Genomic DNA, 144,179 nt, shown 5'->3' with positions numbered 1-144,179 from the left:
ATGTGGCAGTGAAAAGAAATCGATTCCTTTCCCCTACAGGAAAGGAGCAGAGGGGAACAGAGACCTGTTCAGGTTCCTGCAGGTCCTCCACCTTCCTCTCAGTTCTCGTGTGTGTAGCCAGCAGTCTTATACCCAGAACTCCTGTTCTTACTGCCGTCCTCTTCCCAGTGAGAATTGCCTGTTGTCACCTGGAAAGAAAAATGTAGCCTCTGCTACAAAGGCCATACTAAGGTGTCAAATATATGATGACAGGCCACGCGTGGAAGGCAAAGATAGATGCAGGGCCCATTTAAAGAGGAAGCTGAAGAGTTTTGCATGGTACAAGTGTGTTGGTCAGTGCAAAGCTCCTCTGCTTCAAGAAATGTTGCTTGGTCTCAAGGATGAGACAGACGCTTCGAAAGCTGGATTCCTGTAGTAATGCCTGAAGAGTCAAGATAAAACCAAGGAGACACATACACTATTGGATTCTTGTTGACTGCACAAGAACATTATCTTTACTTGGCTTTGTGATTAAATCATTCTGGGGATGGGGATGCTGTCGCTGAAAAAGCACCTGTTATAAACTACATTTGACAGGTAATAAAATTGATATTATCAGTTGAAGTCACTGCCTTTACACACACAGTTGAGAGTAAAAGAGTCAGTCCTGAGCTTAAACGCAATCTCTGAGCCAACCAACACTTTTAGCATGCTTTTTTCCTGTCAAATGAGAGTTTGATTTTAGTCCTATGCATGAAAATCCTCTGTGTCTATGGAAGACAAATGTCCAATTTTAATCCTGCACTATTTTTGAAGATAATACAGGCTGCAAAAAAAAAAAAAAGAAAAATATTAGCTGACGACAGCAGCGTATGTTCCATATGTAATGAGAGCACAGAATGAAAAAAGCCCTTGTGAGTGGTCATTTATGAAACTGAAGTAACACATTCATTCATAATGTAAAGGGGAGTACTGGGAATCCCGTGATATGCTGGTAATCACTTTCACAAAGATTAGTATAGGAAACTCATTCATTCCCAATTCTGCAGCACTTATGAATTATTCAGTTAATCCTGTTTGAGGAGATAAATGTTGGATGCTATAGGAGCACATGGTATGGTATTTAGTAATTTATTTTGATGTTTGAGAGGCTTCAAATTTGCTTTTCCAGAATGCCAATTATTATTGCTTTAGTTCTTGTACTTTGCTTCTTACCACTAAGTTTACAAGAACCTCCATGTATTTCTAATTGACAAGTCTGCTGAAATGAATCAATTAAAAAGAGTTTGATGTTTTAAAAAGTTATTGTAGACATTCTATCTCAGATATTAACAGCATTTGTCAGCCACAAATAAACACAGCTTATCTGGACTCTTTTCACGCCTTGGAAGACTTTCATTAGGTTTTAAAATTTTTTAATCTAGGTCTTATGTTGAGAGTGATGTAAAGTTCAAACTGATATACGTTTACAAATTGGTAAAAATCAATAAAATTTGATGAAAAGTCTGGCAAAGTACTGAATGAATACTCATTATTTGTTTGGATGAAGAAAGTTTGACTGATTTTAAAATGCTTGCTGGATTACCAAGGAGTGCCTCATGGCACAGGTTACTGCTACCTTGTGCACTGCCTCAGGGCTGTAGTCCTGAGAATGTCCATGAGAATGCATTGGACATTCTTTTTAAAACAGTCCCTGTATTTTATAGAATACCCCTTTCAATTCTTATTTCACCATGAAATGCATAGTATATTGGTTCGAAGCCACTATTTATATGTTTAAAGTGAAGATGTCACTGCTCTGTTGAGTGCTTTTCTTACTAAAATTGTGCCTTTACAGCGGGGGCAAAAGGGATTCAGTGAACAGCTCATACTACATAGTTGAAATGAGAGATGCCCTTTACCTCATGCAGTTTTTTCTTTTGCAGTCCTTTATCTCTGCAGCAGACAGTTGAGTGGCCAAACAGCAATGCTATGACACTGGGAGCTCCTCCATTCCCCTGCTGTGCTGCAACCGCGCTGCCTCTGGCAGCCACAGCCAGCCAAGCAAATACAGTTGTTAGCTGCGTGCTAGGATCAAGAGTTAGCTGCTGACAAAAAGACCAGTACTTTTCCTAAGCACTTGCCTTCTAAGAAAAAATCTGGCGTTTTCTCCCTCATAGAAACATCTCTCATTCTCAGCGTGTGCTTAATCTGTCATTGTCTTCTTGAAAAAAATGTGAGGATTGTTTGACCTGACATAAATCCTGTCTCTGGAAGAGCAAGGCGAGTTGGCTGAAAGAGTCCCTGTCAAAAATGTTTTTCTGATAGCATCACAATACGAATGCACCTGATTATTCTGAAAATACATGGGAGAGCATGTGTATCAGGAAGGTGCTTGATAATTCTGCCATAGATTTAACCATATAGGAGTATCCAGTATCTGAATGACAATCCATCTGAACATAAGTGAAAAAATAGTTTATGTGCATGAATCAGTTCATAAGAGGTGGCTAGTGTATTAATAGCAGACCAGTTTCTCCATGGTCCTTTGCTCTGGGTAGCTGCAGGGCTTCTTACTTTTTGCCCTGGCAACCACTACACATACACCCCAGCAGTCCTTGCCTCACCAGGCCTCCCTAGTCCCATTTCCAGACTCACATCTTTCTTCCTGAGAGCTTCTTATGCCTCGGAAAGGGCAAAGGCTGAATCCTCGAAACAGAATATAAAATGGCTTTTGTGCATATGGGACACATGACAGATACAGGCCCATATTTTTTTAATGAAAACAAAGAAGGAAATAATCTCAGATAATTTGGTGTGCCCATGTCCCAGGTATGTTAATTATTAGAGGCAAAAGACAAAAAGAAGTGCAGCTTCAAATAAAGTACTACTTTCATATTTTGGTACTACTTTCATATACAAAATATACTGGTATATTTTGTAAGAGTGGTATATTATGTAAGAATTGGTGCAGATACAGCTGTGATGCTATAATTGTATGTTATTCTCTGGAAATTCTTATTTCTGTGGAGAAGAGGAAGGGAATGATGGATGCTTTAATGCAGTGATAGTTTTCCATTTTTTGTTTATGAGTAGGCCTTGAATTCTCCTCCTGGGGTTTACATCATTATATTTCTACTTGACCTGAATTTTCCGTGACATACTTTGATTTTGTGACACCATTAAGTTTATTTGGCAATGGAGTTTTTTTCATCCTTTATTTTCACAGAATGAGATGGAGACTAGAAAGAAAAAAAAAGTAACCATAAATGTCCTAATACTTTCATAATGTTTTATTTCATTTAGCCTAGCAACTCCATTGTGAAGTATGCTGGTGAGCAGTGTTGGACCTGGGTGGAAAAAGATCCGAGTTACCAGTTATGTGTCACATTAACAAAACTGCTTTAAGTATGTAAGAATCCAGGACTGCACAGGATCCATGTAGGTCAAACTTTATTTTCTATAGAAGAACTGAAATGTTCTTAGGCTTTTTCCTACTTGGTTTTTTTTTTCCCCATCAGAACACCAACATCTTGATGAATGTGTCATTTTTACAGAAATGCATAGCTTCGGTTACCTTTCCTTGTGTTTTTCTCGCATCCCTGAACAATACGAGATGCATCCCCTGTATTAAACATTTTTAACAAGGTGTTGATCATGCATTTTCTAATCTTACCTAATTTTTATTTATCTCTGTTTTCTCTTTTTATCTGCTGTTGTTTGGTGGTTAAGTTTAATTAACTCACCTTGTGGAAAACTTCTCAAATTATTTCTGCTAGCAGGGATAATAATTCATCCAGATAAGCTGTCTTTTGTAAATTAGAAGATAGTAAAGATATTTAATTCTCACTGGATGGTAAAAGATATGTTGGTTTCTTCCTCTGTCATGCTGGGCCACATGTTCCAACTTAATGAGAACTCCTATCTTCTCTTCTTAAAAAAAAATTTTTTTTTCACCCCTTTTCCTGGAACAGAGGGGGAAAGCTGGTCAAATAACTGAGTTGTTTTGCTTGGGCTGTTGATTCTGCTTCCTTTTCAGAGGACACATTTGAAATTTATATAATGTTTATATAATTTTTTTTCTTATTTCTTTTATTTTATATGGGAAACTTTTCTTTGCTCTGAAAAAATATTTTATTGTTCATCAGTTTCTGCTTTCTTGAAATATAGTTATACACTATACCAAATGGGAAAGAAAAAAGAAAAGAGGCAATGGTAACTGGAAAACGTAAGCCTCCATCTAGAAATTCAGGATCAGCCTGAACAGTAGTGATTTTGCCTTATCTCCTGGCTTTGCCTACTTGGCTCCTTTATGACCTGAGACGCTAAAGACAGTAGGATAGCATGCATCCGTATCCCAAACATAATGGTAGTAGCCATAGCACTGAAATTCTGTTCTACTTTAAACTTTTTCTTTTAAACCAGCTACTAAATGGCCTTAGAAAAGCAATGTCCGGAGAGGACTGGGAATCTGATTGCGTCAAATTAACTGATCAAACTTTGCACTCAGCAGTTCCAGTTTGAAATATTTTCTTCTTCCTTTCACCCCCTTCCCCCCTTCCTGCCCCCAATTTACTCCTTCTTACACTTATTTTAGCATTTCAAAACCTTAGAGCATCCATCATAAACAATTACGGATAGAGACTGTAGAAGCTAAATTTGAAATTTCCTCCCCTTCCTTTTTAAAAAATAATTTTTTTTGCACTCCTGCTCTTTAAAGTGTCTAGCAAATAATTATTTCACTGTCTTGAGTTTCAAAAGGGAATACGATATTATCTAAATTCTATTGTACTTTGTTCTATGAAGAGATACTGCAATTTATAGTTTAATTGGGCAAATGGCAGTATAGGGAAAAGAAAAAAACATTTTTAGATAAATATGATTAAGCTGGTTTTGTAATGGCTTATATGTCAAGAGAGGAGAGTAATATTAGACTTACTCTTCTACTTTTGGCTTCCTAGTTTCTAAAAATACAGAAAACTCTCCTGACAATTTGACAAAGAATTGCAGTTACTTTTAAATGCCACCCTTGAAAATATGTGAATTGATTTTTTGGTGCCTTTTTTTTTGTTTTAGCTTTTTGCATTAGGAAAAGTCTTGCTACAGAGCACTGCTTTCACAGATAAATAGTAAGCATATAGGATACAGAAGGTGTTCTGGTGATCTTGCTGATGCTCAGTGGAAGAGGAAGAAAGCAGAAGCAGACACAGTGCATTGCCCAGGCTCCCCTGGGATAAGAAAAGAAATATTTCACTCAGTGTCACAACGGCAGATTCCTAGTCCTTGATTATAGAAGTGTTGAGCCTTCTTCATTCTTTAGGGCTTACTTCGTTTTCAGGGAGAGTGGTGGAATTTGGCTTTGGTATCCAAACTGCCATCAGATCTGTGTATCATATGCAACGCTGGACATGTCTCCACAGTGCAGATAATTTCAATTATTCTATTCTCTTGCATTAAATCAGCACAAGTGTGACAGTCCACTTAGAAAATTAGAATATATTTATATATATATATATATATATATATATATATTTTAGGCCTTTGTAGCCATCTTCCAGATGAAGTGAGTCCTATGGATGTACAAGCTCTGGTGACTAACCCATGACTCTCCTCCCTAGAGTCTGTTTATCTGATAGGTCTGCATAGGGAACAGGGGAAAACCTATTTGGAGCTGTTTTGTCTGTACTATCACTTCCTTAAAGTCTTTTCAGTATCCCAAATGCAGCAGCATGATTACAGATTATTTTTTTTTAACTCAGATCAATTTATTAGTTCTGGTTCACTTAAGTGATTCTTTACATTTGGAAGATGGCAAATCTGCTTCAACTGGTTCTCGAGGGAATAATAAATCTGTGTGACAATGATAACTAGAAAAACTGGAAGAATTTTTAGTTTCGTGCCACTCACTTTTTTTTTGGAAAAGCCTTTTTCCTTGCTGTTTGCCTTCTGGTTTTGCTACACTCTAATAAGCACAGAGACCTTGATGTTCTAGGAGCAGGATCTTAATCACTAAGAAATTTAGGATTAGACAGCTTGGGTTCATAGTGACACCACTTCTGCGCCAGCATAAGGTCTATGACATTCAATTCAACAGTTAAATTTCAAAACAGTAGAATCATCTGTGTAATTTTTCCACTTTATTCAATAAGCACAATTGCTATAAATTCTTTCTTCTATATAGCTTTAACTTTCTAGATTAGCTGTTTCGTTCTAACCACCCAGTAATTCATTATACTAACTGTCACAGTCATACTTCCTCTGTCTCCCTGTCCCTGAAGAGACTTATATCTAAACATTAAATTAATGTTAAGTGAGGAATAATTTGAAATGTCTAGGAAATTAAATTTTAAACACTGGTCGAAGTTATTCCCTCTATGTCAGACGTTACCCACATTACTTAGAGCAATTCTGTGTGATCTCACATCATGTAACCACCAGATTACTGGTTTGAATGCATGATCATTCAAGACAGGATGATGGGAGAGACAGTAATGCCTCTTAGTGTTTTTTTTATTTGTCAGCTCCCCAGCCAACATGAAACAGAGACTGTACTCCACATTGCAGAAAGACACAGACTAATAAGGATCTGTGGTCAGCCTTCTGTTACGGTCTGTGGTATTCCAGCTACCTCTTTTCAACCCATCCACAGTCAGTGTGCAACTTTAGGCCTAATATTGTTTGATTTTATGTACTTGTTTTACTCATAGATATTATTAATTATACAACTGTAGACCTAATTTCTGGAGAAAAGATAAAAAATGAAACAAAGCTTCCCGTAACAGGTAGTGCTGGAGGCTGATAGGGGGGACAGAATCTAGCAAGCCTTGTATTACTGCAACAGCTGTGTTATATGTTACTGTGTTACAGCAATGTCATTGCCATACTAACCTGTGCTTCATTACTCAGATAAATTTTTTTTCCTTCTTAGAGTATTGCTGCACCATTTCATGTAAATAGGGGTGTACTTTTCCAGAGCAGCTGCTGTTAAAATCTCATCTTGTTTTACCTTTGTGTAACAACAAGGTAACAGTAAGGTAAAGATTTAGGGTTCTCTTATGTTTCTCCTCCTGTTATTTCTTTGGGAAGAGAATTTATGATCGCAATGTTATGGCTGTGGGTGTGTTGAAGGGAGAGGATTTGATCTGGACAAAGGGCAGGGAAAGGCACCACCATTGGCTGGACCCAGATGTAAAGTGTGGCCTTTCATACAACTTGGAAGGAACACCTGAGCAAAAGAGTTGGCATGCTTTCCTTCAGTTAGACTACTTATTTATTTTAGCTGTTTAGGATAGCAATTTTTCATTTGTGTTTGGCAGCACAAAGTTAGAACTAGATTTTACCAGAGGAAAACTGAGTACCCTGAGTACCAAGTGCAAAGAAATCGTACCAATCAATGAGTGTCACTGTGAAGGAACGTGTCACCTTGATAAGGTAACGTGCAATAACATCCACCACTCTAGTTTGATAAGATTTTATTTCCAGGTTGATTGTCTGGTTTTAGACTAAAGGTCATCCCAGGCTGTCAAACAATGATTTTAGACCCTTAAACATAGCTATGTCCTGAATGAGGTCTGCTCTTTAGTTTATAAGTTACATTTCCAGTTTTGTCTCAGTTTATTTCCATAACTCTAATCACACTGAGACAGCCTGTGCCTGCAGGGGTCTACAAAAAGACCAGGATCTGGGAATTTTTGTATCTGCAGAGCGTAAGCGCCCTTAGATGTCTAAATAAATTAATAAATGACAGAAGGCTGACTACTTTAAATCATCATGTTTTTTCTTTTTTCCTGTATTTCCTAGGTCAACAGAAGGAATCAGAAAATATTATGAGATGTAAACAATTCCAAGACTTTCTAAAGAGTCAGGTCTACAGGTTGACATATGCTATATACTCTGGAAAGCTGACCTGGGACAAACATTTTGTTAGTCTGCAGCAAATCTAACAACTGCATTGCTGTAAACTGAGTTTGCTTCTTGAAAAATCATTTTTTGCAATTTCTAGCCATACTTGTTTAATGCAGAGGCTGTCCAGGGCAGGCTCCTTTTGCTCTGCTGGTGTTCAGAAACATGCACTATGAGGTAGCTTAGAGAAAGTTTTAACTCTTCACTTTCAGTTACACCTGTCTTTTAAGAAGCTAGTCATAAATTTTGTGGGGGTTTTATGATTCAGACTTTCAACAAACTCTACATGTGATTGAGAGCAGTTTACTTTCAAAATATTGTGAGAAGCAGAACTTCTCCTCAGATTGCATCCTAAAGATTTGGACTTCAAGCTTGGGCACAAACCTCCTGGTACAGCTCAGAAGCAAAAGGGCACACAAGGAATTGTGCAAACCCAGCATCCTTGAGTACTGGTGGCTGTGAACTCCTGATGAACAAAATAAAAGAGTACTGTGATGTATTTGGTAAAAGCTTTTTACCAACCAGTGGCAAGGATGAGAACATTAAATTGTAATGCTACTCAAGTGTTAGCAAAAGAGAGACTTTATGAGGTGTGTGCTACTTTGCAGATGGGGTAAATGTTGAGGGAGCTTTTATTTTCTCTCTAAATTTTCTTTAATATGTATATAGCAAAAAAGGAGGGAAGGAGAAAAAACATGATATTCATTTTCAACAACTGCATAGAAAAAATCTGGTCACTGACATTCAGAGAAAATCTGTGGTGTAGGCCCTGTGTTAATATGGATATAGTTAATTCAGTACTGACAAAGATCATTCACACAGAAAGAAGTTTTGTAATTTCAGAGTGTGGACTGCATTCAAAGAAACTGCATAGCCTCTTCTATTCTGGTCTCAAGCAAATGGCTTTTCTCTTTTTTGCAATTGAGTACCTCCCCTTGATAACTATAAGATGTTATTAGGTGCAGTAACATTAGAAAAGAATGTGTTTATGTTTTAACTTTTTTGGGGAGGGGGAAATTAAAATTATTGTGTACTTAAAGACACACATTTAATTTCCTTCTCTCTTTTCCTCTGCTGTATCCCCTTATTCTTAATAGCTAAAAGATAAAGGAATTAATATCTTACTAACTAGTTCTCTGCAGCTTGTTAATCTCTGTGATAAGGAACTTCATGAAGAAAACAATGTTTCTATTTTGCCTGTTGATCACTGTATTGACTGAGTTTAGGAAAAATTTAATGACTATTTGGAAAAATTAACATAAGTAATTTCATTATCAATGTAAGTCATTAATTACATTCTGCTCACTTAAATTTCAGTGAGTTCATTTGGGCTGCTAACCATATTTGTCATTTACATGTCTAATTTAAGTGACAGCTTTATGTGTTGCATTGCATGATAAACCACTTCTCTGTTTCTGCTAAGATGCAGTAAAACACTTCAGAGCAGCACCTTACTCCTGCTGTATGTTGCTTCAGAGAGGACTGTCTTTCCCTGTGGGTTTTCAGTGTCTGGAAAACACTCAGAAAAACATGGGGAAAAAAAGAAACATTACACCACTTTCTACAAAAAATACCTTTCCCAATTCACATCCCCATTCCTTTCCAAGATGTTTTTAGGTCAGAGAATGCTATTTAAAAGTGAAATCTCTCTTTCACCCATGGCTCAAGCAAATGAGCTGTTTGCAGGGAATCTGCTGGAAATTGCAGTAGAGGAAGAAATGTTCCCATAAAACTACAAAACAAGCGCAGTCCCAGAATAACAATGAGCTCTGTGAAGCCCTTTTTTAGCTTCCAGAATTGCTTGCTTTCCTATACTAGTCTACTGCAAGACCTGTGTATGCCATGTGCCATCTTGCACCCAAGACATGATATCTGTGTAGTTAAAAAGAGCCCTTCCTTGATAGTGACAGCTAAATTTCACTCCAAAATAATAAAGCAGAAGTTTTTAATATAGCTATATTCCGTTCATTAACTATCCATCATCCATCCATCTGCAGAATCCTAACAGCAGCTTATGGCTCTGTGGTTTCTGGGGAGAAAACAAATACATCACGTAGGGGGAATAAAGTGCTTTTCTCTGGTTATCATTCCACTCCAGACTTTTGTGTCGCAGATTGTCTGGCAGACTCTCACAATTGTTTCCTCCTGCAGCTTCTGGAAATGATCTCTGCACTAAAGAGAAATATGCTCACAGCAGAGATGGGTTTTATTCGTGGTATTCTTTTATATTTTCTCCATTTTACCATTAAACTGATTTTTAGCTCTCAATCTCTTTCATGTGTATGAACATAATTTCTGTCAAGATTTGTACCGTGCTCTAGGTAACTGTTGATAGGCCTGAAATCTATGTCCTATTTATTAATGTATTCATATTGTTGGGGTTTTTTTGATAAGAACACTAGATCTGAATCACCCCACTGCACTGAACAAATTACAATGCACTTCAGTAGTGCAAATCTGGGTGCCCATGAGGAACTGCAGGAGTGCACGGAACAGGTCCTAAAGAGGTGGCTCTGATGCAAAGGTGCCTGTACAGCTGAAACTAATACTGCCTGAATGGACTTTCCTGCTTGGTACATTAGACTTTATCACTTCAGGCTACCATGAAATCTACTATTTGAGGTGGGTTATGAAAGAAAAGTATACAACAGAACTGCTTTTGACTTCGAGTCTGATTATCTATCCAATGAAAGGGAACAGCAGGCATTTGGATATGAGCTAGCTGGATGGTTAGAGAGTGCTTTTTCCCCCTCCCCCAGTCCTCCTCCTTGGTAGCTAAAGCAGTGGCAGCTCGTTCTCCTGAGGCAGCTTGCCTAGTGCTGGGCTGCAGGGTGGCCAGCTGGCTTCTTCCTCCTGCCCAGCTACTGTGCCACCTCGAAGGCACACCAAGTCCCCACCTGCCATGCAAGGCCTGAGGGTTGACTGCTGGACTGTGAATTGCCAGAAATCTGACTGATTCAAATGGATATAATTAAAAATAGGCCTTTTTTCTTCCCCCCTAACCAATGTAACTGCAGAACACATTTCCTTGAGAGCTGGGGAAGAGCACATTGAGCCTGACACCTGATGAAGTGGTTAGTCTCTGCCTACCACCCTTTATTTAATGAAAAACATCGCATGTGGAAGGTAGCATTGCTAGCTGTTTTCCTAGCAATGCCTCCAATAACTCAGAATGAAGATGTTCAGAAATGAGCATTTCCTGCCTCTCCATCACTTCCAACTCCACCACAGAACATGTTTATTTTTTCACTTACTTTTCTCAGTGATTTCAGTTGCTTCCTGTGTATGTGGCATTATGTCTGTGCTTGTGATTCATTACATTGCTTATGGGTGTTTAGAGTCTGGAAGCCTCCTGTAAAACATGATTTGTAAATACATCCTCCATGTGAGGGAGGGAGGAAGAGAGGAGCGGAGGAAGAGAGGACTCTAGCATTTCACTGCCTGCTGCAAGCGTGGAGGTAGGAAATAAAAAGTCTGTCCAAAGAAAGCTGTTCTTTATTGAAAGAGCTTAAAATGGAGGTTTAAAATTAAGAGGAATGGCAAATTATATATACACATGCATTTAACAGTAAGGTTACTAATTGTTTTGTTTTAAATTATAGATGCAAAACCAATCCTCCCCATACTTTTGAGAGGGAGCAAGAGCCAGATGTTCTGAGAATTGCCCAGGCTCTTCCCCTCAGCACTTCTGCCCATTCTAGACCATCAGTCAGTGTTTCTCTCTGCTCCAAGCGTGTAAGCAGAATTTGACAACTAAATGCTTTGAGAAATTAAATGTCCCATGTGACATGTGATGGGAAATACAGAACCAGTCTTTAATCTAGTATTATATAACTGACTTTGCAATTTATCTGTATGCTTTTTCCTGCATATTTCTTAGATTTAACCAGTCCAAGAACAGAGGAAACCAATGCTGCTGTAGAGGAATCATATTGACTATATTAATATGGCAGGGTCAATCAATAGTATTAAATATTTTAGTTCCAATACACAAATCTCTTGACTCCATCACTGGGTGAGATAAATTGTCTTTCTGTTCTCAGAGCAGCCATATGAATGAGGACAAGATGAGCTTCTGCTAGCACCGAAAGGGTGGGGAACCTGGTGATCTCTGTCTCCATCAGGGTGTGAAACAGAGTGCTGTCTGGTGCAAGCCCAAGGCTGTCATCCTCGCTTCCCCTTTGCCCTCTCCCTCCCTCAAGTGCAGATTCTTTCTATCTCACCCCAATACTGTCTTCTCCTTCTCTGCTTTGAGGTACCAATTTCTTTTTAAATGGTTAGAACTAGCCTCTTTTTCTAGCTGATAACAGTTTCACTGAAAAAAAAAAGATCTGAATCTTTCTGTACTCAAACACTGCAATTTCCATTATCCAGGTCTTTTTTCCATGGCCACACAGATCCATTCACTTGATCAGCTGCAGCACCTTGCAAGGGCCGGGAAAAACAATGGTAAGGAGATTCCTGTTTAGTTAATTAACTGTTTTAGCAATGTGGAAAAAGCAATATATTCCCCTCCTCCATCAACTCTGCTTTCTGACACAACAGAGTACTTTTTGCCTGCAATGATTCTAATGAAACTCAGCCTGAGGCAGAGAACCTCACATAGAAAATTTTAGTCCAAGTAGTTAGGCAGAGACACCCAAAAAAAGGATCTTTCAATGGAAGCTGTCAGGAGACTGGCAATAGGTGATATTACCAGCTTTGTCTACTGCTGTGTATATCCAGCCTTCCTGTGCTATGCTCACTGGGGCAAGCTCAGAGGACAGGAAGGCTCAAAAGAGGGGATTTGAGTCTTTCCCCACAAGTTGCCTACAGCTATTCAGCTGTGTTCCATTTTATCAGCATCTGTGGCAGGATGTAGCATAATGAATGCATGAGTATTATTAAACAATTAGCCAGGTGACGTTTTTGGACTTTTATATTCCCCTCTAGTGAATGTGTAACACTCACACATTAGTAAGTGACTGAGTTTTCTGCTGGGTCCCAGACCATAAGTAATTATGTGCCATTTTAAAACAGCCAATGGAACAATATAAAATACATAAATGACAATGGAAGAAAGTAGAGAAAGACAAACAATTCTCAGGAAGACAAAAAAACCCTCATACTCATGACCTGCACAAGCTTATGCTTAGAAAATACTAATGTAGCATAATAGATGGAAAATCCATCAATACTCAAAAGGAAAAAATTACTATCCTTTTATTTCAAACCAAAAAGAAAACTCTAATGTTTTTTACGGATATAAAAATTATTCCAAATATCTTACACAAGTCTTTCAGAGGTTAACCACATAAATTGTCATGACCAAGCTTCAAGTAAGATGGCCTTTACAGTCTCCCACCTTTTAGACAAAAAAATACAATTTGTAATCTAGTCCATCAGACCAGCTCAGCCCTTCTTCTTTGTTAGAGGGGAGCTTTATCCCAGAACACCCATTTCCCTCCTCCAAAATACTCACAGTTAGGAAAATGATACTTGTTTGCTGATTTGGGACTGAATCAGAACAGCCATCTTGCCTTCTACAAACCATTTGAGTCCTTGCCATGTTAGACTAAGTAGACTAAATGTACTACTAATAGTAATAAGCGTAAACAACTAAGTAGTGCATTGCTCTAAGAGTGAGTGCTTTTTACCCTTCCCTGTTTGATAGTGGCAGAGAGAGATGGAAGCCAGTTCCATCAAAAAATCCACACGCAGTTAAAACCAATAACAATAGCAGCAACAATGAGAAGAAATATGGCTGGGCTTGTCTTTTACCACCTCCTCCAGACTGATCTGTTTTTCTGGGGGATTGCATGTTGGTGAGAACATCCTGCAAAATGACTGGGTGACCAAGTTTGGAGCTGGCTTCCCGCCAAGTCTCCAAGACCCAGTGAAAGCCTTTTCCCTCCCTTCCCCTTTGGGAAAAGGAAAAAAAAACTATAGAAGCTGAAAGAAACCAAAACCAACCGAATTATACCAATATATATATATATTTACATATATCACAGTTATATACAGTGAGAATACTATGTACAACCACCAAAAAGGGAAAGGGGAAAAGGAAGAGGGAAAAAGGGACAAAAAGGCACAAAACCAAAATGGATATGCACAATCGAAACCCGGGAACTAGCAAAATAAAGAACGAGCAAAATGAAATCTCAATACTTCCCTTGAGAAGACAGACTCATGCCACGCCACCAGACTGCTTCCCGGATTGGAAAGAGAAACAACAGGCCTGACTAGGCCTCACTCCCACACGAGCAGAGCTGGCCGCACGGAACCTGTTGCCTCCAGACCGCCCTGGAAGAGAGGAGAGGAAGAGGTCCCTCTCTCCATCTTATTTATACCTCTGTTTACGTAAAGGGATAAGGTGGAATACTTCCTTGGTTACCAGGAAGGAAGACCTTAGACTCAAAACCATTACACTGAGACTATCTAGAAGTGATCTGGGACTCCATCATCCTTTTCCAGTGACCTAAGGTTAGCTCTTCCAAAAACAGCTCTTGGAGATGTACCAACAGAAGACTCAGGAGCTTACCAATTTCGTACAACAGCTGGACTGATGCTGGAGTCCTGAGGGGGAAAGAAGAGCAAAGCTTCCCTGGTTGGTTGAGACTGTGGGAGATGCTCTTTTCCAGCTGTATCTCTTCTCCTTTCCTGGGCTGTCTGGCTTCTGATGAATTTTCTTTGCACACCTGTACACAGGGGATGAAAGGTCCCAAGCCACTTTCAGCTAACACAGAACAGGCTTAGCTGAAGTAGTCTCAGATAACTTCAAGGCGGAGTTTTTTAACCCTGACTGGAGGAGGCTCTGTGTAATTATCTGTAAAATAGAATGAATCCTGAGAACATTTCAATGTGGAGACAATATTTAGCTGGCAATCTAGTTACTGTTTCAGTGCCACTGGTGGGAGGAAGATTGGCATTTGCCTTGCTGTTCTTGCTCTATGTGTCCATTCCCTCCTGTGCACTGCTTAAAGTAATTTTTCAAGCAACACTAAGCCAGACTCCTGGAAACTAATCCTTGATGGATGATGTAATTTGAATGATGGATTCCTTTATCTCCTTCTAGAGTAGAGGCACCTTAGCTGTTCTTCCTTCAGATATTTTACAACCAGCAGTAACAATAAAAGAAAGAAAGAAGGAAAATACCTTGAAAACTAGTCACGTTTTTCCTATTGCTATGGAAAGTAAATGTTTTTTTTTACACAGCAGTGTGTGCTATTATACTTTATTATGAAACTCTTATAATGAAGAGCTTTATGTAGCTTACATAACCTCCTTTAAATTATTGCAGGAATGGTAAGTCTAGACTATGAAGTAATGCTTTACAAAACAATTTTACTTGAGATATTTTGCATACCAGCTTCTGTGGTCACAATGACAAAGCTTTCACTGCCTGCTGGAGAGAAACTTTGTGTGGGTTATTTGAAGGCACCAGAAAAACAGCTAGAAGTGATGTCTCCAGGCAGACACTGAAGGTATAAGACAGAGGTCTGAAAGATATCTCACTATATTTAGTGAAGACAATGGTACAGGTATCTCCTTAAATGCAGATATCCCTCTGGAGATCCAGTTACATCCTATTAATCTCACTTCTGTGGTCTACTATGCAGATTTTTATGCGGTGCTGTGAGTTCTCTTAGTTTATTTCTTAAGATTCTCTGCTCTTTTCAATATCCATACCTAGACTGCCTGTGGAAGCAAAACACATTTTACCCTATAGATTTGGGTAGGCATTATGTCCTGTCACATACTCCGTGAACAGATATTTTGGAAAATCTGAAAATTAATTAATCAATCCATGCCTTTTCCATGCTCTGAGTGCTGAGTTTGCTGAAGTCCTACAGAGAACATAATTTTGATAAATACTTGCCATGTGAGGCAGCTCTGACTGTGTCTAGTGCCATCCTTTAAGCTGGTCAAGCCCAGGCTTGTATTGGGTGTTGGTGGAAAGGTGTTGGTAGTAGGTGAGCTGCAGGGTGGCCTTTGAGGAGGAACTGAGCCTACCATCCAAGCTGGTGGTGCTTTGATGAAAACATATTTAGAAACAGATTATTTTCTGTCAGCACAGAAAAATATGAACTGAACAATGGTGCCTCCTTTACCCCTGTACAATACACATCAGAAGAGACACACAAAACCCATTATTAACCCCAGCAGCTCCCAGGAGAGTTTGAAAATATGCCTTTGGGTGCTCAAGCCTACCTACTGGCTGGATGCTCAGCTGAATCCTGCTCCCTCATCTGCTTAGGTGGAGTTTCCAACCCCATGCTCTGACCTTTCTTGGAACCTGAGGGCTGAGGGACCTGCTAGGTAGGTCACTCCAGCCCCAACTCCCCCTGAGTCATCTATGTGTGCTCAGGACTTAGTCATTTAGCTGTCACTGTAAATGGCAAAGAGTAAGGGAAGGTTTGCGATCAGACGGAATACTGCTGACAAATAGTTCTAGTAGCTGTTGTAGATCCAGCTCTCTCTCAGGGCTCATAAACTAGTAGCTACTGTTGCAGGGTGGCTGCTGAGAAAAAACTATTTCCCACTTCTGGCTCTCGATTCATCTAATGTCTCTGCTACTCATGTCACTCCTGCTGAGTCTGCTCCCTTCTCTGTTGGACCAGTGTCTGTATCTCCTGACTTTGCAACTTCTGCATTATTGGTTTATCAATTTTCCAACACCTTTAAGCACATAGAGAGTGGGGTTAAAACTAGAGGCAATACCTTTATATTGCAAGTCTGGAGGTCTTTTGCAAAGCTGTATATGGATGACAAAATAAACCAACGAGCACACCACAGCTTCCTGGACTTCGTGCAGAAACTGTTATGCAACCCATCCATTTACTGTTACTGGATGCAGGTGCAAGCTAACAGCTATGGTTTTTTCTTAAATGGTGAATATACTTCTTGGAGTGGTGTTTACTGACCGTATCAGCTATCAGTGAAGTCTTTCTTCACACACACTGTGGCCTCTTGAGGTCCATATGGGATCATACAGCCAGAAGGTTGCACTTCTTTTTCTGCCATGGAAGAGTTAAGGTCTCCAAAATCTAGTCTTCCAGAAGGCTCAGCCTGCTCACAGAAGAGATGCTTTGCTGGCCTGTCTCTATCACCCCCATTTCTGTCTGTCATGGAAATAAACCATCTTGGAAAATAGTATCTGCAATCCTACTTGGGAGAGGACTGTCTGTGTCTTTTTAGATACTGACAAGAAGCCATAACTATGTATATCTGTCATCTAGCATAGTATGGGTGCTGGGACCATGATTCTGGCTTGGAGACAGCATTAGAGAAAATAATTCATAGGGTACATCTACCTATATACAGACTATCACAGGATTAAACACTTATGATAATTCATATCAGGGGTGAAATTGCCAAATGCTGGCCAGTTCTGAGGTAGGGTGGGAAAGAGAGGGATATAGTGCTATGGAGGTATAAGTATAGCTGGAAGATTTACTGGGGAGGGCTCAATCTAGGCCAGTATTCATAACCATCAGGCTCATATTTTAGAGAAGTTGATTGGAAATTAAACATATAGTAAGAGTTTTAAAGAGTTGCCTATTTGATGTAAATTTCTGTTTAAATTTCTCTCTTTTTGGTTAATGGGGACAAGATCAGGCCTTTAAAACCACTGAATAATTTCTAATAATACTTGGTGGCTAATTTCAGCATATTAAAAATCTGTGGTGCTATTGAAGCAGAAAACTTTGAACACTAACCACTTTGCTTTGTCAAAATATTGTAATTTCACAGCCTTTGATTTAAATGTAGTTCCTTAAATCTCAGCTACACATAAGAAATGAGTCATGAATTTAAATGGAACAGATTAAAGTCTAACCAAAAAGATTAATTATTTACATAGGAGATATTGATCTTGTCTGTCCTTTATACTGTAGCTGTATGAATACAACATGTCCATTACTGTCAGTAGGGTATGTTCACATGAAAGGGAAGAGAGTCCAGTAAAAATACAGTGTTTCTTGTTGGATGCCCATGTATCTTCAGACCATGTATTCTTTTAAAAATATCTGTGTTTGCAGTTCCCATGTTTTCTGTTCTAATTTCTAGAAGGGAGTCACTTTGCATTCTTTGCCCAGTATGCATAGCCTGACCATTTCTGAAACATGTATTAAAGTAAATCTTATTAAGTATGTGCTAGGTAGGAGCACAGAAGCAAAAAAAAATTGGTTTGTTTTTGTTTGTTTTTTTTTCAAGTGGAAAAATGTTAAAGCTGCAAACTCCCTAAACCTAGATACCCTAAATTACCTACTTACCTGGACACACCTAGCTCCTACAAATCTTTCTCTTCCATCTCTGTAGTATAAGGAACTCTTTGTACAGACCTTCCACTGACTTCAAATTCATCAAACTCTCTGCTACCTGGGTAGCTCTGTGCTCCATGGTTTTGTTCAGTAATGGTAATAGTTTACAATATATGGAAATATGTGTACACTTCTGGTTCCAGTATCCTCCCTTGTGAAGATTTCAGGAATACACTGCCAGGATACTGGCTATGGGAAAGAGAGATGTGAGAGTGTTTTAGGGATCCTTCCCAGCAGTTTCATACTGCATTTTTAATTCTGTCGTGCAGCATGTGTCTTCCTAAGAGCTAGTCTCCAGTCTCTGCACGTGCCCTGGGAACGCTAAGGGGCAATAGGTGGGGTTTCATGGGGGTTTCCAGGCTGTTAAGTAGTCCTTGCCACACAGAAGGAAGTTGCTTGCCTGTTCGTTCCTATACTTATATTTTTAAAATACTTGTAATATTGTAGAAATACTTATGTATAATTCATTCTCTGTCTTCTTTCCTCAGATCTGCTTTTCCATTTGTTGGCATAGTACTTACAGATACAAGATTTAATGTTGAGCTCTGACCCATTGGTTCTGTCTTTCATATAGTGAATCATAAACTCTGTTTCTCTAAAAAAGCAGGGATTATCTCACTTGTTTTTCTGGAACTTTTTACCCTGTGAGCAAATTATCATTGTTGTTTTGAAACCGATCTGCTGCCATCTTAACATCTTTATACTGTAAAATATTTTTTTCACATAACTTCCATGCTGTTCCCAGAAGAGTCATGTTAGCATATGTGTGTGAGCTTTTGGGGATGTAAGTTGACTCTCATAATCTGTTTTAACTTCAGTGCTGAGTTTTCTACTTTTTAGTTGATTTCTTTTCTTTTTACTTTTTTCTTATTTTCCTTCATCTGAGCCACTTTCTCCTTAATTTGCCTTATTTCCACTAATAATTGTTGTAGTCTTAGTTGATCCTCTTCTCTTTCTCAGATCCATTTCACACTTGACTAGTCTTTTCTATCAGGCAGTTCCTGTCTTGTTGGCCTGAAATGCTATCTGCTAATGTGAGAGTCTAAGAAAAAAAAGAATGATTATCATAAAATGGCATAGTTAGAGCTGGTAAAAGTAAAAGCTGCAGTGATAAGGATCTTTATACATGGCAAGACAGAGAAGCTTCATTGCTTCTGAAACAACTAAAACAATGTCTTAATGTGATGAAATCATCTGGAGAATGACTATAGTTCTCACTCCAAGGCAGTCTCCTACTAGGTAAGGATATCAAGGTGAGCAACTGAAAAACATATGAGAGAAACCTGATGTGTTTTTCACTTCAAGACATAAACCATATTCTTGTAGAATATCCAAACTGTTTTGTTCTGGTTTTTTAAATTATAATTTCCTTTGCTGACACTTTTTTATGGCTTATATCTCCTGTGCAATAAATAGTCTTGTACAGTTTTCTTTTACCATGTTTGTAGACAGTGAAGAAGGGCAAGTGATAACATCAAAATCATTGAGATCCAACAGAAGGTGATACTAGATTATCCATGCTAAGATGCAAGGAGTTGGTCAGGAAGCCACTGAAGTGTGGTAGTTAGCAAAGTGCTCTAAGAAGCACTGGAAGTTGGGCTAGAGACATGCAGAACACTTATTTGGCCTGAAGCAAGGTTATTTTATGGTGGTGACATTTCATTTTTTTAATAAAAGGAGGGGGAGAGCAGCAGTTTTCAGTGAGACAGGTAATCCAGTGGAGGAAATGTAGCTTACTTGAAATGCTGAGAGATGCCCTGTAAAATGAGTGTCACGTGAAAACTGGAACTGGAAAGAGATCTAGTGAAGTTGGCCATTTAGTTAAAACATCAGTTTAGCATTTCTTTAGCAGAGAACAGAAGAACTGATAAATTGGTGAAAGATTGTTGATGGCAACAGCAGATCTAAGTTTAAGGCTGTATTTGACAGGAGTCTATCCTGTAGTATGTTTAGTAAGTTATTCTCTTATTCTCCCAATAACATTAAGGTCCAAATGACTGTCCTTAAAAAGTAAGAAGCAGTCATACCACCTATCCTGGTACATGAATGGCACCAAATTGGTGTCATTTTCAGGTTTCAACTGAGAGATATTAATGCACCTTTACGAGTATTGCAAGTGCTGGATGATGTGACCTTAGAAAGCTTGCCTTGTCCTAAGGCATGTCTCCATCCATCTCTATGTTGCTCATGCTGCATGCTATGAAGTACTTTCTCTTTTTTTGTGTATGTACATTCTTTTAACAAATAGGGAGCCTTCATGGAGGACATTTCCTGGCACACCTATGAGCAGAACAACCATGCTTGAAAAGCAAAGCTATAAACAGTATCACTGGCATTATTCACTGTTCTAGGACACTCACCTTAGCGAGCAAAAGTTAGCTGAGATGCTTTCCAGGGTAGCATGTTCATTGTCTCATGTGCTGCACAAGATCTGTGCTTCTGGTTTGACTTTGATAGCCTGAAAGCCAAGATCTTGAAACCAGGGGGCAACTGAAGACCCAAGGATAGGCTTTCCTTTTGTCCAGGTAGGACCTCAGCCCTAGTTTAGTAGGTGTCTGTCATGCCAGAAAGGCATGAAGGGCAAGGTAAGCAAGGGTGTGCAAACCTAGTGTGTCTCCTTGCAAAAGTGTAATATGAATGCAACTGAGGCGTCTTCAGTGGAGATGCAGCTAGGGTGAGTGGAAGAGCCTCTCTGAGTCTGGTAAACTGGCAGAAAGTTCTGTGACCCTGCCAAAAAACAATATATACAGAGCCTGTGGCCAGTTCTCTTGTCTTCATAGGTCATTGTGTCTGAATAATTTTATCTTTAATATGGCACTATCCCTTGAGCTTCTAATAGGAGGCTGAACACTGTAGTTAAGTGAAAAATGAGTGATAAGCTATTGGTAAAGAAGACAAAGCCAGCCTAAAAGCACTATAATCTTTTGTGGATTACCCAATTAAAAAAAATATATATATATTAGCTGCAAGAGGATATTGTTATTGCAGTGTTGTAATGTGCCCCACTCTAAACTTAAGAACTTATATTAACCCTTAGAAAACAAGTTTTTGTAGATCAATGCCTAGAGGAAAGAAAGTTGGATGACTAGGAGATTTTATACTTGGAGGAAAATCCCGTAAATCCCTCTTCATAGTGTTCACTGGGGAAAGCAGTGGTTAGGGAACCAATTAGTTATTGTTGTGAGAAGTAATCTTTTAATCTAATTTTAGGATTTTGAGTTGTCCTTGTTTCCTTTGATTATTATCATGGAAGATTGTCATTAATTTGGTGGCAAGCAGAAGCTTTGTATATCCATCTTTACATTAAGGGCTTGAAAGAATGATCATCGCCACAATTATTTTTGAACTCAATATTCATCTCTAGAACACCTTCCAAATAGTAACAGCAGAACAAGATCAAATAAGTGCTCCAAATGGAGAACTGTCTTTCAATTCGAACTTCCATGTGGAACCTCCTCTTTCTCTGTGAACAGCTGCTTTCAAATTTCTTATAGTTGAACAGGCACGCACAGCTTACCTCTCCCCCTTGTTTATAATACTATTTTCCCCTAAGTAGGGGATTTCAGGCTCTAAGGTCTCACTACAAGAATGAAAGCAGATCAGACACTCCAGACATCACAACTTTAAAATCAAATCAGAAATCAGATTCTGTGCAAGGTTGCAGTGCAAGTATTTTTTGTAACTATGTTTCTGTTTACTTTGCAAACCTAGAATTACGTATCAAGAACTGGTATAGCAATCACTGCTTTTTTCCATGAGGACAAGACCAAGTGACCCTGGTACAAAACTTTAGTTTGTTTAACCCACTGTTGTTGTGCTTTCATTTTTATTGTGGCTAAGCCAACAACCTTAGGAAAAACACTCAGCTGGAAGTTGTGCAGAATGTCTTAATGCTCTCATTGCTGGGTGCTCCAGGCTGCTGTTGTTTCTTATATCCTCGTCTCATTCCCAGTAGCAGCCAAATGTATAAATTTTGAAGAATTCCAAGGATTTTACCTAGAATTCTACTTTAAATTTGAAAAAAAATTTAGAATAAACAACCTGAAACATTTGCTTTTGTCACTTTTCTGGAAAAGGCCTAAGAATGTCTGCTATCCTGTTAGGCAACTTAGGGTATCACCTTATTGTCAAGTATCAGTTTTGTAATGAAATTTTAGCTGGTGGTATGCAAGAAATAGATTTAAGTTGGATATATACAGAAATCCTATGATGTATATGAGAAGTAGGTGCCTGCATTGTATTAAAAGTGTCATAAATAGACATCTGGAATTTCTGTGAATTCTTTTAATGCTAAATAAATGTCACAGGGCACTCTGTACTGGCAGGCAGAATTACTCCATATACACTCCATACAATCTAATCTTTCATAATTCTTTTTCATAAATGAGAAAAAAGATTATGTAGTAAGAGATAACTCAGCTTGTTTTATATTAATTGTATTCCAAAACACTTTGTGCATTTGTATAACATAATTAATGGGGAGTATTTACCATAAGCGGATGATTTGCACACAAGATGTTTGTATAACTATAGTTTAAAACTAGATGTATTTAGCCATAGCAGTTAGAAAATACAGTGAAATAAATTCTTAATCCTTAAATATTTTTTTTTATTTTTTAGGTTTTCTGGGAATTTGAAAAGTAAAGAAGAACATCTCTAGGCCTCCATTATGGTTTATTGCTTGAGCCTGAATATCAGGTTAGAAGGGCTTTTGCTCCTGTGACTTGATACAGGCCTTTATAAGGTTTTAAAAAAGCAGTTTCAAAAAAATTGATTTTTTTTCTTTCATGAAATACTAAATCAATTTCCCTTTCCAAGGAAGTAGCCACTCTTTCAATATAGAAACACATGGGAGATATAATATTGCTCTAGTATAAAGAAGAGTGAATTATAAACTTATGTTGTAAATACCTGGATTCATTTTATAGAGTGTCTTTTGCTCTTATACAATAAAGATAATGCAGCCCCTATTCTCAGTGAATCTGAAATACATTGATTTTCAAACGTATGTATTCAAGAGCTACTGTATTATTACCCTGTAAATTTGATTGCAAAAGGAATGAAACATTTTCTCGTGTGTTACTACTGACTTTCTTTCCCAGATTCTTCTAATCTCTGGAGGAGTTAAAAGATTAAAGTAAAGCAATCATACATGATGTTGTTGAAAACTTGGTTAAGTAAGTGTAGCATTGAGTTACTTATTTTTTACAGTGGTGTTGATGTATTTGCCATACTAGGATTTACAACAAATAGACTACTTCTGCTGTTTTAATTAAATGTGACTGGCTTAAAAGGTGAAAGTGGTAAACAGAAATTACAAATTGTTGTTTGCCTGAAGATAGGGTTTAGCATTTGTCATTTAGAAACACTTCTAACTTTAGATTGGCTGTTTCAATACATAAAATATGAATTAAACCCAGAAAACATAGTCATTTGTGGTCTCACAGAGCTGAATTAATATTGAAGGACACATAGTAAAAAGTTCTGACAACCATTATAACCTTTGAAGTCTATAAAGTTATTGCTCATAAAACAGATGTGGCCTATGTACACCAGTTTCCATTCTTTAGTCAGCCCCTCCTGCCAATGTAACATCAACTATCATACTAATATTATCAAACAGAGAGATTTGCATTAGAAATGTTTACATGATTCACAAGCCTCATGGTAATGGGGTTTGCTGGCAAGAAGTGGAGGTCCATCCTACTGTTAAAACAAGAAGGAAACTCTGCCATGGCTGACTTAACTGCTCAGCATTGTGGTGAATCCTGTCCTCATTAGCTCATCCATTAAGTATCTTATTTTTGTAATTGCAGATATGGGGCAGTTTTAATTCATTTTTCTGCTGGACCTTTCTCTTTGTCTCCTTCAGCAGTAAAAACTGTAGTCCTGTGTGGGTCTGCTCAGCATATCCTCCGGAAGCTCTAGTGTGCTTTAGAATACTCATGGGATTTTTGTGTTCCTTTTATGCCATTTATAAAACTCCTGCTGATGACAGAAAGGCTCTTTGCAGGCTTCTGGGTAGACTACTGGTCACTTGTCTTTCTTCAGTAGAGACTCTTCCTTCCATAGCTGGGTGACAAGAGTATGATCTGACTGAAACCCTGCAGGGCACATGATGCTCCTTCAGCTCTGTCATATTGACATTATTCTGAGTTCTCTTAGTGGAGACATTTAAAAAAAGCTGTGGTGGAATCACTGAAGGGAAAAATGATACATCTGAGCCAGTAAACTGATATCAAGAGAACTAAACTAGGATTAATCTGGTTTGTATTGAAGATGATGGAATTTAATATTAATTGAATGTTGAATGTAGTACACTGTAATAGTCATTGAATCAGTGAGATGCTTTCCATTGACTGCTGTGGATTTGGATCAGAGCTGTGTTATCTCTTTTTGCTGTATCATTCCACCTGGCCCCAAAACAGGCAAAACTGTTTTTATTAAGTAAATCAGAGAAAATAGTTAGAACACTACTTTATCAATTTTCCCATGACTTACTTTCTGCTTCCTGGGGAATAGATTGTTTTACAGTTAAGAAAATGTTGAGAAATACATAGACTTTGATATTTTTATTTATATTTCTAAAACCATGTTATTATTGCTATTTTTATTTTTTTTGTCAAGATGATTAAAAATAAGATAATTCCACCTTGACCTATGCCCAGGTATTGCAGATGACTGATAGCCTCAGTGCTGTGTATGTACATTTGAAACTAAAAAAACCTGTCTGCAAGTTGGTGTTAGTATATAACTACAGTTGGCAAACTATATACTCAAGGAAAGGGAAGGAAAGAAAAGCACAATGTTTACTGCAGTATCGTGCCAGAAAACAGTGTGGTATGATTTATCATTTCTTCCACCTGCCATATAAATATTTTTTTCTTCTCCATCAATGGTAACTTCCAGCCTTTATTCTACAAAGACAGATGCAAATGCGATTTGCTTTCTTGCAGTCAGAGGGACTCCCCATAATGACCAGCATTAGGCTTGTACTTAGAGGTCTGAGCAAGTAGGCACTTTCATGCTATTGAGGATTTTATTTTCTGCTCCAGATAAAAAGGTATATTTCCGACAATACATAAAATTCATAGTAGTGAAAAAACATTACTATAGGGTGTTCAGTATGGCAGTGGCTACTGCAGTGCAATGAAAGTATGAAGTAGACAAATATCCTGTTGGACGAACATTGTTGTAAAATCTGAGATCTTTGTTTAGAGGTTTTTTTTTTTTTTTTTTTTTTTTTTAGTTGATTGGTTGGTTTTTTAAAAATTTTGCTTTTGTTCCCTTTTCTAATCCCTTTTCTAAGTTCTGGTTTCTTGGTCAGCATCTACTCAAATTCTTGTATTTTAAATTGTTGCTATCATCAAAAATTGAAAACTCATTAAACAAATTGGAATATTGTTGAGGAAATACTACTATAGTTGCATTACCACACTTATATATATTTTTTATTTACAGGCTTTGATTTTTTTATGTTCCTTCTCCACAAACTTGTGAATTTAAATTCTTTTGAATCATCTTTATAATTCTTGATGCATTTTTAAAATTACTTCTTATATTTGCTGCTATTGCCTTTTGTAATTATGATTTTTCTCTAAGAAGTGTATTATATACTATATAATATATACTGAAGTATACTTTCTCCATTTTGTTCACAGTAGACATAACAGTGAAAGCCTTCTTTTATTATCTCACATCCCAAGCACATTAAGGCCTGGATCCTTAATTGAATTCTAAACATCAAAGCTACTGCAAAAGTTGCTGTGTCTCGTGGCATCTCAAGATATTTGAAGAATCTCAATAAAGCTTTCCTTCCTGGTTTATTCTATGTACACCTTCCTGGTATTATCAATAAGATTATAATTCTCTTTCTGGGAAAAAAAAAACAAACAAGTAAAATTTGGACTATAAAAACACCAGAATTCACAAATGCATGACAAAAACTTCAACAGCATTTTCCTCCTAAATTTTAATCCAGATTGTCTAAAGGCTCAACAGTTATCAAAGAAATAATGACCAAGCCTCTGCTTCTCCATGCATTATTTCCTCTCCTTTAATGTTGCCAGAATTCTTTGTATGCTCGGGTTCCCTCTCTTGTGCACTGTGTGAGCACTTGGGTCCAAGAAGAACTTTGTCCATTTAAATATGTATATTCAGGCTTGAGTTAATATGAATTATATGCTAATATTTATAGTATCTTGTATTATGGTTCTACATGTAATCACAACCATATTTATTACATTGATTTTGCCATTAATTTTCAAATATGCATAACTTTTTGCAGAATTTACTAATAGAACCTTAACAGTTTAGGGGTATTTGATCACAGAATTAGGCATAACATACCAACTTTTTAAATCCAAAAGTTTGAATTATATGTGGTAGGTGTAATGACAGTCTACAGAATGTAAAGCTCTCTAAAATAAGATTTCTGTGTCTATTATCTTTGGTTTAGCATTTTCCAGAAAAATTTTCCTCATAAGTTTTCTTAATAGAGAAAGCCAACAACATTATGTGTATAGCCCATCTTTCTTCTTCTTTTCTTTATTCTTCCTATTGTTGTACTTACTGCTTCACTCCTATTTTTCAAATAGTGCTGCAGTAAGAATGAGTCATTGGCCAAGGACAGCTACTGCCTAATACTGCAAGAACAAATCAGGAAAACAAAAGCAGAGAAAAAAAATTCCAATTTGTTTCCTAGCAGTGACACAAATCTTTAATAATGTTTTCATTGATTACACTTTCTTGCTCAGCATTTACACTAACGAAAAATTATTACAGTCTGTAATGTGCAAGACTCAAGCACTGATGAATGGTTTACTGCATCTATCAGCTACTTAATTAGAATTAATTATTCATAGACTTCCCCGATGAAAGACCTAATTATTACAATAATCATATAATGTAGGTTGTCAGTGTTTTCTGAAATACCTTGCCTAATGGGGTTATGGAAATTGCTTGTGATTTTAGTCTAGCAAAAACAGAGATTAGAAAGAAGCCCTGCAATGTGGTCTGGCAGAATTTTCCCATTGCTCTACATCAAGGCAATGCATTGATTGTACAGCCTGGTGCATAGCCAGAACAACCCCTCCATAGGAGCATGGGGTGAAGACACGCCCTTGCCCAAGTAGGCTGTGGGAGAGGCTGTATATTCCTAGGGAGGTTGTGGCAAGATCTCAGCAAACGCGGTGCACTGCTGAGATCTGGGGAGGATGGGAGCAGATGAGTGGCAGTTCTGTCCTTAGGCAAACCTCTGCAGACTGCTCAGGTGATGGGCTGGAATCTTTCAGGAAGGTAGTGTCTCCCTAGAGAATGTCAGCTATTGCTAAGTGGCATCAACTAATGCGAGCAGATGTTAACTCGTGGGAGGCAGGAGGAGAGCAAGGGTAGCAGGTGCTGTGAGGGAGCTGGAGAGCCAAGGCTGTCTCGTGGAGTGCAAGAGTCCTTACAGCGAAAGCCAAGAAAAATCCTGGCACTGCACACTTTCCTTGCAGATCCAGAGAAGATGTTGAGTTTGTTAGAACACTGGTACCTTAATCATCCCTGAGCATTTTTCCTTTCTGATGTTACAACATTTTTTTTCCTTTTTGATGTTAAAACAGAGAAACCAGCATCTATCCATTTATTCTTGGAAATGAGGCTAAGTTTACCTAATTGATGCTGTAGATTAACTAGAATCATGGAGAAAGATCTTAATCTGTCTAAGCAATAAATAATCTGAACTGCTTTCTGCATTGTGATTGATGATGGCTGTCAAGTCAACCTGCTGAAGTATCTCACTTGGTCTTATTAGTGGGAGTGAGGTCCATTGATTGTTCAGGCTGGGTTTCATCTGGAAGGTACTTTTAGTGTTTGGCACATACCCATAAATTTCTTGTAAGGACAAAGGCCCAGCTGACTGTGCTGGTGATTGCTAGATCACTGCCTGTTAGCTTAGTGCTACTGGGGTTGTGAAGGTAAGAGTTACTCTCACATGAAAATGCAAGTTGTGGAAATGTGGGGATGGAGAAAGAAAAGGAGAGAACTGGGGAGGAAGGGGAAAGGAAGGGAAATGGTTCAATACTCTTCCCTTGTTCTGCAAAGAACATGAGATACTTTGTGCAGTTAGCATTGCTCATCTGACAAAAAGCATTCAAACAATTTTGAAGTTTTCTGTGAAGTTAGGATAAAATAGCAGTGCCTAGAATAGCACACCATTATTAATTCTGAAATTGTTTCAAAGTCCCCGTTTTCCTCCCACTCCACACATTACATAGACACAGTTACTGTTATTTTTATGCCTAACTCCCAATATCTCTGAAAATGAACAATGGAGTATGCTCATATAATGCTATCAAGAAAAAATACACACATTACTGAATTCTGCTTCAGTTACACAGGTCTAGAGCATGTTTCTTAGCTCTGGGGCTGAAACTCTTTCAACTGAAGGTAATTGGTAAAGCAGTCCTTTAACTTTTTCGGTATTTGAAAATACAGAAATCAGTTTAACAAATTTCTATTGACTGTCTTGCATGAAATACTGCACAATCATCAGCTTTTCACAGGAGCAGATGTAAAGCTATAGACTTTTGTCCAAGCCTGTCAAATAATTGTGGTCATCTTGTAAATGACAAAAAGTTGCTTTTACCCGAGAGTTCTTGCCGTGATGTTGCTGTGTGTCCTGCTGACACAGAGCTGGTGGGAGTGAGGTATTGCTGCCCCTTGTAGTGCCATCGGGTTCACTCTGGCCAGGGGAGGGTGTGAATGCTGGAGGAGCCCCTTCGCTATGTCTATTTCCTGGGACGCGTACCCTCGTGTGGCAGGCTGCGGGCATTGCATCGGCACGGGGAAGGGGAACCTTGAGAAGCCTCAACGGACTTTTGCCTCTACGATGGCAAAATTCAGCCTCATTATTACATGTTATATCTCTAAAGGAAGGGTCGGCTGCCAGAGAAAGGGAAGAAACTGCGCAATCACTCCCCTGTTTCTTTCCATGAGCTGGAATGGGAATGAGTATAGCAGACTTTAACTTCGTGAGTTTTTTTGTTTTCCCTAGATATTTGGGAATGGTCATCTGAGGTGGTACTAATAACGAGTCAAAACAACTCTTAGCTTCCCACAGGAAAAAGTATTTGTGCTTATGCCTGTGAATCAAATTCATTTCACTTACCATGAGTCAAATATGAATCATGATGGATAAGCATAAATCATGACTGTCTTGTGATTATTTTCTCTTTTTCTCTTTCTGAAAGCCCTGTGTATATGCTTGGCTACTTTTTTTTTTTTGTGGTATATCAATATATTTTAACCTGTCATTATCTGTTCATTTTTGAACACAAATATATTTCTTTAGCATGTATATTATCATATTAACTTCAATATCTTTATCCTATGACTGTTCATAACTTGCCATTTATACTACCTAAAGCATGCTAGGTCTGTTGTGAAGGGTCGAGGCACAGTTTTGGCCTAAGCTAGCATGGGGCTGGGCATTGCAAAAATAAGATTATAAAGTATTTCAGTCACCACTTGGAACACAAGTGTATTTACTCACAGCGGATTTCATAATGTCCATTCCTTCTTAAGGAGCTGGGAAAACACCACAGTCATATCTATGTTAGGAAACAAAGGTGGGTCAAAGCTAACATGACCAACAAGCCTGAAGGAGAGGATAAGAGAAGAATAAACATGACGTTTTGTGCTGGTGTTTTATGAAATCACAGAATTCATAGAATTCATAGAACGTTAAGAGGTTAGAAGGAACCTTAAAGATCACCTAGTCCCAAATCCCCCTGCCATGGATAGGGACACCTCCCACTAGACCAGGTTGCTCAAGGCCTTATCCAGCCTGGCCTTGAACACTGCCAGGGTTGGGACATCCACAACTTCCCTGGGCAACCTGTTTCAGTTTTTCACCACCCCCAATGTAAATAACTTCTTCCTTATATCTAACCTGTTTCCCCTCTTTCAATTTGTACCCATTACTCCTTGTCCTATCACTACAAAATGAAATTAATATGGATGTCACTAAGAAGAGATTTGTATTGACATTCTTAATGTGTGGCAATGGCAACCTTATTTAAGTCTCACTAAGTAACATTCTGTTGGCTAAATTTCACTTTTTTCTCATGGACATTTCAAAATTCAATTTACCATTATTAAGGAATCTGGGTTTTACTGGAGCTATTTTACTTACAAATACCTGATTTTAAAATGTGTCTGACTAATTAAATTGAGTCTTAATGACAACACAGTATTTTCAAATTTTGTACTGTTCCAGGACTGGATAATCACACTGCTGTTTTTTCACAGTCTGACAATGTAATGGTGGTAATCACAGACTGGGACTAAGATGACTGTATATTTTTATTAAATCATAGGTCTGTCCTCACTGATTGGGGCCAGGTTATCATTTCTTGTAACATCCTCTGTGTATCACAGGCCATTATATTACTACCATCTCCTGGACTAAGTCTGAAAAGTACCCAACTTGATTTTAGGACATAATTATGCATTTAGCTTCAGTTTCTCATACTGCATGGTGTCTGGAGTTGGACACAAAATCAACAGAGTACTGTCATGTCTAAATGCCGCGATACTGGGCCTGATTAGAGATCCCTGGGCTAGTTTTGAGCAAGCCGGCATGTGTTCACCATGTAGGGCAGTCTGATGCTGAAGTACGAGCACAGAATCTGGAAGCAATCGAGAAGAAGATGACACATGGTGCAAATAACCCTTGTATCTCAGCTGGGCTTGTGCTGCTGTGGTTGTATGACTTCTCACCACTACCTTGAAAAATACTGCCTAGTGTCAGGGCCAGTGCTGCAGCATGGCCACATTTTTCTGCTCTAGAGTATTTTTTCCAGTCTTGAATTATTTCTTTCACTCTTGCCTGCACTGCATACAAGCATGCACCTGAACTTTGTTAACTGTACTCTAACACCAATACTATCACTACCAGATCCACTACCTTGTATTCTTTTTCTAATATTATTCAGAGATATTTTTCAGATTCACTACTTTACTGATTCATTTGTTGTGGCTGAATAGCTTGTGTTCATTGTTTCTAGATGTAAAAAACTACATTTTGCCAAGTTGAATTGTGCTTTTGAGATTTGGCTTCCACACAGCCCTGCTAATGCCCTCTCCCTAATTCGTTAGCCGTTTCATGATCTTTTTAATATGCACTTCATTGATACTGTCTAATACTGATTTCTAGTCATATTTTGTCATGTTGTGATACATCAAATACCTGTGTAGATTAAATCTACTTAGTTATTTTAAATCATCAAAGCTTATGCTCTTAAGAAATGCAATTAGATTTCTTTGACAAACTATTTCCCGTATATCATGCTAACTGACATCAATTAGATTCTCTAAATTCTTAATCAATTAAATCACATACTAGCTCCTCCTTGAATTTATCCAGGAGTGAGGTCATGCAAAATTATGCTCTTTTTGAATCCTTCCCTTTTTCTGTTTTGCAAACATTTCTTATGAAGAAACCCATAATAGACAGCGCATTTGTATACAGCAGCTGGGCAGTTGAGAATGCATTAATTAGTATATTACAGCAGTGGCACATTACTTATTATGCCATCATCAGAGAACACAATTAAGTTATTGTAGAGTTGCTATGGTTTCCAAAGGAGGTACAGTGCAGACTAATTACCTCAAGATGCCAGATGGTGCTGAATAATTCCTGAGCAAATGCCTCATCACCTCTGTCTCTCCACATTTGTATAGTAAACAAAACATGGATAAAATGGAGGCTGAGAATGTAGTGATTTCCCTTTATAGGTCTCCACAGGTTTGTGTTTGCCCTGAGCATATTTACATTCTTCAGATTTTATTGTTTAATTTTCTTGCATCTGTGCAAAGATTCTAATGAATGAACTGAAAACAAGCATGTAAGAAAACTCTGCTGCTGGACATCTTGACTCCAAAGGCTTTGTCTGCACTACACCTGCAATTTTTATATTGTCTATTGTGGCTACCCCGAGAACATGCCAAATAGAAAGATACTTTATCCTGTCCACAGGGCAAGTAAGCTCTAACAGACACTTTAAGCACTGTCTACATGTAAGATTTCCCTTTAGCCTAAAAACTTTGTGAACTATGGGGGCATCCTACACTGCAGCAATGCAGATGAACATTTATTTGGACTTTAATCCCACAGGGTGCTCCACATAGCAGTGTACACGCAATCATTGGGAATTAAAAAAATTGCAAAGCTTAAAGACAGCTAAGTTTGAGGCCACTCAGTCTTAAAGAGAAGGCTTTCTTGTAGATCTATCTATTCCTGATTGCACGGCTGTTTTCTCTTCTCTTTCAGTGTTCACAGGTTAGTTGGGTGTCTAAAAATCTTCCATTATACAACCTGAGGGGCAGATAAATAGCTCTAGGTCTGCACATGCAGTAAGTACCAAACTATAATTTTACCATCAAGGGACGCAGCAAAATATGAGACCACTGTACAATATGGGTCCACTACACTCAAAGGTGAAGAGTACCAAGATATACCTTCAAGCAAAGGATCTGGTCCACCTCTGATCCATAAGGAAGAGTTTGATCAAAGGAGGTGCAAGAGTGACAAATACGTGCTTCTGGAAATAGAGTAAATTAGAATAAGGTGTAATATCAGGTAAGGAACACGGAAGGGGGTGAATCTTCTGATGCTACGAGCATAGATGTCTACAAACTGAAGCTGACTTGTGAACTGAGATTCTGGCTCATCTTCTGGGGTGTTGGAGGGACCTCGCTTAGACAACCCACTGAGCTTTCCTTCAGGTATATGTTCTGAAAGACTAGATGTGGGGCATGGTAAAGATAGATGGACTTGCAGTCAGGTACTAAGTGGTGGTGGGAGGAAAGGGTGATAGAGCTCTAATTCAATAGTAGTTGTGTGTGTTTCTTAATATTTGAGTGATAACAGCTGTGTAATTGTATGCAATAATTATGCAAAATTATGTCACTGAATTAGTAGAAGTTATATGCTTATTATTTAATTATATTATTAGGCAATTACTTTCATAATAGCGTATTGCTTAATCACTAAATGCTTAATCATTATTTCAATATTATATATTTCAAGCCTGCAGGTTAGAGGTTGTGAGTTAGACTCGTGAAGCAGCAGTGTCCAAAGGAAAACATACTTAAACCAGCAAAGATTTAAATATCAACTCCTACTTTGCAGTGTTGGACCTTAGGTAAAAAATTACTATCCGCCTTGTCAGATTGTTTGAATATTTAAACAAGAAACTAGTTTAATCAATGGGCATTGCAGTCATTGCCTCAGTTCAAGCATCATTTGAAAATATATTTTAATTTCTTATTCCTGCATAAATTTTGGTTGGTTCTTGATTCCAGCAAAGGAAACAATAATTGAAATGCCCAGATCAAGTGAAATATTACACTTCTCCCCTTAAAATACCAGCTTCTTAGAAACACTGAAGACAGATAGCTTTCTCAGGTCTAACTGTGAAAGAAAGCACTGTTAAAGTATCAGGCAGTTCACTTTGGCAATATGTATGTTTCCCAAGATAATACATTCAACTGTCCAGTTAATTTGAGGATAATACATATAATTCTGGTGTAATAAAATTATTTCATTACAGGAGCCAGAGAGGTATGAAATCACTTCTTGCATTACACCACCTATTGATCATGAAACAGCAAATTGCATAGTTTGATAATTTGTTGGGAAATGACTTGGTTGTAATCTATCTTGTTCTGGTCAGAGGAACTATATATTTCTTGTATATAGCTAATAAACCAGGACTTACTGAAAACAAATACTGCTGAAAGTTTACAAGACAGATATTCTAAATAATAATTTTATTTTACTGTAAAAAGCAATGGAGAGATTCAGCTCCTCCAAGGAGGGATCAACAAAAGAGATCAGACTTGGAAGGCAGGTGAAGCAGTGAGGCTTGAGTGGTGGGGAAGCAGACTGAGCAGGGGATCAGAGCAATCGAGAAAAAAAAAAAGACTGTGAAAACTTTGCTCAATATGCAAACATTTCTGCCCTGACTGCTCTATTTGCCATAAATTTTGAATTTGATTAAAAGGCTTTCAGATAATTTGCCATAATAAAATATTTTCTCCTCATGAAAGCATTGCATATGAAAGTAATGGAAATTATTATACCAATTAATATATTTCTCACTCTGCTTTATTTTCTAGTTAATTGTGCCGGAAAGCTAGAGAAAAACGTTTCAAGCTGGGACAAGTTTGGACAGAGAAAGGGAGGAGCAAGGACTGCAAAATAACACTGAAACACACATACAAATAGTTTGTGAAATTGAGCAACATATGCCAGAGAAGTTGTGATACAGACATAAATAGACATTAAATACATCAGTACATGTTTTTTAAAAAAGATAACCAGCATTATTAATTTACTTGAGGTAAAGTGACGCTCTCTTGATCCTACCTGATGGCACCAAATTCAATTACTGTGCACCAAAGAAACCTGCCAGCTCTTGAAATCAGTTATCTTGTGTGCTGGTTAGTGTAGTTTTATGAAATAAGGGCTATAACTATGCTTCACAGGGAGGAAACAATTTTCATTTTCTTCCAAAAAGTAAAAAACAAGACACATTCAGGCATTTAATTCCAGTGAGTGTGCATGTGTGTACATCTACTCCAGATGTAGTCACAGACAACCAAAACTGGGACTTAAACTTCATGTTTATTCAAATCAATTATTTGTAAGTATAAAGCAGTATTTTATTGCACATATGTATTTTCAGTAATACAGTCATGGTAATACTGTAAGTGATATTGTCACATTATATGCCTACTTTTATTCCACAATAACCATTTTTTCATGCCTATGGACCGTATCATATGATAAGTAGTGTCCTAAGTAACAGAAATATATATAAACAAAAGTGTACAAATTTCTAATGTGTTCAGCTTTGATTAAAGTATTCTTTGTATAATTGTGGGCATAATATGTATGAAAATTAACATCCTTGGCTGTCAGAAAAAAAATGAATCTGTATTACATGAACAAATAATGGTAATGCAGAGCTCATAAAAACATGGAAAGGCATTCTGTGAGAATTTCTTTATTTTTGCTCCAAATTTGAAAATTTGTGTTTTTTAAAAAGCAGTATTTTAATGCAATCTCTAAGCAAATACATTGTTAAAGCTGTAGCTGAGATTCCAAAAGCAAAGAACCCTGCCCCTACTGTTTTTGACAGAAACTTTATCCCATTTACTCATGTAGATTATTATTTGTTTCCCTCCTACACTCTGTGTTGCCCTTCACTGTCAAGCTGCCAAAGGGAGAGAGCAGAAAAAGCCCTCACCTCACCACTTGACCCTCTATTGACTCAAGGAGGCTTTAACCTTGTGCCTTACTGTGTACTTTTGGTATTTTTAAAGGAAAGGAGTGAAACAACAAAAATAAAATTTGGTAGGTGGTCTAGAGTCTTTTTTTATCAAGAAAGAGTGGTCCAACCATAGTGGGCCAGATCAGGTCAATGCCATATAGTACCGTGCTTCCTGGTGGTCTGCCTTTAAGATGCTCGGATACTCCATACGCTATTATGAGACTTAGGTCTGTACAGGAGGACTGAAGTGCCTAAATATTATTGACGGTCTGGGAAATGGCATATTTGATTACTTCAAAGATCAGAGTGCTTTTTCCATTAGCTGCTGGCATCCATATTGTGTTTACATCAACCTTCACAAGCCTCATCTACCCTTGTAGGGGGGCAACATGAGCATCCCTCTGAGAAAGGTCTGTGTTGACCTGGTCTGTAATGAAGTATCAAAATGCTATCACTAAAATGCCAGGTAGGGCAATTAAGGCCATGTGAACTATAGATAGTTCTGTAGTCAGCATCTGTAAAGAAGTTCACCCCTGAGGTCACCCTAAATTGCAAGTCCTCCCACAGCAAGGGATGACAACTTGTTTTCCAGCTATTCTCTGGTTAAGCAATGTGGATAACTGATGAATGCTTTTGCACCACATTGTGAGGATATTCTAAAATAAGGTTAGGTGCTTATATATGGCAGTAATAGGGACTTGGTAAGAATTGTTCATAGAAATCCATGTAAGCAGGTGGCTGATGGATTGTCAGATGCCAGATGTTGAGATCTCTTCTCACTGAAGAGAACTTCTGACGTGAGTTAATGACTATATCTTTTGCTAGCCTATCCTTACATGATAGACTATATTGAGGATGTTCATGAAAGATGCAAGATGCTGTATGCACCTTGTTGCACCTCACCCTAAGAGACTAGATTTGGCAATTCTTACAATTTTCCTGTATCACAATAACTGGTGATCTTCAGCAAAAGAGAGAAAAATATGATTACTCAAAATCTGACTGGACATGGTCCTGAGCAATTGTACAACTATTGCAGTAAAAAGATTGCATGAAGATTTCAGCTTCCCGGAAAAATGTGATTGAGCTCTGTGTTGTTGAAAGGGAATATTTGAAAATAACGAAAGAATGCAATAGCGGGATCAAGATTAAAGAGAAAATAAATACGCACATTTAAAAATTGTACAATATTTAACCGGTCTTGTCACTCACTCTGGCATTCTTAAATGATCTGATCTCTGTGCTAGAGCTAAATCACGAAAATACTTCACTTTTTAAAAAGGAATATTCACCTGCTCAGCTGATTTAGCTTTCATCCAGGTTATTGCTGCTGAAAATAAACAAAGCCTGCTGCAGAAAAATGAGAATCTGCCCCTCAAAATGTAAGACATAGAAAGATTTGTGAGGGTAAATCTCACAAATTACATGGCCTGGAACTGAAGTGCCAGCAGAGAGGAGATTTTTACATCCAATAAATGCATGCCTTTGGAGACCACAATAAAAGGTATTCTAGTGAGAGTGCGTGTCTATGAAAATTCATTGCAGTGTCAGACATCTCAGGTGCCTATTTTATCAGGAACCATTATTTTGTTCAGTGTTCCAGGAACAGTTCTGGACAATGCAACAGCTTTCGCACTCAAAGAGCTGAGATTTAGTCACCAGGCATTTAACTGCCAGGCATAAAGACCACTGCTTGTGAACGGGGTTTGTTCGAGAGTGCGTGTGTGTGTTGTTAACTGCAGATTAAGGGCAAAATTTTAAATTAAATATGTTGCAGCTCAGTCAATATTTTGGACTCAGCATGGGGATGGGAGGTGATGGGGACGTCTGAGTTCCTGATGAGCTTGGAATTACGACTGCCATTGAACCTCACCTTTGTGAATACTTACTTCAAATGTAAGAATCTAGTAAAATGAGACTCTGTGTTTGAATTTGCTTCTGATGAATATGCACCACACATGAAATAGTCATTTTTATATATGTTTTCAGCTGAAGGCTGCATCCTTTGGGAATTGATATAATTTAGCAGTCTCCTCAGCTCCATGGAGCAAAGAAATAAGAAATACGAAATAGTAAGCAAACAGTTACAGCAAAACTAGTAAAACTGAAAGAAATCAATGCAACACAAAAGGTATTCTGACCAGAAAACCACTTATAAATGAAGGAATCTCACATTCACAGAAAGAATCTTGTAACTAAAAGGTGAAATAAGCATGTGATCAGTAATGATTTGGCTGTCTATGCTGAAAAGCTTGTACAGGCAGGCTCAGGATGCAGTCCTCAGATATGCCTTTTGGAAACAGTGTTGAATGCTGTTACTGTCCCTCAGCTGTGACAAATCAAGGTAGAGCTAGAAAGAGAGAGATTCCAAGAGAGAAGAAAAATATTTCTTTTGTTTTGAATCAACTTTAAGATAAATCAGAAAAAAAAGAGATTTAGCATAAAAGCCTGTTGGCATGTCAGTCATTATTTGTAAAGATTTGATCAGGAAGCTTTTAGAGAAATTCACATGTAATTTAGTATTTATTGGAAGAAAAGACATTACAATTTTCCTTCCAGTTTCTTTGCCACTTTCTTGACCTGTTGGATCCTATTTTGAGCAGACTGATGCTGCACCAGGGGCTCTTGAGGTTTTAAGACCCAGGGACCATTGCGACACTGAGAGTTCCTGTGGAGATGTGCTGTCTTCCCCTTTCATTTGCAGTCTGGCTAATGAGCCTGTAAATTGAATTAGCTCAGCCAAAGTGCTCAAAATCCAAGCTGAAATGAAAACAAGATTAGAAGAGTATATGGAGGGTTACTTGTTTTGGTGCCTTTAGTTTCTTGAGGAATGCAGTAAAACTGAAATAATAATAACATCAACAACAAAAGAATATGCGACTGAAGACATATGATTCATTATATTGTACAAAGCAACCTATTAAACAGTGTTCAAATATTAGAGTGCTGGGTACTCAGCTGGTGACTCAGTGTTTCCCAGTTCTAAAATGCAGTCTCTAAAGCGATTAAGGGTAGCTAAAGGGGAAGACTTCATATTTTTCATTTTTCCCTGGTGCTATGGTATGTGCATATGCTTTTGGACAATGTTTGACATCTCTTTTTTTTTTTTTTTTTTTTTTGATAGCAAATGAGTGGCCCAGGGAAGTGACTGCAAATTAGAGCTGTAAATAACTGAATTTATGATAGCAACAGTGCACTGAAGTGTGGGGGAAAAGCTGGATCTCACTGCATCGTTTGTTCCAAATGGTTTTGAAAAAGTCAGTGTCAGAAGAAGAAAGCATAATGTCTCCTTCCAAGCTTTTCCTTCCTCTATAGATCAAAACGTACCCATTTCTCTGTTAGCAAACAGAAAAGGAAGGCCTCCCTCCTCTGTTGGTGATGCCAGTCTAACCCACTCTGCACCTGCTTGGGGCTGCTGTGTGCCAGCCTCATCCAGAGACTGGCTGTGACAGAATCTGACATCCCTGCCCCAGTGGCTAAATCACCATCCAAAGCTTCTGTTGATATAAGGCAGCGATTTCATCCAGCTTCAGTGTGGATTCATCAGTCAGTCCAGACAAGACTTTACTGACATTATTTCCCCACTCATAGTAAGAGTTTCTCTGAATCAGACTGTGTGATGTGATTCCCAGTATGGTGGCTGAGATTGACAGAGCCTAAATGACTCAATGATTCACCTTCTTGCAGTTAGCTCAGCAATTAAACAGACCAATACCCTGCACTCTGACTGCTCATTCTCTATTTGCCTCTAGACTCAGTTATGGTTTACTGTCATGTGGAAAAGTCAAACCAGTCTTACCTCTTCTTTGTCCAGTGATGGCTTTTCTGCCTCCAGGTCTCATAAAGATTTGCTTTGGGAAGTTATGACTATTAAATTCTCCCCAGGGGCACACAAGAGAATGTTATGTTTCTCTCATCCTGAAGGCTTTATGAAATAATATCCTCTCCATCTAGGATTGAATACATTTGTATATACATAAATATTTCCATGGCAAAAACTGATATCCACCTTATCTTAAATTAAAAATAGTACAGCAATCCAGGGATTGGATGACATTTTTTATCAGCTGTATGGGAAATCACAGTATATGCAGATCAACTTCCTTATACAGGAGTCAGTCAGCTGTTATGTGCAAGACCAGTTGGAAAAAACCCAGCTTCACAAGATTTTGGAGTCTTTTTTTCAGCAATGATCTGAAGGCATGGAGAACAAACAACATATAAGGATTTATCAAGTTTTGAATAAAAGAAACCTGCAGAAAGAATACTAGAGGTAACATTAGCTAGTAACAATGGAACTAAATGAAAGTCCTTTATCTTATTTTCATCACTTTTATTCCCATGTGTGAAATGAGACCTAAGCTGCATTATTATATATTATTATCTCTGGAGTATCTGCTGTCTACTATTACAATAATGATGTGGTTTTCTGGGGAGAAAAAAATGATAGGAAGAAAGCAGTGAATATATTTTTCTCCTGAAAGCCATAGATGTAAAATAATATTCTAAATCACTATTTTTGGCTCAAAAAGATATGTCAAAAATACTACATAGTAGAAAGTTTGAGGGAGGCATGCAAGATCTGTGCTTCAAGTCAGATAGAGGGTTTTGGTAGACGTTTACATGCTCAGCAGCAGAATTTTCATACAGTCTGGAAGCAGTAACCTGTATGTACTACCACAGATAGTACATAGAATAAATCTGACCCAAAAAAGGGCTGCTTATGTGTCATTAGCACTGATTCCCTCAGAATTAAAGCCCCAAAATAACTACTGCCCATCCAAAAACTTAAGTTGGATATATACCAAGCCAAAAAAAATTCAGTAATATAAGAATAAAATGTAAGAAAACATAAGCCCACTCACAGTACTTATAAATCCTTTACATTTCTTTAGAATAATCTCTGAGTAATTCTAGTAAAACTATATAATTAAACCTTTCTTACCTCCAAGGAACATTTAAGAGATGTGTTTAAATAAGGCCACTCACTAATGAAGTGTTGACAGCTCAGCAGTAGAACTCAGAAGTTGTTAATAGAGCAGAGCAATGTGGGGGGAAGACCACCACATCCAAAATTTAACAATGCAGCATTCAATGATCTACTTGGAGTTTGTCCAGAATACTGAAAGTACATACCTCCATATAAAAATAGCTATAAGGATATTTTATCATATATATATGTGTGTGTGTATATATATATATATAAAAATACGTATGTATGTCGTCAAAAGACGACAGAAGTTTGATAGTATTTGTTTGAAGTTTTATTTAGCTGATATTATCCAGAGATGCTATCCATAAACATGGATAGTCTGGAAAGCATACCTATGGTACTTAACAACTGGCTATGAATCACATGAGGAAGAGCAGCACTAAATTGGATTTCACTAGACTGTTAGTTCTTTCCAATGTAACTGAATGCCAGGTCCCTTTAATCCCTATACTTATCTTATTTATATTTTTCAACAGGCCCAACACAGAAAGATGGCCCATGTCTCTAGTGGGAACTAAGAGAAATAAATGTATGAGGAATTTCAGGACAGGGTATCTCTGCTGCTGCCGAGTCTGTTTCGTGTGGAGGTCCAAGAATGGAAATGACTCTCTGAAGCTTTCATGTTGATTTTTTTGTCTTTGTTTGCAATGAAGAGGGACTGTTTGAAATCCCTGAAAATGAGCCTTGAAAACTACCATTAGTCATTTTTCTTGCAAAGCTTAAATCTCTTTTTAAAGTTCCTGGTTGTTCCGTTGTCATTGAATTGATGATAAATACGGCATGGATACAGGAAAGATATTCTTCTGAGAGAATCAGTGCTTCCGTAGCAGGTTCTTCTTCCAAATCTTTGGTATTATTTGAACTGTGGCATTTGATGGAGAAGGGCTATCAAATTTTAGGTCAGATTTCAAACAAAGGTGTTATAAACCCCACCAAGAAAGATGGGAGGACATTTTGACATGTAGGAAGTTTAAGCAGAACTTGCAAGAACTGTGTACAAATATTTTGCTCTACTATTAATATCTTCCAATGTCAATTTTTTTCTTTTGCAACACAGGCCCCTCCTGTAGATTCCACTATAAATGACAATAAATCCAATTTGAGATGGGCTTAAACAGAGTGATTGTGAAATCATCAGACAGAAAACAACATTTTTGTCTTTATTTTTTCTATAGTTGCTCCACAGCCTAGGAATCCTTTAGCTGAAAATCACTCTCAGATATGTTCTCTGCTAGATTCTGGCATCCAGATCTCATTCCTTGGCTCTCACCTGTTGTTGTTAGTGGGGAGGTGGCTTGGTGGAGAAGTACACACTCTATTCTCAATCCTACTGTCACCAAAAATCATTTGGAAGAAAAGAAGAAAGGAATCCAAGACTACCTTTTAAGTGATAGTGAGAAAAGCATTACTTTATTCTGGCCAGAGAAACGTAGTGTGTCATTCCAGCCACGTGTCCCTTTCAAGGCTTTTCATGTATTTATACATTTTAGCAAATAAAGAAATTAATGTTCATTGGTTCTAAGTTACACAATTAATTTAATTAGTATTCTAACTTTCTTTGGCTAATTTGGTCTGCATTCTTTGGTCCCATTATCATTCTTCCTTAGACTGAGAGTCTCCAACTTTCAGGCTGTACTGTCTTTGTTAATCCCTTCTGTGTCTTCTGGTTACTCCAACATGTCTTTGAAGGACCATAAATTTAAGGTCCCAGATGTTCACTCTTCAAGTCCCTCAAGCTTTGTTTATTAAAGCTTACCAGACCTAGTCCAAAGAAACTCAAAGCTTCGGTGGTTTAAAGATCAAACTGACAAGAGGCTGTAAAAAAGAAATTTAACCACTTGCTACCATTAACTAAAAATTTAGGAAAATTATGTCATTTCCAGCACTACCCCAAGTAGGACATGTCTTGACTGCAAATGTGACCCCACAAACTGGTGGTACTACTTGGGTAGTTGGAACTTAATGTCTATTTTATTATCACATTATGTGAGGGAACAGTCTCGCTGAATGATTGCAATGTGCTTTTTTGGTCTTTGATGAATTTGAGATTTTCTTTCCTGATGCGTCATATCTATAAAACGATATTTTTTCATAACAAAGTTGTTCTTTCCTCCACAAATTGCTGCTTTAATGGAAATATTTTTCTCTCATTATTTTTTCTGGTTCAAGTAGAACACAGGAGAAAACAGACCAGAGTTCTTAATGGAGCTCAGCATAGGAATTCAGTCCTATTTTAGACCCTAAGATTTGTGGCCACCAAAAACTTTGGTGGCTAGCTACTGGCTAAAGCTTCTGGAGAGACAGTTGACACTTGTAGACATCCTATGATGACCACTTTTACATGACTACAAAAAATGGAGCTACAAACAATGAATTTTGATAACAGCTATGTAAGAGAAAAAATAAAAAATTATGCCTGTTATCAGCCATCTGACATGTATGGAAATTTCCAGCCACTATTCTTACTACTATAGTCAGTAGGCTAGAAGTGTTTTCCAGGCTCTCCTGAAGAAAAAGTGGCTTGCGCCTTGTACGACTCAGATATATAACACATTTAAGAGCTTCTTCTTCATGGAAGAAAGATATGATGAGTTGCCTCTGCAGGCACCTCCTTGCATGGAGTGTGAATTCTCAGATGTCTCAGAGTAGATGTTTGTTTTTCAGTTTGCAATGTACAGCATCTGTGCCCTGGTGTTCATCCAGTACTTGTTTCTTGATTCTATGTCAAGCAGAACTATCAGAAGTCAATAACTAGCAGAAGCATCATCTTCTTTGTTCCTTTTAACTTAGTGATATATTGAACATGATAAAATCTGAGGATTTTATTGGCAACCATATTATTGATCACAGCGGTAAGGTAATGGGTTGGTCCAGTTCTTTGTGAAATGAAAGAGTCAAATAAGAGATGTAATGGCTTATTTCCAAGTGGTTTTGTGTTTGTGTATCTTTTTTTGTGGTTTTTTTTTTTTTTTTTTTTTTTACAGACTCCTTTTCTGTTCTTTTTTCCCCTATGTGCTCTGTCTTTATGGTTGCTGGACACCCTGGCCTTGAATTAATCAATGGCAGAATATTAGAACCAAACTAGGCAGAAACAAAAACTGACAATAGCCAAATGATTCGGGAATAGTAATTTACGGGCAAGAAATATCTCATTACTGCAAAACCCCTTCACAGTAATGGATACTGCTCATTAAATAAAATAAGCTTTTGAATGAAATTTGTGTAAAGAAGCTAAAAATGATAAACACAAATATAAGAGCTAGCAGGGTGCAGAATCAAGTTGCATAAATGGAATTAGTTTAAGCATTGAATACAATTTTAGTCAACAGGAGGGACAGAGATGCCTAGTCAAATTCCATTGTTTCTGCTGTTCTTGAGAACATGTGCCCAGGAAGATGATATAAAGATGCGTTTCAGTTCTTTGAACTCTCAAATGTCTTATGTCATGAATATAACCTGTTTAGAGTCTGTATTCTGTTTCCTGCTGGATATATGCACTTAGCCCCAGAGTCACATGTTTTCTCAGAGAAAGTCTGCAGCTGGAACATCAAGATGAAATCTTATGCATGTATATGCCTCTGTCAAGGGGCATGATCCACTTTGCATAATTATTTTTCTGCAGAGAACGTTGTGCATACAGTTTCTCATTTCTCATAATAAGACATAAAAATATTTCTCAGTAAATAATGGAATTGTCATGAAACTAAAGTATGAGCTAATTTCCTACTAACAGAGAGAAAGATGTTAACAGTATTTGGAGTGTTTTAAAATGTGATACTGATTAATTCTGTATTTATTCAACACACATTAACTTTTTAAATCACTCAGGTAGCATCAAATCCTTTGCACTACAGTTTTCACACTGCCTGCAACAGGAGTAAAATGGTTTCTATGTTAAGGAATATATAGCACCAAGTGGAGAAGATAAAAATATTATAAAACTGTTGAGCAAAATATTTTTGTTAGAGAAGATTGGAATTTTTAATCTGTGGTAATTCATTGCAAAGGACATGGGTTTTATTATTTAATTAAAAAGTAATATGAACAAAGGTAATTACTGCAGGTTTCCAAGAGGAAATCACTCAGATAATCATAGAAACACTATTAAGTTAGTTAACTTTGGGGTAGGTAATAGACTAAGTAATTTCTCCAGGTATCTTGCAGCCCTGTTTGGATAATTCCATAGAAGATACTTTGAAATATTTATCCTTCTATAGAATGTTCTTCATTCTAAGTTACTTTTTACTAATAATGAACTGTGTTTCTTGTCAAAACTCCTGTGAGCAAGTGGCTGTGTCACAATCAGTGAGATTCAGCATCTTCCCCCTAAATGAATTTCACATGGTGTCTTATAACTTCAATATTAGTACGGACTTGGATACTAGATGTTTTTCTTCACTAAAAGATAAGTAGCAATACATTTTAACTCCTGGAACTTATTATTATTACCTAATATTTTCTGTATTAATAATAGTGGTTATCGGATTTTAGAAAGAAGTGTGGCAACTATGAAATGCCACTAATCATCGTGTTTCCATTTTTTGGACAGAAAACGGATAATTTTAGAGTTCAGCCACAGAAATTGTGATTTTATTTGGGCTGAAGAGCAGTATTTTCATGTTTCTTGTTCAAAATAAAGTCACAGTAACCCCCAACCAACTGCTGAAAAATTTGAGTCTGCATTTCCAAAATCTTGGCCAGAAAGTCTCAGATCCTTGAAGCTCTGCAGCCTCTAGTGACTGCAGGTCAACCCATTCTGTGTTGGCTGTGAATCTATGGACACATTTCATGTTCACATCTCTTGGGCGAGTCACAGGCTTCAGGAAGCAATTCAATATTCATGAGTCTAGAGAGAAAATGAAGCTGTAGAGAGTATATAGGAAATGTTTGTCAGGAAAATGAAAAAGAGATTAAGTTCTTTATGCTGCATTTTCCTTTAAATGAAGAAAATACAGAAATAGCACTATAAGCAGGAATCATCATGCAAACTCAGAACCAGTTTGGGGGTTTAAGGTGATGATATTACATGATATTGAGCCTGCATAGCCAGAAACCTGAAGTGTGGATTTGTTATTTTTACATCAAGAGGCAGGTACTGAACACTGTGGCAACCACTACTTGTAATTTGCTGGGATAGGGCAATGTGCTTCCCCTGTACATAAATCCACCTTACCCTACTTGTTGTTGATCCTCGTTGCCTCAATTAATTTGCTTTCTCCTACTCCTTGCTCAGATTGCCTTGCCCAGTACCTTGAGTGAATGGCAAAACAGCACATACGCTGTGGTTGCTGTGTGGTGTTAGCTGTGGCTCGGTTTTATTTAATAACACTGTGTTATTCTGTGCAACAAATTGTGACTAATTGCTTCTCTGCTGCTCTGCCAGCCTGTGAAAAGGCCCGCATCGAAAACCATCAAGTCAGAGCTCCCTGCCGAACGCCTGTAAGCTTGTATAAAAAGCAGACTTCGGTGAATGAGGTCTGAGGTCCCTCCCCTTCCCCTTCCCCTTCCCCTTCCCCTTCCCCTTCCCCTTCCCCTTCCCCTTCCCCTTCCCCTTCCCCTTCCCCTTCCCCTTCCCCTTCCCCTTCCCCTTCCCCTTCCCCTTCCCCTTCCCCTTCCCCTTCCCCTTCCCCTTCCCCTTCCCTTCCCTGTGTGTCTGAATTTTTATTTTAATCCATGAATATAATTTCTCCCTTTCTTGCTTTCTTCCTTAGTGCTAAAAAGTACACAATGTCTTTTTAATATTTAATTAATGATATTACTTTACAGGTTTTAGTTTAAAGGTAACCATAGCACAAATGCATCCATTATTAACTGCAGAACAGCAGGGGCTTCTTGGGAATCCTCTTTAGTTTAATATGAGAACCCCTGTCAACAGAAAACAGTGCTGATATTGTTGTTAAGTGTGACAAACTGGCAAATGCAATGGGCACCACGCTGGAACAATGCAAACTGCTTATATCAATGGAAGAGGCAATGTTTAAAAGTGAGGTGAAGGCGGACAGCGAGAGGCTGTCGAGGAAGGTTCGATTCCGTGTTGCGTCCTCACACAGCGGGAGGGTGCTGAAGGAGGTGTACGCCGATGGGGAGGCTGCCGACTCTCTGGACTCCGAATATGCCAGTAGCTCAGAGACTGACCAAACCAGCCGGCTGAGCGAAGTGGACGGGCAGCAGAATGGACACATGGGGTCTGAGTGTGATGAAAATGAGAACGAGGAGGACGACTTGCTCATTTTAGTCAGAGCCACTAAAGAGAAAGGATTTGGTACGAAGCGAGTCAACATCCTCAGCAAAAATGGCACAGTCAGGGGAGTCAAACATAAAGTCAGTGCTGGTCAAGCTCTCTTTGACAATTTGGCAAAAGTATTTCAGGTAGGTAATGGAGTTCTGCTGGCTGTAAGCCCTCTGTCTGTCCCTTTTAATTCCACACATGATTCTTCACTTTGTTCAAACTGCTCTCATTTATGATTTCTCAATATTCTGCTTCATTCCCATTGTTATCCATTTGCTGTTGTTGCACAAGAGGGGCTCATTGGTCTTTCTAGTATAAAACAGCTCCGCACTCCAAACTGACTGTGAACTTTGGTTTTCAAAATTAACCTAAACTTTACTGAGTAGAAATATGTATTTCCCATGTATGGACCAGCAAAGAAATGTAACAGAGGATTTAACTGGGGCTTTGCTGGAGATCTGTACAGGTCCACGGTACAGGGCTGTGTCACATTTCCACTCACATTATATTAATTCTAATGAGTGTACGATGTTATCTCCTGTCCCTACATGTAAATATGTATACTTGCAAATCCCATTGTTTAATCTGAAAAGTAGATCAAATTAGGTGCAGGGTGGCAGCAATGACAGTTTTCCCACATGAAAATTTCAGAGGAATGAAATCTTAGTCAGAGATCTCTTTTATTAATGTCTGTTTTCCACTTATTTTATAGAAGGAGCAGAATATTTTTAGTTGAAATAGCATATGGCACACTAACGCCTTAGTCAGAGAAACATCAAAGAAAAATCAAGACAAAAGTTCTAAAATATTTAGCTCATATATACAATTTATCTATATATGCTATTCAAACCTTTCAGTCATTAATATTTATACAAAAGAGCAACAAGTGTGCAACCAGACTCTTTCTGAAGGTTCTTATAATCCAGAATTATGCTGTTCACTTAAATTATCCTATAACCGGCTTCAGGGCATTGTATTAAAAGCTTTTATGTGGTTTTAAATCATGGGAAATTTGATATTAATGACTGTTGTGTTCTTCCTTACACTGAAACTAAGTAATTTCATAATACGTTTATAAATGGCTATAGATTAAAATTCTCTTGCTTCTGGATGTGAATTTATCCTCTATGTTGTACCTAAATTATAACAGTCTTTTTGGCAATACAAACGTTCCTGTGGAAGTTGAAGTTTCAAAGATGAATGGCCTGTTCTTTTTTCTTCTTTACATAACATCACATCATGTAGCACTTAAGTAGTTTGCTTTCTTTCAAGCTATTCACTGAAGAGTTTGTCCTTGAAATCCCTACTCTGACAAAATTTGTAACAAACTCACTTTTTCTAAGAAGATATGAATTAGGAAGTTTTACCTGATGCATGTCTGAGTTCTCCAAATTTGATTCCACTGTTCTGTGCTGTTTCACTATGTGTAGTACCCCAACTCACCAGCCTTATTCCCTCCTAAATGCTTTCTTCTGCTACGTCAGTGACACCAAGCTAAGAAATTCGAATCAGCTAAATAAATAGACCCATTTGAAGACATCCACACCTTAATTATTGTCCCCGCCACTTTGCTTTTTCTATCTCCAGTTTTATATTGGAAGTTCTTCAGGAAAGACCCATGGACTGAAATCAATGTACCTTGATTGCAATGTTTCTTGAATTCCTAGCAGAGTTATAGCTAGGACCAGTCCTATTTCCATGAGGTGTCTTGCCAGAAGAAAATATTGCTCAAAAGAAGGCATATCCATCTTACAATGTCAGAAAATTATATGTATACAAGTCTACCACAGATGTCCATAATTAAAACCTGTAAAATAATGATTGGTTTAAAAGGTGCTAAGAATTTTTTTATTGACAATATTTTACTGCAGAAGAAAGGGGAAAAATTAAATTATCAGATGAAAACAAATTAAACAGTTTTTCATACAGTACATAATTACATTTAAGAACTCTCTGCTACAGGCATTGTAAAGTCCAAAAGGAAAGGCAGATTTTGAAAGCAGATGAGGAAAATATATGGGGAACTGAACAGCTTCTGCTTAGGCAGGTCTAGATGACTGATTTCCAGACATAACTGTATATTCTTACATTAAGTGCCTACTGGATCAAAGACATATATTCAATAATACAGAGAACATCATGATTTTATGTTTCTACACAAACAAGTTCCTATTTCCCCAGAGATAAAGTTTGAAGTCTAGTGAAGAGCAACAATGGATTGCATATTTTTATATCATACTGTGAGCCAATTTTCTATGCTACATAGTGAACAAAGAGGAGAACAAAGTAAAAAGGTTAGTTTTGAGATGGATTTGGAACTGCTTTATTGTAATGTGAAAAATGATTGAAATCCATCCAATTACAAATGAAGTAATGACCTTTAGCATGAGATTAGAGGGTGATTTCTTAGTTTTCTGTAAGCATGTTCCAGACTTCCTGCTGGAATACCTCTTAGAGAACAAGTGTTCTTCTTTCAAAAAGACAGCAAGATTGAAAGATATCTCTTAGGAGGTATAACTCAAAATCTCTTGATCTGGACATTTTTGTAAGTTACTGTCTTGATTATGTGAGGTCATCTGCAGTTACATGTTTCTCTTAGATAAGCAGCAGCAGGTGTATAAAAATAGTTAAAATGTATATGGAGTCCCTTATCCCTGAGGAGAGTCCATCTCTGCCCCTTTGATGATTCAGCAGTAGAACTCATATGAGATGAACTCATTGTATATTTCCCAGAGTTAATGTCAAAGCCGGTGTTTGTAATCTCAGAATATGCACCTGAACTCTTGACAATCCTCATCCTAAGCACTGATAAATATGCGTTCAAATACTTCTTATTTAGTATTCACTGTATCACTTATTAACTAAAATGTGTATGCAAGAAGCAAAATATTGAGTATGTGTGAGTGTCTCGTGACTCTGAAACTAGATTTTTTTTTAAGGTTTTCTGCATTGACAACATTCTGATTCTTCAGACTATGTCTGCAAATTCCTCTACTATGCTACTTCTCCAAATACCTAGATGCTCCCTGTGGTAGGGAAGAGATCTTTGAAAACAAATCACTTTGCTCAGATATTCTAGGGATAAGCAGGTATTCCTTAACTGTGGTTTGTTATGTTGTGCAGTCAAGACTTTTAATTTTTTCTGTTCAAATACCCGTGGTAAAATTACTCCTGTGTATTTTAACGTTCCATCAAATATTTGGGATTTTGAGTATTTTTTCCCCACATTTTCTTACTACAGCCTTTCTACAGAATTGGTTCAGATCCTTTCTTCCCACAACAAACTCAGCTGAAAAAAAAATAATCACACCTTCTGGAGCTTTTTTCAATTTTAAGAGAGTGATGTAATACAGGAAGTATTTCTAGATGAAGAGGTGGTTTTAGTTGTTGTTGCTACATGATACAAGCCTGGGCTGAGAATGTATATCTGCTGCCAAATAGATGTGCATCCCCTGCTACATCTTCCCACAGTCATGCACTGAGCACTTCATCACCAGCACAATCCGTGACTTCTCATTTCCACTGTTCCCTGAGAAGTGGAGCTAAGTCCCTTACATTGGTTTGTCCAAGGGCTGCCTGTGTCTCCAGATGAGAGTGCTCCAGTGCTGTGACAGTGAAAGGTCTCCCATCAGGCCATCCCCGCACGGCTGGGGAAGCTGCTAGCAGACAGGTGGGAGCAGCTGTGGGCAGCTGGGGCTAGTACAGCCATGGGGATGGAATGTGGGACAGAGCAGGACACATCTGAGGATTGTCTCAGCAGCATGGCAGAATATTCTGGGGGAAGAAATGTGGGGAAGAGACCAGCTCTACTGATGCTTCAGGACAGCATGGTTTCCATGGCAACCCCTCCAACCTTTCCCTCCATGGGGTGGATGCCACAAGGAGACCGTTGACATAGCAACCACATCCTGGGGAGGGGGGTGATGGGTGTTGACATAGCAACCACCCTGGTGGGGAAGGTGGGAGGGAGGTCCCCAGTTGTCTGGTGAAGGGTAGGGACAGTCACATGTGCCATGCAGCCTCTGTCGGCACCTAAACTTGGCCTGGGGGGTGGCCTCCCACAGTGCTGGCAACACAGGTGTCAGACAACCAGGAACACTTTATTTGTGAGAAACAGGCATTACTGAAAAGCTTGAAAAACAGGAAGGAGCTGAAGCTCCCAGACTCCCTGTTCGTGCACCTCCTTGGTATAAGTGACATTTTCTCCTGCTGAAACACTAAAACTGACAGTGTCAGCAGCTCTGGAGCTGGGGATGAGACTTGCCAATTGTGTCAGAAGCAAAAGTCCCTTCTCTGCATATCCAAAGTAATGGTTTTATTTCAGTACATTACCAGACATTTTGCTTTCTAATATTAGAATACTATTTAAATGCAAATTGGTATGAATATTTCCTATATTTCCCCATAGAAAGTAGTAGAGAAATAGTTATTTTTTCCTTGAGATAAATATAACTCTCTTCACGACCGATTTTTATGACTAGACCATACCTATGATGGCTTCCAGGTAACAAGGAACAAAAATCCTTGTGTTGTCTGATATATTACTAGGTAATACAATGATCATTTCATGCCAGACTGGGTTTCCATCCCAGTGTGCAATGTAATGGAGCTCAGCCAAAGGTTTTATATGGGTCTCCCCTAATTTTCACTGCTTCAGCAATGGTATTTTCCTCTATTTCCATACTTACACACTCCACTGGCCTTCCAACCTCCTCTGAAAGGTCACGTTCTGCTAAATTAGCCACAGAACTCATTCTCAACCAGGGCCTGCTGACGTCTTTTGTGAGAGGACAGGCCTGGTTAACAAACCTGATGAACGCCTTTGTGAGCACTGCGTCACTGATATGGGCCAAGAGTCAGGCACAGTGTACTTGGTCTTTACACTGTTTTCCAGCACAGTTTCTCAGGTAGAGCTAACATTTAAGGTTGCAAAGTGCATGTCATTATTCAGCCTGATAAAGAATGAGTTTATTAATGTTTAGGGAGAAAGGTGGGAAAGAATAAGGAATCATGTGGAAGTTTGTTAAGAGAAGAAGAGCTTTTGGGGTGGTTAAGTTCACTTTCATCTTTCTTTACTTGCAGGTGACCTGGTGTTTAAGCCATTAACCAATTTCAGTCTCTCACACCTGGAAAAGTTAATACACAGCAGGACATGCAGAGCTTACAAACCAGTAGGGCTAGCTAATACTACAGACAAAATAAATTGAAATACAGCAGCAAAACCAACTGTCTTCCAAACAAGGCAGATGCTACAAAGTGTTGTTAAGGAAAGTTTCTTGTGCAATCGTACAAACAAAGGTTTTAGGGTGGGTGGCATGTTGTATAGTACTCCTCTGGGTCATATATCATTAAAACTCCCAAAAGTCTGGGGAGATGACAAAGTGGGATTTGCACTTTCACTAGAGAATTGCAGTCATGATATTGTCCTCCTCACTTCTTTGGCAGATGATCAATGCTGACATTCCAGCATCACTGAACTCTTTGAACCCAAAGACCTCAGCTAGGACTGGAAAAGGATTGTAAAAGATCTCTTGAACTTTTCCTTCATATTCTCATCCACACACACTACCCTGTGATTCTCAAATAGGCATAGCTTGTAAGAGAAAAATATGTGCTGGATTGCTTGTACAGAGCATTTGCTGCTGTAATGCCACTTACTTGGATGGAGATAAAATCCCAATGAGCTGTAGGTATCTGAGGTACAAACTTCCAGTGTATCTTCCTAGTGTTAGGAAGTCTGGAAAACCAATTATTGAGATGCATTGCACTGAAATCCACCGGAGAACCGGAAAAATTTTAATGACACAGAGGATCAAGTGATTATGAAAAGTAGGCTTCTTCTTGTTACAGAAAAATCAGTGTTAGAAGGACAAATGGATCACTACTGGAATGGGCATAGTGTCCTTTCACCAACTCCTTTGTGCCTTCAGAAGGACTTTGATCTGTGACCACATTGCATGGGACAGTGATTCAGTTGATACAGTTGATCAAATCACAGTTATAACAAGTGTTTCCCAGAGCTGATGTCTAAAGAGACACACTGAATTAAAAAGTAAAATGTTCAGTTCTGTGAGCTTTTAACCAGAGTCTGGATTTGGTCAGTACTTAGGATATCGGTTTTTATTGTTCTCATGTTCCTGTAGAAATCAGCTATAAAGCACTGATATCAGACAAATCTATTATTAGGCTATTACTGGCATTGTAGGATTTGCTTCTGTTGGACTTGAAGCAAATTCTACTTGACATAGAACTGGAATGATCGGCAAATAGTCCTTAAACTATCTAAACCACTGAAAGTCATATACAAGCTTTGATTTAAAAAAGACTAAGCTGTCTCGTTTTTTAAAAATGTAAATATGGGATGTCTTGCCTTTTCAATGCACTCAAGATTGGGAAGCTTAGCAATAAAACTATGGTTACATTTACCACTTCTTCGAGACTGAATCTATAATTATAGAAAAAAAATTGATAGACTTTTATGCTGGCAGTCTGACTAGCAAGTACTGGACATCTGTCCAAGCTTCCAGCGCACTGCATGGCATCAAAATTATTCTTGCTCTGATGAGTCTTGATCCTTGTAAAGGATCCATAAATGAGGTCAGCATTCTTGAGACACTGGCCTTGTCTCTTCCATGGGAAAGGGCATAGCAAAGAAGCTGTGGTAATACTGTAGTGAATATGTATATACAGAATATGTAGTACTAGACTTGAGATTCAAATCAAGACTTCAGATTAAGATTCAAAATATCCATAAGCCTCTGAAGAAGGATTTAGACATGAAGCTCCAACACTGAGATCCTCCAAACCTCTCTTTGGTGCTGCCTTGCCTCAAAGGCAGCAAAAGCCTTTCATTAATGAAAACTTGACTAATTCTCTGCCTTGGCCATGTGCCTCATCATCTCAGTGTTGACAGGACATGACAGTTACCTCCTACTCGTGTCCTATGGGAACCATAAAATAGGGGTTCCATTGCCTGTCTCACCTGCAGGGCTTGATGCAGTAGGTGTTCCCTGAGCATGCCTGGTGCATCAGATCCTACACAAACTGTACATAAGCAGATTCTGCTTTGTTACAAATTGTGTCTTCCAGGAGGCAGTGGTGGGAGTTGTAATTTGAAACAGACAGCAACAGGACAGCACGAGTAAGTTGCTGAAACAGGAATGGAACACAGGCTTGCTATACCAAATATTACTGTTCTTCAGCATCATGCTTGACGTCCATTTCTTTGTTTCTCTCTTTCTCACTCTTAAGGAGTACAGTGGTCACATTTCTTCCACATAGAGGTATCCTAGAAAAGCTGGTAGCCTGTGACGTGCTTGCTAGGGAAAAGAGGTAGAGAAGAGACTGAATCCAGGTATCCAAGACATGAGAGATTGCAAACAATCATGTTCTGCCACCTTGTTTCATCCTCTGCCTTTAAATCTAAAAATACATTTGCTTTCTTTTTGAATGAATGAATGCAAATGCCAAATGGAAAAAGATGCTTCCTGGTTGTAATAAGTGGGACTCCTAAGTCATATTGGCCTCAGGATATTCTCTGAGCTGAAACCAGTCATAAAATGAGAGAGTATTAGTAGAAAATGCCATATATGCTTTCCATCCTCTTACTTTTAATTATCTGTCTGGTAGATGACTTGGAATACCAGATGAACACTGGGTCTGAGCCTATGTACTGCTCTGGGATTCTTACATAATGTCCCTTTGTGGAACTGCTCAATAAGATGCTCAGCCTTTGACTTAACATGAAAAATGCTTCATCTTATTTCAAACTAACTTGAAAAAGAGTCATGTTATGCAAACAGCCTATCAAAAAAAATTTTAGGATGTTAGTGCAGAAATTTTTTCTACTTATTCTAAGAGTAGGATTTTTTTGAAATTGGCCTCTTACAACAGAGATGAAAAAGATGAACTGATTAGTCTTAATCATTAATTAGTAGCAATAACTCTTGTCTTTTGCCATCTGTGAATCTCAACTCAGTAACCCAGCAGGAAAATATGGAGAAAATGTCTTTTGAAGTATTCTTAAAACTAGGGTTATCAAGAAAATTTGGGGCTATTCCCTTTTCTTTGAAATGGTACAACAGGCTGCCTGCTAGTGCATTGCCTCTGAGACTTGTATGCCTTTGACACAGCAAATACAAATTTTGTAGAACATATAAAGATGAACTAAATTGCCTGCAAATATGAACTGTCCTATGTACTTAATTCCTAGCACCATACTTGGTCACTGACCCCTAATTCCATGTACAAATAAATTACTCTGCAACCAAATATTTAAGGGTCCTCATCGCACCTGAGTGTCTTAGGTGAAGTACATTTTACTTAAAACTTTATAAACATGGAAGCAAATACTTGACTACACTGGGCCAATATGTCAACAACTGCACAGCTGTGCATCTGCAAAAATATGGCAATAATGAGGATGAAACACAGCTCCTTTTTTAAAACTTTAAATATTTCCTAACAAGTTAAGTGCATTAAAATTCCTTTTTTTTTAGTTTACAGATCTCAAAGCTGTTTTAGTTTTGAAGTAGGATTTGCAAATGCACTAGTAAGCTTACACAAGCTAGAAAATATAAATGTATATGTGCCATACATGTTATGGAGCTAGACTGCTCTGGTCTGTCAGCAGCTTGCTCTGACATTTTTCTACCAGTGTTGACAGCTTATGACATACTGTACCAACACAAGGTACATTATTAATAGCTTGAAAGAAAGAAATGGTCAAAAAGATATTGCTATATATTTTTTTTTTGGCTAGAGCTTTAGCCTGTGACTGCAATGTTTGGCAGCACCATAATTTTGTAGTTGAAGTGGAATAAAACATTCTTTAAAATGGAATTTGTTACCAAAGAGAAAAGGGTACGGCTTTCATATGTAAAAACCTTTCTCATTTCTGCAACATCCATTGTTAGGTACTACAAAACATGAAACTCAAATATTACTGAAATTTTCCAAAACTTACAAGAGGAATAATAGATAGGACAGCATCCCCAGCCTGTTGATTTTAAAAAAGGAGCTGGAAAGATACAGCTCCCCATCCAAATAGGCAATCTTGTGTTTTGCTTGATGCAGTAGTTACATTGTGGAGAGGCTGCCACAGCACCAGTCTTTATAGCCTCCATCACACAAAGCAACAGAAATGGTCACAGACGAGCAGCTGGAGTCAGTGAAGTAGAGACTCATTTCACACATGGCAAGAAAGAAGACAGAAAAACTATCATTCATTGCTGGTATGAATTGTGGAAAGCATTTTAACAACCTTAGTACCATTTTACTTTGGAACTTTGAAACACCCTCCATCAGTGTCAGAGGAGTATGTCTTCTGTACTGCAGAAATACCACACACAAACCTGTTCTTTCTCCTTTTCTCACAAAGAAGTATAAAAAGCCTTACTGGCTAATATTTTCACACATTTATAACAACATGTGTTGTTGTGTGCTGCATTGACAAATCAGCCAATGCTGGTTCAAAGGCAAAGATCTTTTTCTTTGGAATTGACTCTCAATAGCCTTGTTTGGAATACTACTGATTGCTAATTATCTAACAAGGTTTAAAACTACTAGGAATTGACAGGAGTGAAACACTGTTTTTTAAGAAAAATCTGTTTCTCCTTGCAACTTCTGTAAGACAGAAAGAAGTCAGCTTCTAAACCTGCAACTGAACTTCCAGTGTTTTAAAGAAAATGTGATATTTTCCTGCCTAGCCTCTCATGTCTTGCTCTTGGTTTACTACATCTAAATGCAAAGGACTTTCCTTCCTAGCCCTACAGGCAACTATGAAGCATTTCATTGTTGTTCAAGCAGGGAATGTCATAAGAGACAGACTGATAGACACAGTGAAAAATGAGACCTTTAAGCATTATTGCTGGAGTTCTTTCCACCTATCACAGGTCTTAATCCACATCTTAAGAACTCCCCTTCCCAGGTATAGTCTGATGAGGTCTATGGTCAGACCCCACCTCAAGTACTGCATCCAGCTCTGGAGTCTTCAACACAGGAAGAACACTGACCTGTTGGAGCAAGTCCAAAGGAGGGCTACCAAGCTGATCAGAGGGATGGAGCACCTGTCTTATGAGCATAGGCTGAGAGAACTGGGATTGTTCAGCCTGGAAAAGAGAAGGCTGCAGGATGACTTAATTGTGGCCTTCTAGTACCCGAAGGGAACTTACAGGAAAGATGGGGCAAGACTGTTTACAAGAGCATGTAAGTGACAGGACAAGGGGAATGGGTTCAAACTGAAAGACAGTAGGTACTAGTAAAAAATTCTTTACTGTGGGGGTAATGAGGCACAGGAACAGGTTGCCCAGGGAAGCTGTAGATGACCCACCCCTGGAAGTGTTCCGGGTCAGATTGGATGGGGCTCTTTACAACCTGGTCTAGTTGAAGGTGTCTTTCCCCACAGCAGGGTTTGGAACTAGATGATCTTCAAGGTCCCCTTCCAAGCCAAACCATCCTATGATTTTATGCTGCTTTCAGTCAGATTCACACACATGCAGTGGGTGTATCTGGTTGTTCAAAATCCCACTGTGGTTCAAAAATAGAAGCACCTACTCAGTCCCTCCAAGTTCAAACTTAAGGTATCATACAGATTTAAGAGAGGCAGCAGTTTATAAATGACATGTTCATCTAACTATGCAAAATATTGCCATGGCAGCTATTGTTGTACCTGCTGGGTGGTCAGGCCTTTTGGAAACCTATCTGCTTGGTGCATGATGGTCTTGTGCATCTCCATGTAGAAGAGTGTGGGGTGGAAGAACGATATTAGTGGCCAGTATTTGCAGCTGGATACAGGTGACTAATGCTATCTGGGTTTTTTTGTTACTTACTGAGAGTAGACTTGAATCATGTAGTTCCTTCAGCCAGGTAGTTTTATCATCAGCTACTCCAGCAGTTCTCTTTTGCAGTCACAACAGATAAGGGCAAGAATTTTCAAAAAAAGATGTCTAGCAAACTTTCTGACCTGTTTTTTATGCTGTCTCAATTCTCATTTTGGCAGAAAGTTATTCAGCTGGCAAAAATGCAATCAGTCTGGAGTTTCAGAATTGTTTAAAGACAAATTATGATATTAGAATAAATGTTGTTATTAACTTTTCTTGCTGTAGAGTGCTAAATGATGACTATGCAAAGAAGCTATTCTTTGTTCATCTGAAAGAAAAGCAGATAGCCAATTTAATAATCTTAGCGTCTTCATTTGTAGTCTTATTCCTTGACCAGAACATATTTAACTCTATGACACAATATAGATCCTAGCCCATAGCCCTATTATAAGAACATTATTATATGAAAATTATGATTATCTGAACATTAGTTTCTGCTTTATTTAACAGATAAATATCTCTGGACAAAATCCTGTATCAGACTAAAGCATAAAGCTGCTCACACTGACCTTGCTAAAAAATTAGTCCAGCTGCAGAGGTGATATATACAGACTAACTAACTTGGCAGCTATTTTAACTAGCAGGTGTAGGAGCTTGTATAAAGCATACAACCTGCTATATTCTGATTTTCAGACATTATGCCTTTATGGTTAAAAACCAAATCAAACCAAAAGCTTACACCTTAGCTTTTTTCCAACAACAAAGTCTATAATTCTGCTCCACAAAGTTGTATTTCATTTTGTTAACACAGAACTAGTGGATGAGCCATCTGTCCCCTTTCATATATCAAGGCTAGCAGCCACAGTATAGACTATTCTAGGGCAGAGCTGGTTTATGTATGCTGTCTAGGAGTTGTATCCTCTGTATCTGCATAAAAATCTCAAGCCCTCTTTCTTTAGTTTTGAAATCTATTGCTTAAGAAAAGACATGAAGCACTTTATGTGTGCAATGCAGATGGATCTTTAATTTAAAAAATGAATATTGAATATATAGCTAGTAATTAACTATTCAGAGTTTGAAGATGAAGCTACCAAATCCCTAGGTATTATTAAGTGATGAGATAGCTGAGAGCATAGTTCCAATTAGGTTAAGTAATATAGCAGGGAAACCAGGTCCTTCATCACTCAGCACTAACAGAGAACAAAGTAGTGCTATAACTACAAGAGATTCCTTTTCCTTACTTCCATACATTGAGTAATAGGGGTCTCATTGAGGAGTAAGGACTGAATCAGCACTTTGGTGCACTAATCACTGCTTAAGTTTGCTCTTTGCCTCATTCTAAGACCTGTGCAAAATTCATTGCTGGTTGTAAAGTGCTTTGTGACCCCAGGTGAAAGCATACTCCATGTTCGCCTGACAAATAGTTGGCTTTTTCTTTAACTGTGCAGTGCAAATGACAATTTCAACTTTTACAAAATGGCCTGTTTTTATCTCAGCCCAGATGAATAACATTTTCAGGTAGACTTTAAATTTTATAAAGTGTCAGGAAAGAAGAAGTACATCATTTGGCAGATGTTTGGAAATGAAAACTAAGGGAGAGTAGTGGTTTCTCACTTTTGCTCAACATTCCTTGGGAGTTTCAGGATCTTAGTGCATCTCATTTCAGCTTCCATTTGCAGGAATACAGTAAGAGATAGAATCACTTTTGACAGAAAGCTTGTTACCTGCCAAACATGAAAACTCCAGTGTGCATCACAAATCAAAACCAGTATTCATTTAACTCTTTCTTCTCTTTTTATTGCTTAGGAAGGTAAATTATGAAAAATGAATTGTAATTTTTGAATTTTCTCTGGTATTGATTGCAGTGGAGAATGACACTTTATTTCATTTATGCTATTACCTTCTTTAGTTGTTTTTTGAGTAAGCAGAAGTAGTTCTGTTGCATAAGACTGACTCTAGCATGTAATTAATTCATGATGAAAGGCTGACAAATCTGCTAATGAAAGTCCAGTAAATTTTCAACTAAGTGTAACTGATAAGAGCTTTCCTGAATACAAATTTTTACTTGCTGATTCTCTCTAACGCTAGGAAAAAACAACAGTTGCAACACTGGTGCAAATATAAAGAATTGTTACCCATACAAAGGCTATTGTTCTGTTTCTGATGATATTCTGATATACTGACAGTATGTCTTAGGAAAACAGACCCACTTACCACACCAAACATAGCTGACAAAGAGGGAATAGCCATGTAATATTGTAAGCAGGATCTCAGCAGCTAACTGTTTTATTCTCCAGTCAGAAATAAAATTAATCGCATTTGTAAGAAGCTCAACAGACTAGAATACATTTTTCATAGAGCACTGATGCCTTTTAACTAACCAAACTGTAACTGATATTTGTGAACTACAAAGGGCATCACTGCATGACTTAACTGCACCTGGCTAGGTTTAAATGTAAAATGAGTCAGAGATCCCTGTATGTATGTATGTATGTATTATTATTATCACGATATTATTAGCATCTATCAGTCTCTCCATCAGTCCAAGGATACCAAAGGAATATTTTAGAAATAATGAGTAAGGGACTGGTGAAAGAGAGGAGTGAAGAAAAAGACAGAAGGGATACAAACCTTTTTTTTAAAAAAACTTCATTTGCCTTTCCAGAGAATAGTAAACAGGGTACTCCAAAACTGCTGCCAAGTTAAAAAGAAATGGGCCAGAGTCGACATAGTAATTTCCATGACAGCCATTTGCTGCTGATCACACAAGTCTTTCTCTTCAGTACGAAATATTCTATTGAGCGAAGCAGCAGTGATTACAGACAGACAGTGCCAGCGTGCTCAAACCAGGACTCATTTGGAGCCATGTTATTTGCTAACTTTTCCACATGATCTGAGATATTGAACTCCTTCATCTTTATCTGCCCCTTTCCAGCAAGTCCTGCTCTAGTTCAGTTCTGACTAAAGCCATCCTTACAGAATATTCTCAAAGAGGGCATGAGCTGCCCAGTGATCCTCCGTGAACAGGTAACATAGGTTCAAACATCACGAACAGTGTGGTAAACAACAAGTAAAATGAAAAACTGCTCATGACAAGAGAAAATAGAATTTTGGCTCAACAAATGCTGTTTAAGACAAATGTACTGTGGGCTTTTTTTTAACAGTTCAGGGTGTCAACATGGGAAACAGTACAAAAGTAAATAGAATTACCACCGAAGTCTGAGCATGTAGAAGAACAAAACATTTCTTCTCAAGAGAATTAAACATATTTGAAAAATCCTACTCATATTATTAGAAAGCAATCTCCAAAGTAACTTAAACTGTGAACTGACAGTAGAAAAATAAATATGCCAGAAAAATACTAGCCATTTATTCAAATATTTCATACCTACAACCACATATAGGCAAGTCTAGAGTCCTTTTTGGTCAAGTGACCAAACACTAAGTGCTAATCGGAACTCTTTCAAATTGACCTACATGCTCTCTTCTTTTATTTCCAGCCCTTCTTCTTGTTTTGAATAGAAACAGAAAACAGAAAGGCCCAGAAAAAAAAATGTAAAAATTGAACAATGTTTTTTAAACTTGAGAAAAAGTTCCATTTTTTAGAAATTCAATTCTCATTTTGCTCAGTCTGTTTATCCCTGTTGCTAGCGATAAAGAGATAGAAGTGAAATAAATACTGATCAGATGTTGAATAATAATTATTTTTCATACCCCCTACATATAACTGTTATCATCAGGTGGTAACACATAACTGTTAAACAACAGGAAATTAAATTATGTAATCTAGGACAAATCTTCTTCTAAGAATAGAGACATTCTCAGATTTCCAGAGCTTTCATTTTGTTTAGAATTGTGTAATTAATACTAACATTCTTTTCGTGACCCATCTGTGATCCATTGTTTCAGTCCTCTGATCTTCCACACTATTTACAGACACACCTTCAGGCAGGCAGATGCTATGCAGCTCAAGCCATACATTTTTAATTTACTGATAGCACCATTTCTTTAGGTGACATGCAGTAGACTTTTTTTTCTCTTTTACATTAATTAGTTTCTGTTTTCAAGGTACATTGAAGTAACAGTCACCTTTCAATTTGCCTGTTCTCTAACTTTGTGTTGTCTGTTAGTAGACGCAGAAATTGTGTGGAAATGATAAATTGTGAACTATTTTTTATTTTCACATTTAGTTTGACTTCTCAGTTTTCCAGATATTTTAAAATCACTTACTCATGTCAAAGGAACATTGCATAAACTGTTATGCTGATGTTCTGTCAGCAAAATCTTCAGAAAACTGTCTCCAGCTAAACAGCTGAAAACAGCCAAAGTAGAAATTAATTTCTTTCCTTTTCCTTTCTCATTGATGTAACACAGTCATAACCCTCACTGGGATAATTTAAAGCTATGTCCTCTTAGTTTTGCACAGATCAGACATGCTACTTGAGCCAAAATGAGTATAATATGCAATGAAAGTTCAAGCCAAAATTTATTCCTAAATTAAAATATCTCCAAGTGGTCACAGGATTCGTGCAACAACATAATCCTGTACATTTTTTTAGACATCACAACCGTGTTCAGTCCTGTCACAACACAAGCCATATCTACCAGAAATAATGTTTTTCTTGCAGAAGAGGGAAGTGTCAGTTTGAAGACTGGCATGCCACCATGCTTCATGGCTACCATGTTTTCTGTGGACTGGGTGTGAATTTTAGTGCAAATTATTTAAACATAATCAAGTACTTAATTATTTTAGTAAATTTTGTATCTAATGATTTTTAAACAACTTGCATCAAGCAGTGCAGGAGGTGAGATAGAAAACTGATGAGTGGATACTGGGAGTAAATGGGCAAAACGCTATAGGTTATTGGTGGGGGAAGCAAAGGTGTCCCCTCTCCTCCCCTCCTCTCCCCTCTTGTGACTGAAGTCTCTTTGGAGAAACCACTCTGAATACAAAGTTGATAGGATGAAATTATGTAGCATCCTTGTCAAGTTATTCTGTAGGCATATCTGAAAAGATGAAGCTAACCAAGAACCAGAACTAGTGAAAACCAAGATCATGGCAAACGATACTGTCCGGGTTGTAGATACTGAGATAAAGTAACATTTTCAGAAAATCTCTGGTGATAATTATACAAGGCCTGTGACTGCAAATATATGGGATTGGGTGGAGAGGAATAAAATAGGATTGCTGATATTGTAGAGGGAATTCAGGAGATAAATCAACTACTTGTAGAGAAAAACTGAGTTTATCCATGAGATGCTGGAGAAAGCTTCCTGCTATCTGGATTCAGAGAGACATGTTGGAGGAAAATGCAAGACATGTGATTGTCAGTTTTTGGAATATTGTTTGGGAGCCTGTGAAGCTGATGTGTTGGCTGTGGACAAGCTCTGCAATAGTTTTAAGTACTCTGTATTTTCAGGTTTTTTTAAGATGGTTACGTAAATGTGTTCACTTGGACTCAGAGAATTTCTCAACAAACCTACCAGAGAAGGAAGTAAAGCTTTGAATTCAACACATTTCAGACATCAACTGCAACCAATACAAAGTGCCAGATGGCCAGAGTTCATCTGAAAGGGTGGCACTGTCCATGCTCCATGGCAATTCATGGCAATGATCTTCATACAAAAGGGCAAGATGTGTGTGACACTTTCAGTGAGTATAAATGCCCAGAAGAAACCAGAAAACTGTGTTCTCCACAAACGCCCCTAGTTTCAGCTGGGGACATCTATCTGCTTAGTAGTGTGAGTCCTCTAAGGAGGTACCATCTACTTCTGAGCTGGCACCAGGGAAATCTCTAGCTTCCAGCCACTCCTGCAACCTGCCTGCAGCACAGGTTTGTAATTTTGACCTTATATAACTCTTATGGAAAGGTAAGGACTGCACTTAAATTCATTCCTCAATAGCTCCCAGAAATGTCAAGTATGGCAGTGAAGTACTCTGTCTTGAGAGAATAAAGCCAAAAGTGCGAGTGGAGAAGAAATACTTCTGTATGCTGGCAATACTGGAGGAAGTAAAATTTCTCATGGAGATGTGGGAAAATTGGGTGTTCATTTTTGAACTTTTTTTAAAAGGAAGGACTTTGATCTGGAAGACAGATGAAGAGCAATCAGGCTTGCTGGAGGGAAAGTGAAGCTTAGTCTGCAATCGGGTCAGCTCTCTGAACTAAGGAGAGAAAAAGGGACAAGGGAAACAGGAGTTTTCAATTACAGCTTGAATTCATAAGTTTTGGCTAAGCCAGGTAAATGGGAGCATGTAGGGGTTTTTTTACACTGTATTTCAACTACACCTGTTGGTGACCGATATTAAGAATAATCCATTTGTTGATTCTTTCGAGTGCAGCTTTAAAATACCTGTATTTTAAATACATCTATGGTGAATTTTCTTTGTAACTTTCTTTTAGCCAGAAGAACAAACTGTAGGATAATTTCCACCAGAACTTCAGTCTTGACCACAAGAGAATTTGAATTTTTGCAAGATTTTTGCAGTTTTTACCATTTAATTTTCCTAAACTTAGCTCCTCATCTGCACCTGACGGGTACACTCTAGGTCTTAAGAAGTGGTACTAAAATTTAATAAGCATTCCTAATTAGCATTTGTTTTGTGCAGTCAAAGGCTCAAGAAGCAGATCAGGGAGCCAATATCTCCTGTAACACTGTAACACAATTCTGCAGAACTGTGGGTTTCAATTTCCTGATCCAACGATTACATCAAACAAAGAGAAATTGTTTATATCGCCACTCAGATTGTTCAGCTGAAAGCCATTTATCAAACATAGCAGATAATCAAACCTCAGTAACACTAGCTTCTAGCTCTCCTACTAGCACTGCACCTGTAGAAAACAAATGTTTCCCTGGTTGGATGCCAGGTTACAACACACTACAATCAGTCTTGCAATAGAGAGTAAGCACAGAGGGGAAATACGGCATAATCCAATGCCAAAGAAAATCCATTTTTAGGACTGGTTCTGGCTGGAGTTTGCATGATGTAGAATCACAGAATCATTTTGAGTTGGAAGTGACCTTAAAGATCATCTAGTTCCAACCACCCTGGCACAGGCAGGGATGTCACTCACTACACCAGGTTGCTCAGAGTCTCCTCTAACCTGGACTTTAACACTCCCAGGGATGGGGAAGTCACAACTTCTCTGGGCAATGATGTTTTCTGTATAGTTTAAGGTAGGTATTACGTATGTTCATATTAAATATACTGTAAAACAGCTATGAATAACAAAAACTACTTATCAGAAACAGCAGATTGGTGAATATCAGGAGAAAGAAATAAGCAATGAGCAAATGAAAGAGGGAAATAAGCATTATATTACAGAATTGTTTCTTCTCAGGAGAATTGCAGACTAGGTTAGAATTAATCACAGGAACATCTTTTGCTTCTGATTTTTGAACATTTAATTTTTTTTCTATCATATGCAGAATGGCATAAATAAATGAATAAGAAAATACTGATAGACCTTTCAACACTTAATAAACAAAATCCAATTAGGCATGTACAGATATGGATCTTCTTTCAACTAGTTAGAACATATTTTTCATTTATTGGAAATAAATTTTGTGCTGGCTGACTTCACAGCATTGCTGTGCCTTGTTGAAGAGAAGCTGCTTTTACCCCCAAGTCAGTGCCACGCCTGTATCAGACAGTTTGACTACACATACAGAAGCAGAGGCATCAGGGTCTAGCAGAGACCATGAACCCTGGGGACATAACCTGTTCTCTTATCCGAGCTCAGGTCACCTGCTTGTATGGGTGTGTGCTGGATGAACAGTAATAAGGACACTGGGAGATAAGCTCAGTTGCAGTCTTTGTACCTTCTGAACCTAAAGATGGCTGAAGCATTGCAAAGAGCAGGGAGAGGCCAGGTCATGCCCTGTACTCCATGCTGTGGTACTGTAAGTATTTTTACTGCTTTGAAATAAGAACACTTTGATATCCTTTGAACAGCAGTCTGTGCCAGAAAATATGTGGGAAAGTCTCCAGTGGCAGAAAAAGAGAGATGATGTTATATTGTACTGTTTGCAGAAGAGAAAGGGTTGCAGAAGAGAAAGGGTAACACCGCACATATACGTGGTGTCAGAGGATAGAAAGCGTTCCTTTTGTTTTTGTTTTTTTAGCATACTGTCAAGTGATTTCAGAATGAAAGGAACAGTATAAATATCACATAAAATATTATTTTTACTTTTGTTATTTTCTTCTGACATCCCCAAAATTGATATACAGCCTAAAAAGTACAAATTAATTACAAACATATATAAATGTACTATAACAATGTCTGAGGTATAATTGCATCCTATATCTATTTTACACTGCATTGAACAATTTTGAGGATGTCAACCTTCAGGAGGTAAAATCACTGTTTTACAATCAGCAGTATGTCATGTGTGTGTAGATGAGTGACAACAGTTGCCCAGGAGTTAGAAGATCAGAGAATTCAAGCCATTGCTGGATCACAGCCCTCCTCTATAACTGAGACCAGTTTCTCAGTTTTATCTAGCCCTGTGAAATGCAACCAGGAAAAAACGAGATGTTTCATGCCCTGAATTGTGACACAGGCAGAGGAGCCCGTGCATCAGGCTTTTGGAAATTGATGTATTCCTAGGGCTGCTGTTTAGGGGGAAGGTGAGTTACAGCATACAGCCCGACAAAAGCCACACAGGTATTTGTGCTATTTTAAAAGCTGAGGAAAACAGTGACTTCCTTAGAGAAAGCAAAACTAGTATCTATATTTGGGAGGGTCCCAGACTCTCTAACTACCTTGTTTAGGAGTGCAGCTCTTGATGTCCTCACTTGTAAATTGGTATTGATAGACCTTCTCAGCTTGCCGATGGTTATGAGGAGGGTAACTGGTGATATCATTCCATTGCCCCAGGGGGTCACAGACTACAAGTCATGCAGTTATAGTCCCTTTAATTACCAAAACTGTGTAAGAAAAAGTATAGTGTTTTTGAAGGTATATATTTAAGAGAAAGTCAGTACATGCTTTGACTTGAGTATACGACTTGCACTATTGAAGAAGTCAGTCTTCATTCTACACAGCTTCTATAAAACGCAATTTTCTGAATTTAATAAAGTTCTGAATTTTACTGAAAATTGATGTAGTGCTAGGTCCTTGAAGACAATGCAAACAGGACTGTAATCTTAATGTAACAAGCACTTAAGAGAGAGTGTAAACTTAAATTTAAGCACAAATTGTGCTTTGCTGTGTGAGAGCCCATGAAGGGTTGGAACTGCAAACAGTAAAGTGAAAGGGAACATTATTTTGTAACAAGAGTGCACTCCATGGCCGGGGACCACTTGCAATTCCTCCTGTATGTGTAAATTATGTCAATGAAGTCTGTTGGTTGGAAGAGGTCTTCTGACCAGCGAATCAATTCTTCCTGAGAAATGACATTAAACCTTTAATCTGAACCAGGCAACCAACAGGAAGAATGGACTGGTTCCCAACTCCATTAGCACTGTACCATGCTGTTTTGATGACAAATACTGTCATTTTTGCTACAACACAAACCTTCAATCTCCTTCAATCTCATTCAAAAAATGTTGCATGTTGTCATGTAAGCAAAGACCTGAGGAAAAGTATGTTTTTCATTAAATGTTATTTAATGAAAACATTTTTGAAAACATGTATGTTCTGATGAAGTGTCATGTCGAAAAAAATTGAAAATTTTTGTTCACAGTTTTGACTTTAAAATAATCTTTCAGAAAGTACTCATTACTTTTACTGTGTGTTTTGAAAGCATTTTAGAACTCAAAAGCTAGTAAAAGCTTGAAAATCTTGCAGAAATTAAATCCTTAAATTGCTTTTTTTGTCCACAGAACTTCTTCAACAAAAAAGTCATAGCTGTTTTCTTCTCTTCTTTTTATGAGTGTAAAATAAAAACAGAAAGTCCAAACCAGATTATGATCAGAAAATTAGTGTTAGACCACAATTCTTCTTGCCACTCAGTTATTGATAACAATTCAAGCTATAAGCCACATAATGCCAATTATGAAGTGAGCAGCTTAACTCAAAGCTTCTAGATATGCAAGCATATGTATATATTCATTTTCTCTTAGCATTTTCTTTTGATATTATGAAAGCTTCATTTAAACACTGAAGAATCTGGCACAGGGTTTGTAATGTGCTCTAGACTGCTGCCTCAGCCTACTTAGTGGACAGTAGATACTTCTCCCACTCTGATAGTATCTAATTACAGAGTCAAGGGGTGCATATTTCAATAGAACACTCTGAGAAGTTGAAAGATGATATTCTGAGACAGAGAAGGGCATATCAGCCATTGATTTAGGTCACAGAAGCAATTCACTACCGCATGAATAACATTAGTTGAATGTTATATCTGAACATACTAAAAACCTTTAAAAATCTCATATGTGATAAAGCATTTCAGCTTTATCAGTTTTTACACCATCTCATCAATCTTAGCAGAAAAACATTCTGCTTTTGCTAGAATGCAATTGCTAATATTTAATACAAAGTATAGAGTAGGTTTGGTGATTTTTTTCTTTTGTTACTTTGTACTTAAAAAAAATCAAGTGTAAATTTGTGGGTGGTGCCACCATTGAAATTAATTACATATGAATATGAAGGTAAATAGCTTTTCTTTTCACACCAAAGAGGTTAAAACTCATGTTTATGCCTTCCATCCAGAAAGAAGATTAAAAAATAAACCCATGACTACTTCTGTTGCTGTCATGGTTTTCATCTGCAACCAAATAAAAATGAGGTTTATGTCATTCCTCTTACTGCTGGACTTGTCTGTTTACTTGTTTGCAGACACGCTCATATGAAAAGGTTTTCAGAAAGAAAATGTTACCACTGTTTTAGGAGCAATCACCCTGTGGCCCAACATCCAGCAGTGGTCCTTACACTACAAGCAGAAAGGCATTGGTTTGGGTCACTCCCTCTGCTCTGACTTTGTCTGGTTCTTAGCCGTTCTGCAAAATTGTCCATGACAAGAGTTTTGGTCTAAAGATAAAAAGCCACTCAAAGCCAGCAAGGCAGACATAAAAATGTCATAAACTACATGAAAGAAAGTCTATAGCCTTTAGAAAGCAATTAATCATCAGCAAATTTGCAGATGACACCAAGTTGGGAGGGAGTGTCGACCTGCCGGAAGGCAGGAGGGCGCTGCAGAGGGATCTGGATAGACTGGAGAGATGGGCTGACTCCAATGGAATGAAGTTCAACAAGGCCAAGTGCCGGGTCCTGCACTTTGGCCACAACAACCCCCTGCAGCGCTACAGGCTGGGGTCAGAGTGGCTGGAGAGCAGCCAGGCAGAAAGGGACCTGGGAGTTTGGATTGACAGGAAGCTGAACATGAGCCAGCAGTGTGCCCAGGTGGCCAAGAAGGCCAATGGCATCCTGGCCTGGATCAGGAACAGTGTGGCCAGCAGGACCAGGGAAGTGATCCTTCCCCTGTACTCTGCATTGGTGAGGCCACACCTTGAGTATTGTGTTCAGCTCTGGGCCCCTCAGTTCGGGAAGGATATTGAGGTGCTGGAGCGGGTCCAGAGAAGAGCAACGAGGCTGGTGAAGGGACTTGAGCACAAGTCCTATGAGGAGAGGCTGAGGGAGCTGGGGTTGTTTAGTCTGGAGAAGAGAAGGCTTAGAGGCGACCTCATCACTCTCTTCAGCTACCTGAAGGGAGGTTATAGCCAGGCGGGGGTTGGTCTCTTCTCCCAGGCAACCAACAATAGGACAAGGGGACATGGGCTTAAGCTCTGCCAGGGGAGGTTTAGGTTGGATGTTAGGAAGAAATTCTTTACAGAGAGGGTTATCAGGCATTGGAACGTCCTACCCAGAGAGGTGGTGGATTCACCATCCCTGGAGGTTTTTAAAAAGAGATTGGACGTGGCCCTTAGTGCCATGATATAGTAATTGGAGTTGGATCAGAGGTTGGACTTGATGATCTTGGAGGTCTTTTCCAACCCAATCTATTCTATGATTCTATGATTCTATGATAATGAGAATTATGCTGATGAAATAATCTCGTATTGGTATTCACTAAATCATTTTATAAATTCCCCTCACAAATTGGAGTGTGAGTGATATCTGCTGAGACTGGCAGGACTGGTCAGGACCAAGGTAGCTATGAGACCAATATAAAACACAGACTTATCTTGCTGCTGCTTCAGTTGCAGTTGAATCCAGAAGTCAGGGATAAGATACAGTGGGGAAGGCCTGAATCCAGAGAAGTCTGCGGGAGATTTATGGTGTACATATTTATTTGGCTTTCAGAAGCACCATGGAAACACCTGACTGTTGTATTTTTTCAGAGCTACTGAGAAGTCTATTATTATTTTCAAGGCAGCTGTTACACAGAAGAGGTAATTCTTAAACACATACTTTAGGAGTGAGATTCTCAAATTTTCTATTTCTAAAGCTCCAGTAATACACAAAAGTTTTCAAAGAATACTTCAATATATTGAAAAAACTTGAAGATTCACACAATCTGTAATGTATTTGTTGTTGTTGACTACCAGAATTTCTTTTAAAAGAGGCTCTGGATGTCTTCTTTCAGTGACCTTCTCTCTGTTCTGTCATTTACTTTGTTTCATTTCACTGCCTGTCTTTTTTTTTTTTTTTTTGTCATATTTTTCATGTTTTTTATTTCTACATTTAGTTTTTACTACTTGTCCTTTGTCAGTATCCTGACAGTTTTTCGTTTATTGTCTGTTTTTTGCTAGTTCTGTCTTTTTAGCCCTCTTTTTAGGCCCCTGCATCCCTTGGTTTTATTGCTCATTTGCTTGCTCTATTAAGCTTTCTCTTTCTCATCAGCAATTTCTTTCTCTGTTCTGTGGTCTCTCTTGATGATGAGCTCATAAATTTAGCCTCATGTATGATATCCCTCATGCTGTTTGTAGAAGACTTGCTCAGTTAATTATTATATTTAGTTGCAACAACGTCAGATGGACACCAGTGCAGTGGCAGAGGGATAAGTTTCCCCCAGTTGTACACCAAAACCAAGATGGATGGGGCTTTGAACAACATGGTCTAGTGGAAGGTGTCCCTATGAATGGCAGGGAGGTTGGACCTAGATGATCCTTAAGGTCCCTTACAACCCAAGCCATTCTATGCTTTGCAAAAGGCCTGATCCACCTGGTAAAGAAATCTGGGAATAGACCGAGTAAGGAGCAAAATAAGAAAGATGTTTTGTTTTTCTCATGTTCAGTCATGAACAGGATTGAACCAGTGCAACAATTACTTTTTCTCTCTGGACTGAATAAAAAAGGGGCAGCTGTCCCTGAGTCACTGGGAGTGGTGACTCTGCTGTGAAGTGATGCATGTCATACTACTGCTATTGCTGCCCTACTAGACACTCCCAATGCAAGCTCTTCAGTTTGATGCACTAAAGCAGATACTGCCCCTGACCCCTGGGGAGATGGTAGTGCTGTGCTGTTAAACTAAGAGCTGTAAATTATGTAAAGGACTGCTACTAAAGCAACTTTATTTCGCTCTGAAAATCCCTTCCTTGGCAATCCTTCCACACAGACACTTTCTCTGAAGCATACTCTCGGCCCATGTGCACAGGGCTTCCTGAACCTGACACAGTATTTGCCACCTCAGGCCAACTGGTATCCATAAGCCTTATGTTTCAATGAGAATTTCCACGTACAAGATATGCAAGAAAGTGGTCAATATAAGTTGCTCCAAATCTTTTGCTATGTTCATCTGCTCAACTTTCACTTTATTAAAGTTAAAAGCTTTATTAAAGTTTTGTCATGCTTATTAACTAGAGAATTGCCTTTTGTTTTTATGTGCATTTGTGAATTAAATGATTAATTTCAAGTTTGCTAAGCTAAACTGTAAAGTTCGTTGTCTAAAGTGTCTTTCTATTAATTTGTTTATATTCCTTCTCATTCATTATCTTTTTGTCACAGTTCCAACCTAGGAAGGAAAAGCACAGTGTTTACTGGTTTACTTCAAAAGCGTATTCTAGTAATTAAATATTACAGAATGTAGCCATTTAATTGGATAGCAGAATAAGAATTAGCATAGATTCTTCTTAAGAGAAACACTGCTTTTAATTATAAGTTCTAGGTGGGTGACAAGAAGGATCTTTCTGCTATGATAAAGTCCTGCCAAGGACAAGTTATGTGTGTTTGTATTCCAGAAAACAAGGTTTTTACTAAAATTTACCTAAATAATTATTTAGTCAGCGCTCTTGATACTTTTTCACAGGGCAAACAAGGGTACTTCTTCACTGCCACATTAGAAAAAATAAAGGAATAAACATAAAGGGACTCTGTGTACACACCTTCCACTTGATATCTTTCCAGATCACTTTACAACTTTCCATTTTTCCGTTTCTTCAGCTGCTTATTTGTATGCTGTAGGGACACCACAGCCCTGATGCTTCACCAGATAATGACTGTCTGTACCGATGCTACCAGCCTCTGGTGTCGGGGAACAAACAGCATTAGAGATTAGAACTACGAAGGAACAAGAGTTTCCATCCTGTTGAATAGTTTTGCACTTCAAAATGTATTACCTCTCCAAAGAGGAAGAAACAACGAACATGTGAAATTTTCTTTTTAAGGAATATTTTAAGAACTCCTTTTGGTTACTTCTGAAAACAATGAACTCCTCTTCCTTTGAGCAACCCAGGTGTGGTTACTAAAATATATGGCAGTGTTTATCTAGAGTACTTGTCTTTTAAGTAGAGGATGAGCTAATTTTCTCACTTGGAATGTGTGAACAACATGCTGGAAAAAAGTCAATGCTACAGTAGCAGTATAACAGATTTTCAATATAAAACACAGGCTGGAGAAAAGTAGCCCACGTTTTATAATGTTTGTTCCTAAAACTGAATTTCTGACGCATTCAAAGAGAAATAAATATTGACCTATCACAACATGCTTCCTTCCCAGAACGGGAGATCAAAGCCGTTGTTACATATGTTTGCAATTACACTTCCAGTGCTCTGTAAGTGATCTGTGACATACAAATGTTTTCCCTGAGACCTCTTTACCGTAGGAAGAACGTAGTGAACACCTTTCTAAGCAGAATCTGCTTTCTTCAAGGAATTTTTTTCTTTGACATTTACACAGTAAGATAAATCATGACTAGTTATGTGGCAAAATCTGCAATGACATCTACCAAATTTTACAATTGTGTCTTTACAGTTATTGCATGATGTAATTAAAAAATTATCCATTCACCCATCAATGTTCATTTTTCCTATAATGCTACAGTGCATTACAGGTATCCCTGCTTTTTATTTTCTAACTTATATTTTTTACTCCTGGAATACTGATGAAATAATTAAATATAGTTTGCTGAATATAATGGATAATTTTGAAAGCTTGGACATGCCTTGCCACTTTTTTAAAAAGCTAGCATTTTAGCTATATATTTGAATATAATATCTTTGATTCTCAGGCTTCTTGAAAATGTATCATTCTCCCTTGGGCAACCTAATCCCTATAGTATTTGCCCTATCTAATTGTTTTCATACTCAAAAGGAAAGATACAGTATAAACTTTCACATATGAAAAAGTGGGGCAAAAAGTCAAATGTAAATTGTAGTGTGAAACTTTTTCCAGCCAAGAGAACTGCCTGCCCTAGCTGCAGTAGGCTCTGGATTGAACACTGAATATGCACAAAATATACTTTTTTTATTGTTGGTTGGATGTTAGAGTAATTTTTTGTGGAATCACATTAAAAATTAGGGATACACCTGTCCCCTCTGAAGTCATAATCTAGTTCAGTGTGGAGACACTTAAAGTATTCTAAGTTAATATTGGCTCATGGCTGTCCTGAAGATTGGCTTAAGCTCCTGTCCTGCTTAAAGCAGGTTGTCAACATCACCTGATCTGCAGGTTTATTCTTTGGATACTACCAGAGTGTCTTTGCGCAAACATGAGTGACTGTATTAACAGAATCAGACATCAGCAAAACAGTGTCAATTTATTCATAGTTGGAAGTCCACCAGGATCTAAATATATTTGTTTCTTGAAAATGTATAACTTGACTTAGCATCTCTAAAACTTTCCATAAAAAGTCAAGTTGCACCTTACTTAGATAAAAAGCTTAAATTGCCTTAAGTTGGTGTTTGCAAGAACTTAATTCTTCCCCTTCCATCTTCACATTTGAAAAAAGCTGAATGTCTGATTGTGTTTGAGAGATACTGGGTTTTTTTCTTAAATACTATCTTAAATAAAATAACTCAATACTTGGAAGCTATTAACACCTTGCTTAATGTAATGGGAAACATTTTTTTTTTCCAGGTATCAACAGTCCTTGAGTTTGGCCGCATAGTAATTTATACAACCAGTCTTCGTGTGGTGAGAACTACTTTTGAAAGATGTGAACTAGTTAGAAAGATCTTTCAAAATCATAGAGTTAAATTTGAAGAAAAAAACATTGCTCTGAACAGCGATTATGGAAAAGAACTAGATGAAAGATGCAGGAAGGTCTGTGAAGTTCCCTCACTCCCTGTTGTGTTTATCGATGGCCATTATCTTGGGGTAAGTAAAGCATGAGCCTGTGTTTTATTCTACAGTCAGGAAAAACAGATGAAAATCTTGATGAATGAGAAGTAGGGTTTTTAGAAAATTGCCTACAATGCTGAAATGACAGGAACAATCAAAGATGCGCTGCACAGATCCACACTGGTAGGTTTGATCTGAAGATACAAAAAATAACTGGTATTATTTTTGTCAGGAAGGGAATAAGAGACAGTAATACAATCTAAGCTATCTTCTATTTCCTAAAAAATAGCTCATCTTTGTAGCTGAAGCCATGATAATCTAGAGAGATGGATTTTTTTTTTTAATTCATGAGAACCTATATGTATGGTTTACTCAGAAAGATGAACACACACAGCATAAATGTGTCATTTAGTAATATCTGTGTTGAATATGAAACTAACAGCTTGGAGTGTCAGATTTTAAATATACATTGAATTTTAGATGATGTAATCTGTATCCGTACATGTAATCAACTGAACACTCTTTTAGGTACAGAATTGGTTAATACTTACTTTTAAAAAAGTCTACCTGTAGAAGAGAGAGATAAACAGCCCAACTCTGCCCTATTGCGAGACATAAACTCCAAATGGAAAACTATAAACCCCATTTGTGCCCTAGGACCCTAGGTCTAGAAGCTTATTGATAATTGAAATCACCTTTTCATTAAGACCAGCCTGTACTTTTGAAATGTATTTCTCAAAAACTGGAAAAATCAAAAGAAAGATTCTGGAAAGCGGCACAAAGGAAACAGCTCGAGAGTTCAGAGAAGGGATTTGTCTCAAGTAGTAAAAAGCTAGCAATTAGCACCAACTGTGAGACTATGATTTGTGAAGGCATAAACTATATTTAAACACAGTGGAGTTATTGTGTTTGCATCACTTAATACTCTCATTTGCACAAAACATTTAAGTAACAAAGTGCAATGTAACCAACATTCAGGCATAATTGATATTGGGCCTGTATGAACATTCAAATATCCTTTCTTGTCTTTTTCCCCATCCCCTTCCTAGCTTTCCTAGTATTCTGCATGAGTTAGGCTTCCCTGAGCACTATAACAAATGCATTTGCTGGCATGGGGCCTGCCAGACCACTAGAGCAGCTGCAAAATTGCCTGTGTGTGAAATATTAGCAGACAGTGATTTTTACTTCATAGTAGCATATGCTTTTATCAAAACTGAGTTGGAGTTTTCCAGCCAGCCAGGAGCAGAAGTGCTTCTTTCAATAGCAGTTTAAAATTCAACAGGCTTCAGACTAAGACTTCCTCACCTAATAATCATGTTAAAAATATAAGTAGTGAGTTATGACCAACTCCAAGAAAATCTCAGTCGATGTGTCATCAATTTTTCAAAAGAATTCAGATAAAATACTCAAATTGATTGAATAAATTATTTGCTTAGTTATAGCAGAAGCCTGGCTACAGTCATTTTGGTATGACGGATGGCCCATTAAGTCACTGCTGGTTTTATTTATTTTTGTTTTGGAAGAGTGTGAGAAACTTGTCTTTTAACAGAGGAGCAACAGTGTAACAAAGCAATAGATCTCATTAGAGCTCTCTATTTACTGTATATGATATTTTGGAGAGGTATAGAAAAGAAAGCAAGCAAATTAGGAAGACAGCTTTCTGTGGGAGAAAAAAAATCTACCTCCTCTAGGTAAAAAAAAAAAAAAAGAAAGAATCAGATTTGGTATTTGTTTTCTTTCTTCTTTTTCTTTCATTTTTTTTTTTCTTCCCTTAAATTGATAAGGCACACTGTAGTTAACTGGAACAGACTGTAGTTCCAGGAGAGGATTAAAATTATTCCATGTAAGAATGACATTATTTGTGAAAAAACAGCTTTTCAGGCAGGGAACAGTCTCTGAAATGCCTGCTCTGCTCACAGAGAGCACGGGACAGCAGCAGCCCTTCCCTCTGCCACTGTGGGTGTGCCTCACACCTACTCCCAGAGGAGGTTTCTGCTCCCCACGGCTGTCCACTAATTATCTGCATACTGGGGGGGCACTGCTGCTTGCTACACCATCATTCTTTAAAGCGCTTTAGTTGAGGTTAACTACTATGACAAAAGCAAGTCCAGTGTGAGCAGAGCTAACTTGGGTAGCCCTCTGTGGCTGCGAACAGAGCTCCGGTGGCAGGCAGGGCTGTGGGAAAGGAGAGCACCAGGGTGAGCCTGGCAAGGGATCTGTGTGCACACACTCTGGTTGGTAAAAGTGGCAAACCTCATTATTGTATGGTAGTTTTTATTTCTCTCTCTTAATATGGCTTCACAAGAGAAGCTGACATTTGTTCCTTTAGGAAGAGAAATAAGAAGGGGGCACTTGGCATATTGAGGAGGTCTGGCAATGAGGTATTTACCCCCCAGTCAATTCACCTTCCCAAGACAGTGACCTCCTGATCAATGACCCCCAAAGGCAGTATGTTGGCTGGAACATGTGCTAGGCTTGTGTTTCATTAAAATCTGATGGAGAACTAATTACAGAATTTGGTCTTATTAGTAACAGTGGACATTTATATAATTCCTTTTATGATAATTAACTTCTGATATGCTAATGAAACACAGAAATCACAAAGCTTGGTGTGTCAGTAAATAAATCATGCAATATTTTCCCTTTTCTTTTTTTTTTTCTGATTTTGAATATTTTGACTATTTATTTCCTGAAAAATTCCTCCCTGAAAGAGATGCAATGTAGCAATACAAAAAAGAATCCATATTGAGCCACACACCTTTCAGTGAGTCATAAGGAGAAAAAAATACCCCTTCCCCTAATTAAAATATAAACCCTTTTGAAAGGTGACAAGATTATTCTTATTGAGATAAAAGTAACAAAATCACCAGAAAACAGCATATGTGCATCTGATAGAGTATATGGTACCCAAGCCGTTCAGGAGCATGGACACAGCTGTTAGAACACCGCAGGCTGTGTGGATAAATATTCACAGTGCTGTGGAATTTATCACTGCCTGCACAGGGGCAGTGAAACAAAACTATGACTTGGAGAGAAGCAATAGAAAAATCATATTTAGCCCCTGTCAAGCAAAATCCTGCATGCTGCAGTATAGCAGGATTTTTAATCTCATTTTTTCAGGATTGAATCACTGTGTTTCTTGACACACACAGTCTAAATATCAGTCTGTCAGGAAATTGCAGTTTCTTTCTGCAGCGCGGTCTTTACTGCCTGATCTAATCCCTCCTTTTCACCTGAGGTTGTCTCCATCTGAAATGGAATTATGCCATCTGCTGGGATACCAACGCAGAATAAAAAATTACTTCCAGAAAACAGAAAGCTACACAGAAAAAAATTATGGAGCATTCATTCACTCTTATAAAGGCACTCAGAATTGTTAAAAGTTTAAGCTATGCAAACCCTAGAAAAGGTGCACATATAAAAGGGCAAATAAAGTCATCCTTAGTAAACATATTAACTCACAGCATAATAGTTTAAAAATACATGGTTCTTTTCCACTTGGAATATATGATTGAATTCCAGCATTCACTTGCCATACAAACCTACTTGATGTTTTTTCAGATATGTGAATTTAATACTTTTTTCCTGAAGAAAATGTTTCCTGTTTGGTTTTCCCAGCTATAATTAATGCACAACAGCATGAAATTTACAGTAAAGTTATTTTATTTGACACATTGGGTATGATCATTTCCAAAGAATGATGAGGCTATTTTTGTAACTAACTTCTAGAAAATATATGTGTAATATATTTTTTTGTTAAACAGGAATTAACAGTTTCTTTGTAGCTGCTTTCCAGTGGCCATATATAATTAGTACCTCTCTATAGCCTCCAAGTTTTGTTAAACACATACTCCTGGTATTCACTTGATGGGGTGGATATGAATAGCCCTGTGACAGTAAAACTATGATGTAATTATTGCATTGAGTCACCTAACATTTTCCCACTTGTTTCCTCCATTTTTCAGTTTAACATTTCAGGAACTGCAGGGTTCAGTTTCTCTGATGACTCTTTGCAGATCAACCTTTCCTGTTCTTTGCATACCAAATTCAACATTTCTGGTGCTGGTACTCTACTGCAATTTTCAGTTTAAGGGCAGATTTCCAGGCACTTATTCATACCCCATGGGTATCTGCTGTCAAGGGGCACCTTGCTGTGAGAGGTGTAGTGTTGCAGACTGAAGTGTGTGTGAATTCCAGGTAGAGATAGGGGTATATAAAGCCCATCTCCTTGGTAAGTCACAGTGAAAAATGTGGCAGGTCCAGTGATGGTGAAGTGTGTGAGGGCATTTTGCTGCCTTAGCAAGAGGCCTTGCTTATATACTTAGCAAAAGTTTGTTTTTAAGGAAATAGGGCGTGCAATTTATCTGCACAGGAAATGTGTCCACAAGAGGGATGTTGCAGTGCCATGCTAATTTTTCTCTGTGTATAAGGAAGGGTGTGGAAGAGAGGCTGCTTCCCCAAACCAGCAGGTATTCTAGTACAGCCAAATGCAGAGCCATATATCTGTGTTTACTCCTTGATGAAGAATTACATCACAAAAATGGTAATGGGTTATATACAAGAGAGGTGAGCAACAGACAGGTGAGGACAGAGCTCGGGCAGTAGAAAACTTAGTGGACCTTGGATTTGTCCTAGTTCTGCAATTAATGGGAACTATATATAGGAATTCAATGTCTGAAACATGATGTTAATTTCTGGATGTTCTCAAGAGATACTTGGGAAAATAATCTTATTAATTAAAAGGGTCTAGAAAACCTGTTGAATATTTTAGCCAAATCTGTGTCATTTCCTTGCCAAAAGAAGGGCAAAGGTCTGACCACAGCCCCTGGACTTCCATGGTAGACAGCTAGCAAAGTTAGTAGATAAGGAATTCACAGGCTGCTGCTTTGAAATTTAACTGATTAACAAAACTGAAAATTCACTTCTCCCTGATGATTCCCTAAACATTATGGTCACTGTGCCTCATGCTCCTTATGTTAATATCAGTAGGGACAGACTATTTAGTGCTTCACATCCCTTTGTGGGTAATTGTGCACTGAGCACAACCTAGGAAGAAAAAGAAAGGCATCGCTTTTTGGTCAGAAAGCAGATATTGGACTTATTTAACAGCTGCTTTAATCACTCTATTAATTACAGGCTGTGTTTTAAGACTCACAGATCCAAAGGGAAGGTTAACCTCTGCAGACTGTCCTTTATTTATATTTCACTTGAGGTAGCTGTTACTCAGAAAAGACACGCTGAAACACTTAAAAACTTTGATAGACATTTGGATGTTTGGTTTTTAAATTAAAAACTATAGCTTTGAAAGGAACACAGCTGAATGTCATTGGCCTTATAAATCGTTTAAAATATAAATCCATAATGACAAACCTGTCAGACTTTTAATTACACTGCTGTAAAAGCCAGTCAGCATTATCATACAACATCACTGTAGCATGGAGCAGATGTCACAGGAATGCTTTTGCCAATTGTTGCTGCAGAGAAGAGATTCTTTCCTAAACAAGGGCAAATTGGGGCTTGTCTCATTTAAGGAATTTGCCATGCTGCAGTTCAATCAATGAAGTTGCAAATCTTTATTGTTCTGCATCAGATGGGCAGCACAAGCTTTGTCTTAAGCTGATGCAGTGTATTCAGGCCCAGAACTAATACTCCATGGGCTGCCTTGGCAAATCCTCACTTTGTTGTGCCAATCACTTCCATTGCCTGTTCTGTATGAAAGCAGAGAAAGATAAGAGGACAAGTGTGAAAGGGGCTGACAGACTGCTAAAAGCTGCTCTCTCTAGGACTCAGAGAGCCTAATGCATATGTTGGAGCTTGTACACTCTATGCCCATGATCTATGATAGATTTCAATGGAAGAGTCAGCACAAGGAAGGCTAGCTGATCAGCCTCCTATCTTCTGTGATTAATTATCTTGTGGGATAGTTTTTAAAAAAAAACCCTCTTTTAAAGTGTAACACTCTGTGTAGTGTTCACTCAAAAAAATGGCACTCAACATCCTCTAAAATATTAATATTTTCCTTTTAACAAAAATATTGATATTTTCATTTTTTACCAAAATATTAATATTATCCTTTTTAACTAAAATGAAAATCATCAAACACAGAGTCAAAAGTGCTTCTGTTTTGTACAAAGCCAGAGCAAAAAGCCTTTCTACAGGGAAAATAACCTTAGTAGGGTGTCATACAAAATCCTTTGTAATATTTGGTGGTCCTTATTTGACTTTTGGGCTACACACTTGTAGCCTTTGTAGACCCCAGCAAGGCCCTGTGAATGGTTGGACACTTAAAGGTATATGAGAAACACATACGTGTTCCCTGTGCTCACCAATAGCTTTTCCTGGTCCTCTCAGAAACAAGGAGAGAGGTGCTCATGGGGAGTTCAAAGTAATGGCATATCTGAGATGTGTGTCAGCATCCCACCACATCCCTCAGCCCTATGCTAGCATCCCACCACACCTTTTGGCTAACACCAGAAGCAACCTCAAAGATGAAATCTAAGAATCTGCAGGGACTAGCTGACTGGGGCAGCACAATGGCATGAACTCACCTCGTGGTCAAGATATGGCCAGTTGCCCTTAGCAGAAAGTAAGGCCTGTGCATCTGTGCCTCAGTTTCCTCATCTTTTGTTGGTTTCTTGTGATCTACTGATTAAAAGTATCTGCAAGTTTGTTTGTTTTGTTTGGCAATATGCAGTATGCAATGAATTTGGTTTCGCAAGTGAAGTATAGATGTTCAAATGTGGCCCTCTAATTAGAAGAAAAGGGAACAAAAACTTTTATATCATCCCTGACACTTTAATTTTGTCTGCAGTGATTTCTTAGCATTTACTTTCAGAAGGAAAAACCCCAACACTTCAGTACTGCCTTGGTTCAGGACACAGAACCCCTTGGAGGCCTAATGTAGTTAGACTAAATTATTATTATTATTCATTATTGTGTCTGACTTTAATTTTGTTACAGTATTTTCATTACCCTTTTTGTCCTTGTGTTATACATTAGGCACATTATGTCTTAATTCAATGCTTAACTGCCAGAATATTTGAAATACAATTTCCTCCTCTCATTTTGCTGCGTTCTCTGATGTGCTGTATATTTATATAATTGTAATTTTTTGACATGGTAACTAGACATATTTTTTATTCTGTCAGGAAGCACACTCTGTAAAATAAAGGGAACACAAACAGAATTTCCAAGCTGCGTCACTTTTTACAAAACAGGCAATGTGATATGTCACCTGGTAATGAACTTCAGACATTACTATCAGACCTGCAATTAGATTCTTCTCTCCTTCTAGCTTTCCTAAGGTTGACCTAATTGCACTATACTTAATGCGAGTCAAACTTGTCTTCAGCCTGTTTAAAATTTCAAGACCAAATCTTCTAATCATCTCTGTTTTTTCTAAGATGCTAAAGTGGTTGACATTTTTCTTCTTCTTCCTAATAGGGTGCTGAGAAAATTTTACTAATGAATGAATCTGGGGAACTGCAGGATCTCTTAACCAAAATTGAGGTAATTGTATTTCTGCAAATAAATATAGGGAATATACACTGACAACTTGTAATTGAGTAGATTTTCTTCTTTTACCATTTCCTTTTCTTCTGTTATAAACTTATGATCCCAAATGCTTTTTGGTTTTTCTCTATGAATGAATGATATCATAGTATCATACCCCACTGAGTTTAAGAAAACATGAATGGTGATAACATTAACCCAAAATGTTCATCTCTCTTTTCACTTGATTTTGTCATAGTGGGAATGGCAAACAATTTTCTCTTTCCCTCAACCTTTTAAATCATCTTTGGTATTTAACCTTCACCCTCGCCAGGGGGAGTCAGGTTTCTTGTGTGGATTTTGCACCAGTTCCCTGTGTGCTACAGTGAACGTACTGGGAATCTGTATATCTGTATTCTGGCTAGACCTGTAGCTGGACATGTACAAAACCTGGGCAAATGCTGGAAGTCTCCCATTATACCAATTTGCACAAATTTCAAGTTACAGGTTATCATGCCTTTCTTCAGCTCTTATTTTGCTGTGTCCATTGAAGTTCTCTGGGGCAAGTTTGCCTTTTTACCAGGAACAGCTGATGCACACTCCCTGAGAACACTTGAATTGTGGGTCTGCTCTCACAGCTTTGCTGTAAGCTAGATATCTGCTGGTCATGACTTTTCTGCTGGTCTTGTGCTATTGGCTGCTGAAAGCATTTTCTTTTTTCCTTTGGATATCCTGCAACGAAGAACATTTTGGGGAGATATGTGTGATAATGTCTGGGTTGTATGGATAGCTGACTCCTTAGAAAAGGAATGTATTGCTATTAATTATCTTGTTATTTTGAAATCACACTTAGCCAAATTAAGATAACACATAAACTTCTGAAGTGTGTAACATAAAAGTTAAAAATAGTTATGAGGATATGATATTTGTAAAAGACATTGTGAAAGAGCAAATGAAATCTACGTACTAGTTGATTTAACCCCAAAGTTTTTCTTTCCCTTCATTTAGCGAAATTACAGCATATGATTTGAGTAACTGTATACCATATATCTTTGAGTTCATCACTAAATGAATTTGTCTTTTTGTAAAGCATATTCAAGAAGAAAATGGCCATTGTTCAAGGAATTGAGCTAAAGGAATTATGCTTTGGTTTTTTGTTAGTTCTCTTAACTGTGTGGAAAGGTATCTGTATAATTGTATATTTACAAGCCTAACAAGTAATAATGAATGTAAAGATTAAAAATATTATTCTTTTAAAATTTTGAGATTATTTGCAATAATGTCCAATGAAGTAAACCATCATCATAAATTACGAAAGATGTGAGTACACCTGAGATAAAAAGAACGCTAATTTTTACATTAAATACTTCCAAACATTGTCCCTGGAGAAGCTAATAGTAATAGGAGCTGTTTGCCTGGTGAAGAAGAATGTCAAGTTTATGAACTACAGGACAAAAAACCCCCCTTTTTTTGGCACATTCATTTGAATGCTAAATTGTTTTGAAGAAATATTTTTATTTTTCTTGATGAAAGCGAGGTACTACATTATCTGTAGGTATTTTATCATACTCTGGTAGTAATTTGTCACTAATTTTTAGTGGTATGTAATTCTTCAGATTAACACTATCAGGAATTGTACAGATTTTTGTTCTTTCTTTGTGAGTAAACCTGTAAAGTCTTTACTCAATAGCGCAATATTAAACCGTGGTGGTAAGTACCCAAAGTGGCATACCTGTTATTTCTCTGATATAGAACTTTAAAGCAATCATTAAGCAAACTAGCCACATTTTCAGCAAGTGAAACTCGAAAACATCTTTCAAATGTCTTATTGTCTTCTCCATTGTCTTTAATCCAATACAGAATAAAGTAAATTTACTGTTTTGCTTGGAAACTAGTATAACTGAGGTGCCCAAGACCTTGCTTGCAGCAATTTTCCCTGGGTATAACTCTTGAACATTGGTGATCTTTCCTCTTTACACTTAAAGCTTCAGCATTCTATACCCATAAATTTGAATACACTACTTATTTCCTTGAGCATTACTTGTCAGAAGCTATGAATTGCTTTTTATATCATCAGCTTGAACTGTAATAAGTGTAGTATGTTCAGCAGAAGCATGCACATGCTGAAAGTCATAATATATTAACATACAGTATAGAAAATATAACATCAGCATAAACTGCCCGGAGTTTGGATTCAATCAATTGCAATACTTCCGAGAATTAATCTAGACCTAAACAACATCCAAGTAATGTATGCAAGCTATTCTTTAGCTAGCTATTTTGGAAAGTATAAATGCAGGCTATTAAGGTATAAAGTGACCACTGTACCTGCAGTGAGCCTGTCTAACCACTTCATGTGGATCTCATCAAAGGAAGATGCAGATGTAATGGTCTTTCATGGTGGTTTCCCGTGGGATGGACCGTGGGCATTGCGAAAATGAGAACAAAAATGTGTATTCTCGGCTCATCTAGAGTCCTCATTGTCCTAGAGCTTGTGGTGGTTGATGAGGTAACATTTTTGTCTTTCTCACATTCTTTGAGCAGAGAGTCCAGCATCCTCATGAGTGCCCCTCTTGTGGGGGCTTTGGTTTCCTGCTGTGTTCAGCATGCCATGGGAGCAAGATGTCTGTGTTTCGGAACTGCTTTACGGACTCATTCAAAGCCCTCAAGTGTACTGCATGCAATGAGAATGGGCTACAGCGCTGCAGAAGCTGTGCAGGCTAAAGATGGCATGTCCACGTGTTCAAACTAATTTTATGGTACTGCACCAGTTTGTAATATGATTTTTTTTTAAATTAATCTGTTTATCCAATTCAGTCAATAAAAATCCATTTGTAGTATACTTCTGCTGGTTTGATCATTAGAATTTTGTAAACTTCAGTTGCCAACCATATCATGATCTCTGAAAATATATGTTTCTAGTTTCTTTATAGAGAGACTTGTACTCTGGAAAACTTACCGCATTAATGAATGTTTCCCTTTTTCTATAGGGGATTATCAGCAATAGTATGTATTTCTTAGCAAAATTACTTATACTTCAGATTATGAGTAGTGCTGCTTTTAAACTGAGAATAAAGATTTTATGATGTCAACTAGCCCAAGACCTTCCATACTTAGCACTTCCCTGAAAAGTCACTATGGATGAATTCTGGCCTGAATTGTATGTGTAAACAGAGGAACAGAAACATTTCTTGAAAGCCCCATAAATCAGCTCTCTCTTCTAGTACTGCTTTCTATTTGGTACAAAATTAATGTTGTTAGACAAGGTTACATAAACATTTAACATGGTAGATGTTAATAGCCTTGTTGGAGTATCTTATAGTGATCAAGAAAGAACACCACACAGTTTTATAAATTGCATATAAAGTAATTGAGGATAAGATTTCAGCTTTTTCTTCTTAGTAACTCATGTGGTTTGATGTCCAGCTTGGCTTGAGTGTTTTAGAGCATCTGTTGTCTCCAGGAAGGCCACTGGTCTGTGCCCAGGCAACTCCAGCACTGTATATACCTTCCCCAGCGTAAGCACAAGATAATTAGTTAGCGTTTAGTCTGAATGGACTGTGGGCTCTCCACATTGAATATATTCCAGTTTGGAAGTGCATTACCATTCACACACTTCCACAGAATACTTTTTAACAGGATAACTTTAGCAAATCAGCACCATTTGCTTATGTTGATGTTGCACATCTTCCTTCTGTTGCTGCTATCAGTCTGTACTGGCACAAGTAGTAGAAAGGTTTACCACCTTGTTGAAATTGGTGTTGGCTTGAAAAGTCTTCCATGGTAGTCATTTCATCTTGCCCAGACTGCTTTTGCAAATATTAAGCCATGTCACTTTTTGCTGCTGCTTTGCCTATTCTTTGTAAAGCTGTGTTGACTGGAGTTTGGGTAAGTGCAGTTGGCTTTACAAGGTATTGCTTAATCTAGTTGGGGACCCCATTTCCCTTCTCTCTATCCCATGCAATGTTCCTTAATTTCTCTGTGATGAGAAACTCAGATTTTCTTTCACTGTTTTGGGCACAGCACAGCTGTGGTATAAAGCAGGATAGCCACAGCTGCACAAAGCATAGCTTGCAAAAAAAGCCTTTTTGATAACATTTGTCTTTCTAATGCCTTATTTTCCTCACCTGATTCATCAGACAACCATAGTTCCTCCACCTCCATTCCACTTGCTATGTCTAGAGGTGGTAGCTGGTGCTGAAGAGTTGGACAAGTTGGGCTTACTTATCTCATTTAACATTTGAATCTAAGAAATCTCTGATTTCTTACAGAGGCCACCCAAAATGCTTAGCTGCACCCAAGCTATAAAACTCTGAATTGAAGGCGTGCTTACCTTTTTACTGCATGGGTAAGACAAAAAGAAAGAAAATACATTTCCCTTCTTTTATTTAATAGTCATGTACCTATCGATGGGGAGGCATGAACATAATGCTCACAGGCCATTATGGTCGGCAAATATGTCAATTTATTATTTAAATCAGTTAACTTTTATACAGTTTAGTTTGCTCAGGGTACATGCTCATAACAAGATGTTTGGATAGCTCAGTCTGTGCACGCGTCTCATGTCTCCAGTTCATTGGACCCGATGTTCTGTCCACGCGATCTGAAATCATCCTTGGCATAGAAACCTCTTTCTAATTAATCTGCTTTTAGGGTTTTACTAAATTTTCAGGTGTTTCATTATCTTCAGTTTCTCAAGGTTTTCTTTCTATAAACATATTATGTTCTCAAACCTTATAATTAGACACATAGCTAACAAGTATAAGCATCACATATTTTCACACAGTCTATAAGTATAAACAATACACACTTGACACTTCCATGGCAAGCAAGGCCTACAGAGTGCAGGAAAAATTGTTCAGAGAAATCTCTCTGTCCCAGCGACATGTGCCCTCCATTTCTGGCTCGTATTGCAGCCCAGACTGGTATGATACAGAAAGAAAGGAAGCATAAGGCAGAATACTGATGTTTAGAATGTCATAATTTCTGATGCATGAAAACATACTTTTTATCTGTTTACATGCTATGGATCTAGAGACTGAGAACATTCATAATAGTGAATACTGAACTTAAGATGGCATGAGCAAATTCATCCTTGAGGGAAATTACTAGTGAAGAAAAGGCCAGTGCATTTGTGATACTGTAATTCCACAGTCTTCACCCCTGAAAAGACATTGCTTGATGACATAGTCCATATTACCATTCTCCCACTGAAGCACTGTATGACTAAATTACTATAACTTTTCAAAATATGTTAAATATTTTCAGTTTCACTGAAAATGAAATTTCTTCATTGACCTGGAATAAGGGTTTGAAGCTGGTTTTTCTGCCTTTCAGGCATTCAGAAAATGACTTCTCTTCAAAGTAAGACAAATACTTTAAATCCTGTTTCTTTCTTGATTTATCTCCAAGGGTCATGTAAGGAACTAGAGACTGTCCTAGCCAAGGCACTACCCTTCTAACAGAGGCACTTAATATCTACAAGAAAAGATAAGGCAAAACCTCCTCAGTTTTCTTTTTAGAAAGAGAAATGATGAAAGCAGAAATTAATTTGGCAGAATCTTCTATTTTTTTTTCCAGAGCATTTTTATGGGAGGCTAGAAGATAATAAAACACAGGACACATAAGGCTGACAAATAGAGCATTCTTCATGCACTGCTTATTTTTAAAAAAACCTCTGACAAATTTCCAGTACTAGAAAAAGATCTTTTCTTCCCCATCATTGACTGAATTACTAGCTTTTTCTCTCCAGCTATATTTTTCTTGTAACAGCCTGCATGAAAAACAAAACTTTTTTTTTTTTTTGCCAGAAGATATTTTTACTGCTAGGGTTTTGGGTCTGGCTTCTTGGTTTGCTTCAGCCATCCTAGAAACACTAAGTGTGACAGAATGACATCATTACTAAGGCAGGCCCAGGAGCCAGTTTAGGGGTATGATGCTTCCTAGTATGACAGACGTATCAGGCAGCTAGCAACATAACTTTTAAGTCAGTCTGAAATAAAAGCAGGAATGCAGCTCTGTTCTGATTTACATCAGTAGTGCATCTTTACTTTCAAGGAGTCAGCAGCCATCTCCTATGGTATGACAAATAAGACTCATCCAGATGCATCTTTGTATAAGAAATTTTCCATTTATAAATGCATCAAGCTCTGCTCCTCTTGTTTCTGTCCCTCATTGCTATGCTGCAAGTAAGGATCTAAGTAAATGTTCTCTGCCTGACAGCTCAGAATATTAACATACATGACAATGAGTATCAAAGACCAAGGTGATCCTTAGGCTATCTGCTTTGCAAAATAGTGGTTTTGATTCTGAAAAGGAGAAAGGTTTGGAGTTCTCAGTCCAGTAGCTTGAAGCATGCTTTCCAGGGTCCTAAATATTCCAGTACATTCCTAAATATACTGATACGCTACAGCCATCAAGTGGCTTGGCTTTACCAGGATTCACATCCTAGGACAGGATGTGATGCAAGTTGTTCTTCGATTTTTTTATAAATTTAAATTTTAATTTCATTTTTTTCATGGGCTTTATCTACTGATCACTTTCATGAAAAGAACTGAAAAGTAGAAACTGAAACTCTGCAGGAAACTGGCTTCCACATCAGGGGCATTTGAGGTTTCTCGCACTTGAAACTTAATGGATAAATGGAGGTCTTCCTATGGGAAAGGCTCCTACTGACTGACAAATAAGGAATAATTTCAGGTATAAACAACAAAGACTGTGGATGTTGCTCTGGGGATTATATATATATAATTCTAACTAACTGGCTAGTCAGAATACACATGCTTTGGTGGTTTCCTGAAAATTTTGAAAGGAGAAAACTTTTGAACTAACTCTACCTTAAGAGAAACTTAAAAAGAAGCAAAAAGAGTGTTTAGAGCAAAGGGAGAAATTAAGAAGAGTAAGACAGAAAACACTAGATGTCTATGGATAATTTTTTCTAGTTAATTTTTGGTAAGGGAGCAACTGCCCATTATGAGAAAGACGAAGACCTATAGGAGTACTTTCTAAAATAAGATCAAATGCTGATGTGGGACTAGCAACCAAATTCACACCTGGCCCGAGATCTCTGCTGAAGTCAGGTGCCTGTTCAACCTCTACACAGATTGACTCATGTGAGTTCAGACTCATTTGAGACGAACAAGTACTCTGAGATGATGTGTATGTGAATTTTCAGTGACTGGATCTTTGTTAGGAGCTTCTTTTGAGCTTTCTTTTTCTTTTCTTTTCGAGCTTTTCTTTTTCTTGCCTGAAGTTTGTGTTCAAGGCTGCAAGAGCAGATCTTCCTCTACAAATTTTGACCTAAACCCTTTTTCTCTTCCTGTAGAAGAGTCGGAGAACGGTTGTGGTTGGAAGGAACCTTAAAGATCATCCAGTTCCAACTAGATTTGATGAATTTTAAGAAAGGGATGAATGTCCGTAAAGCATTTGACACTTCTTTCTGCGTAAAAAGCCATGTCATACTGAAGAAACTTATATTAAATTTCAAAAGATGATCATAGGTTCACAAATCTTTATGTACTTTCATTTTACGTAGTCTTGGGTTGGCACCTGAGCATAAGACTAGTCTTTTACTCTGTAGAGAATTTTGCTGTCATGGGAGTAGAGACTAAGCAAATTTCTTGCTCTAAATAGTGAGGACCATGTAAAGCAGGGTGTTCATCCTCCTCACTTTATTTTCTTTGTAATAACACTGGGTTATTTCAGAGTAATATACTTCTCACTTGCACTAAAAGCCTAGGGATTATGAATATTATTTAATATTACACTATTTAGTAAAGATCTTTGGGTTTGCTCTGCTAGGGAGTAGCTTGCTCTTTTAACAAATCAATGGGCATTAATGCTCTGTGGGAAAAATCCAGGCATTTTCAAGAAGAAATAGTGCATCTGGGAGTTGATTTTCATTCAATCTCTGGTTGTTTCCTTGGTGTATTCTTTCTAAAAATACTTAGCCAGATAGAGTGTTTTATGTGTCAACAGCCTACCATAATAAAATATTTTATATTAATTTGGAATGGTTAGAGTTTCTGCAGGCAATAGTACAAAAACAATCTTGTCCTTTTATTTAAATCTAAAATTGCATCAGATATAGAGATTACTGACTTCCTTACTTAGTTCTGAAGCTTTCCAACCTCAAACATGGTCCTCTCAAATCAGTGAGAACCATCCTACTGATTTAAATTCCTGGTCAGTTGGGTCTAGCCTATCTTCCCTTTACAAGTGAAGCGCTGTGAAATATAGAATTATGTAATTAATGCTATATTGTGTAGAGTATAATTTCCCCTTTTAAAGTAAGAATCTGGTGTGTCTTGAAGCCCTCCAAGGTGTTCACCCACTCTGAGCTGTTTCTGCTATACCTGGGAACTCATAATAATGAATGAAAAGAAACAGATAGGTCTTGAAAGAAGTTAATTCAGCTGTAAGTAAATATGTAGTGTAAGAAAACTTACTACTTTTGACTTAGTGTTCTGTGAAAAAAGGAAAAAGAAGTTCTTGAGAGTGTTGGGTTTTTATTAATGAAAATAAGAACTGAGTTTGACTGACATGAATTTCACAATTTTTGTGAGTAAATACACAATGGAAGACGGTTCAGGTACTTTTCCTAGCTATTGCCTTTGTATTATTGCATTAAAATTAATTTTATTCTCTTAGCCTGAGATACATTATTTGACCACAAAAGCATTCAACAGGAAACATTTACGCCCTAAATAATTTAGTAAGAAGAAGAAGAATTTAGATTGTTTATCTTACTTTAAATAATTTAGAGATTCTAGTAAAGACATTGTAATCCAACAATAACTTGAAAAGTAAAAATTATTTGAAATAAATCTTTATGTTTAATTCAATTTTTCTTTCTTCTGGCATGAATTTGCTTAGAGATGATGAATCAGGAAATAATTGCATTAGAAGGAAATGGCTGGGGAAAAACACTTGCAATCTAAGCTTCTAGCTTATCAGCTCTACTTTGAAAAGTTGGTTTCAAATGAGTTAAAAGATTTTTGAAAACCAATAAGTTTTCAACTCCAGAAAAGCCACAATGCAATAAGTCACATACTTCCTGTGTCTCTTTGAGGTCTCATATTTTCTCCAATGATGGAAAAATCATTTAATGGAAAACAAATGTTTATTTAAAAGACTCCCCTCCTTCCCAACAATCAGATATTAAGTTCAACAAAAAGCATTATCTTTTACTGACCTGAAATTTGGAAGTATATATCAAAGAAATATGCTGCAAGGTAATGCCCTCTGATAGCTGACAGAGTTATATTTTGACCTGGAGAAAAGGCCTGCTATGACGGCAAAAAACAAGCGAGGGTTATATGACCACTCAGAAGGGTTGACTAAAAGTTATTATTATTGATCATGGTCTGTTCAAAGTAGGAAAGAATGATCAATAAAATTCATCAAATGTCATCATTTAAATGTGAACACTTAAAAGGGGTTGTTTTACTTTTTAAATATTAAATCTGATGGATGCTTTCCTGTCTCTCAGATATGGGAGAAATTCCCTTTGATTTCAACTCAGGTAAATTACAAATGAGTGAGGATGACAAACCTATGAAACATCATTGAAATGTGAATCCTCTCTGAGCTAACTCCCAGTACCAACGCTATACTATCTGCTTGGGACTATGCCTCTGACTTGAGCCAACTACTGAGACTGTGAAGAACATCTAGACTCTGTCTTGCCCCCAAACTTGTACATTAATTTTCCCATCATATGGCAAGTAGGAATAGCATACAGTAGGACAGAGATGTACTCTAGCAAAAATCCTCCAAACCTGTGGGATGGTGTATTTCTGTTAATCCTTATGCATCAATAGAGCTGCATGGGCGATGAATGCTTTATGCTGCCTCAGGGATCTAATCAGACAGACAGAGCATAAGATCAATACCTCAGTCTGCAAAATTAAAGGACTTAGTAAAAACTTGCCATTTTTTGTTAAGTATAAGGACAAAAATAATAAACAGTCATCATCATTACTCATGTATTTGAGATATCACAATAATTGTTTTTAGTATTATAGGAGAATCATGCTGCCTGTCATTATGACTTGATGGTAATAGCTGATGCTGATAAGTTTTCCTTTTCAACATAATCTCAGAATAAAATTTACTAGAATACTATCAAGCAACAGAACCATACTTTTAAACATAAGTAGAATCTTATTATCATAGTTATTCCCTCCATCATTTAGGATCTCTCTCAGGAAAAGCCAGAGTAACTAAAGCAAGATTAGCAGATAAACCTATCAGAAAGTTTAGTCTGTAATCCTCTTCCTCAGTGTTTTAGAGAGATCCATTAACTTGTTTCACAACAGGACTCCTTGCTATTTGATGTTGTATTCTTGTGATATCCCTGAGAGTGGGACACTGCGAGATGGCTGGTGCTGTGCTGCCTTTTTCTACATCCCATGTTCTTTTACAAGTTTGGAACATAATGATCCTAAATTTTTCAGTCTTTTCTCGTATTCTCAACCAAGTGTACACATTCTGTATCAAAGAAAAGTTAACAATAAAAACCTCTCCTCTTTTTATAGCCACCATATCTCATCTTCCAGGACATACTTCATGAGCAATATGATTTGAAAAACTCTGTAATATTTCTCCACATTTATTCTCCACTCCTTTATCAGGTCTAGGACGGCAATCAGTCTTTTCTATTACAGCCTATACTTCTTGCAGAGCATCTAATGCTCAATAATGCCAAATATGTCATGCCACACTTTATGCTTACCTTCAGCCAACTTGGTATATCTACTTACTGTATGATTTATAGCCTCAGGGCCTACCCACAAATCCTACTGTCCTTTCTGGGGGACTTCCTACCATCTGTCTTTGCTGTACTATGAATTGCGGTCCACAATACCTCGCTATACCATAACTTGGTTTTAGAATTTGATCTCAGATTCACTCATCGCATCCTCTCTCCTTCAAACTCTTTATCAGCCCTGCTTAATAGAGGTAGCTTCTTCCACTCTGCTCTCCTGAATCCTCAAATGGTGTCACCTTTGTCCTCCATCTCTCCTGACAGCCGCCTTGAGTGGGGGTATTAACCTACTGTAACCAACTCTTTTCATCCTATGCACACCTGCAGAGAATCACCATAAAGCCAAAGCAGACAATATCTTTACTTTTATTCTTAGCTTCATAGTGAGCTTTGTTTTTTCAACACTTATACTAAATCCCCAAAGAACTTTTTTCTCAAAGTGGCATTTCATATTGATAATGACAGTAATAATTACAAACTGATAAAGGACTTGGCTGTGAATCTGAAAGCATTTCATAAACAGAGAAGATCAGCACAACAATTCTGAACAGTAAATCAGATTTAACATCCCTGTTTTAACATCCCTGCTTGCCTCAGAGGCAGAGGGAGTGAAATTTAATCTAAGTCTCCAGGCTAAAAAAATTTTTACTGATGCCCAGATTCATGTAGATGCTATCAGGCATAAATCGGAATACACTAAGTCTTTTCCCCCTAAAAAAATTTTCTTTGAAGTATTTATCCCTTTTTTTGAGTATGAAGTTCTACAAAAGCTTTATACTTAAAAAAGTAGCAATTTCTGTCCTTCCTTCTTTCCTTCCTCTGCCGATATTATTAGATGCCTAGAAATAATTAAATTTCTATAACATAGCTATAACATCTGCTTTAACTTTTAAAATCTGATTGTGTATAAAAATTCAATGTGTTGTAAAGTATATAGAAAATTGAACTTTCTGTTGTAAATTTATTCCTAACACTGAGCAGCAGATTCTCCACATCATCACCATTCATTAGAAACAGATGTGAATAGTGACACATTGGTAGCAAGTTTGGTAATTTTTTTTGTCTTTATCAGTATTTGATTCTATGACATTAAATTACTAATAATATTTTCAGCATTCATTAATTCTAAATGTTTTTTATGTGATATCTCAAAAAAATCAGATTACATCTGCAGAAGCAAGGATTTACATTTCATAGTAAGAGAGGTCATCATAATTTTTTTTGAAAACTTTTTCAGTTTTGACCATTGCACTTGTGATAGTTTTTTTCTCCAGTAATTTGCAATTGAAACTGGCTGACAATATTTTGTCATTTCACACAGAACTATGAGAATTTTTCAGTGCTTTTTTTCTATTGACCAAATACTGGAATATGCATCTTATGACACATGTATTAGCTGGACATTTCATCTAATTGAAAGGAAAATATCTACCACTCTTCAGGGATGAAATAGTTTATGCGTTTTGGTATTAAATGAAATACCAAATTAATATTAATTAACTATCTACATTTTAGCTTTCTACTCTCATTCACTTTTGTTCTAGAACGTATTATATGTGGAATCTGTTCAGAATGTTTGCTTTCATTTGAAGGGAGGTTATGAAAAACTGGAAGTATTATATTTACCACAAGTGACATCAGCTATGCCCTAAACCCCCATATAGCTAAAACCAAAACTTGGAATGATAAAGGCCCATTTTCATTTCTTTATTTCTAAAGAAAATAGCTCAAATTTGTGTATCATTGTCCTCAGCAATTTGCTTTGCTACTCTCACAGTGCCATATGCCATTCTCAGAAGTAGGCCCAAAGCTGTGTTTGGAAAAACACTTTCCTGGCACAATACTTAAGACTTGCTCTAAACTCTACTGGAACAGACTGGTTCACATTCTTCATTAGCACTTTCAGTCCTGTGTGAGACTTGTTGGAAGATTGCAGCACTTCAGCAGAGGCTTTGGATGTTGCACTGTGGCCCACATACAACCATACCTTCTGCAGCCCACTTGTGGAGTGGCACAGTGTGTGTTTTGGATGCTGTAGCACATATTGATACCTCTCCTAACGTGCCCCTATGAATTGGCCAAAATCTGTGCTATAGCTAGGAAAACATGCAGATCTTAGATAAGGCTTCTGTGTTACACAAAATAAATTTAACTACCATAATACCATCATATTACTCAATCCAAACATGAATACCATGATTTTTTGTTACTGTTTTGAAGTAACTTCTTTTAGCATTTTACTTTATATGATCTGTTTTAGGCTTAGTAATTTCTACTAGTAAGTGTGTATAGACCTACATCTCATATAAGTATTTCAAAGTTGAAATTTCCATTCACACTTGAAAATACAAAGGAAATGAAAAGTAATCTTAAGCATTCTATTTAGAATGAGAATTTGGACATCTTCGGTTCCATTTTCTCAGTAGAAACTTCATTTCAGAAAGAAATGTGCAGAGGAACATTGTTATCTATACAAAATATATATTTGATTTGTTTGAGTGTTTATACTTATTAATTAAGAGACATCTTAGCAATTATTTTATATGCTGGAGAGAGAAGTCTACTCTGCTAATATAGTTTAGCATGAAATATAGAAAACAGCTAAGGTGAACTTTTTTAAGTCCTGCTCCTGATATGGGAACAAATCACCATCCAGTATGAAGAAATTCATAATAGCTACACTAGAAGCCATTTCCTTTCTCCTTAATATAACATAATTTATGCATATATTTTTTATTTCTAGGGAGCAAAAAGACTGAGTAGAATAGCTCTAAACTAGAAGTAGTCTGTTAGACAAACCAGAATAGACAGTGAGACTGTTAGACTTGTAACAGAGAAAAAAATTATGACACATGATACTGTAGTTTCTTTTAGTTATGCCATGTGGCCTTTTATTGAGCTTCTAGCATGTTTAGAATTTTTAACACTGTACCTTCTGCTGCCAACTCTTCTTTATATTACTGAAGGAGATCCTCTACAGCAATTGAACTTGTAAATGCATTTTTAGGATAATTTTTTTTTGGTACAAGAGAAAGAATTTGAGACCTCTACACAGTAATATCTGTAGATATGACAGAGACTGGGCAGAAATGTTCCCTAGATGTGTTCAAAGTTATTTGATCTGGAGCTAGTAATTTGCAGGTCTATTTTTACTTCGTGGGGAAAGGTCATGTAATCCTGAAAATGTTCCTGAAAAATGACAGCCTGCACAAACTAATCATGCAAAGAAGACATGTCTTCCTGATTGAATGCAATAGAAATTGTAGCATAGCACAAGGAATGATGAAGGACTTCTAGAGCAATCCTAAAGTAATTGGTATTACAAACAGAGGGGCAGAAGTATTATTTAATTCTAGGGAAGGTAGAAATATTTTTGAGAAACAGAGGTTAGCCAAGAGTTGTCATTGCATCTCTAACCTTGCTATATGATGTAAATAGGATGGAGATTGCCATAAAACAGAAGTATGATAAGCAGGAGAGAACAGACAGTGAAACCATTCCTCTTTTGTAAGAGATGTTGATTTCCTTTGGATTTTGAGTTCCTGATGAAAAGTTGATGCTGGTTGCACCTTTCTTACTCCAGCGGGTTATTCACTCTAATTTCAGCTGCTCTAAGCTCATGACTTCAGTGTATATCCATTTATCACAAGAGATCAGTTAGATGAGTTGGCTGAACTTTAATGACGTGGTGGAAGAAATCTCCTTTTGTGAGGGTTTCTGGTGACCCAGTGCAATAGCTCAGATGCTAAAGCTGTGCAAATATTCCTTAGCATCACTTGTCCCTTTTCCTTGGAAGAAAATACTTTCTGCTTACATCTTTCACACCTCATGTCACATGTGGCCATAGCATCTGCACTAACAACAGGCCCCAGGCCTATAATGTTACTTTGTGTATCACTCTGAAATTTGACACAGGGGAACTGTGTAGCCTCTGCAATGTGACACACACTGGAGCCATTACATCAGCAACTCATGATGTTTGTGGAAGGCCAATAAAATATTGAATGCCAAAAAAAAATTAAAAAAAAAAGCTGTTACTGGCCTCATTTTGAAAGGTACCTTGTCCACTTTGGCACACATTTATTACAGACCTGGAAATCAACAAGAATGTTTCATAATATTTTGGGGATTTGGCTGGTTTTCCATCCTCAGAGATAAGATAGTATCAATCAGGGAATGAAGAAAAATAATTTGCCTTTTGCTAAATCCTTGAAACATTGTGAAATAAGTAGGTATTAAAAGTAAAGTCTTCCCAACTTGAACTGAAGAATAATAGTAATAAACAAAGACACGGGATTTTACTAGTAGGGCAATACAAGAGACTGATTGTTCACAGGAAAAAGGAGAGCATATATATTCTACCACTATTTCCAAAAGATCAGATTTCATTTTGGAATTAAAATGATTATTTGGAATATATCACATAAGTGAAAGAAGAAGTGAAAAATAATAAACCACCTTCCTAATAAACTCCAAAAGCCCAAAGCTGAGGCTGCTATTTCCTTCTCACTTCTTTATTTTCATTTGACAAATCCAGGCTTACTAGCAGAGCAGTTGAGTGCCTTTAGCTTGAGCACCTCTTGAAGGATCTCGAAGCACTTTCCAGAAAGGTCCAAAGTGAGGATGTAAGAGAACTGAAGTGCTTTCCTTTGCTTTCTTATGACTGTTCTGCATTGCTGTTGTGGTGGGTTGACCTTGGCTGGATGCCAGGTGCCCACCAAGCCACTCTCCTTCTCAGCTGGACAGGTGGAAAACAACTTGTGGGTTGGGATAAGGCAGTTTATTTAAAGCAAGAGCAAAGTGGAGGCTTGCACACACAAAAGTGAAGCAAAGTGAAAGATAACACGGTTTATTCTCTACTTCCCATGAGCAGTGATGGTCGTCCACTCCTGAGCAGCAGGGCTTTGGTACACGTGACAGTTCCTCAGCAGGCAGGCATTGGAGAAAATGAATGTCCCCTTCCTGCTCCTTGACTCAGCTTTTATATCTGAGCTGACATCATATGGTATGGGATATCCCTTTAGTCAGTTTGGGTCAGCTGGCCTACTTGGGTCCCCTCCCAGGGTCTTGCCTTCAATTGAGGAAGGAATGTTATGGTGCTGTGCTCAGCAGTAGCCAAAACACTGGTGTGTTATCAACATCCTTCTAGCTATCAATGCAAAGCACAGCACTGTGAGGGCTACCGTGGGGAAATAAACTCCAGCTCAGCCAGACCCAATACAAAGGCAGACAAAAGATAGGAAAGAACCTGCCTTTGGCAGGATGGAGCTTATTGCCTCCTTTAGATCTGCACTATTCCTTATGAGTGTCTCATGTTTGGTGTTCCTCGCTTGGGAAGTACACATTCATGAATAGGTGGAGATATAATCAAAACTGCTTTGTATGGTTTGTGCTCTGAACTTTCACATCACGATGACAGCCATTTCTGGAAGTATGAGGTGCACTGTTTGTAGTGCTGGCAATGAACTGCAAGGATTAGAAGAAATATTGCCAATGACACACAAGAAAGCAGTGATATCACAACTTTGATGAAAACAGCACCTGGAGAACAGGAGAGGAAAATATTCTTCTTACTGTTGCTGTAAATGAGAACCCAGGTGAGTAAGTAGAACTCCATGTGGGATACGCTGTATATTATCAGTGAACCTTTTTCCTGCAATCATATATTGTCATCAGTTTTACAAGATGCCAGAAGCAATCCAAAATGGTTGGGAAGCTCCTAAATGATTATATTGTTCAAGTTGGGCAACATTTGTAGTCACATTGAGAAAAGTAGTAATACCACGGACATATTGTTACACAGTGTTACAGTACACTTTTGTCATATTGTTATCTTTTTTGATAATAAAAAAATGCAGAAGAATAAAAAACCCACAACAAGCTGGCTGAACTCGATTGTTGTTTGGGATTGTTTTCAGCAGCCCTAGTTGTTACTGTCCCAGGCAATTCAGCTCTGTAAGCTTAGCCTCAAGCTCTCTTTTATCATGATGGCAAAACTGTCATTGTTTTTCCCAGAGCTCCTCTTGCTTCTTGAGGGCTAAAGCTGTGATGTAAGAGGGAAAGATCTGTTTACTTTTCTGCTGCTTTCTCCACTGGCAGCACAAGTCCCCGTTTCCCTATTCTGTTGCTCATAAAGCTTGTGTTGCTTTGATAAAAAGTGAATCATAAGAAAAAAGGTGAGTAATATGAGAGAAACAATTTCTGTTTGAATAAGAAACAGAATCACTGTAGTTACCAAAATCTTCAGGACATCGTAAGGTTAAAAGTGAAGGACAAAGCCTCCAGCTCTGGAACAGTAGGTTTATGTTGTCACAAGAATAATTAGATGCCTGTGTAAAAGGGCTGCTCTTTTTCACAGGAAATACATTACACAGAGACAATCCAAGCAACATTGCTGCTGGACAAGGACATGTCTGATGAGCATCAGCAGAAGCTGAGGACCTTCACTCATAAGAAGTTACACAGAAAGAGAGGCACTCCAGGCTGAGATTAAGGGACAAATAATGAACAAACACAAAAGGGAGCCACTTTTTTTTGCTATAATGTCTCTAAATCGTAGCTTAAAAGAATCTGCTTCAGAGAAATAGTCTTCTTCAGCAAGTCAGCCTTTTCCAACCCAGAGAAACAAACAACTAGATTGTTGTTGAGGTGTTTTCTCTTCTGACCCTTGAAAATGTTACTGCATTTAAGCTATCAAAACTACTTTAAAATAATTTTTTTAAATGCTCATGATTATTTGGATGATATAAACAGGTTTGAGAACCAGGTTAAGAGTGGATCCATACCTTTTAGACAACTGTAAATATAGGCAGATAATCTCTTCCAAAAATGAAACCATGCCTCAGAATATCTTAAGTAGGTCATGGATATGTTAACTACAGACAAATATGTAAAAAAAAAAATACATGTATATAAAATGTATATACTATTGATATAAGCTCTATATGTGTAAACAAAAATATAAACAATAACATTTACACCATGAGCAAACATATGGGCCTCTTTAAGCCTTCCCTTTAATGATTTGATATGCATCATTCAGCATGCTCATATTTAGAGTGCATGCTCTTTAGGAGACTGAATCATCCCTTACATTTTCTGTGAAATACATTTATTGGGGAAAGTGCAATAAGTAACAAGAATATTTTCAAATAACATCATATTTACATGAGCTTATCAATTTTCTGAGGCCTTCCAGCACTCTAAGAGTTCAATTATCAAAACTGATCATGATGTAGTAAGATAGAGATTACTTCCCCCACCCGACTTGGTTCTTAAAGAGAACCAAACTAAAACATTATCTTTACAGGACATTTCTGCATTCTGACAAGACCTGGCAGATTATAAAGGAGTTGAGGAGTTCACATAGGAAGTTATCAAGGTAGACCTGTCTCTACATAAAAAATAATCATTGTAATACAGAGAAAGCATGAAAATATGTTGATCACTGATGATATTATGAACTGCAGATTAAAAGGTAAAATGTGCTTGTATGGAATAACATATTTATGGTAATTTCTGTTTTCCCACTGTAACGACAAATCCTGCTACTGCAGTTTTCATTTGGCAATGAAGATAAATTCATATCAGAAAAATGTTTTAATAGTAACTACTCAGCTTGGGGCATATAAAGATTCTAGGCTGGGCTATGTGGAGGAACAGAGCTGTTTCAGTTCCTAATTTCAAACTGATGTTGTTACTCATGTTTCTTTTCTTTCCTTGCTCCATCACCTAACCCTGCTCTGACTAGGCACAGCCCTTCAAATGAGAGATAAAAAATACTGTAATGTGTACTGGGCTCCTGTAATTCCCACTTAAACACCATTAACTAAAGAAAACCTTCTGGGTGTAAAACCTGCTGATCCTTAGGGATGACTTGGAGGACATTTCGCCTTTAATAGCTTCATCCCTTGCCAGACTATAATTCACTTACATTTCTGTCAACAGCCTCATCAGTGTAAGACTATGACCTTAATGAAAATTGCTGTACTAAAAAACTTTCTATACTATGTGATTTTAATTGATTAATACACAGGAGCAGAAAGACAACAGAGCCATTATATTGATTATTCTGCTATCTGCTAGGAAATAAAATTACAGGCAGCACTTTTACAAATGATTTTTACATGCCTTTGAGAAGATAGTAAGTCAAAGGGCAAGTGACCTCAATCAGCAGAAATCCACGAAGATACCACAGAAAGGCACCTAAAGTGAAATGTTGTTGGGGCTGGGGTTGGTCAGTCAGTTCAGCCCTTGTTTTCATGAGTAGGTGGGCTCATATGCCAAGGACTGCTTTGAAAAATAAGGTTTTATGGGCTCTGAGCACTGGGAAAGCACTTTCAGCCTAGTGTTTTCTGGGGGATATGACGTCAGTAAGAGAACCATAACTGCAGCACAGGAAGAATCAGATGGTTTTGGCTGTGTACATTAAGTTATCTGGATCATGTAATAAAACACAAAGGCAGACTAAAGACATTTTGAGTACAGTTTTTGACCTTACCCTGGAAGCAATGGCATTTTGGTGAAGGACGTCCACAGGAGCAAGACTGATGTTGTTGTGTGCAAGTTGTGCAAGAGAGGTGGAAATGAAAACTGCCTTGCCCCAGCGCAAAAAGCGCAGCTTGCTTTGACTGAGTCAGTGATGATCACATTGGGACCAGCTGCTTATGAGGGAATTTAATTGGCTTCGTCAAAGTTTGGGAAAAGACAGATGTTGCAGGGCTGGCTGTGTTCCTGCAGCATCATTGTCATAGTGCAATTTCCCGCTGGTGTGTTTCACATCCTCGGAAGCCCAATTAGCCAACTAAGCTTTGCTTGCAGCAAACAGAACTAAGAATGCTCTAGTTTCCCCCCAGGCAGCTACTTTTTTGTTTTATGCATACAAGGAAAAATAAAAAGTCATCTTTTTCAGTTATCTGAGCCAGAGCACCAGCACTTCATACCAGCAAGGCTTCAAAAAGAAGCTATTCTGTATATTCACAATGTCTTGTATTTCCAGAGCACTCTAATGTTTTCCTTCCAAAATTACACACTCAGGATTTTTTGTCCCTTTGGCTGGGCAGAATATAGCTTTGTATCTGACTCAATCTTCCCCTCTTCAAGCCATTTCCAAAACACACACTTTCTTTAGCTGTACAGCTTTATGATCACTCTTTTCAGGACCTTAGTCATCTCATCTAGGTGATTCTGCTTACTTTTGTTCCCTGGATTCTCCTGTTCCCCTTATATCTACCAAAATCAGACATACTACAGCCTAGCCCACGTATAGAACATCCTTTAAATTTTTCAAATTGTTCAGGGAAGACACCAGAGGTTCTCTGCCAATTGCAGTTTGCTATGTATACTCTACCTCTTTCACATGAACAGAAATCGGTTGAACACTGCATCTATTAAAGAACAAATCTGACAATAGAAAACTTATATTCTTCCTCTTATTGTCAGAGAAACAGTCTCCTAGTTTTCTCATACCTTTCTCCAAGACATTTACTTGAATGTCTTGCCAATGGTGGTCTGAAGGAAGGTGATTGTTCTCATTGGCAACAATTACATTATATTGAGTTCAACCATCAGCATTTCTTTTCCATGTAAGATTGTGCATTGCCAAAGATACTGCAAAGATACTTCTCACTGAAAAGACTGGAGTGTTTTAGAGAACATTGTCCATTAACACAGGATCCATACCAGAAATGAATTTTATAACCCTTATATCATGACAACAAGATGTGAAAATATGCATTTGAAGACTGATTATCAACACACAGTCAACATCAAGTTTCCACTAGACCTCTAGATGACTTGAAAATGCAAATTTGTAGTGCTAACTTCATCTGCAGAATTCAGAGGTCTTGAAGGAGCAGAATGGTTCCTGGTCTTTGCAGCAATCCTAGAGCAAGACTCCACTGTGAAACAGAAGAAACATGCACATGTAAAAATGACAGTTATAAGGGAGAGTTACTAACTCTCCATAAAGTTCATGTAAATAGCAATGAAGATTTTTTTTGATGATCTATCTCCATCTGTTGAGGTTCAAGGCTTACTAAAACCCCAAACTGAAGTTCATGATATAATAGCTTACAAAACCTGTTCTGTTATGATAAACAGCAGGAGTTAGAGGATCACAAATGGAAAAGGGGATTTTAACAGAAAATGTTACATTGGTACTCTATGTGAATTGTTAGCATTGCCAGTTGTTTTTGGACATCCTCAAGGAAGTGTGAGTATTGCTCCTTCCATGTAGGTTAGTAGTTTCAGGATAGAAAAGAGTTACTTTTGCAATGCATAAAGAACTCTGTGCCTTAGTGACATTGTACAGGTTTTGTCCCAGCGTATAGATCTCCAGGATTTATAGACATTACAGGATCTTGAATAATTTTCTTTCACCTAGTTGACACTAAACAGGTGGCATTTAACAAATTTATATCTTCAGGAGAGACATTTAATCTTCATACAAAGACATGAAACAATTAAAAATTCACCATTTCCCTTAGGATTTCCCTATAATGATTAATCACCTTCATTGCTGGAAAAATATCATGCCAGAAATGTCTGGCATTACTTCCTGTCCATATGTTCTTATTATGACCCTACTATATTAAATATCTCCTTAATACATAATTTATTGCTGTGAAGGCACTTGCAAGCAGTAATCAAGCCACTTCTCAAGCCCCTGTTTTTGGGCTGAACAGATTGGGCTCTCAAACTCTCACTGCAAGGCAATTTCTGCAGCCATTAAATCATTTATGTTTCTTTCATCTAGAGATTTCCCAGCCACCTTTTTACTATGCAGACATTTATACTGTACACAGTTTCGTAATATTAGTGTCAGTCTTGGCATAGCTAAAAATAAATTCATTTCTCATACACCTATTACTAATTTAAGTATCAAGTGACTGCCAACCCTTTTCAGTGCTGCATCACATGGGAGCTTATGTGGAGTTGTTTTTTTATTAGTAATATGATACCAGGTTTATTCCTTTGAAGCCTGCACTTGGTTTCTAACACTAAAACCTGTGCTCTCCATGCTTTTACTTATCTATTCACTATGGATAAATATTTTTGTTGTTAGTGGACAAAAGCATTCTCTGATGCTTGAGATAGAAGGAGAAAATACTATCACAAGAAAAAAAATAGTAGCATTAAAGAAAAATAAACAGATTACTTGTGAATATATTTGCACTTCCACATCCTGACTGGCTATGCTGTCATTGTCTTATCATAATTTTAAACTCCTTTTTAGAAACCTTAATTCTCTTTGGTAGAGACATAATATTTTTTTTTTGATTGAAATCTTTAGCTTTGGTTATTCATTCACAGCAAATTGGTTGCACATAAGCTTTATTGATTCCATAGTTTTTTTGCCCTTCGACATACATTTACTATATACTGATTACTCACACCATTCAAATTGCTGCCTTGACTTCAGTAGTCTTTAAATAAGATTTTCTTTCTTACTTTTATATATTGAGGTTTTTTTAAACATTCTAGGAAAAGCGTCATCATTTTGTTTCCAGCAGAATTCCTGCTTTCTTGTCTCAGTCATAATTTTCATCAGTTTGGGGAGACAGAGGCCAACTGACTAGATCTTGCATGTCCTTCCCTAAAAAGCTATGCCTTTGAGTACTTTTACTGAAGAAATTCTAGTGATTGTGCAAAAATCTTCAAGAACATAAAGGCCACACAAATGCCTGGTAAGGCCTAGGACCTAAATGTACACAATAGAGAAACATAAAAGAAAGCTCAAGGTAAAACATAAAATTAAGAACTAGACCACACTACTTGGACAGGTTTATTTTTACCTGACTAAAATCTTGTTCTACTTAAGTAAGCAGGCCAAATAAACCAGTTACAGCCTGGTAACCTACATATAGCTTGAACATTATTGAAAACAAGCAGAGGCAGACACAAGACAAATCACTCCTCTTAACAGAGCCTATCTAATCCTCTGACCTCTCTCTCTCCCCTCCCTTTTTTTTTCCTTTTATTTTCCCTTTTTGTTGTGTACCCAAAGCTTTTATTTAACAAGGGTTTTGAGTTAAATGTATTCAACTGAAACCATTGACTTCCCAGCTAAGGTGCTGCCAAGAATAACTGTTGACTTAACTCGTTAGGTACCTACTCAGAGTTTAACAAAGAAAAGCCATTCCCCCAGGAGAAGGGCTGTGTTGCTGAGAGCTGCTAAACCCATGTGTATCTTCCCATAAGTGGTATAGGAATAAAATTGCTTTCTCCCTCCTCGTCTTGTGGTCCTGCTGGTCTGTGGGATAGATGTAGGCTCTGCAGGCTGTGGATTATGGCAGGGAAATTACATTGTACCTTTGGAACACCTTACAGCTCAGAATCCATTTCTAGGGTGAAAACAGTCCCTTTGGTAATGTTGTGGAACTGTTATCACCTTTACAAACATGGAAGATGGGAGAGACTTTGGGCTTCACATGTGAACCTTAGAAAACTATAGTTACAGAAGGAATATTTAAAGCACTTACTGTGTTCTTTTTTCATGTCTGGTAGAAATTTTTTTTCCTTTTAATTTCCTTTTTTTCCTGTCCCTTTCCCTTCACTGCAGCCTAAGAGATGTGTATTGTCTTTTCAGGAGTGGCTGTCTCTCCTGCTATGTGGAATCTTGTTCTATCTTAAATATGAGATATTCATGAAAGGAAACACCCAGACGTCACTGAGAAGCTTCACCACAACCCCAGATGCAGCTTCCTTGGTATTAAAATTAGCACAATGCCTAAGTAAAATATGCTAAGTTGCTGTGTAACTGAATGCCCTAGATTTTCCACCAGATTAACAGCTGGGGCGTGACAAATATACATGTAGTCCCAGAGATGCTGAAGTCAATGTCTGTAAAAAGTTTCTTCTAGACTTTTTCTTCACAGAATAGCAAACATTTCACTAGAATACACTTTAAAAAATCCTTTTTTTCTTTCTTGACTTACAAACACATACTTAAAACTAGGTTGAGAAGATCAAGCACAGGAAGGAGTTTCTCATCACCCCTTGTGGGACACAGCCCTCGTAGCTAACAGAAAATACACTAAGCAGGGATGTTGATGATTAGAAGCCTGAGTAAGTACAGCAGGAACTATTAAGCCAATCCTACATGTGGGGTGTGTTTAATATTAATAACCTCTGTGAGTCTGCAGATGCACCAGTGGATGACGCTGGAACAAAGTTCTTCATGTACCTTAGTGAGAGCAAAGCTTTGGAATTCTGCATCAAAAGAGTCTGTGGTTAAGAACATGTTGCTCAGAAGTAGTAGAAAACTTTGCTATTCAGTTTTTGTGCATATTCTATTTTCTTTGTGATTGTCTTTTTTTTTTTTCTCACTGTAGGTCTATACCCCTTCTAATCTTTCTTGCTGCCCTTGGAAGAAGCAGCCAGCCAGGCCTTGGGTGCAGAACACCCACAGCAAGGACTCGGATTGAGTTGCACTGACCAGTAACCTCCTGGTCTGTCTGGGCAACTTTAAGTTCTTCCACACCTGAAAGAGAACTTAGGGACTTCTGTTAAACTCCATAGAAAGACTATCACAAATCTTGTTTCATTAACAATTGCATGTGAAAACTGTGTTAGTAGGGTTGCAGGTATCTCCCAGTTGATCCATGCTGTGATTTAAAGGCACTTGGAAGCCTTACTTTAGGATTTAAACCATTCTGTTTTTCAGTTTGGTCTCTTAAAGTTTACTAGTGGAGTAACTAACATGGTTTAACATTCCTGTAAACTGTCAGGACTTATCAGTCAGAAAAATATTCGCCTCACCTCTGGTGTTCTAGCTCTTGAACTGGATTCAGTGTCAGATGAGTTAGTGGCTACATATCAACCCAAAGTCTCCTGGAAAGGAATTCTTTATTTTGTTGTGTTTACTTTCTATATTTTTCTTTATTTTCGTGGGGTTTTCCCCCCAAATTTTCTTGATATAAGCTGTAAAAATACAGGTTTCAGTGATTTCTATGTAGAATTTCCATCATAACAGTACTATAGATAATTTTCTCTGGTGGCAATAGGGGAGGAAAAATTGTCACTTACTTTTCCTTTATGGTTGATTTACAAATTTTTCATGAGCAACAAGAAAAATATTCATTTTGACATAAAATCTATTTTATATAGAAAAGTTAGTCTTCTGAATTATAGTTTAATTCAACATTTCTTAACTGCCTCTACGTGATCACAATATAAATATTGTTTTTGTGATTAAAATCTTATAAGTCTGGTTTAAAAATTGCATAGTGATTATAGGAGCTTTGAAATAAATGGAGGACAGCAAAACCAAGAAATTGAAAGACCAGTGATTCATTTTTGTAATGAAGATGTTTATTCTTGCTGTGAAAGACAATGCATTTCTACAAAGTAGATTTTGAGACAACATTGTTATTATATTATGTTTTTATTGAGTCAGCTTTGACAAAGGGACTTTCATTGCAATCTCTCAATTGCTCATCTCTCAATATCAACTGGATAATGCAAATAAATCTTTATTCAACACTGGTATATAAAAAAAAGGTCTGCAGAAGCAGTTTCAGCAGATGGAGCTAGTGTGCTTCCAATCTCTGACAGCTGTGCTCACCATGAAAAAAGATAAGCAGATTAGTGTACAGAACTGTGGTTAGGGATATGTCAGGGTTATTGGTAAAGATTTTCTTTTGGCTTAGTGGAAAAGTAGCACGCATAAGTGGGAATTACCTATCCTTTATCAAGTACTGGTGGACAAGAGGAGTGCAGCTTTGCGATTCATATGTCAGTGATGTACCACAACATGGAAAAAAACCTTGAGAATAATGAGTATTGCATTTGTCATCAAATTTTTTTTACGATATCTCACTATTTTGAGCTGTTACTCTCACACAGTAACACTGTGCCTATAAAGTGCCATAAAATATAGTATTCAGAAAACCAGTGGCAAATTGTTTAGGTCTTAAGGGACATGTTTGTCATATTGGACAACAGTAAGAAAGATGTCTCTGTGGAGATGCAGTCACTTAATTCAAGCCTGTACTGACCTGAACAATGTATTTCAGTTGTTTTCTTTGAGAGGGCTTTTGTACAATCATTGAGACTTAGAGAGATTTTAAAGTAGGGAGATGCTAGAAACCCCAGAGAGTGGTCATAAAATGCCTGCAAATTAGTCAAAATTAAGCCTGTCAAAATTAAGCTCCATTTTTAAACCATGAATTTCCACACTGAAGTCCAGGCCTCCTAGCTCCAGCGGTACCTCCAACCTTCCCAGCAATCAGGGAACAGATTGCAGTGAGATCTCATCAACTGTTCACCTTCAGACTAAGGTTTTCTCCTTTTTATCTCCAAGCTAATTTAATGTGTCCTCTCCTGCGGAGCTGTTCTTGCAACAGGAGCTTTTACTGCATGAAGGCCCATAGGTCAAAAGTTTAGGAGGAAAGGACAGGTTCTTGGATATAATGTGCAGGTACATAGCACCTATAATCCATGTAGAGCTCTATGACTGTATTTGGCATTCACAGAAGGGTGTATGCGAGGGACACAAAGAGACCATTGGGCCTGTCTGTACTGTGGTTCAGTTTTCAAGGTTAGTGATTATCATTCAACATACTAGCAGGCACAGAGGGTGGAAGCTTCTCACAAAACCCTGCTTCAATACTGTGCTGGAGGCTAACAGCAGGGAAAAGAAAATGCTAGGAGTTGTTAGCCAATTTTTCGAGTTGTCCTGCTTTGGGAAGAGCACCTGAGAGACTCAGGATTCAATATGCCTATCCATGCCTCCAAGCCGGGAAAGGGTAGGGAAGGCAAGAAAGCAAACCAGGATTTTCTGTTTGTGACAGTAACTTTCCAACAGCAAAATATGCAAATGCTGAGAAGAGGAGAGTTATGTGCTGTTTCAGAAGTTAATATACGGTATCGGTGCTATCACTTTGTACCTTCTCTGCAGTTCTTCAGTTCCTACATTGTGATTTAGTGTAGAACATTATAAGAGCAGTGTGTGAAAGTTTCAAAGCCATCATTGGTCATTGTTACAGCAGCATAACACTGACAAGCAACTGATGGAAAGAAAGGTTTTATTGCCGTCCTGTTCTCTTCTTCTTGGCTATTTAGGTTTTCAGCTCTGGCACTTTAGTGACTCCATATGCTGCTGAATTCTTGAACAAAGTTTCAGTGGGTATAAAGTAAAGCATTATTTTGTTATGTGCATGTCTGATACTGAAAGGACATTTTTACTTTACTATAAATTGACTACTGCAACAACAAACTGGGGCATGGTTTTTGCGCCTGGTTTTGATTTCACATTGGTTTGATTTCATGATCTAATTGGAATTTAATTGACTTCAAGAAATTGTCGTGTGCAAATTTGAATCTATTTTTAGTATTTCAAAACTTTATTCCATAAATGTCATAAATCCAGAATCCTTTCTGCAGATACTACTCTCAGATACCAGAAATGTAGAATAAAAATGTAGGCAAAGGAATTCATCATGTAGGAGAATCTCCTCTGGGTTTTCACGTTGCGTAATTTTCTTTGTTACAATGAGTCAGCTGAATAATGACAATAAATCTTGGCTGGAAACGCAGAGATTTGGGGGTTGTCCCCAGTCTCTGACAGAATTTCTGAATGACTACTGCTTATATCACTTGTGGTTTCAGTTTCTAAAACAGTATTTGTGTTCACCCGCTTTTGTAAATTCCTTGAAATCAGTGGATGAAAAACGTGGCATAAAATTGCAGCACTGTCTACAAAAGAACATGTCCACACTTTCCTTTTCTGCCATGAATGACTCATCTTTGTGAAAAGCTGGTGCACAATACATTACAGTGTGAATTTACAGTATGTGATTTACTCTGCACTGGCTCCAGGTGAGGGCATTCTCACCATAACTATTCATCTGACACAATTGCAGCTGTCCCCAGGCTTCTGCACGGCCGATGGAGAGTCTCCTGCAAAGGGAGAGGCTCAGAGCATGTAAGTTAGACATGTGTCATGATCTCCACTCCACAGAAACTTCTCTCTCTCCCCCAACACCAACTATAGAATCTAGGGAGATCAGCTTCCCCCTCAAGTGATGTGATATCTTTCCCTCTCACCTGCTTTGCCTCTTACCATTGTCTGCGAGACAAATTATTTCACATTTGTTTTGGAATTAATTGTACATGCTCTGAGTGGTATACTCATGGGGCCCAGACTCCCTCTACAACCAGCAGGATAAAAAGGTAAATTTATTTAGAAATTAATTAAAAATAGGAGACTGCCACAGGTATAGCAGACATGCCTCTGCTTCTCTCTTTCTCGCTATCCTTCCAAGCATGAAGTTAACCTTCCTGATGAGAGATAAGGAGATGGCTTGAGGAAACTGAGAATTCACACCCTCCCTAATTCACAACATTTACTAACTTCGCTGTGTTGCCAAGCAAAAGCGATATACAGCTTAATAACAAAAGTGTTGTCTTTATAGAAACTCGCAGAAAGTGAATCAGAGTCATGGGGCAAGGACTCCACATCCACTCTTGGGAATTGCTAGTATCCCAGATATTGCCAGTGGAATACTTAAATAAGCAACATGCAGTATTATTTTCGCAGTGGTAATACTTAATGAAACTAAAAGTACTTTCGATTCTTTACTACTGTGAAATTAGGTACTTTGCATTTACAGCCAATATGACTATTGGAATGAAATATCATTGTCTTACTGATGCCACAGTTTTGAACCCTGTGGGACCCACTGAAACTGTATTATGCAGAAAAATAATTTTAGAGGAAAAGGGGTATATGATGGCTCAGAATTTTTAGGATTTTTAGCTTTTTGTAAATTTTAAAGTAGCCGTGTAGTAAATATAGGTTTTTAGTACAACTGTATCATCTCACACTTTAGAATAGTAGCTAACACTTACCAAACCCTATTCCCCCATTCCATATTGAATTTTCTAAATTCTTTAGGCTTGTTCAGGCTCCTCCAAGGCAGGACTATAGTAAACTCATTCTGTTTAAGAACATATGCACCCCAGGCCTGAACAATAAGATACCTTCATAGTCAAAGCAGCCTTCAAGCCCAGAACCTTGGAGGAGCTCCAAAGACAGCGCATGCCATGAAGAAGAGGAAGATCGGGAAGAAAGGGGTCTTAGGACCTCTGACTCAATTCAGGGGAGGATCTGAGGGCAGATAGTTCTTGGATTGGATGGATAATCCTATAAAATTGTAGAACCACTGGACACAGAGGGCACGCCTTTGTACTCCTTACGCCAGAAGGCCTTCATTAAGGACCTGCTCTCTATCTTATCTATACTAAATTTGCCTGGAGGTTTTTTGCTCCCGATTTTTAAGCAACACTTATAACATGGCAAACAACAGCACATGGGAGGCAGAGCTGTGCAAGGACTAGTGCAGAAACTTCAGAATTTGCTAATAAATGATTTCCATCAGGTTCTTGGCAGGAACCAGAAAAAAAGCTGTAAGTCTACTGTAAAGAGAAGTAGAGATGCTGTCTTTAAGAACAACAGATAAAGTCTGACTGCTTAGAGAAGAGATCTGAATTCTGGGCTGGCAAAGAAATCTTACTTTCTTTACAGTGTTGGTAAAGCACTCATTGAGGACTGATGAGTACCGAAGCATACTTGATTTCTTATAATTCTCCCATTATCTTCACTGATGTGAAAACAGGCAAGAGAAATGCTTTTTAAGTTTTACTATTTGTACATAACTCAGCAACTATGTGTGGAACAGATGGAAATTGTCCTGTGCAATATATTTCATCTGAATTCTTTCATCTGGATAACTATTCACAGGGTGTATGTCTTGTTTAAAAGTTTGGGGTTTTTTGATTAATTTTCAGTTATATATCATTTTATCTGGAGATTAACACACATTCACAGAAACTTTTTTATCTTAGGTCAAGGCTCAATAAGACACAGCTAACAAGACATTTATGACTCATTAAACCCTTGTATGTAGTTCACAAATTACTTACGTCCTTTTGTCCACCCTCAACAGAACAGAGTCACAGAATCACAGAAAGCATGGGGTTGGAAGCTTGGGGACCTCTGGATATCATCTGATCCCACCTCCTTGCCCAAGCAGAGTGACTTGGAACAGGGTGATCAAGACTGTATCCAGATGATTTTTGAATGTCTGCAAGGATGGAAACTCTGCAACTAGTCTGGGCAACTCTGCTAGTGCTCAGTTACCCTCTCACAGTGAAAAAGTGTTTCCTGATGTTGAGATGGAAACTTTTGATCTGTGTCCATTGCCTTGTGTCCTTTGACTGGGCACTACTGAAAAGCACTCGACTTCATTTTCTTTCTATCCTCCCTTCAATTATTTATATATATTGGTAAGATCACCCTTACACCTTCCCTTTGCTAAGATGAAGAATGATTTTTTTTGGAATCCGTGTTTGAAAGTGAGGCAGAATGCATGCCATTAAATAAGCCAGAGCCAAGCAAATGGTTTTGACCATTACTATGACCACACACACTGTTTAGCTGTTAACATGATTCATGACCTTCTTATGGCTTACTATATTGTTCAGACAATGTCTCACCAAGGTCTCAGACAGCTGGTACCAAGGGCTGTTTCCAAAAGGCAGGATGGATGGGACTACATCAGGTTTGTCTCCCTCCCCTCTCTGCAGTCCTCCAGGTCTGTGTCAGAAGGCTTTGTACCATCAGACATCCTGCATGCTCTGCTTTAGGGCTATTGCACATACCTTCGGGCTTATATTGTGAAAATGCCTCTTTAGTGGTAAGGACCTATGTAATGTATAGAAACTAAACATCCATCTTCCTCTGGCCAGTTTTACAGGACAGGGATGGAGATGCATAGGACTGCATAGGTAGAAAATAAAATGCCTGTTATGTAGAAATTCAAGGCCGTCCTTGCTGTCTTACATTTTGGGAAGTCAACCTCACAAAAATGTCATGCTGGATATAAGGTATCAGCAATAATGTTGAAAAGCATGTTCCACAGGAGAAAAGAAAACACGTTAGACTTACTGTAGTGCAGAAGAGCCTACTGATGACAGGAATACTATTTTCATTTGTGGACTGGCAGAAACAGTCTCAGAGGGCCTTTTGCTCTTTAGAAACTCAAAGATTGCATTGATTAAAACATCCACCCAAACTATTCTGAGTGTGACACTATTGATGAAAACAACACATGGAAAGTTCATCTCTCACTTGCTTAACAACAGATGGTGCCTCCTTTATGACGGGAAGAGATAGGGGTGTTGCTGCACTTAGGAACAAAAAATGTTTTAGAGTATGAAGTTGAAGACACTGTTTTATTCATTAGCAGACTCTTGTTGCAAACCTCCTTAAAACAGAGCATGTCATACATATACACATTGATATGTATATATCAAATGTATGAAAGTCTCCACACCCAAAAGGCTAGTCCTCTGCAGAAGACCATGAGGAAGAATTTAGAGATGATGTGTATTCACAGCCATTCAGCACATTTGGGCTGGTTTGTTTTGTTTTGTTGGAGAACATAGACGTATTTCTGCAACAGAGAAATAAGGATAGCAATGCCTGTGAGGCTGGGACTGCATGAGCCATTTCAGCTCTTTTCGTATCTTGGTGAAGTGAGTCAGAAGCTTTGTAGTGCCAGAAGTTTCCATCTGCCCTAATTGTATGAAAACTTTGAAGGGAAATCTCAAAGCATTGCAGAAACATCAGAAGCACAGTGACACTGCCAGGTTACAGCAAAGGAGGAACTAGTGGAACAAAATCTTTTTCCTTCAGAATGTGAGAACCAGTGGTCTTTATCCAAACCCTTAGAAATTCTAAAGCTCTTCCATGAGTAATTCTTGGATCTACAAATAAGCATTTTTTCCTTTCTCATGTGACCCAAGAAATGTTGCAGAAGACATGCAGATACATCTTTTTTACTTGAAATGCTCTGTAAAAACAAAGATAATATAACATGAATGATGTCTGGCTGTTTTCTACAAAAATTTAAATTATGAGCCTTCTTAGTGAATCTGGCACTCCTACAAGATTATCCTTACTTTTGAAAGTATATCCAGATGTGAGCAAATATCCTTCAATAGAAGTATTAGTAAATATACTTTGAGATGATCACCTTATATCAGTCCTGTTTATTACATCAAGTTTTAAACTCATAGTATTGCTAATAGTCAACAATAAAAATCTGCTTTGGAAGTCCTAGTCAACAAGAAATTGAATAACAGCAACTGAATTCCCCTTATAGAATCTTTGTGTATGTATCATACTACAGCTATGAAACTTTTTGAAGTCTTGTTTTGCAGATAGGACATTTTTCTATGACTCAGATTCTGATACCCATTCAGTATATCTGCCCTGAATAAATTTGCAGGGGAAAAACCTGAAATAGATGCTTTCATGGTAGCAGTCAGATTTTATGATTCTGGCTCCTCCCTCTTTTTTGAGCGCTCCAGATAAGAAAAAAAAAAATAAATGGCTCTGATTAACAGAGAGTGAGCGATCATCAGGATTCACCTCATCTTCCCCTGGAACCTATTTCTCACAGCAGTGATTCTACCACCAATTATCTACTCTAAGGACAAACTAATGTGTATCAAAATAGGAAAAACCTTTCTGAATGTCCCTAACAACATCCTGGAGGCCACCCCATGATTTTTAGCACACAGAGTAACTGATCCTCTGGAAAGACTCTAGCTTTTATTAATGGCAAAATTAATGTCTGTCACAAAGAATGCCACTTCTAGACACAGATAAATGCAGCTGATCCTACAAAAGCTATAGTACATGTTATTCAGTACTGCCGACACTGTGCAGGACTTGTTGAAAACACACTTCAAATCTAGAGTACTAGTCTACAGATCACTTTTTGCCAGCTCCTGCCAGTGTCTCTCCTCCTTCTGCATGTGGAAGAGAGGTCTTTGCTTGAATCGGATCTTGAAGATAATTTTCTATTTATTTTTCTGAGATAACACATTAATGGAAGGACTTGTTCTTTCTCTTCCCTAGTTCAGTGCTGCTCTTTGTTTACGTCTGCCTCTTCTTCTGTAAATGTGCACCAACAGTTTTCTGGCTAGCTTCTTATCTGGAGTTACAAGGGGTTTGTAGTTTGCCTGACACAGTTTCAGTTGGCTCAGTTTGAATATATCCATCTTTCTTTCACCTTTTCAGAATTGCTGGCTTCACAATTTATTTCCCTTAGCCAGCAGTGCTGTTGCAGTGGCCCTGCTGTCCAGGCCTTCTGCTGCTTTTTTGTTGTGGTTGTTTTCAGTTTAACGGTGCAGGCTAGAGGTGGGGGCTCTATGGTATCTGTTTTTCTGAAAATATCTTCCCACATTGCTATTTCCTTTCGCTTTACAAATAAGTAAGATATAGAGCATACAGATAGTTCTTAATTTTGCAGATTCTGCAAACTTCAGGTTTCTCAATAGTGAATAAAGTCCACTGTCTGTAAACACACTAAACACAGTCTGTGGAAGGCTGTGTCTGGCAAGCTGAAGTGTGAAAGTCAGGGAGAGTAGGTACTATTTTATGTCTAACATATTGTTTTGACAGTTATCCCAATAGCTTTGACCAAACAACAGTTTATCTTCATATATAAAGAGAAAAATGTGCATGAGTATGTGTGTAGATTTTATATTTTCATACCATGTATATACATATATACGTAATTCTAGTTTACTCATGTATTTTACCCACTCAATCAAGACAAAATCCCTTTATCAGTTTGAAAGATAGACAGCTAGAAGTTTCTGGACTAAGTATTTGAGAGCCTCACCACTCATGTTTTTTCTGTAAAGAGCATGGTAAGTCTTTGTTGTGCTTCCATCCTGTAAAATACTAAAAAACAGCAACAATTTTAAGTCATATGTATCCACTAGTCTTTCATGAAAAATAAAGTAACAATGGAACAAGTTCAAGATGTGATGTTAGTTTTGGCTCTAGGAAACTTGGCTCTAGTTTATAACAAATACATTAATATATGAAGAGTGAGTTGCTATAAAATTTTTACTTTAAGTATTATGACCCTAAAGGATTGCTTTAAGAGACAGTTTAATTTTTATTTACAGTTTGTGTTTTTGTTGTTGTTATCATTTTTTTTTTTTGTTTCTGTTTTTTCTTTTTCTTTCAGAAATAGCACCTCTTCTTCCTTGTCTCGTCATCCTAAAACAATGATATTTTTTTAGCCTGAGTTTTCTCAAAAGTGGGAAGAGCAAGCAGGTAGTACTTAAAACTGCAATATCAGTACTTGTTATGTTTGCATGTGGCTGCAGGGCCAAAAGCATCTTTGGAGTGAAGAGACAACTAATTAAAGTACACAGCAAGTTTCAGGTCCCCTGCCTTACAGTTATGTATCCTTTAGAGTAAACAGTGTATTTGCTAAATATTCTTTAATGGAGTTTGTGACATGGTGAAACAAAAGCTAGAGGGTAAGTGGAATAACCACCTGTTTGGTCCTTGGATATCATAAGTTTACATACTGTTGGAGAATTACAGGGAATAATGCCCCTGCAGGATTTTGTCTGAGTACCTGTTTCGCTGGCAGATTAAAGGAGCTGAGGTCTAGGTTTCTTAGGGCTACTTTTGTTTCACAGTCCTTGCTGGGAAATTTGCAGCTACCTTATTTATCTCAGCTTCACTCCAAACAAACCTTGAAAGACAGTGGAAGAAAGTCAGAGCAAATGGGTGATTCGTGATCTAATGTCAAATATTCAAATCTGTCACTGAATCAAGTGTCTCATAAGGAGAAGGTGAGCTCTCCTACTTAACACTGTGTGAAGCAAATACAAAAATCCAGTAAGTAAATGGGAAAAAATAAACAACAAAAGAACAAAGCAACAAAAAGCACCAAACAAAGATACCTAGAGAAACAAAGTTTAAATACACTGAACAGCTGCAGTGTTTTTCATATGTTTCTATAAAATAAAATGATACGGTTTCTGTTGGGCCAGGATGGTGCTAGTATATGGAGCTTGAGAAAGTCTCAGTGCTGAGACTTTGCTCAGGGGGATTGTACTGGCAGCACATTTTACTCAAGGAAAGATGCAAGTACCATCTCAAGAGAGTTCTCTAAGTTTTCCCTCTCAGAATCTGCTAAGACTATCTATCTCCAAGGCCAGTGATGCTTAGCATTGCTATTGGTCTATAGGACCAAAATTTTCAGCACAGCCAATGCAAAAGTATTAGGTTATATGTTGTGTCATGCTTCTTGCAAAATGAAGAGTTGAAAGGGCTTTATTTTGTCTGAATAAATATTGAAAAGAAAGCGACATTGTTATTAACTGATATTCTATATGTCCATTTTTGTCAGACCTCTGATCTACAGCTTCAACCACCTTGACTCTACTTAATTTTCTATAGTTGCAAAAACAAAGTAACAAAGTAGCTGAAAACAAACCAATGCACAACTTTAGGTAAAGGCTCTAAAATACTTTAAAACTACCTTTTTTTTTTTTTTGCCTTTTTTTCTTATTGAGTTAAATGATAAGTCCTTGCTTGATAACTGCTACTTTTTAGCTCTCAGATTTCTCTTTTAAACCTCATTAAACATTATCAAATCCTTGAAAGATTCAGTATCTCACTTCTCACTCTTCTCTGCGATTAAGGAGATTACCAGCTCTATCACAACTCACAAACAAATACTTCTCTTTTACAGTAATTAATACCTGACTAGATTTTTTTCTGAGGTATGTTTCCTTTCCTTATCTCAAAATGGGTGTTTTGGCATTTACATAAGCTCTATAGAGATGCATATAGGAACTTTCAAGTAGTGATGTAAACAGACAGCTTCCTCTGTCTGAAATCATAAGGCTACAGCCACAGTATAGTGATTAGGTGCTCTTCCCTGTAACATCTCATGATCTATGAGGTGCTTAGGTCACAGGCTCTTTAAGCCCTACTATTTTCCTGTTGAAAATCTAAATCTTCACTGCCTGTTGTCTTAGTTCAGATCTCTGTAATGGCATCAGTAACCTCTCTGTGGTTTAGGAGCACTCTTTATTTCCTTTTGGTGCTGATGTATTAGGGACTCATCATTCTGACCCCCAGAATGAAGAAGCTTTTTTTACATATTTAATGTAAACTGAGATTCTATGATTCTGATACCTCTGAGGAGCAGCTACAGTGAGACTCACTGAAGAGCTGGATATATTGGAGTTAGTGAGATAGGAGAAAAATAGAAGAAATGTTTATGCATCTGAATTTGCTGTTATTTTACTGCTATTGCCCTAAATGCGGTAGAAAGGTTAGAATAAGGTAACGGGGTAAAAACAGGTATTAGAAATAAATTAGGCTATTTAATGTTTTATACAGCTGCATTAGTTTCCTGTAGTGCTTATTACCATAATGCCTAAGTGTTCCCCAAGTAATTAAGTTCTGTTCTGTGGAGGTCTTAATGCAGTTCAGTTGAATCATTTCTTCTTGTCTCAGTAGAGAGACAGTGTTCAGATTGCCCCCTCTCCACTTTTCTTCCTTGCTAGGTCTTCCTCATGCTATTTGTAGTAGAAAAGCTTTCTTGGAGAATACAATTTAGCATGCATCCTGATGGTGGTCAGATATTTCTGAAAGCTGATTGCATTACTAACCCTTTCTAACTCTGAATGTTTTCTAGTTTTGGTCTTTGTCCTCTTCACATTTTGTGACCTGCCTAGCTGCAACATGGCCAGGCATGGTCAGAGATCCATTGTCTCAGTCTGAAAGGACTGGAATGTTTGCTAAAGAGGATGAGTTATGAGATAGACCAAACTTCTCTCTCTCAGCAATTGTAAATTCAAAATTGAGGGGCTTTAATCGAGGAAGTGTGGAAACAAACAGAAAAAATAACAACCCTTTAGTAAAAAAATATGTGTATGTTGGCAAAAACAGTGACAGAACACACAAAAAGACCTAGACAGTAGTCCTAGAAAAAAAAAACCAAAAAAAAAGTCTGAAAGAATACTTCCTGTCCTTTAGCACAGTCCTAATCATGGCCTGCAGGGGGCACTGTTGGATCGCTGGAGGTGCAGGGCCTGCAGTTCTTCTTGTTCCCAGATGACGGTGTTCCAAGGCTCTTCCCTTCTCTCCCAGCAAGCACAGACCTCTCTGATGAAAACCCAGTAGGTCCCGGCTGGAGTCACGAGGCAGTGTGTGAGCCGACCGAGTCTGGTGGTCCGGGCTCACCAGGACGAAAAGCCGGAAAGAAAGACTCCTAGGCCTTCTCTCCAAATGCCCGCACGCAGATCCCCGTCTCCGTCCCAGAGAGTGAACTCCGCCATCTGCCCCTCTCCCCTCTGAGCAGAGCCAGCCCCCACCCTCCCAAAACTCCTCCCCTCTCCCCCCAGCCTCTGATGGACCATCAGCGAGGAATGCAGCCTGGCTAGCTAGTTCTTTTGTAAGGCTAATTAACTCCCTTCCCCCTTTCCATTCAAACTCTGTCTCTCCTACAGTGTGGGGGGGGACAGGGAAAAGAAAAATTCTCCTGAATTTCTAATCTATAACATCCATTCACTTCAGGTTTCAGGTGACTTCTAAGAACAGAACTTCCATTCTTGAAAAAGTAAAATAAATACCTGGGAACTGAGAAGAAAGTGCCGCACAAGCATCACATGTTTTCAGTCACAACACTAGTAAGGAGGCAGCACTTGGTGGCCAGCAGAGCCTCTCAAATCTCATAGCAGTGGCTTTCTCTAAAACTGTGTGCAGTAATGCAAGGCAAGGTTAATGCCTCCAGACATATCTCAACAAGTTATTTCATTTGCTTTAATACAAAGTGAGTGTGTGGAGTGTAAGGACTTTGCATTAGAACTGCACTTTTTAGTACCTAGAAAGGATACAACAGAGGCTGAGTGCCTAATTGCCAATGAAGTGCAGTACTTTTGAAAATCTCAAGAGGCATCTCCCTAGCTTTCCTAATCCCTAATTATTTCTGTGTATTCCCTTATCAAAAGGCTATGCTTCTCAGTGGTGCATATTTCTACCCGTTCCAATACAGCAGACTGGCAACATAACTGTCCAGAAATGGCATCTCCTGTGGTTAGTACTGTTCCTAAACTGCAATTGTATATGCAGAGAAGAGATGTACTTCTTTCTTCAATATTTCGACATACATTTTATCATTGTAACAATGATAAATGTTATCTGGTTCTACCTCTAATACACTGTGCCCCTCTCTAGTACTCTCATCGATGCTCACTTTTCCAATAGGTGTATGAAAACCCACCAATGGGTAGGTAGTAGTATATATTTTTCCATTTACAAGACAATGGGAAGATGCATAAATGTAGATGTATTTGTTTTCACTCTTTCCTTTCTGCCTTTGATGTCAACGTTCTTCTTAGGTGAATAGTTCTCCACCTTTGATAAACTGACATCATTAGTTGAAACCATACAAGCCATATTCCATATTTCTCTCAGCCATAATAAAACTGAAGCAGATTATAGCTTTTTGAAGATTGCTTTTGGTTTGCTGAGATATGACCCTTTGTCCGAGACTACTCGTTCTCAATTAGGAGCAACTCTGAGCAAGTGACGCATATATACCTCTATATATTAGGCTTCTGATGCCATCTCTGGACAGCAGAGATACTTAATTTTGGAAAATGCATTCATGTAAAGAATACTCAATTACAGTTATTATCTGCTAAAATTTCTCTTACACAGTTTTGCTTTGCATTTTCCTATGTTCAACAGCAATCTGCTTGGGAGGTTGTTTTTCTTTGTTTTTAATTTTTGCTCATTTGTTTTGGTTTTTTGTTTGTTTTGGTTTTTTAATTCTTACTGAATCTAATAGAAATGCTGAAGTCAAAAGCAGTCATGTGACCTGTTCAACCATTATTATGACTCTTTCCTTATGTCATTTATTTTTGATAATTGTGTCATCTCTTCAAGATGTGTGATGTGACTCATTTAATTAAAAGCATTAACTGGAAGATTTTTAAAAACAATTCTTGAAGGGATGGTATAAGGATTTGTCTTGCTCAGGACCATTTCAGTGGAGCGGCAAGTGTACTTTCTAGACCTGATGGACATCATCAGTTTCATCTCTCTAGGTTTTGTTTTAAGAAGCCTAATTATTTACAGATCTACAAGAACATGTGTGTAATACCCCAAACATATTCTGCTACTGGTCTGGGGTAAAACACCTGAAAATTCAGGACGTCACTTGGTGTTCTGAATGGTGCAGGTTCCAGTCTAATCCTGTCATCAGACCTGAAATCTGAGATCTTCCATTCAGTCCAGAGCTGTGAGAACTGTAGAGATTTATTTAGCTCAGAAGCTGGTAGTGGAAGACAAAACACTGGAAAACAGCCCTGTTTGAATACAATCTGTGTAGCTCCAGAAGTTACCTTCATGAACTCTTTTGAAATCTGATTTTCTGCTCTGCAAACAATACGTGATAATACTGGATGTCTTTCAAAAGTTGCCTTTTAGTAAGATTCTGTATTTCTGGGACACGTTCTGGCTGATATTTGTACCAGAAATCTTTATATATGGAAAGCAGAAAACACTACTGGAGTTGCTGGAGAATAAAACTTGTCAGCAGTATTTAGTTTTTGCAAGAAGACACTAGAGATAAACTATGGGAATTTGTTGCTGTGTTAAGCAACACATAAGTTTGAGTAGCTCAATTTCAGTCCACTAGAGGTCTGTGCAATCATTTCCCAGGTATGTTTTTAATCTTGTTTTGCAGCAACCTTGCTGAGTCTGATACAGTTAAAATAAAAAACTTTTGATCCAGTTTCTATTGTTCTTAAACAAAGGACTACTTCCACACAGAGTTCTATTTAATAGACATGTCTGAGTTAGAAAACAGTCCTAGCTGATTCTTTATTCTTGGATCATCACAGGAATTGGTCAAATTACTGATTGACTAATATTTTATGCTAAAAAATTGACTTTCCTTACAAATGGTTATTTTTTCAAATAGGAAGAGAGTACCATGTGGAGCAAAGAGTTCATTAGCATGAAATACCCACTCCATCATGGTTCTTCATAGTGCTAAATTTACTTAAGTGGAAAAGGAGCCAAGATCCATGGCCTTGCATGGTTAATGAGGCTTTCCAGAGCACTGGAAGGACACAGGTGGTTATCTATTAGCATCATACTCAGACTGTTTGACTTGCTTTCAAATTGCTTGTTAAGCCTCAAAGCTTAAGGTTCCAAATATATCTGGGGTAATAATTTTTTGAGTTTTTTGTGCTATACTAGCTAATGTCCTTTAATTTCTACCCTAATTACAGTTACATTAGAGCATATTTCATCCCTCATTTTATGCTGCATGTGTAGTCAGTTTAACTTGGCACATAAAACCAGCTGAAATAATGTTCTAAAAGGCATTAGTAAATTTGTTATTTTTGTAATAAAACCAGTGCCTGGTGTTAGTGTTAGAGAGCATGAGCACAACATTACAAATCATAGGATAATTGTGGCTATTCAGAAAGATTCAGGTAGGCTCCACACATCCTAATATTTAATCCCAGTTGCTGCAGTTCAAAGAGAGTGATTGTTGAGAGCATAAGATGTAGCAAAAGGGATGGTATTCAAAATTGCCTGAATTAATTTGAATGTATTATTTTCATCTCTGCTCAGGATTCAACATTTCACTTGGTTACACATAAATTCTTTGTATTTGGTTCATATTCAGTATGCGATTCATTTGTACATCGCTAAAGAGTGCTACTACACAATAATTTTTTGTGCCTTGAAATATAATTAATGTAAAGCTGAATATCATTGATAAATGGAGGCTACTTATCAGTATTTAGCATATAGGGAAATATGAAAGGGAATAATGTAATTTGTCTACAGCAATTAGTTGTCTATATTAGAGATAAAGGTTTAAGGATGAGACATTTATAGGACTAAAGAGAATAAATGTATGAAATATTCAAAAGTACAAACATGACACTTCTAAGTTGGTAGCACATTGTAAAATATAGATGCATTTGTACTTTGTGTGGACAAACACAGACTACACAGTATTAAATGATACCTAGATGTGATACACATAATCACCTTAGAAAGTGATGCAATGATAGGAAAGGCTGCAATACATTGAAGTTTTGCAACATGCTCATTGTAGCATGTTTTCACTAAAATGAGTGAGGAGTACTGACATATCATAGTGATGGAAAGAGCAAATCCTCCACTTGGAGAGGCAGAAAATCATACATTAAACAGCTTACAGCAATGTTACTTCTGTTGTCTGAAATACATTGTGCTGCCTCTTAGACTGGAAAGCACTTCAGCTACCAGGAGTCTGCTCTACTGAGTTTTTTGAGGGACTATAGGATAAAGTCTGACCATGGACTAATGCTGGGCACTTTCCTATCACCTGCATGTATGTAACAGCAAATATCAAATAGGTCAGGAAGCTATGTCAAGTATCTCTGGGCATTTCCTTTTCCTTCTCTCTCGTATTTCCAAAGGTGATTCAGCATAGATGAAACATCATCTGCATACTGATCCACCAGTCCCTTGGAAGCTACGATCATCACTTGTACCATAAAATAGAAAGATAAATTTTTGTAGCTCTTTTTCTCAGGGAAAAAGAGAGGAGAAACTCACAGGAGAGTCTGGGATGTTTAGGGGGTTGTAAGAAAACTCTCATCCTACTTAGTGGGTCTTTCACAAGAGACAATGACAACAAGACTTGCATGAATGTTAGAAAACTTAAGGGTTACCTTCCTAAAAGAAACTGTAATGTTACTCATAAAGAGTTCCTGTAGGGTTGAAAGTCTTCCTGGGCTCTTAAAGTTTCAGTAATTGGTTAAAAAAGCAAACATCGCCTTTATTTGAATAAAAGATACAGGTCTGTTAGGGAGCTTGAGAAGCTAGTAAAAGAGAATGACCCTGCTCCAAGGGGCACAATCCATTACAAAGCAAGAACCTTCACTGAAACAAGAATCCAATTTATTTTCCTCATTTCTGTGAAACACAGGATGGTATAGTCATCATCAGTACGGTCATGAATAGGCTCTGGTATGGTAATGAAGTGAAAGTTCCTTTGAAATAATTATTTACGTATCATTTTTAGAACAGAGCATAGAAGATATTGGGATGACTTTGTAAATTTATTTTATGGGCAATTTCACAGCCTTTCTCTCCTGTTGAGAATTTGATAATTGATATTGATTGTCTCCAAAGTGAGTGCAGGAGTGTGTGTAATGGTATTGCTATGGTCTATTTGCTTTACATGCATTGTAGCTGAGAAAATAAATAAGAGTCCCCATGTTAACAATTATGTCACAGAGAAGATCACTTTTGCATTTCTGGATCATGGGAATATATTACTAAGCAGAGATAAATCCTCGGTACCATGTATAAAGTGTCTACTCCCACTTGAATGTCTGCTTTTAGACCCAGAGTGCAAGATCTGAGACAGAGCTACTCTAATCTGTGATTCTAAAAGATGAAAAAGTGAAACTGTTATGCTCCTGGAACTGTCTTTAGAGGAAATCTTGATCCTCTTTTTTAACAGAAAGTGTATTTAGTGTAGAGCTACAGTATTACATACCATCAGTGTGTTTTGGCTGACTGCTGTGGCAGTCAACCCACTGAAATGGAAGAAAATCTGAGTGAAGAGTTATTTTCTTTTGTTGTGAAAAGTACAGATGTGAAGGTCAGTGAAAGGTCAAGAACGACTTCCTGCCACTCTATTTGCTTGTGTAGTGTAAAGTTTTAATGCCAATGAGTAGGAAGAAAGAACAGATACACTCACATCCAGCAGTACACTGGGACTTGTATGTAGAAGTTACTGCGGTCTTTAGCTGAGCATTGGTTTTGTGGGAACGTGACAGATCAGAGTCCTGAATTCACAGGGCCTTATTCATCACTTATTCACTCCCCAGCCCCCATGCTGGTCTGGCTAACTCAGGGAAGCATTTACACTCTTTTAATAACTCAGGAAGAAAAATTCACACCAGTTCATCCACTCACCTCTTGGTAGCTGTTTTTCTAAAACAAAGGCTGCCTTCCAGTCCCCTTTGTGTTGCAGTAAAGTCTTCTTCTATGCAACAGCTGTGGTCAGTCACAGTCAGCGTTACTCCCCGAACCCCCTTGCCCTTCTTCTTGAGCCTTCTTCCACAGGGGTTTCTTGGCCAGCATAAGTATGCAAAGCAATATTTTTTTTCTTTTTCTTGCAAATACTGAAATTACATGATTCATAAGTGTACCAGGTACCAAACTGAAACAGATAGTAGTGCAATTCTCTAGGTTCTTCAAAGAAGCCTTAGCTTTTCTATACCCACCTCTTTTTAGAGGATGAACACATGTAGTGTTCTAATTGAATGTCTGAACAAATTCCTGTTTATATTTATATGGAGTTCCCAATAGTACACCCCTGGTTGTGTCCTCGAAGAAACACCTATTTAACAAAGGCATGTAGCAGCTCGCTACTGTAATGATCCCTCAAGAGGAATTTAATTTTTAATTAAGTGAAGCAGTGTGTTTATTCTTGCTATATAGCTGATTTATCATGGCTTTGTTAGCTGTGTAGGGGAAAGAGGCTAAATTAAACACACCTTTAATGACATGATAGGGAATTGACCTTTGCTGTCATCTGGAGGACAAATTATAAACACAGCTATTGAGGGGATTGATTCAGAGAGGTTAGAAAATATCTGTTAAAAGGCATCTTAAGCAGTGGCAGATTGGTGGGAAGAAACCTAACCCACATAACTAAATGAGTTTCATAGAAAGCATTGTTATCTTCCTGAATATCTTAGTCAGAAAATTGGGAAAAGGGTAGAAACAGCATGAAGAGACTTCTAGTAAAATTTTGCTGTGGTGAAGTCTGTAGCAAAACCACCAATTATTTCTGCAGGACACAACTTTCATACAAGATTTTCCTACTCCTTCCCTAGTGCAGTATAATCTTTATGCCAGAGCTTCATTCAGACAGGTAACAACCATTATTTTGTCAGTAAAGTCCTTTTCCTGGGATAAATAGATCTGAGTATACATGTCTTGGCAAGTATAAGGCTAGGGAATGAATTAACTCTATCAGTGTGCTGATGGCTCAAGGCAGAATATATCTTGGCAAATCATTCCTCTAACAGCAACAAAATGATAACTTGACATGAATTTTTGACCCCCTTTATCTCTGAAAAAATGTTCTTTGTAGAGTAGATATTACATATTATACTTTAATGAGAGGATCATATTTTGTGATAAGAGGTTGTATTGCTAAAAACATTTAAAAATATGCATCTCCTAAGAAATAGAAAAAATATGAAGTTTACTTATTGAGTGGTTTCGTGTTTCTCTTTCTGGAAGAAATTATTGCGTAAAACCTATATTAATAAATTATTCCTCTACCATTCAATCAGTAGAAAGAATATTAATTTGGCCTTTATATTATCTTTTTTTCCCCTCTAGCCATTTGGATTACATGGGTATGAGATCTCTGTTCTCAGGACACCAAGGGGAACTGACCTCAGTGATTTTTTCAGGTGACTCTGCCCTCATTTATGCCTTAGGCACCACTCCAGGGACACAGCTAGAAGGTAATTATGTAGACACTAGGGAAAGAAAGTTAATTAATTGGAAAGCAGTATTGAAATGTAGCCTTTACTAACTAACATACACATTTACTGGCTGTATGAAATAATGTCCTTGAAAAGGTAGCTGCAAAAATGACAGTTTCAAAGGGAAGTCCTTTAGATATTTCCTTATGGCTGTTCTACATGCAATTGTGTACTGGCTTACAGATGTGGGCTCATGAAACCGTACAAAATGACATTCCAGAGCAACTTTCCAGTACTCCTTGTAGGGCTGAAAGTCAAATTCATTTTAAGGTGGATCCTATTTAGTTTATGAAAGAGTTTATGTGTTTGATAACTAGTAATTGGACTAGATCAGTCTTGTTTTGCTTGGACTCTCTGTGCTACCTTGGGTGTGATCACCAAGCCTTTCAGTTTCCTGTATCTTTTGAGCAAATTGCTCATGACTTTTTCACAATCATTTGATTCCTACTTTGGGAAACTGAATCAAGGACCTTTCAAAATCGCAACAGGTACTAGGAGGGAGAACAGGACAATTCAAGTTTCTGCCTGATGCCTATAGCTATGTTGCTCTGCTCTATTATCTGTTAAGAAATGCATCTGGCATGCTGGATAGGGGTGGAGATGAGTGACTCACACTTTGCAAAGATGGTGTATGAAGTAGTCATGATTTTCCTGTTTTCCTTAGGAATACCAAAAGATGCAAACCATACAGGCATGCAACTTCAGAAGCTGAAGCTGCATAAAGATACCTCCTGTAGCCTTGTATCACCATCTTCTATGTAAAGGGAAGAGGAGGATGCTTCTCTGGTGCTTTCTCTTCCTGACACTGCATATGCCCAGAGGCTGAGAATGCACTCAGCTAATGAAGCCTCTCTGGTCTATGCCTACTGTCAGAAATGAGCAGCTAACTCTTTCCTCCTAGAAGAAGAGGAGGACCTAATTCCTAAATAAGATGTCTCTCTTTGCCCTTGTTGGAGGAAGGTCCTCTGAACTTTGCTCTTTCTGACACATAGCCATGTGTGTCCTGTTTACCAGTGTGACCTTGGGAGTCTCTGATTTGTGAGCTGGGTAGCTTGAGATGCCAGGGCCAGGCATCTGCCTTTGTTGAATTGCATAATGTTCTTCTCTGCCCATCTCTCCAACCTGTAGAGGTCCTTCTGAATGACTGCGTAGCACTCTGGGGTATTGGCCACTCCTCCCATCTTTGTGTCATCAATGAACTTGCTGAGGGGGCCTCTCTCCCTTCATCCAAGTCATTGACAAATAAGTCAAACAGACGTAGGCCCAGTATTGAACCCTGGAAGACACCACTAGAGACAGGCCTCCAACTATACCCTGTGCTTCTGATTATGGCACTCTGAGATCTACCATTCAGCCAGTTTATAATCCACCTCACTGTCCTCTCAGTGGACTAAATAAATAAATACACATTAAGCATAATAAAAACTGGTTGATATTCCTCAGGATTCACTCCCTGGCCTTCTGTTCTGTGCAGTTCACAGAATTCATATCTGTAGATTATAATGATGAACAATCAGAAAAAAATGTATTTTGCCTACTATCAAAATTTTTCAACCTCTATTAGTGACAGTGTTTTGCTGTACTGACCATCAGGATGTCCATAAACCACCTGTGCTGTAATGGAGTTTGGATTTAGCATTTGAAATGGTGAGCTGAGTAACTACTGTCAAGAACTTAAAGTATACTGCCTTTGACTGACATATTTTCCAGTAAACATACTGTTTGTCATATAGTATTTATTTCTCTTTTTGTTTCTAAGCAAATAATAGAAAAAAATGAAATAAGAAGGTTTCTCCTGTGCTTTTCAAGCAGTCCCTGTTGCATGGAGAAGAGCACACTGAGGGGAGACCTCATTGCAGTCTACAGCTTCCTCGTGAGGGGAAGAGGAGGGGCAGGCACTGATCTCTTCTCTGTGGTGCCCAGTGACAGGATCCGAGGGAATCCCTGAAGTTGTGTCAGGAGAGGTTTACGCTGGATATTAGAAAAAGGTTCTTCACCCTCTGGGTGAAGAACTGGAACAGGCTCCCCAGGGAAGTGGTCACAGCACCAAGCCTGACAGAGTTCCAGAACAATACTCTCGGGCACATGGTGTGACTCTTGGGGATGGTCCTGTGCAGGGCCAGGAGTTGGACTCGATGATCCTTGTGTGTCCCTTTCAACTTGTCATATTCTGTGATTACCAGGAACAAATAACAGGAATTCTAATCAGTCTTATGGGTTGCATATGTATTCTTTTAAACTAATCTGTATTTCACAAAATTCTAATTAGAGTGCAATAATACTCTAAGAAATTACTCCTAATGAGTCTGGGAGGGGACAATCACAATTATAGTTGTTATTTTATTTCCTGGCCTCTTAATGAATTCTATATAAACCATATCAAGAAAATGAATTCTTAAAATATCCAACTATGCAAATTTAATCATGTGTGGAAGTCAACAGGGGAACATTTTACAATTTTCAACACATTATCTGTAGTAGTTTTTTTAAAGGGATTTTGTGAATAAATACATTGATGCTGCATGAGCCAGAAAATAATCCACAGGTTTTACATGTGTGTACAAATTTTATGTGTTGTGATTAAAAAGGTTAAATTTTTTTTCCACTGGAATTCATAGAAGTTAAAAGTACTGTTCACAAATGCACTAAAAAGTGCTTTACAACAAAGAAATTCATGTGTTTGCCAAGCTGTAGCTTTGTGGGCTTGTTCTAGTATAGATGTTTGTCTTTTTGCAATGAGTGACAATGTTGGTTTATGTTCCTCTTGTAATCCATCATAAACTGCATATCTTTTCTGCAGAACTGCTGTCTAGGCAATCATTCCTGATCCTGTGTCATGCAATTTATTATTCCTGGCTCTGTATGTGTACCCTTCCCTGCTGAACTGTATTACTTTTTTCAGTTTGTTTCCCTATTTATCAAGCTGGTATTGAATTCTAATGCTGCTCTCTGTCATAGTAGTGGTATGTTCCAAGGTGATATGACGTACTGATTTAGTGAGAATAATGTCTCTCCTACCTTTCAGGTCTTTTAACATACATATTAACTAATACAAATATATCAATTAAATATATCAAATAAAGAACCCTGCAAAACCACATTTAGTATGTCTTTCCATTTTGATCATAAGCTAATGATATTCAATTTCTGCTAAGAGTTTTCCAGCCAGTTTTGCAACCTATAATAGTTTTTATGTAATAGTTTTGTCTGGACCAAGCTTCCCTAGCCTATTTGTAGGAAGGTGATGTGAGAAAGTGTCAAAATATTACTAGTCTTGGGAAAGAGAGGAGATTGACTACTGTGAAAAATGTTCCTGGGAAATCTTACCGGGTTACTGGGAAAATTGATTTCATGCATTTTATCTCTGACAAACCCATCTGTGCTTCTCTTCCTCGCTGTCCTCTTCACAGCTCTTTCATCTGGTTTGGCTGTCCATTCCTGGACTGAGGTTACACTGAATCACAGAGTATTCTGCACTGTAACACTGTAAGGGACCCACAAGGATTATTAAGTGAATTAATTAAGAGAATGGCCTGTAAGAGATCGAACTCACAGTCTTGGTGTTGGGTTAGCACCATGCTCTAACCAGCTGGTATAATCTCAGGGTTGACAGTTCCTCAGGTCCCACCCCACAACTCTCTGTAGAGATAAGACTGTGTCATCTGGTGCCTCACTTATCCTCTTCTGCAAAATAACTACTAATATATCTGAGATTGCCTAACTACATTTCTTGAGTTTATATGGTGAAATTCTCCAGGTTTAGCCATTCAAAACCAACTAAGCTATGTAAATATCTTGTAGTCTGGAGCTGCCCTACTTTTTCTCTCTCCTGCTAATTTTTTGTTCTTTTCCATAAGAAAAAAACCCACCCCACAACAAAATACCCCCAACATGGAAATGCATATAAATTTATAACAAAGAGAAGACCAAACATTCCATATATTGCATTTCTATTGCTCTTTGCATTTCTATTGCTCTGTGAAAATTGGAACCTTTATTATTATTAGTCTATATTAGTAATTTAAGATATTTTTCAGATATAAAACGTGTGGCAAAATAGCTGTGAAATTATGAGCTCCTGTGAAATTGTTCCATTTCACACTCAGGAATGCATTCATCTTATCACAACAAGAGGGCAGCACTGCTGAGCTGAAATATTGTTTTAGTGTTGATAAGGTTCAGCCTTATCCTATTAATCCATTCCAGTTATCTTGTAGATAGAAGGTATTACACAGAATCTTCAAAGATAGACAGAAAGCAGAATTATTGCCCCACTCTTTCCAAGGAAAAAACTGCAAAAGGTTTTGACTATGTAAAGGACTTCAGAAATCACTGCGATATAAGAACAGGATCTGTGTAAACCAATGGTGTTTAAGTGGCTAATAGGATGCAGTCTTTCACGATTGCTGAGAGACTAGGACATAACTTTGATCTTGTTTGAAAGACAATTTTAGGTTTGGGACTTGTATTAGAACGTTCAAGATCAGCATTGTTTCTGCAAAAACTTGTGTATTTTTATAGCATCACTTTCCAAACTCAGAAATATTTTGGACAATGTCAAAGAAAACATTTGCAGTGCTATATACAGGAACCATTTCAGGAATATTTTATGAAGATATTATTAAGATTTTTATTAAGGTCGGAATCATCCATTTACCATTTGCATTGAAATGTGAAACATCTGCAATTGTCAGTATAACTCTATGTGTCCTAATAGCCTGTGGTTTATGCTGTAAAACAACAGATTTTGGGGTTTTTTTCTCCTCCCCTCCCACAAACACAAACTTGCTGTTTGCCACCTTGGCTATGTTTCCAAAAGGAAAGGTGCTTACAGAACTGTGGTATCACTTTGAATCTGCATCCTTTAGTCTGGTGGACAACTTAACTCACTTGGAAAGAATGCTGGAAGGCTTGGAGGGTTCATGTCTCACATCCTAAATTTTCACCTTGAATATCTGTCCTCCTGCTGTGTGCCAGAAGGTTCTGGGTGATGCTGCAGGAGGTGGCTGGCAGGGCACCTCTGCTCCTGGGCTGCATGGGCTTTTTGCCCAGCCAAGGAGCAAGAGAGACAGGGGACATGGGTGAGAGCTGAGAATGGCAGTGATGTAAAGCTGATGATACTGAGGTTCATCTAACAGTGGATCATAAAGCTATAGGTTTTGCTAGCTTTTCTACTCACATGACTAATTGTTGGAATACTATTTGTCATCTTTATTACTGATACAGAATTACATTAGAGGATTAAACTGCTGGTTTTTGCCCTGTTAGATGTTTAATTTGCTACTTATTGTATATATTCATATGTGAGTTTCTTTTAAGAGTAAAAGCACCTTTTTTTTTATTTTAAGAAAAGATGAATTTCAACATTGCTTTTTTTAACACTTTGACTCTCTTTTGATCCCAGCTGTTTATTAGTCTAAAGGAATATAGGGATTATCTTCTCCATAATACTGATGTGCCAGTTCTGGTGTGTCTAGAGGCAACATTTGAGTGACATAATTGAACTTGGTACTGAGACTGTTTTAATTACATTAATTTTAATTATATACAGTACATTATAATTACATAGACTGAGACAGAGGGGCTCCCATCTATTAAGATCTTCTGCAATGCATTTGCATAATGGGACCTATTTCTGTGTGCAGTGTTACACTTTTCGATGGCTTCATTATTGGTGGAAGTGGATTTTATTTTTAAATTTTGTTTACATTTGTGTTTCTAGCAACCACGTTTGAAAGCCACCTGACAGACTTCATTACCCTGCACTGAAAAGACGCATTTTAAACAAAATAGTAGAATTTAAGGAAAAATTAAACAAGCTTCTTGTCTGCTTGTTACTTAGTTCCTGTGCAAGACAGGGCTTCCAAGGACTCAACTGGGAAACCAATTAAAGAGTTTTTATAGCAATTGGAGAGCAGTCATGTGTAAAAGACAAATAATGCCCTACATTTCTGTTCACCACAAAAACTGCTTAGCTATGGTCAAATAAGTGTTGAGAAGGGACATATATTTACCAGTAAATATAGATTTCCCAAAGGCGGCTTTCATCTCTGCTACCCTTCTTAGACCCTATTGTTATGTCTCTGCTGCAGGACATGTACCTTCTTGTGTGCAGTGTGGTAGTTTCCCTGGAGTCCCTGAAAAGGTCTCAGTCCATGGCTGGGTCCTGTCCCATCCTCTCCACTCACACCCAAACCATGCAGGATAATTAATTTACCTTTGTAGGACCATTATGATAAAAGGTTGGCACAGAGCTGGATCTCCCATCAACACTGAGGTTACTGGTGTTACCAAACACTGCGTGGGCTCCAAGTCATGTCTCAGCCACAGGAGAGGTACTGTGTAATTAGCCATATGATGACACTATTTGGTTATGGTGACCCTGTCCCTTTGCACGTTGTGGTATCCTTTGGAGACAGACAGCACCTTTAATTTCTGAAAATGTTAACAGGCTCACAGTCTGCTTTCTGTTACATTCACAGCTGTCATTTACTTCTGCTATCTTTAAGGGGTTCCTAAACACCTGTCACTCTGATAATATATTAATTCACTGAGCCTAACCTCCATACCTTTTTCTCTCACAGAACAATATTACTTTTCTTGAAATTCCTTTCTCATGGGATCTGGTGGATTTTTTTTTCCTACTGAAAACTTTCATTAGAAAGTGAGACACAATAGTAAATACAACAAGGAACAAATTACAATTTGTTTGAGAATAGCAATCTCTAAACTAAATGAATGTCTAACTTCAGGGAGTTATTTTTTAATACCTCTAATTAGCAGTCCGGAATCTGGATCATAAGTAAACATCTAAATATACTTGCATGATTCAGTAATTTATGTTTGGTCTTTGAAAAGAAATGCAGCACTTGATGAGGTTTGGGGCACAATCAGATGGACTAACCCTTCTAACCTGATTGACTACCCCATACAATGTTCTCTCTTCTATTTTCTGCTTCCAAGTGGATATTTCCCTCTTTGAATTCATATGACTGCTTCTTCCATCTATCTTTGACCTAAATAAATTGGCATTTAGGGTGGGGAAGGAGGCATAATTCTCAGTATAGGGGCAGTGAGACACAGCTGGAGATAGTAATGATTTACCTTAAATCAGAAATAGATATGGTAGTTTAGTCTGTAAATTCACAGAATATTAAACTGGTTATATTAGCACACCAAATTACAAAGCTGGTCAGATGTTTTCTAGTGATATTTTATTGACAGTAAAAAATTAATGGAAAAATCAATTATTTGCCTCTCTCTCTGAAAAATCTTGGGTTTGGTACTTTCTAATATTTAATAAACAATATTTAATAAATTCAATATTTATTTTAATTAATTCTATATTTAATAAGAAAAAGTATGCTATATCTAATCCAATCGGAAGCAAAATGAATATTGTCAATAAAATAAATTAAAATATTTAAATTCAAATTAGTTTAAGAAAATATTCATAGGCAATTTTCTTTAGTTTATTGCTGACTTAGTTATAGTTTGTGTCCCTTTCTCCCTTATCAGCCATGCTCCCTGAAGCACTATATTTTGCATTATGCAGTGTGTTTTTGCTCTGCCCAAGCTCTGCATTGTGAATCATAAGAATCACATCACTATCGATGCATTTCAGGAGAGACAATTTCTCCATATAGTCTGCCTCAGAAAGAAAACAGGCCTCATATCCATACAAGGGTATTGTTGCATCAGAAACAAAACTATGATATCTTTGTTTAGGAAAAACTTGCCTGTAGAAATCCTGAATTGAATTTAATTTTGGAACTTCTACCCTTTAAAATGCATTTGTATTCCAAACTGTGGTCATAATTTGGAAGAGTTGACCTGTTGACGTGACTCAAATATTTTTGAAATAGAGTCAGTCATAAATCATCAGAATATACTGGAAAAATTTTGTGTTTGTTAGTTATTTCTTTGGATTTAATACTGAACAGCAGAAATGAACAATTCCAACATTGTTATTAGGACTTTTTTTTTTGTCTTTTTGCTGTGATCATTACTTAGAACTGCTAACACTAAATTTCATCTTTCGTTTTTATCATCCAGCCATTCAATAACATGGTTCAATTTTGAATGACCCGAATACACTACTGTGGTGGTTTGGCCCTGGATAGAAGACAAACCCCCACCCAGTTGCTCACTTACTCCTTGAAAGAACTTAAAGAATACAGTTGCCTGTCTCAAAACACTGTAAAAGCCACAGAGGGAATTTGCCATAAGATAAACCACCACAACAGGAACTTGAGATAAGCACAAAAGGGAGGAATTCAGCACATCCTGCTTAGCACATCCAGACAAAAATTCCACTGTGGCAAACTGTGGGAAAGGAAGCAACTGCTTATACACATATTGCCCCAAGTTATGGGAACAGCATCTATGCCCTTTGGATCCCCAGAACTTGGGCTGTATAAAGGTGTACCCCCAGAAGAATGACTCCAGGATGCCCACCACCGAGAAGCTCGGGGGAAGAAGGACCGAGGGGACAACACAGGTGATGACTACCTTCTGCTTGATCTCTCTCTCTCTCTCCCTCCCTCTCTCTCTCTTTCACTTTCACTCCCTCCTTCCTCCCTCATTTCCCCCTGCTTTTCTATTTCTTTCTATCTCTCTACTTCACATTTATTGTTAAATAAAATCGGTATTATTGACTTTGGCATATGGAGTTGTTAGAACCTTAATTCAGGCAGGGGCATCTCTCACTAACGGCATCATAACACTCCTCCACACTCACCGGGAGAGGGCAGTAAGTAGGTGAGAAAATAATGAAAGAAAACCCCCAAAAAACAGAAGCAAGATAAAGACCAATTACCATAATGGGTTAGAAACAAAGACCTGTTTTGGGGAAAGTTAATGGTCAATTAAAATAAGTATTTGACTTCTGATCTGAGTAGTGGAAAATAAAAAGACAGACATGAAATCAATCTCTCTCCTCCACCTTTCTCAAGCTCAATTCCACTCCTTCCCTCCAGACCCCTCTCCTTCCCCCTCTCTGAATGTGACCTGCAGTGTGCAAAGAGCAGCACTGGTTGGTGGTCCATCAGGACACAGGGGTTCCTCTCTGCTGCTCTTTCCTCCTTACCCTTTCCTTTTGCTCCAGTGTGGGCTCCCCATGGGCTGCGGAGAGTACCTGCTCCACGATGTAAGGCATGACCCCATGCTCCCATTTCATGTACTGTGAGGACAATTCACACTTGGGTTTAGCTGGAAGTGAGCACTTCTGTAGCCTGTACAGCACTATGTCTCATGCATAAAATTGTGCTGGTTCAACTGGAAATATTTAGTACAATTTTTAAAAAGAGCATAGAGTTTTATAAAATTAAACCATTACACTGTCTTGTGAATTTAAACTTAGCAGTTGGATCTGTAGATATCTAAGAGCATGTAATACATTTGTCACAAGAAAAAGTCCTATACCATTCTCAGGGATCAGTATTGGGACTGCTTAATATCTTTGTTGGTGACAAGGACAGTGGGATTGAGTGCACACTCAGCAAGTTTGAGTACAGCACCAAGCACTGTCGTGCAGTCAATGGGCTGGAGGGAATGGATGCCATCCAGAGGGACCTTGTAGGCTTGAGAGGTGGCCTTGTTCAACAAGGCCAAGCGCAAGGTCCTGCATTTGGGTCAGGGCAATCCTAAACACAAATACAGGATGGGCAAAGAATGGATTGAGAGCAGCCCTGCCAAGAAGGAACTCGATGAGAAGCTCAGCAGATCTTGGCAATGTGCACTCATAGCCCAGAAAGCCAACTATGTTCTGGGCTGCATCACAAGAAGTGTGACCAGCATGTCAAGGGAGCTGATTCTGCCTCTCTGTGCTGCTCTTGCAACACCCACCTGGAGTACTGTGTCCAGCTCTGGGGCCCCCAACACAAAGAAGATGTGGACCTGTTGGAACAAGTCCAGAGGAGGCCACAAAGATGTTCAAAGGATTGAAACACCTCTCCTCTGTAGACAGGCAGAGAGAGTTGGGGCTGTCCAGCCAGGAGAAGAGAAGGCTCCAGGAAGACCTTATAGCAGCCTTCCAGTACCTGAAGGGGGCCTACAGGAAACCTGGAAAGGGACTTTTTATAAGAGCATAGGACAAAACGGAATGGCCTTAAGCTTAAGGAGTGTAGGTTTAGATTAGATATTAGGAAGAAATTCTTTCCTGTGACAGTGGTGCTGCACTGGACCAGGTTGCACAGAGAAGCTGTGGGTACCCCATCCCTGGAAGTGTTCAAGGCCAGGTTGGATGGGGCTTTGAACAACCTGGTCTAGTTGGAGGGTATCTTTGTTCATGGCAGAGGGGTTGGACCTAGATCATCTTTAAGATGATCCTTCCTACCCAAATAATTCTATGATTCTATGATCCTTCATGCATGTGGCCCTCGAATTCAGTGCTGCATCTCTGTCTAAAATTCTGTAGGATGATTATTTGCTCAATACTTTTGAATGTGCTTCATGAATTATATGAAGCCAAAAGGAATCTCTTTCACCATCACTATTAGTCAAGGGCAGGGTTTTCTTCATGTTGTGCAAAGTAGTTGATACACCATGAAAAATGTGTGCAAAAATCTCATACAGCAGAAAGGATACATGCAGACAAAGGAAAAAATTGCATTGAAGACTAGGAGGGCTGGATAACCTGAGTTACAGAGCACAGAAAAAAATAAATTAGAAATAGAGCGAGCCATTGAAAAGAACAATGAAATAATTTCCTTAAAAGGCAAAGATTCCTGGTCCTTATCTGAGGAGATTCAAACCCAGAATAGAATATGAAAAATATTTTTTTTCTGATGAGGTCCATTGTTTTAGAATACTGGGCAACTGAGCCTTCCCTTCTTCACAAGTTGATACAGGCCCTGACTGCACATTCATACTTCCTGCCTGCCAAAAATGTTGTGCCAGAGTAGGTGATATTACATACTCTCTTACAGAAGGGAATTTAAACTTTATCGTTACCTTATTTTCTTAATATTTGAATTGCTTCTACAATTATACAACTGGCTTGAATGAAGACAAAACTGTGCTTCCATTTACTGTTGTCCTCAAGAGAGAAAGAGACTTTGAATCAAGTATTGATACCAGAACAAGGGCCAATGAAGGCTAAGGTTCCACACTGCTCGCCTCTCGCTGAATACATATTTCCTTTACATTTCCACCAAATTACATACACATATTCCTTTGTCAGAGTCTGGAAATAAATTCTAATTTGATTTCAGCAAGTCAGTCATGGGTTGTGCTGTGGCAGTATTTAATCTGCTGCTCTCTTCAGGATGATTTGCCACCTCAGAAATAAAGTTGGAAAGATTTTGTTTTCACCTTGACTTTGTTTTGTTTTATTCATCCTGATACATTTTGCTCTTGCCTGTGTTACAGCATGAATAGGAAGTAAGAACATGAGTTAGCTCGTTTTGCAAACTTGCAAATTTGATTTTTTCTTTGTTGTTTTGCATTTGCTTACACCATTTGTAAGACTGATAGCTCGGATCACTGAAGTGTTCTGAACTCTGAGCAGACAATCAAATTTGCAACTTTCATTTTGCCATCTCAATTAGAACTCTGTATTCCCAATCAATTAAAGAATAAATAGAGATCTGCTGACTCATTTGGAAAATTAATGGTGTTGGCAGTAAAGGAGAGTGGACAGAGCAGGTGTTTGATGTCTGCCCTTGAGTAACTAAACCTCTTGATTGCATTCAAGACCAGGTATAAGGTTTGAAACAAAAACATTTTCTGGTACACTAACTCACATCAGTCATATTCCATCACTCACTTGATTTCAAGCCACAGTGCCATAACAATATTTTTCCAGATGGGGAATGCCTGAGCTGATTATTTTGGAAAACAACTTGCCTGAGGATATTTTCTCATTGCTTGCATGCAAGGAAGAACATTCTGTATGATTTATGTAATAAAAAAATATACCTACCCCCACACAATGGATCTTAAAAAAAAGGAATAGTTCTATTCAGCAATATTTTTCTCTTTTTCAAATATCAAAATAGTGACGTATTTCTGAAAAAAGGCTAAATTCTCAGGCCATGCTTTGATTAGTGCTATTGGAAATCAGTTCAGCAGGATTTGACAAGATCCAAGCGGGAAATGACTGTTTTTCCACAAACATAAGAAATTGAAACAGCAACCCCCCCCCCAAAAAAACAAACAAATGAATGCTCCCCTTCCCTCCCCCTCACCCAATAGTTCTGAATTGGGATAATTTCACCAAAAGAAGTAGGAACCAGAAACATTTTACTATGGTCCCAAAGAGACTGAAGGTGAAGACAGCCCAAAGGTTGTAGGATATCTGAAATAAAGGTCCATATCCAGCAGTTACATTAATTATTTATGTGAAGTGAAATATATGTAAGATTATTTAATTGTTGCAACCCTGAGATAAGGATGTTTGCTTGTCATGTCCTAGGAAGTGTCCACAGCTACTCACTCTCTCTGGCCCAGCAGCTCAGATGTAGGGGATTTGAAAGATCCCCTCTGAGCAGCCAAACTGCTACTGAGTACTGCCTTGCCTAGGCCATAAGAGAGTGAGGCTCAGGTCTAGTCACTGAGTCAGGCAAACAGGCAGGGACCATGTGCTCCTCACATTTTCGAGGTGCCTGGCTGCTAGGTTTTAATGTGGTGCTTAGGTGCATTGTTCAGTGGTGGACTTGGTAGTATCATGTTAATGGTTGGACTGATGATCTTCAGGGTCTTTTCCAACCAAAATGATTCTCTCATTCTGTGTCAGGGTATCCCACTGTAACTGTATTGTGGAGCAGAGCAAGCTGTCCTAAAAGAATGGCTGTGAAAACTGATGTCACGAAAAGATTATTTTTTTAAAGATCGCTTTCCCTGATGAAGTTCCACAAATGGGCATAGTTACTGTCCTCAGAGTACAAGACTCAAAACAGAGTAGAACTAATGCAAATTTAATTGTCTTTATAGCTTAAATCTATTTATAGCCAAGTAAAAAATTTTGGAAATGGAAATACTTATCAAGGTTTTTGGTGGGGATATTTGCTGAGGTACCTACTATATCAGTACAGTGACAAGGACTCAGCATGCAAATACACTAGGGAGCAGTGTCCTATAGATGCACTGAGTGGGTGATGTTCTCCCTCCAAAAAACACCAGTGCCCTGTGCAGTGACACTAAATTCCTGCAAACCTCATGATACATTGAAACACCAACTAAAGGGAACGAGGACAAAGAAATCCTCATATATGCCTTTCTGAAACACCACTGCTTCAGTGCACTACCTCACTGTTCTGCTATATTTGGAGTCCTTCACACATGCTGAAGTGAGTACAAGATTTGCCTTTTAGCACATTACCGTGGCTTGTGCACAGGGAAATGAGAGAAGTGGCAAGAGGACCAGATAAGGTTCATAGATGCACTTTAAAGAACCTAGGATTTATTCACCACACTGTGAAACAATGATGGTAACCTTGGAAGGAAAACACAACTGCAAGGTGATAGCAAAGAGCATAAGAGACTGTAAAAAAATACAATACAGGTGTACATACTTAGTGTAACACTCCAATATCCCAAGTGCTCTACAAATAACTCTTATAACCCAACGCATTCATGCTTTTTAATAAAAGGATGGTTATGTCTTCTAGCGGCTAATAATAGAGATGTTGAGAAACATCAGAAGCTTAATTTAATTTTAATTTGTTAAATTTGTGAAGTGAATGATATTGGCACCTATTAGCAAAAATTCTCCAGAGAAATTGCATCCTTAAACCTGTGCATCCTCACTAGAAGAGTTTTTAATAACCCTGATATGTGTGGCACCGGCATCCGGATATAGAGGATCCTTTTCCTAAAGGAAATAGATAATTTTTTTCTAAAAATTCCAGTCTAAACCCAGAACTATCCATTAGGAAATAGCACTGCATGGCCCTCTCTTATGGCTTTCCAGAAGTTATACAGTGGGCTCCATCCTTGATGAGCCATCAAAATATTTCATCAGTGCTCCAGTTACAATGTCTCATGAGAAAAGTATCCTGATTGAGAGGTCTGATGAATACAAATAAAGAAGAAATGTGCATCTAAACATGATCTGTGATTAAATAGTTCATCAACATTTTCCAAATTTTGATGGTATGGATAACATTTCTAGCCATTGAAAAACACATTTTCTTCAGCAAAAACACATTTTCCTGTCAAATTCTAGTTACAAACAAATAAATTTCATCAGCTGTAACTGCAGAATAGTTTGGCAGAACACCTTGCTGATTGCCTAATACTCTGCATATCTGTATTGCTTTCATTCCAAATAACTAAATGTTTCACTTGGGCAGAGACTTCCAACTAGAAAAGTTAATCAAATATAGGGGAACAGATTGCAGGAAAACAGAATGAATGCATCAGCCACACGATTAAATTCTGTTCTAGAGTTTGCTGATACTACTTACAGCAGCGTCCCCATCCTTATTTATCTGTAGCTTAGCAGATACTGGCTGTTGTTACTTTAGTGATACAGATGCTTGTATAAAAACCTCATTAAATTTAGGATGTTTAAGGTAACTTTTTGGTGTATGGAAAGGCCTTCCCTAATGGGTTTCGAAGGGATGCTTAGCTTATTATATTTTGAAAAAAGAAACCTCAGAAACAGAAGTTATGAACACATCATCTAAAAATAATGGGACTTTCTTGCTCCTAAGATAAAGAAACCTCATTTTTACATACTGAATTTAAAACAAGATATCATTCTACAGTGCCTTGAGTCTAGTCTGAAAATAAAAGAAAATAATTTCCCTTGGTGCATATATTTAATAAACCAAACTGTATAAACAGAATTGCTAATGGAGATCCCCAGGCCTGAAGAATTCATGAACAACGAGCTGAACAGAGAACAGTTTGAAAGTGACTTCTTTTCCCCTTGGAAAAGGTTAGCTGAAGAACACTAGCTTCATTCTCCATTAATCATTAGTTCTAAGCACCATGGGGAAAGGACAGTTGCCTTCCAAGCTCCTGTCTGTATAGCTTCCCTGGCAGCCAGCAGACTCCTGCTGCTGCCATCACCCAAATAGTTTTGCTCAGCTCATAGAAGTTTAGTGTTTTATTCTAGTTCATCGAATTCTCTTTTGCCCATTGTTAACATTGTAGAAATGAACTAGGTGGTCCCTCAGGGTAGTGTACATGCTGGCTTACTAAAAATTTGTAATGTATTTACACATAAAAGACCCAAAATATGTTTTGTTTGGTTTTTTAAAAATTTTATTTTCAAATACAATTTTACTGTGCAATACAGCTTGTGGGTTCCTGAAGTAGGAACTATGTTTTAGAGAGCTATGTTTTAGCTCTCCCAGATCTCTTTTTTTCCTGGCAAAGACAGTCTTTCCAAGTCAGGTAGGTTAATTTATTTTCTTAGCCAAAGGAAAACATCATCTAACTTTTTAGGCAAAAGCTACAGCAATTCAGGACTGCAAAAGGTCATTAAACCAGACCTACTCCACAAAGAACACAGATGACAATGAATGGGGAAACATACTATGGAGATTCTCACACCTCTTAATTCCCATAATAATCTAATTACTCTTTTTCTGCAATTGTGGCTGCATTTGCCTTTTCAGATTAAGCCAGGGGCAACTCTTTTTGAGGATTTTTTGTTGTGGTTTGTTGTTTGCTTGATTGGTTGGCTTTTAATGATTTATTAGTATTGTTTTTGTAATATAAATCTGTTTTTAGTTGGCCTTTATATATGAAAGGATGTGAGAAGTGATAAATGTGATTACCAGCATTACCTGTCCTTAGTAAGGTTAAGAAACTACTGGTTCTCCACACATGCATGAACATTTGTTGACAGAGAGTCCTCTGCTTGCTTATAAAACTGTGTTGCCAGATCTTTTGGTCATAAGAGTAACATAGGTGCTGCTGATCCTTCTCTCCCTGTCTGAAAGTCACTAAAAATGTATTCCCAAGCTCTGTACCAGCAGATGTTTAAACACATACAGCTAGTGACTCAGTTGTTTTAAGGCTGTAATGTGTTAACAGGAATTGTACCAGGCTCTAAAGGGTAGCAGACAGTCATTGCTAGCTCTGCACTGTGAGCCATATGCCAAAACTACAGAATTAGATTCTTTTACAGATGTCCAACTCTTGCTCTGGGAGCAAGAATAAGTACAATGTTTATGATACAAGGACAACATCAAGGTTAAAATGCAATTACAATCCTAAAGGGATTTGAAAAACCCTCAAATCTCAAAGACTGAATGCTCATTTATAATTACTTCTGTCTTTGCTTGCATTATAAAGTATTTTAAAGAAAGGCTGAGATATCATCCTCTTAACGTGTGACTGACAACAGTGGCCCATTCTTTGCCCTTTTTCTTATATATTGGATAAAATTTCTTATGAAAAAGGGGTGAGGATATTGCATGTGTTATCTTAAACTAAAGCAAAAGTTTTAAAACAGAAAATCTACAATGTCTTCAGAAAAATTTTTTTGTCAGCATCTTCAGTCTTAACCTGAAGGCAGTTGAGGCTGCTTCTCAGGGATGGAGACTAACTTCTCAGGATGCAAGAGGAAATTTTTAATACATAGGTTTCTGCAATTTTCATGTGATTCTATCATATCTAAATCTTTCAGTATCAAATTCACCCAGAACTAGACAGTGCACAGCAATGAATGGAGTAAAATCCAGGACTTTTAAAAGCAGCTAAAGCAGTTGAGATTCCTTAATATCTTTAAGCAGATTCCTCACTGTCTTTTTGCACTTTATGGGACTTTGAATTCTATGTTTAAGTTACCTTAGGGGCCCTTTTTATATTTATGTATAGAAGAAGGTATGATACTTTAAGTACTTTGTACAGTATCCAAAAGTAAAAGGTATATAACTGACCCTGATGGAAGTATAACTTTTTAATTATAGAGAAGTTTATTTAAGTTCCACTGTTTTCATTATGTCTTTGTCACTATTCTTAAATTGATCATAAACCTAAATCCTGAATTTAATCAATGAAATCGGAAGAGGAAGCAATCCATTATAAACAGCTTGGAATTAAGAAACTCTAAAGTTGTAAACAAATTAGAAAAATGAAAATATTATTGAGATGAGCCTCACTAAGTTTTGAAAAACGAGCATAACACATTATGGCAGCAGACAGTTCAGAAAGTGCTGAATTTCATCAAATTATGTAAGTTGTTCATAATATAACTTTGAGGAGATCTATGTTTAATTTTCTTGGAAGTAAAGAAAAGTATTAATTCATTTATTAAGTGTTATTTTCCCATTCACTTCTGCCAAACATTTGCTCTGGCTACATTATGCTGGTTTCTCTTTTCTGATTACACGTCTCATTTGATGATCCCGATATTATCATGTCATTGAACTCCTATGTCACTTTTTTTTCTGATTATGAAGTAGAAGACATATTTAACAAAATAAAGATTTTTTTTTCCTGCTCAACTGTAGGTAGATTTTAAAATCATTACTTTTTTCTCAATTTGAGCTGTTGTTAAAGAGGTCTATCAATAAAGCAATTTTCTAGTGATTGGTGTTGGCTTATTGTTGCAGATTGTCTGTACTCTGGTAGTATTTTGTGTCTGGTTTCATCTATTGAAACCCTGTGAAATGCCAAAATGAAACTGTTACAGTCTAGCTTTTCTATTCCTAAAACCTCAACGTGTTATTGATTCTTTTACAGTTAGGTATCTCACAATTATCCAAATAATGTAACATACTCAAAGAAACGTCAGTCAATCAGTTTTTCATCAATCATCTCCACCTACTAAAATTCTGAGGAGAAAGAGAGAAACAGAAGAAATAGAAGAACATAAATCTCACTGCATCTTTATGTAAAGACAAGGAAGTAAGGATTTAACCAACAAACTCTAAATGAAAATATCACCATATTCCACAGTATCTGATGAAAGTAATATTATCTACTACATTGAACTCTTCTGAGAGTTATTGAGAACAGAGGTTTTGTTCTAATAATCCAGAGGTCTCTGATGTTGTCACCTGTCTGGAATGTATGAATTCATAGTTATCCACGCAAATCTTTCCAAATTCCTTCTGCCTTGAATGCAGGTTATACATTATAGCCTCTCTGTGAATCCATACTGAACACAACCGGAAGGATCTTGGCATCTTTTGTAAAGAGGATGAAATTTGAATTCCTTAGGCTGAAGGTTTTGGCCAATTAGACAGAGCCTCCACTACTAACCTTACTGTGAATGAAGAAAAGTTTCCAAATATCCGAGGCAGGAGATCCTTTGGGGACTGCAGGCAGACAGTCCTGATTCTGTACCTTTCATCCTCTATTTCAATCTTTCTATTTTTCCTGCAGTTTCACGTGCTCACAGGAAAAACTACACACTTTCTTCAAGATTTCTGTGAGTTCCTTTTGAAATGTAGAAATTCTAGGAACTATAGTTCCAGCCTGATAAAGATGTAGTTTGTTATAGACACCTTAAATGTATGTAATAAAGAAATGCTACTGATTTCCTGACTTCTGTTAACCAGGAGAGATAAACTTTATGTGGTGCCATTTATCATTACCTGTAAAACCAGTGTCATAG

General features: G+C 37.8%; 1 protein-coding gene and 3 long non-coding RNA genes across 4 annotated transcripts; all 4 read left to right on the top strand.

Annotated features, from left to right (window-relative positions):
- Nucleotides 1-22,789: 22,789 nt before the first annotated feature.
- Nucleotides 22,790-26,033, top strand: LOC135413870 (uncharacterized). Its single transcript, XR_010430455.1, has 2 exons — nt 22,790-22,862; nt 25,826-26,033. It is a non-coding gene; the product is annotated as an uncharacterized LOC135413870 (long non-coding RNA).
- Nucleotides 26,034-46,412: 20,379 nt separating this feature from the next.
- On the top strand, nt 46,413-84,307 carry GRXCR1 (glutaredoxin and cysteine rich domain containing 1). The gene is made up of 4 exons (XM_064652931.1): nt 46,413-46,850; nt 73,771-74,010; nt 81,418-81,483; nt 84,010-84,307. The coding sequence occupies exons 1-4, from the start codon at nt 46,443-46,445 to the stop codon at nt 84,187-84,189; spliced, it is 894 nt and encodes a 297-aa protein (XP_064509001.1). The 5' UTR covers nt 46,413-46,442; the 3' UTR covers nt 84,190-84,307.
- LOC135413340 (uncharacterized) lies at nt 50,666-55,443 on the top strand. The gene is made up of 5 exons (XR_010430186.1): nt 50,666-51,016; nt 51,793-52,396; nt 53,800-53,851; nt 53,962-54,064; nt 55,216-55,443. It is a non-coding gene; the product is annotated as an uncharacterized LOC135413340 (long non-coding RNA).
- A 33,825-nt stretch (nt 84,308-118,132) lies between the features above and the next one.
- On the top strand, nt 118,133-118,720 carry LOC135413869 (uncharacterized). The gene is made up of 2 exons (XR_010430454.1): nt 118,133-118,524; nt 118,647-118,720. It is a non-coding gene; the product is annotated as an uncharacterized LOC135413869 (long non-coding RNA).
- The last annotated feature ends 25,459 nt before the right edge of the window (nt 118,721-144,179 follow it).

Source organism: Pseudopipra pipra, chromosome 4, assembly GCF_036250125.1.
Source record: "Pseudopipra pipra isolate bDixPip1 chromosome 4, bDixPip1.hap1, whole genome shotgun sequence".
Classification (NCBI taxonomy): domain Eukaryota; kingdom Metazoa; phylum Chordata; class Aves; order Passeriformes; family Pipridae; genus Pseudopipra; species Pseudopipra pipra.
The sequence above is the reverse complement of the archived record's forward strand: the minus strand, read 5'-3'. Positions and strand labels throughout refer to the sequence as shown.

Excerpts from the sequence above, each read along its gene's own strand:
- GRXCR1 (XM_064652931.1), top strand. The coding sequence starts at position 46,443 with ATGGAAGAGGCAATGTTTAAAAGTGAGGTGAAGGCGGACAGCGAGAGG. Across the intron at positions 46,851-73,770 it reads ATTTGGCAAAAGTATTTCAG|GTATCAACAGTCCTTGAGTT; the intron begins GTAGGTAATGGA and ends TTTTTTTTCCAG. Across the intron at positions 74,011-81,417 it reads TCGATGGCCATTATCTTGGG|GGTGCTGAGAAAATTTTACT; the intron begins GTAAGTAAAGCA and ends TCTTCCTAATAG.